Source organism: Cyanistes caeruleus, chromosome 10, assembly GCF_971803275.1.
Source record: "Cyanistes caeruleus chromosome 10, bCyaCae1.hap1.1, whole genome shotgun sequence".
NCBI classification, from domain to species: Eukaryota; Metazoa; Chordata; class Aves; order Passeriformes; family Paridae; genus Cyanistes; species Cyanistes caeruleus.
Window position 1 is genome coordinate 19013296 of NC_141710.1, and position 125059 is coordinate 19138354.

General features: G+C 40.6%; 1 protein-coding gene and 1 long non-coding RNA gene across 12 annotated transcripts; one reads left to right on the forward strand and one right to left on the reverse strand.

Annotated features, from left to right (window-relative positions):
- Nucleotides 1-6204: 6204 nt before the first annotated feature.
- On the forward strand, nt 6205-111680 carry TBL1XR1 (TBL1X/Y related 1). Of its 11 annotated transcripts, none has more exons than XM_086844319.1 (17): nt 6205-7165; nt 55062-55130; nt 77980-78047; nt 94571-94673; nt 96836-96981; nt 98473-98692; nt 100664-100796; nt 101639-101780; nt 102026-102089; nt 102191-102288; nt 104032-104092; nt 105249-105370; nt 105854-105928; nt 108372-108499; nt 108678-108843; nt 109719-109820; nt 111526-111680. In XM_086844319.1, the coding sequence occupies exons 4-17, from the start codon at nt 94616-94618 to the stop codon at nt 111550-111552; spliced, it is 1542 nt and encodes a 513-aa protein (XP_086700445.1). In that variant the 5' UTR covers nt 6205-7165; nt 55062-55130; nt 77980-78047; nt 94571-94615; the 3' UTR covers nt 111553-111680. The 11 variants fall into 11 exon arrangements, with proteins under 11 accessions (XP_086700445.1, XP_086700446.1, XP_086700449.1 ...); XM_086844323.1 differs by having other exon boundaries at nt 6296-7165; nt 98522-98692; XM_023932853.2 differs by lacking the exon at nt 6205-7165 and adding an exon at nt 8098-8203.
- LOC111933345 (uncharacterized) lies at nt 16553-21211 on the reverse strand. Its single transcript, XR_002866652.2, has 2 exons — nt 18224-21211; nt 16553-16817 (listed from the first exon to the last, which is right to left on the reverse strand). It is a non-coding gene; the product is annotated as an uncharacterized LOC111933345 (long non-coding RNA).
- Nucleotides 111681-125059: the final 13379 nt, after the last annotated feature.

Genomic DNA, 125059 nt, shown 5'->3' on the forward strand with positions numbered 1-125059 from the left:
GACTAAAAAAAGGGGAAATAAGGCAGGCCCTGTGAAATCATCCTTTTGGCTGGACTTACGTTGCTGTCAGTTCCCTCTGAGTACCTGCAGTCACCCTCGCTAAGGGATTGAGTGGAATAAATCCTGGGTGTGCTTTAATTGAGTGTTAAGCACATCAGTGATGTGCAGTGAAAGACAAGGCTGGAGATCCAGGATGGAATCCTTGCCCAGCGGGGTGGGGAAACAAAACCAACCCAACAAATACAAAAACTCTATTGCTTTAATCACTGGAGCAAGTTGTCTAATAACATACTGCAGGGTGTGCTTTGGCACCGCCACCTTCGTCATTCATTTTCTGCTTAATATGCTAGAAAACAATGTTTAACATCTGGTTTAAGTGGATATAGCATATCTGTCTACAAGAAAGCAGCTGATGCAAATAATTCAGGAAATAAAACCAGGGGCCTTCAAGTGTACCTGTTGATATTTTTTTTTCTACACTTTTTTGACATCATCATTAGCAAAACCTAATTAGAAGGTGGTTTTCCACAAGTGCTGTCCTCAAGACATAAAGCATAGCCCTCACATAAATAATATTATCATCTTAAAAATGCTTCATAAACACTAATTTACCCTCCAAGTTTTCTTGGGAGATAAATAATTATGTGTTAACAATAATATAGTCACCATTAGTAGCTGTGTTAGTCCTCTCTTTTCATAGATAGAAGTTCATGCCCTGATAATAAACAGTTTGCTGAAGGCCACATGAACAGTCTTTCAGGACTCTGATTAGGGAGAGAATCAGTCCTGGCTCTGTCCTCCCTTCACATAAAAACCAGAACAATGTTGGTATAATGAAAGAAAAGCAGGGTTTAAGTATGGGCAAGAAAGAGAAATCTTCAGGTTGGCTGGATTCTTGGACTGACAGGAAATATTTTAAAAGAACATGACAGAGATCAAGGTAAATAACAAATATTATATCTTTTGTACTTGTGCCTTTATTTACTCTGCAGTAATTACACCAAGTACTGTAGATTACATTATGATTCACTATGACGCTTACGAGACTGAATTTTTTGCAACCACATCCTGAGCCTGTGAGATAATTTGTTTGATCTCCTATGAGGACCAGATATGTCTTGCTTGAAACTTCAGAGGTGTGTGAGAGCAGCTGGGACACACCCTTTTTCGTAACTGTGTTAAAATAAAACAAGTTTGGATTTGCTCAGCCACTGTAGGATGTAACATCTGAGTTACAAGCCCGCTGTGAAGGGAGCTTTGCCATAACCTCAGAGTTAACAGGGGCCTCTTCAGAGTTTCTGTCTAAGAAGTAACATTTTCTTTCCATTTTAAAAAAAGTGCATATTTACATATGCAAAAAAATAAATAAATCCAAAACCCAAACCCAAAAAAATCCACCAAAACAAAAACAAAATCAAAAAAACCAAAAAAACAATCCTTAGCAAATTATTAAAGCCAAAACACAAATTTGTTCCCGTGGCTGTAACAACCCTGGTTCACACTGAAGCTACAGTGGTGCACCTGCAATAACTAAACCCACTGAGGTCAGTCTGTGTCACTTCCAGAGTGAGGTCTGTATCAGCATCTTTCCATGCTGTTCACTCATTTTTCTCCTTTTCTTGTGTGAAACCTCCACCAAATCTCCTGGGGCTGGATTGTGGATAGCAAGGGATGATACTCAGCTTTTATGTTGTCCTCCCTCTTGTGCCAGGAACCACAGTGGGAGCTCAGGTGGGCAGGGACATTCTCTGCCCCAAAAAACAGCCCTTGATAGGCAGGAACACCCTGGGATTGCAGCACTGGTTTCTCTCTGAAAAAAAAAGGGACCATGTGGCCCAGTAGAAGCCAAGGTGCAGGGATCTGGTGCAGGGTGCTTGAAGGAGCCCAAGCAGTGGGCATCTCTTATTTTCCTTTAACAATCCATTCCTCTGGCACTGATTGGGAAGCACTCCTTGGTGTGACATGTTCACACACACATCTGTGTTTCTATTCCAGCCTTCAGGGAATGATGGGCCTCTGGGTGGGGAGGCTGGCAGCAATAAAACATTGAGGCCAGACTCTGTTTGGTAGGAATCCCCATCCTGCAGCAGTCTTGACCTTGGTCATCTGTACTATTTTTTCGGGGTCCTGTGGTAGATTTTGAAAATAGCAATGTGAAATTGCCCCTGTGCAGAAGGGCTAGGGCCAGCAGCCGTGTCCAGCAGAAGCTCTGTGCACCAGGGAGGTGCTGAAGAGCTCACATGCCTGATCACCAAGTTAGATGCTCTGAGCAGCGTAACTTGTGTCCTGAAACTTCTGAAAGCATCACTTCTTGGCTTTGGATCACACAGTTCATCAACTGCCTGTGAATGAGGGACTGTTCACCTGGTCATGCTGTTCCTCTGCTCTTGCTGTTTATTCTGGGAAGCAGAAGCCTCCCAAATCGATCTGGTAAGTGTATCAATGAGATGATTGTTTTCGGATTGACTCCTCCCTGGCTTATGGAGACCTACAAGGTTATCCGTGAGTGCGTGCTTTAAAGCAACTGATGAAACTAGTGGTACTGGTATGTTGATCACCAGTGTGGGACATTTTTTACCATGTATGATCAATAAATAATGAATCACCAATAAGTTTATGCTAAGGTGGGGCAGAGGATGCACCCTAATCAAAAAGAAGCCCTTTTCCAGCATGTTCTCTCCTGCAAAGTGCCATTGTCAGCAGCCTCAAAAGGAATAAAACCGGTGCCTTCAAACCAGTGAACCTCCACTTCCTTTCCCAGTGTACAATACAAAGTCAAATAATTTAGAAGGGGTTATATTTATTTATTTTAATGTTGATATCTCCCTCAAATTAAGGAAAAATGAAAAAAAAAGGTCTTAAGGAGTATGAGGGCCTCCAGGCCTAACTGTTCAGTGCTTCGGATCCAGAGCTCACCGTCACAGGGGAGTCATGGGGAAGTCTCGGTGGAATTGTTAGGGTGTGGGTGTACCTGCTCATTAGGATTAAAGTGCCCTTGTGGTTCACGTTAATCCACTTTGGGATGCAAACTGACAAAAGCATCTTTGTGGGGGATCCGTCCGTGTGGGGAGCCCGGTCGCTCCCCTGCCCTGCCAGGCCCGGAGCTCCCCCGTGGGAGCCTGATGGTTCTTCTGTTTACATCAACAGGCTTTAAGTTCCGCTGCTTTAAATATCAGGTTTAACTGGGGCTTGCCTGCATATCAAAGGCACTGTGGTAATTTTTACGAGGGAAAGTGTGGAGGGAAAGTGTTCTCCTGGTGCTGTGCAGGCTCCTCCCTGCCCTCGGCGGTGCTGAGTCACTGCCCTTTCTCCCCCAGGAGGGCCAGCACTTTCCTGGTGCTGTGTTTGTGCAGGATGGGGTCAGGCTGGGGGAGCCCCTGCATAAACAAGAGCTAAAAATGAACAAAGAGCCTTCCTGCTTCGCTGGTATTTATTCACGCACTGCCGTGCGTGGCCAGCTCCATTCTGGCACCTGGATTGTGTGTGGACTGGGCTTGAGCTTTTCTGGAGCCAGCCATCCGCTTCCCACTGGTGCCTCGCTGTGCCTTCGGCCTCGCTCCGATCTGCACAAGATTTATGGATGGATATTATATAGATTTAACACAATAGCATGGGTTTTATTATTTGCTGGAAAATGTTAATAAACCCCAAGTATTACAGATGCATTTTAATCCCTGAAGTGATTTTTGAGTAGAATGCATGAATTATTAATTGTTGTTATTGTTATTATTGCAGTGCATACGTACCTCACAGGGCATTGTGAGGATTAATTAATTCTTGTAAAGATGTAAAAGGCTGTATAGGTGTCAAGGGTTATGACTAAAGTGCTTTGAAAATGGAAACCACTCTGCAAGTGCCAAGTATTATTATTTATGGAGTCCAGGCAGTGTGCTTGGTGCTGTGCAAACACTGGGCCAGTTGTGGCAAATATTTGCTTATATGTGCTTGGTAGGCTGAGCACTCCCTGTTATAAGTCATTTCAACTATTTTAAGGATGCATCTTAAAAGTATGGGTGTGAGAAGGCTTTCCTGTCATTGGGATGACGGAGCCACTGGCCGTGAGCAGCTGTGTCACTGAAGAACTTCAGAAGAGTGCTTTTATTCAAACACGGGGATGAACCAAGACCTCAGATCTGCTCCAGTTATATATCTTAAAGTTATGGTATTGTCCAATCTTTCTTGCTACTCTGGGAAGGGAAATGTAACAAGAGTTATTGTTTAGAAGTGGCTCTCCCAGGAGGCAAAGCCAACTCCCTGAGCCCAGCTCGCTCACCAAACAATCTGCTGTAAACCACAGCCTGCTCAACTGCCCCGTGTTACCCAACATCCGTTCTTGGAAACCTCTGAAAGCGAGAACCTCCTTCCCATACGCTCTGGAAGTGTCCCCTGTAGCTCAGAGTCCAGCTGCACGTTTGGGCAAGAGAACTGCAAAGGCTAAAGTTCAGCACAGAGAGTGAGAGGCCTTTGTGCAGTCCTGCAGGGTGTTCACCTTCATGAAAAAAGGGAAACCAGAATAAAACAGAGTGGGGACAACCATTAAAGCATAGATCTGCCAGAATGCACTCTGTAGATCCTGCAGAGCAGAACTTCTCCTCAGGAAATAGCCCAGTTGAGCACGTCATCATGCTAAAAAAGAGAGCCTGGCACCCCAGAGCTGCGACTGAACATTTGGAGAACACCAGACCACAGAAACCTTCAGCCAGATGACTTCAGCTCCGTGCCTTGTCGCTGCTCGGCAGATGGATGGGAAGACAGTGTTTGTAGTTCCTGAGGGCCAAACAACGCTCTCTTCAGGGATTCTCCCTCCCCCGTTTCTCACACAAGCTTTCTGAACGTCACACCTCTCACTCCCATTTCATGGACTTCTCACATATCCTTCTTTGGGCCCCTGCTGTCCCCCAGTCCCCCAGAAGAGTTCCCTTCACTCTTGCCTTAGGCTATGTGCATATTCCCATTCCCCTGCCTCCACACACTGTTACTGCTTATCTTCTTTCACCTGGGAAATAAATCAAGAGTATCAAGAGGTCAAACTCCATTAGAAACATCTAAAGATCTAAGATTATAATGCGTGAACGTGGTAATGAGTGCCTTGCCACTTTTTCTTCCCCTCTTAAATATTTACCTTTACTTTCAGCAAATTTTGGAGCTGGACTGGATATAGTCTTCAAAATTTTACATGCCTCTTTACATTCTAAAGCAGACGGCCTACACACCATTTGTGAGAAGAGAGAGTTGTCCACTTGGGCCACCAAAATTATTACACAAATAAATGCTGGACACCAAGTGATTTGCAATTACAAATATGTTTCCTGGCTTTCTAAAGAGATTTAGGTTTCCTTATATAATTCTGGCCTCTTCAAGCAAATGGTCTGAAGGGATAGGGTTTTCTCAGAATTAAGTAATTTTGCAATGCAATGCAATAAAAATAAAAAAAAAAAAATCTGCTCTCTGCAAGTATTTCTTTCTATTCATAACGGAAGGAAAAATGCATGGGTTTAACCCTGAAGAAAATGAGTACTATGAGGGAATCCTACCCCCAGAGACCCACCCAAGGTTTTGTGGAGCTGACGGGCCCCATCTGCTTGTGCGACGATGCTCAGGTAGGTAAAATCTGCCTATGGTATATCCCAGGTGTTAGACTGAAGGTAAAATCCAGAACTGCTGCCTTAGGACTAACATAATTCTCTGGCAATGCCAAACTCTAGCCACAAAAAAAAAAAAAAGAAAAGAAAAAAATGCACTACATTCATGGACATCTCTTTATCCACTGCCAGCTGCAGTGAGATCAAGTTCTGAAATTGAGTGTGGTGATGTAGACACCCTGCTCGGGCAGCACCAGAGCTGGGCTGGGGTGCATGGAGAGCCTTGGAACGAGCTGGGATACCATCGGATGTTGCCATCGGATCCGCGCAGGGTTTGTGGTCATTGGGACTGCGCACGGGTGCCAATGTCCGGACATGAGAGTGCTGGACCATCGCCCAAGAGTGGGAAATGCTGTTGCAAAACCATTTTAAGATGGAAAGGGCTGCCTGGTGACGAATGTGGTTTTGATTAACAAAGCTCGCTTTCAAAAACAAACAATGCGGCCATATAGATGACAGGCAGCATTTCAGATGTACAAATGAGCAGCACCCAGGTGGGACATTGCATTAGCGCAGTTTAGGATTATTTTCATTAAATGAGAGGCGGGAGCGGGGCGCCTGCACGGGGCTGGATCCCGGTGCCAGGTGCCATCGCCAACCGCGACGGGCCGCGAGGAGAGAGGCAAAACCACCATGTTACATCCTGCATTTACATAAGCTCTGTTGGCAGCGCAGTTTAATGTCTTTCCTAGAAAAGCTCCGCGGCCTGGGCCCTGCCGTGCCCGGGCGGCCTCCCCTTCCCTTCCCTCCCTTTCCCCGCGGCCGCCTCCCCTCCCGCACTGCCGGGCGCGGTGGGGAAGGGGTCAGGGAGCGGGTCCCCCTCCCCGACCCCCGCTCTGGGCTCGTGTGGCCGGGCCGGGCCGCTCCTCCTCGCCTGGCCTCGCCTCCCGGCACCGCTGCTTCCCTTCCTCCTTCCTTCCCTCCCTTCCTTCCCTTCCCTTCCCTCCGCCGGCGCCCATTTCGGCGCGGCCGGGCACCCGGAGTGTCTGCGGGCCGCCGGCTGCTCCGCGCCGCTTGGCTCCTTCCCCCAGTAACAGCTCCCACATTCCGCCCCGATCCCTCCTCAATCTCAATCACACACACACATATTACTTTTTTTTTTCCCCTCCTTCCTCGGGACTTAATCTCCAGTCCCCCCCCCCCCACCCGCCCTCCCCACCCTCCCCTCCCCCGGCCCCTGGCTCGGATATAATTGAATATCACAGCGCTACGCGCTGGGTATTTTTTTTCCTTCCTCCTCCTGTGTGTGTGTGGTGGTTTTGTTGGTTTTTTTTTTTTTTTTTTCCCCTGGTGTTTTTTTTTTTTTTCCTCCTCCTCCTCTCGGTGTGGACACCTTAAAAATACATATATATATATATCTATTATCGATAACTCTACGCGTGTACACACACACACTCACACGGGCAGGGATGTGCGCGTATATACACGCGGCGGTATAAAACACACGGGAGGAGGAGAGACAATCCAGGGTGAATTCCTCGTGCCTCCATTCCCTGGGAAAGGGGGGAGCAGCCGCTCGCAAGGTAAGAACCGGGGGGCTCCGAGCCCCGGGGGCGGGCAGGGGCCGGGGATGGGGGTGGGGGGCGGCCGCCCTGTTTGTGTCGGTGGAGGCGGGAGGGGGATGGGACCAGAACGCCTCTGTCACCCCCCCCCTTTTTATTAATATGCCTATATATACCTATATGTATATAGAGACACACATATATATATATACATATTTACCCCTTCCCCTCCCCCACCCCGCGCCGCTGGCTTCCCCTCCCCCACCCGCCTTCATTTTTTTAGAATTAAATTTAAAAAAAAAAAAAAAAAAAAAAAGGTTTAATGGAGCGGGGGATGGGGGGGACACCGGCCTCGGCAGCGAATGGCACACGGGAGCCATGGCGAGAGGCCTATTTTTAGCCCGATTTGTGTGGAAGAGCGGCTTCCCCTCCCCCCTTCCCGCATATTTACTTATGGGGGGGAGGGGAAGGGGGGCAGGGCCGGGTCGGGATGGGGGAGGGGAGGCCCTTCCCCTCCCCCCCTCCCCCGAGTCCTCCCCCATCCCGAGCCGCCCGTTCCTGGGATGGGGATACACCCCCAGCCCCGGGCCATTCCCCGGGGTTCTCCCCCCAGAGCCAAGTTATTGATCAGTTTCCCGGCTAAGTTCGGGCTGGAACATGCAATACCCCGCTGTGGCAGGGAGCGGGCCCCGTTTGGGGCATAAAATAAGCTTTTATTTTCCCATTTCACAGCGTCTCTCCTTCCCAGGGCTTATCCCTGTCCGAAACCCTGGTGTAAATTGTGTGTTGCATCAATTAGAGGGGCTCGCACGGTTGCTGCAATGTGTACTGTTTTCTTGGTGGAGGATTTAAGTCCTGAAATAGGTGGCTTGTTGTTGTTGTACCCTCGAAGGGGTTAAAATTTATCGTGTTGTTCCAGGTGAATTTAATCTTTCATCACCGAATTTCCTTTTAAGGCAGCTTGACAGAATAAAAGTCTCTTCCTCGCTTGTCTTTATCCCCAGAACAGCAAAACTTTGTCTGTGCTTTATGGCAGGGGCTGGTTGCTGCAGATGACACGTGAGTCTGGAGGAAAGTTTGGTTTGTAGGTCGCTGTGTAGGAAAGTGAAGTTTGCTGGTGAAGTTTTTACTACTCTCCAGTGTGCTCGACTTCCTCGTTTTCCTGTCTGTGTAAATCAAATTCCTAACTGATTTATGGGGGAGGGGATCACAAAACATATTCCTTCCTTGTTGTTAAGGCATGGGAGGCATGATCAGGAGAGCCAGGTCTTTGTTGCGTACAAAAAAAAGAGTGTTGTGGGCTGGTCTGACTCGCTTTGCTGTCCTTTCCTGCTGAAATAAATGTCTGAGCACGTTGTGTGCATTAACAAGGTTCTTTGCTGTTGGTGGTCTCTACCCCTTTGGGTGTTGTGACCTGTGCTCCTTTAGCAGCGAGGGCACCACATGCAAAGTTGGTGTTTGGGGTTTGGTTGTACCTGGGCTTTGGGGCAGTTCAGTGCCCTCACCTTGCTCTGACTGACCCAAAGGCTTGTCCATGTGAGGCTCACGTGTGGTCTGGGGCCTTCCTTTGGACACGTGTGTTAACGGGCTTTTTGGGATACATTCCAGATGAGGACTGGTCTGCAAGCTCCTGTCTGTGTCCTTAAATTTAAGTGAGTTGGTATGCGTTTATGGGTGAGCTGTGGAGGGTTTTTTGCCCTTGTTCATTGAAAAAAGGTGCTGGTGATGGTGCTTAAGGCACAGGTGGTGTAATTGATCGAAACAAACTTTCTGTGGCTTTCGCTAGTGTGTTTTTTTCCTTTGCTTTTCTTTAAGGTCTAATGGAATGGTAACATTTTGTATTATTTACTAAGGCCACCTGAGCTGGTACACTGTCTCTGTCTTAAGTTTTCTTGGGGGAAGTTGGATTTTTCTCCATGAGAACTCTTTTTTTCTGGTAGTGTGTCTTGGGAGCGTGGTGGCCTGCCTCCCAAACTGTTACTGGGAACACCTGGAGAACACTTAGCCCTCATTCCTCGAGGAAAGGAGAAGGAAACGTAATTTAAATGTATGAAAGGGGTTGGGGTTTGGCTTTTGAGCTTTATAATTTATTTTTAAGACTGTGCAAGAATGTATAGTTTTTGTTTGTTTGAACGTGCACAGCCGTAACGCAATAAAATATAAAGAACTCAATAATTACAGAAGATTCTGTTGCTTAAGCTTTTTTCCCCCCTTCAAACAGGTAGTTAAGATTTTTTTTTCCTGTGAGTCTCTTTTTAATATGAATACTTCTTTCAGTTTTACTCTATATATGGTAATTATTGATGTTTATGTAATGCTTTGAAGTTGTAAGGCAGGGTATAAGCGCTAAGTACCCAACAGCAATACTTCATAGTCATTTTCCCATCATGAAAGAGTTTGATGCTAAAAAGTGCTACAGCCCTAAGCATAAAGAGGCTCTGGATGGATTAGGGGAAATGGCCAAAATTGCTGATAATGTTGTTTTCAGATAATAGTTTTAAGTTAGGAAAAACAGATCTGAGTAATGTAAAGCAAACTGAGTTATTTTACCTAACTTCATTTTGGTCTGGAATTTAATAGAATGTGGACTTCACATTTGAGTCAGAATGTGTTTGCTGTTACAAGTTTTGTAGTGGCAGTAAAGACCCACATCCTACAAGGATGTAATCGTGCAGAAGTCAGGAAGTCCTGTAAAACACATGGCTTTGTGAACATCAGCGGTCTCGTTCAGCTGAGTGAGCTCTGCAGCTGTCTGTGAAGCTGCTTCCAGAAGTTGGGAGTATTTTGCGTTAGTGGGCAGTAGGATATGAATCTTTCATTACCCTGATGCTGTTTCAGTACAACAGCACTGTAAAGTGTTTTGGGAAGGCTGAGGTAGTGGCAGGTGGGACATCTTTTCATCACTAATTCCTCTGCTCATTAGGAGTCCCAAGTGATAGTCACTCCTCCAGTTTTAGCTTGCTTTGCCTGTCTCTCCTGTCCCCCGGTCCCACAGTCGCTGAGGATCGTGGTGCCCGTGTGAATTCTGACACCTTGCTGGTGAGGAAGACAGACACCAACCTCCCGCCACTCCTCCCCTCCCAACTGGGATAGCATGGTAGTAAAGTGGTCTGGTCTGTGCTTTGGAGAGGGCAAAGACAGGGTGTGCTGCAGCTCGGTGTTGTGTCGGTACTGAAATATTGTGATTCTGAGATGTATCGTACCCAGGTGTGATTCATTCATAATCTAATTCACATTGTTCATGTTGAGCAGTGTGTACTGGTCTGCGTGCTGACCATCCTCACTGCGTGTGTGTTTGCACATGTGTGCACCCAGAGTTCAGGCTGTAATAATGACTGTATTTAATGCCCTAAACATCAGCTCATGCAAGTAGCTGCAGGTTGGGAGAGAAGTGAAAGTGTGTGTGTGTGTGTGCACACTCTGTAATTATGCGTGTTTGGCTCCTGAAAAAAGTAACTGCTCTGAGAATGTACTCATTGCATGTTCATTTTTAAATACAAATTTAAGTGTTTGTGTTAGGTGAAGAAGTGTCAGTAGCTTTCCATTAGAAACTATGATTGACAGCTCTTCTCTCTTTTTTGAGTTGTATTGCTGCATTAATGTAGTAGCTTCAAATTAACAGGTGATGAAGAAACCATTTCAATATTCCTGCTATTGATTTAGCTACCCCTGTCCCAAATGTGCTCAGTTTTTAAGTGATGAAGTTAGATGGTCTTAATTTCTGTGAAGTCACTTAATGACGAGTGACTATTAGAAGGTTCAACCAGTGATCCTGAGCAGAGTAGATGGAAACAGCTTTATTCATTTTGTAATTGGTTTCTTCCAAGATAAAGTGTGACAATGGAATGAGGAATAAGGAGTATCTTTTGATATGAAATTGTAGGGGAATATATTGACTTTCCTTTAATTTTGCAAAATTAAATTAGCTAACTGGAGGTAAGAATCAGTGAAAATGAGGCAGCATAGCTGTCACTTTGGGAGAGTTGATTGCTAGAGTGAAAAGGTTTGGAAGTCTGGTCTGGAAATTGTCAATTTGTATGAAAACTGACAAACTACTTAGGGTTCCGTCTTGTGGTATCTAATCCAAGATGAGAAGGCCCTTTTGTTCCTTCCCATAATGAAAATAAGGCTGAACTTGTTTAGACAAAATGCCCTAGAGTCTTAGCGGCCTTGTTTGGGCTCAGGTTAAGTGTTCCTTTGGTTCTGAAGGATCTACAGAACCGTAACTCAGCTTACACTCTGAAACCTTTAACACCTTACCACTTGCCTTTCTGTGACATCCTTTTGACTTAACTTTTTATGTTGATAAGGAACATTAAAAATAATTCTGCCTTGATAAGAAGTAAGTGGTCATTCCAAGCTGGAGGTTGTGTAAATGTAGGGGAAAATGCACACACTGGTTGGGTGTGTAGGATTTTGCTGGCTTGGCTAGTCAAGGAGTGAAATTGTTGGTGTTGCAGCTCACCCCTGCTCGCTTGTTTCTCAGATGGGCTGATTGCAGGGAAAACTTTTGAGTGTATTTCCTTACCTGCAGAAATAGTAACCAGAAAGTCTGGTGAATTGGTGTAGCTTTCTGAAGAACTGACTGAAAGAAGCTCCAAAGTGATGAGGGGGGAGCGTTACTGTATTGTCTTGGCCAATATATGCAACATCTTTCAAAGAGTCTCCTTTTACTTGGAATGTAATTGTGTGTGGCCAAACTCAGTGCTAAGTGGAGATGGTGAGGTCCTTTGGAATATGTTAGCTGGAATGCCAGGTATGCTATCAGCCTAACACGCCATTTTTTGAGGATGAATAATGCAGGCGGATTGGATGTCAACCGGGCTGTGTGGTTCAGTCCCTGCCCATGGCCCTTCCTGGTGTTCCATGTATCCTGCTTGTCTCCAGGAGCTGGAGGTGTGGTGGCAGTAGGGATCTGGTCCTTGAATTTGTGCTGTAGTTGTGCTTGGTGCAAGCATGACTCTTCTTAAGAAGAGTTTAAGCTGGCATCTGTAAGTAAGACATTAATAGTCTTATTTTCAAAGATGCTGAGTCTCTGCAGTTGAATGTGAAGTTGGCAGTCTCTGTGTATGCTTAGCATTTCTAAAAATCAACTCTTGTGTGTGATTTGCCGGCTCTTGCAAACTCCCGTGAGGGTGTAGTTCCTGTTCCTGGGAGCAGTATTAGTAAAGGCTATGTTGTGTGCTCTGACTTGTGTTTATTGTTGTAATTCTGAAGTCTCCATGTTGCAGAGGAGCAATCTTGCTTACTAGTAATGTCTAGCAGTAAAAAATCAGAATCATCCAGAGAAAACAGTTTGTGGGTTTTTTTGTTTTATGATCTGAGGCTGTGTTCAATCTCTGTTCAATGTCAGTGTGTTACAGAACACTCTCTACAGCCGTGTGCCATATGCAGACACGCTGGGTGTCATTTCGGATCGCTGGAGGTGCGTTGCTGGAAGTTTTAGCTGGTTGGGGTGTGAGTAGCAGACCTTCCCTTCCCCTTCAGTGGGGCAGTAGTTTTGGCAGCCTGGCAAGGCAGGCGAGCGGCTGTCCCTGCAGTAATGCTGGTGATCTTTTTAACCCATTGTGGGTTTGGAGAATGATTCAGTCGCTTCTCTGGCTGCACGCAGAGCTCCCTCTCACCCGCTGACGTCAGGCCGATGGTAGATTTATGAATTGGGACTGTGGAAGTGGAAGCTTTGCTCTGTGCACAGGTATGTGCTTGTTGGTAGTGACCAGACAGCTGCAGAAAAGATCTCTGTGTTACCTATTCCTGGATCATATTTCCAAGGTTATGAGTTAAGGGTCAAATATTTACTGTTTGTGAAAATGAAATGCTAAATACTGTGCCCAGTGCCAAAACCACAGAAATTGTCAACGTGTAGAATCCTAAATGGAACCAGTCCTAAAAGTTGCATCCAGTTGACATTAAGAGTGTTAAAAGTTCAGGCTCTACACATGAGTGACTTATCACCAACAAACTGAGTGCGGAATTACAGATGGCGAGCACACATGAGGCGGCTTCCAGTCCCCTGATGGTTCCCTAAAAGTACCAGGCAAAGAGGAGACAGTTTGATTTCCTGGAATAGGTTGCCCAGGCTGGCTAAGGAGTGGAATAACAAGTTTCATAGCTCTTTAGTGGTTTTTGGACAGACTGATTCATGCTCAAGTGTCAGCATGACTTCTGAAAATACAAATTTGCTTTGTAAAAATAGTCTTAAAAATACGTCATTATTTTTCATTTATTATTGATATTGGTCTAACTTACAGTCCTCTTGGACAAATGAGCATTTTTGCCATTAATTTCAGCAATTAAGAGAGGAGCTTACCTTAAAATACTGATTGATCTTAAGAGAGATGAGTCTGACCCTCCCCCCTGCTTCCTGGTTTCTCTAGCTCACAGTAAGCATGAGAACTTTTCCTCTTTTAGGTTATGTCTAAATTTGTGGGGAAAAAATAGTTTTGATATTGCATAGACCTATGGGGGAAATAACAAGAGATCTGGGTCAAAAAAGTAGGACGTGCAGGATTTAGAAGCTGTTGAAGTGTATTTATTTGTCCTATATTAGGTTAAAGGAAGTATTGGTGCTCTCAGTTTGGCAACGTGTCCTTCAGTCTGCGGTGTGCTGTAAAGGGAAGACAACTGTTAAACAATGAATCACCACTAATTTTTGTATGGATGTCCACATTCTTCTCTCGTGCAGAAATTCCTGCTTGTGTATCAACACAAACACACTTTCCTAAACACAGACTCTTGGAGATAAATTTTAATTGGGAAGTGCTTTGTAAAAATACAGTTTTTTGCCATGATGATGTTTGTGATTCTGTAATGTGTTGACTTTGGGGTTGCATTTCTTCAGATTTTATACTTTTTAGTGCACTTATAAAGCAAAGTTAGCATGAATGTGTATGGAGGAAAATGAGGGATGGTGTTGTCAAACTGTCTATTAATGCTGACATCAAATTGTGCTAGAAACCTATCTTGTGTAGCAATGGATTAGCTGTTTCCCATTGCTAGTGCAACAAATCTGGGGTTTATAGAAGTGGGGTCTATATTTTCAGAACAACATGAATGTTTTCCTGATGCCGACATGGTACCTGATTTTTCCACTTCATTTTGAATGCACAACTAAATTTCACAATCTGGTGTCTTGTTTAGACTGTAAGTATCTAGCATTGTGGGCATAAAAAAAATCAGCAATATGAAACTTCAATATGTTGAGTTGTGACAAAACTTGAACACAAACACAATGAAACAACCTGCTAAGCAGTTTTGGTGAGCTTGATCTGATAGCAGGAAAGGATATCTAAATGTAGCTAATTAATAGAAACTGACTTATTTTTCTTGTTGTTTTTTTTTTTTTTCTAACAGCTTTTGGCTTTATAGTAAATACTTGTCACAGTTGTTTGAGTTGTAAGAAAAATGCTTTGTATTTCTGTGAATGTCTTCCAGGGCAGATTGTGAATGGCCTTTGATTACGTTAGAAATATCAATGTTATCTTGCTGTTGGCAAAATCCACGTTAGTTGGTTCTTGTGCTGTCTACACGTGCAAGGTTATTTTGATATGGATTAGTTATTCCTAGTTCATCAAGGTCCTTTGTAAGATTTTTTCTTACAGTACATAAAATAAAACTTAATTTTTAATGTATTTAGTGTGTAAGAGTCTCTTCTATTAAAATAAAACAAAAAGCCCTCTTGACCTCTGGGTCATCCCGTTGAGGTGCACCACAGCCCTCCCCAGGTGTATTATTTTCTGGTAAGATGGGAATTGTTTTTGTCTTAAGAAATGAACCCTCTCTCTGTGTGGTTCTGTGGGCCAGTTGTGAAAGCACCAAATTCAATTTTCCCATCAGTCTGCTGTTGTCCCAGTGCCTGGAGACAGCTGGGGTCCTATGTTAGAGAGGTACTCACTGCTTGCATGTACTGGGGACTTCTAGAGATCCTGTGTGTCGACAGAAATGGTGGGAAGAATTAAAAAAAAAAATACACAAAAGATAAAGGGATGGAAACTTTCAGAGGTAGCCAGGGAAAACACTCTCGATGTGTTTTGACTCGCTCTTTGACGCTACGGGTGACTTCATATGCGAGGCTCGGAGGGTATGTGAAATGCAGTGTCAGACTCCGGCTAGGAGAGCGTCCCTTACGTAGGCTGAGATTTGTCTGTTGTGCCGGCAGCAAGGCTTGTGTGTGTTGGACACTGCTGCAGAGCTCCAGAAAGCTCCACTGATGGTGTTAGAATATGTGAAATTTCATTTGCGTGCTTAATGTGCCTCCCACTTTCCCAGCTGTGGCCTGTAACTACCTGCTTGCGGAACGGAGTTTTTCAAGGTGAAATGAAAGAAATGCACAGGTTTTAAAAACACATTCAGAGATCAGGTTAGTCAGATTTCATTTGTGTTAATGTTGCTGTAAATGGTGAAAGTTTGGAACTGCAATGTACTTCCGTGTGCCTGTTGCTGCCTACTTGTATTTGTTAATCTGGTGCTGCTGGACCTACTGCTGTTCTGTGTAATTAAAATAACCCCCCAAGCCTCCCCCCGTGTGATAAAAAGACAAGTGGTGCAAGATTATGCTGCTTTTTTCTTTCTGAATTAACCCCTTCCAAGTGTCAGGGTGGCTCTGCCTTCTCCTCTTGGCTCTGCTTCCTTGTCCGCGCTGTAGAGGAAAAGTGGCAAATAAGTGTAGTGAACTGGAGTGTTTTGTGTCCACCCTGACAGTTTGCACCGTTTTATTCTTCCTGTGGCTTTATTTGATTTTTCTAATCATTCCCCACCTATTTTTTTTTTTTTTTTGTCCTGGGCTTTCTCTCCTTTTTGTTATTTTGGACTTTTGCTTTCTTCCCGTCCGTTCTCTTGTCAGTCCTTTAAATCCAATTGATGCCTTTTTGTTTCTGTTCTCTGGATTTTCTCTGCTTTCTTCCTCTTTTTCAAAATGTTAGTTAAGTTGATGTGCAGGACTCGGTCCTAGGTAGCCCTCTTGGGCTGGAGGGGTTGAATGGGTTTGGATGATGCAGCCTGAGTCAGTGGTGGAGCAGAACCTGCTGGGCTGCTGGGGAAGTCTCATTTTCCTGTGCGTGCCCCTGGCAGCGAGCAGGAGGTGAGCGAGGGGCCTGCCTGCGGGCACATGGGTGCTTGGGATGGGCACACAGGGCAGGAAATGCGGAGGACAAATTTTGGCAGTGCTTTTACACGATAAAAATAATCTTGGCTCTAGGCATATAGCATTGATCCAACTCTTGTTGAAGTCGGAGGCTTTGGAGGGAGTTGGTGTGAGCATTTAGTAAAGACACAAAAAGCTGAGGAGGTTGGAGTGAAAACCTCGGCGCAAGGTGGGGTTGGCTTTGGGCTTTTCAAAATAAGGGGTTTTATGCAAGAAGTTTTTATTGACAGTGTGACTTAAAATTAGTGAAAACAAAGTCGGTCATCGTGAAATCAGTGGCAGCCTTATCTTATTGTTTTTATTGTGGGTAGTGTTGACAAGTCACATGCCCCATTGTTCTGGGTGAACAAACAGGGCTTTGAGGCTGCAAGCTGGGACTTGCGCACAGGCGCCTTTGTCCTGTGTGGAACTGCGACTTCAGAGTTGAGATATTTGTCTTTAAAGAGTTCACATCCAGAAACTGCATGATAAAATAACTCTCTTGCTTGATATCTAAGCACCGTTTTTGTTTCATGTCCTGTGGTCCAGGACCTGAGAAAATAAACACAGGTGACTTCATGGATCATAAACTCTCTCCTACCTCATTGCCCAGTGAAACCTATGGGTAGCAGGCTTGTGTTCAGGCTCCAAAGTGGATGTGCTTGGGACAGAGAGAATGCAGAATGTGCTTTTGAGAAAGTCAGTAAAAGATTTTTGCTTGAAAGTCTTCCAGGTGTAAGTGCTTTACCACAAAGCTGGTGACACTTGAGACAATAATAGTGAACCTTATCTCTACTGAAGTTATAGTTTTGTGGATCACCTCTAAATTACTCATGCAGTTTATAAATCCCTATAATCAGGGTATGTGTAGTGTAACTAAGATGGATGCAGTAGAAACTGGCTGCAGGAGCAGACTTGGCACGTGTAGGCTGTGGATGTAGTCATCCAGCCGGATCTGGGGGAGAATTCCATTGAAATTGCCGTGAGTTTTGCTTAAGGAAGAGCAGAAAGATAAGTCTTCCCTGCCTACAGTGATTTTTATTATGTTGTTGTTTTTAGTACATCTTAACAATGCCTGTGTAGCTCATTGTCTCGTTCAGTATTTTTGATTTGTAGAATAAATGTGGTTGTGGTTTGGTTGTTTTTTTGTTTGTTTGTTCATTTTGTTGTCTTTATTTTTTTTTTAATCAGCTTATAGTCTTGTTTTTTCTTCTTTGGAAACTGGTCCTAGCAGTGTGTTTTATACCTATTTATATCTATACAGGACTATTCACCAAAATGATCTTGAATTGTCAGGGCTCCACAGTAGGTATTACCAAGTAACTTTGGTATATAATGGCACGGAAGGTGGTAGAAACTTTCAAGCTGGTAGAAATTCTTGTAGCAATCTCGACTGCGTGTAGACAGTGTCAGCTGTGTGTCCATCTGCTCTCTGGTATTAGAAAACTTCCCCAGTTTGGGTGGCTTGCAGGCAGCCTGTAAAATACTGCTTTAATTTTGGTGCAGAATGAATGGCAAACTTTTGGCATCCTAATGTGGGTGTAATACAGCAGTGGAATATATTGTGGGTTACTGCTCAAGGTTTTCAGACTTTTTTTTGAGCATGACTGCAGTTTGTTTACACAGCCCCTTCATAGGAACTGCTTGATAGAGGGAATTATGGAATTACTTTCTGGTTATAAATTCTCTGAATACATTTCCACAGGCCTCTCTATCTCTGTGGTGGATCCCCAGACTCCCCACACCCACAGTTTTGCTTTTCTGAGTTGACCTAATACACGAGTATGTAATAGATAACAGGGTTTACTTTATTTTTCGTTTACATCACTGAAGATTTTCTGTCCACATAACGATTGGGACAGAAAGCTGGTGTCAGGATTATCTGTTATTTCTGCCACCGTGTGACCTTAGCAAATGGATTAACAAATTTGCCCATGCACCAGTGATTTAATACTTACCAGGAGCTTTTTCAGACTAGCTCAGTTCCCTGAGATCTTCTGATGAAAGGCCATGTAGCAGTGTAAAAGTGGCTTTTGTTTAATTTCCCAGTTTCTGGTTACTTGGAGTTTTCAGTTTAAGCAAGAGCTCCGCTTTTATTTATGGCTTTTGTGTGTGTCTTTCAGTTTTCCATTGGACAGAATGTGGTCCTTCACATTGGAAATACTTTCTACTAGTGCCAGGACATGTTGGAATTGGGCTGCTTGGTTCATAAAGTTAGTCATGTTATGTCCTTAGTAATGTGGAAATGCAACCTTACATGAAGTTTTGAGATACCTGCACTTTATCTGGACCTTGGCAGTGTTTTGGGAGTGAGGAAAGGCGGGACTTTCTTGGTGGTGCCACTTCAGGAATGGGTTTTGGAGAACAGCTACACAAGCAGCCCCTTGTCCCAGCACTGGGAGTGGTGGGACATTTGAGCTGTTCTTGATGGAGCGCAGGCACAAAAACGTTTGTCCTCTAGTGTGGTATATTGAGTCATCTGCCATGCTGAGGCAGATTTATGGGTCCTAAAAACATCATCTCTGGAAGGATGTGTTAGACCCAACAGCTCTTTTGGTGGGGGTAGGGGATTAAAGTCCAGGCAGTTTTGCTGCCTGGCTCCACAAACACCGGCATTGCTGCTATGAAGGCTGTGACTGACCCATTGGAGTGAGCCCAGGTTAGGTAAGGGTGGGCTGTGAACTTGTTATCTCAGCTCTGCTATCAGGCAGAAACTTCAGAGAGTGCAGTGGGCCAGCTGATAGCTCAGCCAGTCTGTACACACAGGCTTGTGCTGACTGCTTGGGCTCACCCATACATAAAATAGACATAAATCTTTCTCATGTGCGTAGAATATCATTTGGGTGAGTCTTCCTTTATAACTTCCTAAATGATTCTTGTTTATAAGTTTAACTATAAACTAATTTACAAGCTTTTGTGAAATCTTTTTTTATGCCCTTTTCTGAGAGCCAGTGGAGTTTTCCTGGTCTGAAGACATTGATTTCTGGTGAATGTTTTCCTTGTTGGTATAGGTGTCTCCTAAAGCACATCTTGGTCCTGGCTGTCACAGCTGTGTTTGTGATGCTGATGAGCAGACATTTGCTGTTAAATTATCTTATTTTCATAGGTTGTTTGGACATTTTTCCTCTGCTGAAAAAATTAAATTTTAGGAAGTGTTTTAATTCTGGGGTGTCTCTTCACTTTGGAAGTAGTACTTAAAGTTGTATATGTTTGGGTTTTGCTATTATAAATTGTCCTTCTGTATGGTGACTTTTCTCGTTTTCACCATACTCTGCCCTGAGAAGTATCTCTGGTTAATTTGAAAAGAAAGTCCTGCTAGTACTTTAATAAATACCTTAAACTTTGCAAAAATGTATTTACACTTACTGGCAGCATGGGTTGAAGTTAAAAGTGGAATTTACAGTATGCTCACATTTTTTTTGGAATGACTCCAGGAAGAAAGTGTCTCATTCCTGTTTAGTGTAATATATATCTATATATCAGCTGATATAGCTGTTGGTGTAGTCAAGCCCTAATTGTTTAAAAAAATATCACTTAAGTGTGATTCTTTGGTATATTTAGAAGAGCTGAGTAAAGCCCTTTCTTGGTTGAACCATTTTCTTGTGATCTGAGGCAGTTTACATGTTCTTCCTAAGAAATACATTATCGCTCCACTGAAGTCAGTTCAGGTTCTCTGGAAGTAATCCAACCTTCAGGAAAGAAAAATATTAGTGTGCATGTTGAGGGAAAGGGTTTCCCTTTATTTCAGAATTTGCTTGTCATGTGTAGCAAATAAGCCATTTTCAGACGCATTAAGGCTCTGTGAAACTAATTTTCAGCGCTGACAGTTTTCTAGTCCTGGGTTAAGCAGAAAGATTCAAATTTAATGTTTCAAATTTTATTGTTTGTTTGTTTTAAATAGGAAGGGACATGTATATTTACTCAGTTATAATTTGGGTGCTCTGCATGTTTCAGGATAACAGAAAAATGAAACGTTTGAAATACTGAGGATGATGGTGATTTTTTAGCCAGTCATTTATTTCGGTGTCTGAAACGTTTTGTAGCCAATTTAGATGTTGGAATTTACGGAAGTAACCTTTGCTTGGAAGCCTGAAATGTTTGCAATGTGTTGTTTATTTGGTTTATGAAGTTTTGTGCCATTTGAATGCTGGTTTTTGTTTTAGCAATGAGTTTTGGCAGAGCACATTCTAGCATATGTAGTCAGTCATAAACAAACTAGAGACCACTAATGCTTTTGTCCTGTGGCTGTATCAAAGCACGTGAGGTTAAATTAAAACTGACTTGGCTTCTTTGGGCCTGTGCTCCACTGAGACCTTCAGGATGCTCATGTTAAAATTCCGTGCCTTCTGTCATTAAAGCAGTCACTCTCTTTAAGTTTTTGCGACTTTGATCTTTCAGTCGAGGAGGGGTTTTCAGGTTTCCAGGCTCGGTTTGTGGCTGAAGACCAGCGCCGCGCACGCAGGCCTGCCTGGGTTGGGCGCCTGCTCTCCAAAGCGAGCGCTCCAGTGATTTCTGCCGGCTTTAATTCGCTTCCCCCGGGAGGGCAGGGATTTGGCAGAAGCCTGCCCTTCGGTAGCTCTGAGCTCTTGCAAGTTACGCAAGCCGGGCCATTTAAGCGGGCTGTGAAGGCCGCGGCCGGGCCGCACAAGGCGGGTGAGGTGCTGTGGAGAGGAGCCCCCAGACCAAGGGCTGTGCTCTGGAGGCTGCCGAGGAGCCGGGGCGGCGTGCCCGGCTGAGGCTGGCACCCCACGGCAGGACGGTCGGGATGGCCTCTGGACGGGCTCAACAGGACAGGATGGAGCCTTCTCCTCTCACAGGGGTTAAATAGGGTTCCTTCTCCAGCAACCTGCCACCCCGCCCTGTGACCTGCCCTTCATTCTGTCCGCAGATTTAGCCACCAAACCCATGGCATGCTTCCTACACCTGGGCAAAGCACTTCTTTCGGTGTTGCTTCAGAACCAAATGCTGTCTTCACCTCCCTGTCATTGCAATTGTAGAGCTACAGTTTAGAAATTATAATTTTTTTTTAATATTTGTACATATTTCAGTCTATTTTCCTAAATAATTTATGTAGACTTTTAATACCTTAATGACTCAAAACCTCAGCTCGTTTTGTTTGGAGGTGTTTCTTCCTCAGGCAGAAGTCAGACCTGAAATGCTTTATTTCTAAAGTTTGTGAAGAAAAAGCTCTCTGGTAGCATTTCTGAATTGTTGAGATTAGCTCTGAATTTCCAGATAATGTAATTTTCTTTTTTAAAAGAGGTCCCCTCCCCCCTCCCCGGCAAGCCCTGAAGTATTCTTTGTGTGAATGTACTATATGATCTCTAATTATATGATCACATACCATTCCACAAATAGTGCAATACAATAGCATAGAATTATTTCTAGGATCTGGTAGAGGTCTATTCACTAGACTACCTTAAACCCTGAGCCTGCAAGTTGTTTTGTGTAAATTGACTCCTTTGCCTCCCAGAAGCCCTGTTTACTGTAGCTCTGCCATAAGCCCAGGTTCAAAGCTTGTTATGGAATCAGGGTTTGGGATGTCAGCCCTGAAAGTTGCCATTTAACTGCTCTTATACAGCACATGCATGTTAAGTAGGCTAGCAGAATAACAGTGAAATTGCTCACCTAGGTCTGCAGATGAATTACCATAATTAACTGCTTCTTCCCATGAATTGCACCTAACAAGGGCTGTGCTGTTGGCTGAAAATAAATTGCATAATGCATTGCTGTTGACTAAATTATTTACGTACCTCAGAGAGGAGATGGTATAAAAAGGCTGCAGAACGAGTGCTGGACCATTATGAAAAAGAAATGGGGGAAGGGAATCACAGCTAGAACGTGGTGTAGCCTTCTCCTGGGTCACCAAGGAGCTCTGTGTCCTGTTTGCAACACACTGTGTGCCTCCATGGTTACATATTTATCACATTGCATTGCATAATGTATGTGTGGAGAAAGCAGAGTTAGATCTGTGCACACAGCCTTGGGCCTGCTCTTAAAAAGAGTGTGGCTGTGTAGTTATAAATTGCTAAAAATGGCTTTTTTTTTTTTTCTCTCTCCCCCTGTGTAACTGGTCCCAAAATATCTGAAGTCAAAAGCAGAATATGGCTTAAAAAAAATCAGTTATAAACCAAACTGGACAATTTTTGAAATGCTTGCTGTTCTGTGTTTATCCATGAAGTGTCCTTTGTGTGCCTGTTGTGAGGTGCTGAGGATTAAGCTATATCCATTATGTGTTTTTCTTAACTTCTTATTTAGCCAAGAACTGTTTTAAAAGAGCTATATTTGGATCTGCTATCCTTTTGTTGTCTTGTGGAATGCTGTGCAGCCCTATTTATTGCAATTTACTAAAAAAGATGGCTCTACTACAATAGAGATTACTTACACTAATTAACCAGAAGAGTCAGACAGTAAATACATGTGTGAGCTGCTCCATGAACACACAGTGGTAACACCAAAACAATTGCAACAACTGGACATGGGCTCTGTCAGAGGTGGTGCTTTGTGTTAGAATTTTCCAAAATAAGATGTGTCACAGCTTGTGTTTTCCATTGGTAAAAACCAATCTGGAACTGTAGCTCTCGATTCCTAATTTTCTGTAGGGTTTGCTTTGGTCTGGGACTTTGTTTTGGGCCTAGTCTTGACAGAGTCCTTGGCAAAACTTGAAAATACTTTTTGTTCCTTGTGCACAAGGTTGTCCATCTATTTGCCTCCATGACAGAGGTGGTGGCTCAGGATGGACAAAGGAAGATGCAAGTGGGGTCATGGCCCTCACAGAAACTCAGTTGTTTATGTGATCACTTCTGGTTATGATCCCAGTGGAAATGTGGTTGCAGTGGGGAAAAGCTTTGTAAAAACAGCCCGGCTTAGGAAATTGGATCACAAATAATTTTTTATAAGTAGGCCAAAACATTGCGTGATAAGGTTTGTATTGAGAAGGCTCCCTCTTCTTGCCAAGTTAGCTGGAATAGGTCAGCTTTTGTGATAACAGCAACAAGGAAAACCAGTCAGTTGTTTTTAGGTTGTTTTTGGTTTTTTTTTTCTTTCTTTTACCTATTAATTTTTCTTGAAAAGCTTTATTTCCTGTTTGAGAACATGTGCTTTAAGTTTGGCAAAGAAGTGATCTTTGTGTCAGCAGGGGTTATTTTTGGTTTGGTTTTGTTTTGGATTTGTTTTGTTGGTTTGGGGTTGTTTTAATGTTGGTAGGGCTATTCTGTAAAACATAAATCTGACATAGGCAACCTTAGTTTTTGCATTTCTAATAGACTGTTCAGGCTGGTGAACCACTTACAGTGGAGAGGTTGTGTTGTAGTATTAAAAAGTGATAAATGACAGGAGCCCATTAATTGGTATGCAGGCAGAATTGTAAAGATAGCAGAAAAGGCTTGGAAATAAAATACATCAATGCTACCTGACATTTGTTAGGTACCTAACAAATTATGACACAGCATTTTTAACAAACACTTTTCTGCAAAATTTCAGAATGCTTTCAAAGACTTCACATGTGGTTCCTGCACTGTACACTTCATAGTGATGAGTGATAAACACTGCTGCAAATGCATCCTGTCCAAAAAAATGCCACAGAGAAAAATTTGTTTTGTCTCTGTAGGTTTTGGGGTTGTTTTTTTTTATGTTGTGCTTTGTATTTATATTTTTAGAGAATGATCCAAATTTATTTTATGGAAACCAAAGTGAGACTCCCCTAGGAAGGTTTTGAGATCTGCAGTGAGCAGAAAGGGAATCTGCTCATGGTTATTAAAGTCCTTCAGACACATGGTGACTCTTGAAATCACTGCTGAAGGATGGAGCCTTTTCTGCTGTTCTTCTGTTGTTGTTTGTCACTGAACTTTATTGTTGTTAAAACTGTTATTTAGGAGGGAGGGATGATCAGAAAGGACAGCAAAGATCTTGGAAACACCCTGCCAGAATTTGAAATCTGAACTGGGGTGTTGTAAAGGCATGTTTCCTTTTAGAGGACTGAAGAGGAGACCAGGGCCATAAGAGTGTAGAGGAAGGGGAGACCAGCATTAATTCTGTTTCTTGCTCTTCCCTTTGGAGCACTGAATGCCTGAGTTCAGTGCCCTGCTCAGCAGCTTCCTTGTTCTGTCTGTTAACAATCAACTGATTTAGGGTCACAAGTGCGTTACAGGACAGGCCACCTGACGTGGCACTGCCTATTGCCTGTGGGACAGGGACCCATCAGTGTTCTGGGGTTTAATTGTGCCTTATGGTGTGCAGGCAGAACTTCAGTGAGAAAATTGTGCAGTAGGGAAGGGATATAGAGAGAGGAAAGCATGCATGGAATTACTGATGCTATGTTGTCTGGGAGGAGAAATGGTAATTTCAGAATGTGGCATAACTGTCCTGTCTGTTTGGTTTTTTGGTGTGTTGGATGAAGATTTTTGTGTGTTACAGAAAAATTTTAAGAGAAAGGTCACAAAGGGAATAAATGAACAAATGTGCAAAGCCTTGGGGCAGTAAGAACCTGCTGTGAAGCACGAGTAGGGGGGTAAGGCTTCACATTTAATGTATAATTATAGGTATGGAACAATTGTAAATTTGCAGGTGAGAAAATACTGTACTTTGCATCAGGCTTTCCAAGTCCCAGTTGAGCACGGATGGTATTTGTCTTGGCTAACATCTGTTCCTTTCTGGAGTAAGTGGCTTTAAAGGAAGGCATGAAACTTTAATATGATTTCTGGTTAGCTCAATCTATCTCTTTCTTTGTATTTTCAAAACATGCTTTATTTTATTAAATTCAAGAATACAGGTTACCTGTACAAGCTGCTGGCTCCTTACATAAATAATCATATGATAAATGCAATTAGATTGAAGTTCAGCAATATTGAAATCACTTCCATAGGAAGCTGGCTGGATGCCCAGACAGCTGACATCATCTAGGAACCACACTCTTGGTCTTGGACAAATGTCTTTGGCACAGCCCTGTGAAAGTCACTGTGGTTGGGATCTGGGTGGAAATAAACTCAGAATGGCTGAATGTTTATGCCTGATGCCTTCCCAGGCATCTCCCTCCCCTCAGATACCTTCCTGCACACCTCTGAGGATCCCTGCTCTCAGCAGGCACAGGGAGGAGAATGCCAATCCTTAACCATTAGGAATTCTTTCATGTATAGCAACAAGTTTCCACTCAGCCTTCCAAACCCTTGTTATGCTGTAATAATGTGGGAGAAGGACTTCATTGTGGCCAACGTAATTCTTGGTAAACAGAGACGAGGAATGATGTCTCATTAAAAAATGCAGTGTGGCAATAGGAAAATCATGTTTATTACCAGTTCTAGAGTTGTATAAATAGAGATGTGAGACATCTGCTGAGCATTGCTATAGTAAAAACACTGAAATCACTTTTTTTTGAGTTAATAAATCGCAGATTTAGGAAGGAGAGTAATGGAGTGAGGGCTAAGAGCAAAGCAAATGAAATGAGCAAGGGTGGTGGAATGGAGACTTTTTCAAATGTATTTTCCCAAGGAGGTAGTTATATATCAGTGTTCAGTGTTTTAGGATTTGTATCTCCTTGTGCTTGTTGAAAAGCAGGACAGACTAGACATAACAAGGAAAAGCCTTGTATCAGGCCATTAATTACACTTTTATTTAGGTGATGAGTGTGTATTGGGCATCTGCACAGCAAGTGTCATCCCAACAGTGGGGAGCTCCCTGTCTCTTTGGGATTGTTGTAGGGGGATTCCCATATTTTGGAAGGTTTTTGTCGCCTCCTCACATACCTGCAGGACTTGGCCTTGAAAGATCACTAATGCTTATGATAAAGTGGGACTTGGCATTTTCTTGATTTTTTTTTTTTTTGTTATTTGATTGGTTATGTATTTATTTATTTTAGAACAATGAATGTTTTTAAATAATTAAAGTTCTGAAAAATAATAAAAAAACCAACACCCTCTTTTTGTGCAGTGTAGTTCTTAGCTGCTATGGAGCAGAATCATAGTTTAGATTTAAATCCAAAAGTAAACGAGTAATTTATTGCCTGTTAAACATGAGCAAATAAAATCCCAGTATATTAAAGAATGTTTTGAATCTATTTCCCCAGGAAACGTAGACAAGAATCTCTCAAAAGTGGTCACTAGTGGCCTAAACGAGGTAATTGTGTTTGCTGTGTGACAAGTGTGTGTTCTTGCAGGATCACTGGTTTTACCTAGTGGAGCAAGAATAAATAATAGAAGGTGCAAGTGCCACAAAATGTAGTTCCACAAATATACGCCAATATTTCTCTTTATTACAACAAACTTGGTTGAAATAAGGAGAAACTTCAAAATTGCATCAGGTGTATTTCAGACTGGTTTAATAGAATTCTTATGTTTCATTTTGTTGTTTGGCTTTGGGGGTTTTTAATACTCCAAGGTAGACTGCTGGATGTTTTCCTTCTGTATTTATGTACTGAAATTTGTGAGTTAGTCAGCTGACCACCGCCACCTCTCATCTCATGAATATGTATTCCGATTTTCTTTTGTTTAACAAAAAAAACTGTAAAATAATGCTGTGCTGTTTTCCACTCAAACCCCTCCTTATTCCCTGGTTTTGATGGTAGTAATGTTACCTCAAGACCTGTCCCCTCCCTTTCCAGGGTTGGCTTTCCTCAATAAAAACCCATTCTTCATCCATTCCCAATTTAGCAACCAGTTCCCCAAACCCATTCAACTTTATCCAAGTCTGATGCCAAACTGAATTGTCTGTGGTGTGGAGCATCCACCAATTTCTGTGTTCTGACCATAGTGTTAGTATGAGGATTTTCTTTAAGGTTATTGTTAAAAATTTTATAACAAAAATCAACTGTGAACAGCTCTAAAAGAGCACAGCAAGACTTTTTTTTTTAAACTCTAAATCATTCTAGCTTGAACTTTGTTTGTTTTTTTTTTTTTTAAATAGATTTGTACAGTGTGTGTTTTGAGGTGGAAAAATGCTAAGATTCTGAATATTGTTCAAACAGACCTGAAAACTTGGTGTTTTTCTGACTGCAGGCTGGCCGTCTGCTCTCATGTTCTGTGGACATTTGTGTGTGTAAATGAAATGGTTGATTCTGTTTAATTTGAATGGTGGAAATTGCTGTAGTATTTAGTGATCCAGTATGATTGCTGGATTGGGGTGGCATGGGAAGTTTGAGGGACTTCATTGTTTATGGGGAAATTTTTATTTTGTGGTTCATTATATTGACTTGAAATTAATTCACTGTGAGGTTCCTGTAAAATTGCTTTGTGCAAAATAGTATTTATTTTACTTTTTAATAAAACAACCTGACTTCTATGAAAGGCATGAAAATAATTGAAATAAATTATATGCAAATAATTATTTAAATAGTGCAGAAATATAATGTGTGGTGTGATTAAAATTCCTGGACTCCCATCAGTCTTCCTAAGTGAAGTCCTCATAATGGTGTTTTTCAGCTCAGTTTGTCCTGCTCTTGGGTTTTTCCACATGAAATTCAGCAGCAGCTTGGGTCAAGCAGAGCATCCCTTTGCATTAGAAACATGATGAGGATTATCTTTCTAGTGATGGCATGGTGAGGATTTTGGGAACAGCTGGAGAGAGCTGTTCTCATTGCTGCCTGGATTTCAGGCCCAGAGGGTTTAAATCTCTAACCCTGCTGGGGTCAGAAGCTGGTGGGCTCCTCCTTGGTGCCACGCAGGGCAGCAGCTCCAGTTGCAGTGTTCAGTGGGGAGGATGCCCAAATCAGGGTGTTGAGGTGGGTCTCAGCTACACAGCAAACTCTTACTGGGATTTTGATACACACAGGAGTAAGGAAAGCTCCTCAGGACTGTGGCTGTAGGCAAGAAATTAGGCTATAACCAGATCTATCCCTTTCTTGGGTGTCTCCAGGTCTAGTTTCCTTACATTGCTGTGTTTTCTGAAGCTCAAAATAATGCCTTGCTCTCAACCGATACTAATCATCTTGCATGTACTGAAGTGTGGATCTGACTGTGACTCAGAACAATTTAAAATCAGGCTTCATGTCTTATGAAAATAAATGGCTCCCAGAGGAGAAAGGACTTCTGTTTTCATTTATTGCTCGTGATGGTGAGCTGTGTCTCAGTTTGAGACGTCCCATCTTGCGCTGACTTCCTCCGTGTCCCAGTTCATGCTGACAATGCCATTGGCTTTGATCCCAGCCTTTACTGGGAGAAAATCTTGTCATGGTTTGGGTGGCTTGTGCACAGATCTGATAAGAGAGGGTTTCTGATGTTTCGTCAGCAGGTCAGGCAGGGATTGACAGCAATATGACTGGCCTATGTTTTCAGCCTGGGGAGGGAAAGGTATCATTGGAGGGAAGACAGCTCACGGGAGAACTGAATTGGCTTTGGGAACAGCCCTGGGGCAAGGAACTACTGAAATAAAGGCTGTGAAGATTGATCTGTGGGGGTTATTGCTGGAGGGTATGTGAAACATTTTGCTATCATTAAAATAAATTGTATTTGAGTGTTTTCTAACTGGTACCTTATCTTTACCCCACAATTGAAGGAAGTTACTTTTTGTCCTTTTGGATTACACTGGGTGTGTCTGTTTCAGGGGTTTTTAGCCAGTTTCAGGGGGATTTTTTTTTTTTTTTTTACTTGGATGAATGGTCTAGGTTGGTTACTTAAGTAACAGGTTTCAAATGGGAAGGGAAAGTTAAATTTTCAGCCCTGTGTTTGCCTGCAGTGAGCTCAGCTGAGAAGAACGTTTAATGGTTTCATTGAAAACTGTCGAGAGCTACGGGAATATTTGCCTAAATTAATTCACCACATTAATTTCTAGCTGACACTGGGTAGTGTGGGTAGTACAGGATACACTGTAGTTCCACCTTTGGGCATGGGCTAGTGGATTTATTTTAAAGCATGATCTTCCCCATCAGAGGCAGCATGTAAGATTGGTTGCCCATTTGTCAGAATTTTAGATAATCTAAGACAGAGTTGCTTTTGTAGACAAGTCTATTTTTGGAATATCTTCTGGGAACAGTAAGTTGGGGTGGCAATTTTTATTTATGTTTTTGGATGCTCTCTCATTGTCCTCATCCTTGTCAAGCTGGACAAAATGGTTACATTTTAAGACAAAAAATGTAATCTGATTTGGGAGCTAATGCATTGCATTATTCAACAGCAGCCTCCACCCAGTTAAATGTAGTATTGGCAGTTGCAGTACCACGCTTCAACGTATTGAAGATTAAAATATGTGTATTTGTGGGAGAGCATTTCTGGTGCTTTTTATTCGATACATGTAATCATCACAGCCCATTTGTTGTTTATCTGTCTAGTTTCAGGTGTATCACACCTGTGATCCTTCAGAGAACCTGTGATCAGTTATACCTTACTGCAAAGACAAGAGATTTTTTGGTAGCCTTCCCTTAAAAAGTGGGAAACATGCATGGACATTGGTGCAGGTTTAGAGCCTGCAGTGTGATTTTGTGTTATCCTGTATAGCTGCCATGGAAGTTTGCCTGCTTGTTCATTAGATTATTTTTTTATTTTATTATTTCACTTAGGAAACTTGTTTATTTTTTATAACACTAGTGAAAGCAGAAATCTCAGGAGGCTGTGCTGAATGGCTGCAGTTATTTGAGAAAAATTCAGAATGAAATTTACCTTCTTTTCTCAGCAAGCAAGAATGCAAGAATTAGTACTGATTAAGACCTCCTATATTATCATCTTGTTAATTATAATTTTCAATTATGGCTTAGGGGAAGGGGGTGTGTCACTTTACCCGATGAATTAAGGGAAGAGTAGCAGGTGGAGAGGCTGAATCTTTGAGCTGTTCAGTCCAGCAAACAAAGTCATGTGTCTGTGTGGAGGGGGCTGAGTTAGTTCTCCTTGCTTGTGACATCTGGTTCACCTCGTGCAGCAGCGTGTGGTTGGATTTGGGGCAGCTGTTGGAACTGTGGTTGGATGTGTTCTTGATCTTGTTCTTTCTGTTGCATTTCATTGGGCTGTGTGTTCCTGGAAATGATAAGCTCTGTGTGGCAGTGGGAGATTCCGGTAGTTTTTCATTGTTCTGAGCAACATCTGTAGTCAACTGTAGAGTTTCAGAGGGCAGGTATCTGAGAACCCCAAATCTCTTTGTATGCTGCCAAATGGAAAATGAGAATCCTATTTGCATTCTCGGTCCTGTTTTCAGTCTGATGGGGAGATTTAGATACTTAGTTACCTAAATGACATAAAAACCCAAGCAGGACTGGCCATAGGCCAGAGCTCCATCTTTGTGCTAATGGGTGAGTGTGCTTTTTGTACCTGTGCTTGTTACCAGGAAATCAGCAAGAGCAGGGCTGAAACTCTGCCTTTGGAGGAGCAGTAGTGTTTGATCAAACCGGGTGTGTGTCGGATCACAGCTGCTACTTTAGGGCTTTTTTTTATGCAAATCCAATCTGGCAACATAATTTTGTACCAGTTCATCCTCTTACCTTGCTTGGTGGTTTGATGTGGTGTTTCATGTTCAGCCCTTGACCTGCTTTAGCCAAAGTCCTTGGTGTGGTTGCACAGAGAATGGGTAAAGGTTTGCATCTGTAAAAAAAATCCTAAACCCTTGCAGTACAAGCTACAGTATTTGCCATTGTAAGAATTTCAAATTATTGCAGTGCAGAGTGTGAGGGGAAATTGTCTCTGGAACAAGATGTATTTCCCCAGTATCCCTCTCTAGCTGTTCAGCCTTCAGACACATCAGGAAAAAGCATGTGGAAGTTTATCCTGGCAGTTCCTCTATGGTGGACCAATCTGCTGCTGTGGATTTGATGTGTTGTTCACAGGTGTGCTGGGAGAGGTGTATTTTACAGTCACAACCATGGACCATGTGCACTGGGTACAGTTCCTTTGTGTTCTAAGCATGCTGGTAGTCCATGGTTCCAAGCTCCATGGATTTAAAGTAGATTTATCCGCTCTCCTCTAGAGCCACAACAGCTGAAACAACTTGCATTAAACTTGAGGATAAACATGAGGGTATTTGCTTAATAAAGAAAAAAACTCCACAATGATTTCTGGATGTGAACTTCTAACATAGGAGTGTGCAGTTAAGGTAGTTTTAAAGAAATGAAAGTTGTTTTATGTGAGTGGCAGACTCTCACATCTCCATACGATTTCCTCATTGGTTCCCCTGTTGTCAATTCACAGTCTGTCCTTCAGGCTTGCACTTAATGGGTGAGTGTTCCCTGCATTTTCTGCTCCTGACTACCACAGGCGCTTACTTGCTCCTCTCTGGCCTGTGGCACTTACAGGTATGCCTCTGGAGTGAGGAAATGAGGAGTCATTAAACTAGAGGAAACTTGAAAATAGCTTGCTTCAGGCATCTTATTGCAAGGTTGTTTAGTGTTTATTTTTTTCTAAATAGGAGAACAAAGCCACAACAGCACAAACGTTTTAAAGGCCTTTTCCTCACTGCTGTGATTTGTTTGTTTCTTTTCTTCCTAATTCTTTTTTTTTCCTCCCCCTCATGTCATATTATGAAATTTTTGGGCTGTTACCTTACCATAGCTACAGCTTTAGGGAAGATGAAAATAGTAACCTGAGTAATACCATATGCCAGGGATGGCAGCGACACTTCGGCTGGATCGGTGCATGAAGTCCTCGCTCTCGGGGTTAGCCGTGGCACAGGGGCTACGCTGACCTCTCCTCCACGTTTTGGCACTGAATCCAAGCTGGCCTTTCCCCCATGGCCAGCTCAGCTGCTCTCTGGTGGCATTGTCCAGGCTGTGCTTGGTGGCCGATGGCACGGCTGGGAAGCAAACCGTGTCCAGGTAAAGAGCGGGCAGAGCCAGCCCCTGTGCTTGGTGAGCAGCTCTTGGTGGCACGGGAGCTGCATTCCCATGTGGAGGTGTTTGCGATGCTGGGGCTGAGGAGCAGTCGCTTGGAAGGGAGAACCCGACTGCTTGGGGCTGCCAGGGAGGAGGAGGTGTCGCCCCAATGGATAAAAACCAGGGAGTTATCAGGCATCTGGGGTGGCAGGATTTGAGAACAAAGGAGGTGGCAGCAAAGGCCGGGGAGGAAAAATGGCTGGAAAGTGTCAAGGCAGTAGACAGAGGTGGCAGAGGGTGAGTAGCTGGCAGAGGAGAAGCTTCTTTCAAAATGACTGGGACCATTTGGTTTATGTTAACACATTCTACTTCACAGTTTGGGAGGAGTGCAAATAAACTAGGTCAGCTCATGCAAGCCTTGTTAAGAGAAACATGAAAAAATGGCTAAGTGTAGTGAGAGAAACTATGGGAAACGTCAAAGATAAAATTGTTGGAATGATTTTATAATTTTTAAAATTATTATTTTTATTGGATGTGCAGTGTTAACTTAGTGAGGCTGCATGGATTTTATTTTCCCTGCTGCTATAGTTAATGATTATCCTGCTTCTTTTGGAGAGTGAAAAATAACAGTGGTCTAGTGTGGCTGGGGCTCTGAAAATATCTGTGACTCAGGAGGCAGCAGTTCTGTAAACAGATGTGAGACATCTCTGAAAAGGACATAAAATTATTAAACCATAAAGCAGTGAAACCATAGAACCTTTCAGTGTGTTTACCGAAGTTCTTATAGGTTCATGCTCAAAGAAAATAAAACCACTGCTAGAGAGTTTCATTAATTTATGTCTCAGTCAGCTTCAAATCTGTACCAAAAATGTGTTTCCTGACTTAAAAAATATGAATTTATTAGGACACTACTGCTGTGCTGTGGGTATCATGGGGAAGTTGCTCATCTAGTAAATTAATGGAGGCATGTGTGTTGAACTTCCTTACACAGCCATTCCCTTTTGCTACCCAAAGCAGGAACTGATGAGTTTTTTCCTGCTGTTGCAGAATAAGGAATTGGACCAGAGGCACATTAGGCTCTAACAACAGTTGAGTTAGAGCTGCTACCAAATGCACAGGAACCAGGTCTGCGGCTTCCCTGCAGGTTTCTGGTTCGTCACAGCTGCCTCATCATCCTCAGTAAAGTCCAGCCCTTGAGAGAAAATCCAATTCATTTTCCATGGTAGTGAAATGAGGTGTGGAGGTGGAATGACCGCAGCAGTGAGGGAGGATTTGACAGTCCTCAGTGTCCCTCGCTGTCTTTCCCCTTCTGCTGCCATCATCTAGGTGACATGGAGCATCTCCTTTCCCGGCAGCAGAAATTAGTAGTGCTGACACCTTCCTTTGTACACTGGACTTAGCATCTAATGTCCTTGAGGCAGAGCAATTCTGTCCTGAAGCCAGTCCTGCTAATGAGAAAAAAACCAAAGTGGTTCCCTTTAAAGTCCTTTCTAGAAACTTAGCGAAGTGTCTGCTTGGGTTTACAAGTTGGGTCATCCCCACAGTCAGAATCGGCAGTGGAAGAGTTTCATTAGGCAGTGGAGTCTAATCTCCAGTTTGAGTGGCAGGAACCCATTAACAGCTGAGGGAGGGGATGGGAGAGATTTGTAAATTGGGGAGCACTGTGGTGAAGGTAATTAGGGAGTGATTGCTGTTGCTCTAATGTAAAGACTAAACGCATCAAATGAAACTAAAAAGTGATATCCAAAATAAACACAGGTATTTTTTTTCCTAGACTATTCCTGCAGAATTTTTTGCCTCAGGACATGGTAATGCTAAAAGTTTATGTGCATTCAGAAAGCCATTATATATTCATGGAAGAAAAATTGACCTGGAGCTATTGAACATTCAGTTTTTGAGCTGACATGGGAAGGGAGACTTTTGAAAAGGGATTGAAAGGAGACTTGTGAATTTAGGAACAGCTCTCATAATGAGCACTGTGTGAGAAAGCATGCAGATGCTCCTCAGAAAATACATCGAGTGCATCATTAGCCATTTGGAGGGAGCTGGATTTGCTCTCTGGTACCAAATCAGTGATAAGCAAAGTGCAAAGGCCCTTCTTGGCTAATATAAAAGAAGCCTGGTAAGTGTGTTTTGTTTGAGGCATTAGATGGTGAAGCTGGTGCAGGACTATAAAGAGACGTGGCAAGACAAAAGCCAGTCACCTTTTCAGGAGGATTTTATGTGGTTTTAGCTGGGGAGAGACTGCCTTTGCCAGGAACAGAATAAGCTCAAGTGTGAGATAACAAAAAACTTAAGATGGATGGATAGAGTAGGCCATGTTTTACTGGTGCTAAGCAGAAAGAATTGCAAAACTTAGATATAATCTAGTTAAATCTATAGTCTATATAAAGACAGAGGCATGTACACCAGTAAAAAAATGTCATTTTTAATGACTGGCATTATGCATCTTGTGTACGTACTTGAGCATTTTGAAGATGTAGAGTCACAGTCTCTGAGGCCTTGGAAATGTTTTCAAAATAAGAATACCTTTGGTTTTTATTGCCATTTGCTTAAAGTGTGTACACTGAGGCTTCAAGAAGTAAAACAATCTTGCTTTTCTTTGTGGTTATTTAAAGAGTAAATGCTCTGATTGTGCAGGCTTAGTTAAGAGGATTCTTTGAAGAGCAGTGGAAATGGAATGGTGGTATATATCAGCCTTTCAGCTAATGTGCCAACTATATGCTTTAATTAATTTTTTTTTCCTTCCAAAGTGATCATTACATGGGATTGTGGTTACTCTAATACAAAGACTAAAGGCATTGCATGAAAATAGAAGGTGATGTCCAAAATAAGCACAAGTATTTTTTTTCACAGAATATTCCTGGAATCTGCCAAGTATTGCTCAGATACATGTCATAAACACTTTCCTTTTTAACCTTGATTTGTGAATGTTTATGATATTTTTTCATATTTTTATGCTAGGAGTTTGAGTTTCATTGTAGGAAGAACTATATTAAGCAGATCCTTAGCTAAAGGGAGAAATTTTGCAGGTATTTCAAAATTCTAAGAGCGCTATAAGCATCACCCTGCCAAATTAAATTTTAACCTCAGGATGTGGTTTAAACCTTAATTTTTAAGAGAACTCCTTTTAACAACTCTGATTTTTATCTACATAAAGGTTTGATTAGAAGCCTTTTGCTCCCACAATTAGAATATGTCCCATCTATGGTGAATGTTACATATTTGAATATTGGCAAGGTGAGATGGGATGAAGGTAGGGCTGCTGTTCAAGCATGGGAAGACAGTCATGCTAAAGTTTCTTGCCTCTTTTTTTTCCCCCCCCCCTAGATGTTAACAGTTTAATCTCCAACTTTCTGTGCAGCTGCTGTTCTTTTTCTTGGCAGAAGATAACTTCTTCTTCAAGGGGGTAGCCTTGGTTATGGTGTGGGTGCACGTGTTTAGCTCCCCTGGTATTTAGGGGAAATGAGGCTGGGCTCTTTATGTCCCCACCATGCTTTGCTTTTCATGTTTCAAAAATGTGCTTCTATATAAAATATTTAAGAGTGTTTGTGCCTATATACATATATATAAAATACAGTGTTTATATGAACATGCTTCTTGGATAGATTTGCCTTGGTTTAGGTTAGAAATAGCAATTATGTGCTAACAAATTGCCTATTACATATGCCCAGTATACAATTTTTCCAGTAAATTTGTAACAGTTTGCTCAGTTCCAAGCCTGTGTGAGTGTGTGCTGCCTCTCCAACCCATTCTGGTTTTTGCATGCGGAAATAAATTAATTTGGTTTTGCATGTTAAGTACTGTATTAATGAAAACTCAAATAGTCACATATATTTATGGGACTTTGCAATTGCTTGACTTTTAAGATGCTTGATAACGAATTAGAATTAAATACAAACTCAAGGAGCTCCTTTGGCAAATAAGCATAGATGCTCATTGCACTCATCATGTGGCAGTTTTTCATGCACACAGTATTTACTTTAGCAGCATGAACTGTAGAGTGTGCCCCTTAAAGTGCCAATTGTGGCTTAATTATAGACGCAGAAATCACAGTTTTAAGTTGTTTTGCTGAAGGCTATGTGCTGGCATTCTCAGAAGACAGAGTGCACATTTTGGGAACAAAAAATCCACAACCAGCAGTACCTGTTGGAAATGGATGTGCTGGAATCGTGCTTTCTACCAGGGCTTATTTTATAAAAGAGCTGCTGAAACCATGTCATTAAGGTTTCAAAGTCAAATATCCCAATGGCAGTGAAAAGACAGAAAAAGCCATTGTATGACCCAAGATGTCCAAGAGGACAGAACCACCACTGGCTGGTGCTTGGCCAAGACCCACGGGTTCTTCTCAGCTGTGGGTGCCTGGGTTGGTGGAAGGGCTTTTCCCTCCCTGGATCAACACCCTGCATTTATCTGTGCAGAATTCCAGTAGGTTCCTGGTCTCTCTGGATGCCAGCCTGCTTTCAGGTGTAGCTGCTTGTTGCCCCCAGACTGGTGTTACCTACAGGCTTGATGAGATTGCATTCCTGGGCTTCCTCCAAGTCACTGGTGGAGACATTGGACAGGTCAGGTCCCAGGAGGGATGGCTGCAGTATCCCAGATGTTACTGGCCTCCCGGTCAGCAAAGAATGGTTTGTGCTGGAAGGAACATTTCAGACTATTATGTTCTGACTCCAGCTCGGCCTGAACAATTCCAAGGATGGAGCATCCATATCTGCTCTGGGAAACCTGTTCCAGTGTCCCCTCACAGTAAACAATTTCTTCCTCAAATCCAATCTAACCTTGACCTCTGTCAGTTTAAAGCTGTTTCCCCTTTTCCTGTCACTATGTGCCCTTCTACAAAGTCCCTCTGTTTTTTTGGTTTTTTTTTTTTTTGTAGTTCCCCTTTAGGTACTAAAAGGTGCTCTAAGGTCTCTCTGAAACTTTTTGTTCTCCAGCTTTTTCAACATGACTTCATAGCGGAGGTGCTCCAGTCCTCTAAACAACTTTGTGGCCTCCTCTCAGTTGGTGAAGGACCCATTAACTGCTGTGTTTGGAACCCAGCTGTGTTTCCACACACTTGGTGGTCATTCATCCAGCTGGCCACATCCCAGACTGGATAGGTCCATATTGTGGAGTATAAATTAGGTTATACCCTCTGCTGCTCTCCCTTGTTATTTGAGGGTGGCAGGAAAGCTGTCTTTCTGTGGCCATTGAGGACCCCTCAGTCTCCACGAGCTTTCTGACATGGCAGTGGCGGCCTTGCTGTGACCTTGGTTCTCGGCACCCTTGGACCATCTGGTCCCATGGGTCAAGATTAAATCATCCCTCATACGAGCCTCAGCCTTATCTCCCATCTGCTGCCACTAAATCATTCACCTTCTGCAGCAGGCCCACTTTTTCAGTTTAGCCTTTTACTATTACTTGCAGCATTAAACGTCAAATTATTTTCCAAGCATTTCCATGAAACGTTGATTTGAAAAGTTATGGTTTATCAGTGAAATGTAATGCAGTGTGCGTTACACCCCAATTAGATGTGCATTAAGCGTTCCCATAAGAAGTCTAAACTGAATTTTGCAAATTTTTATTTAATTATAGACTTACATTTCAGGATGTATTAGGCCACCCACTAAGTGTGAGGGCGTTGTAGATTGCTCCCAAAGAGCTACCGGTTGCTTCGGGAGAACTTAGTTCTTGTCAACCTGATGAAGTTTACAGGAAATCTTCCTGCAAAAATGACAGCAGCTCTCCTCTGACTTCTCTATTGTAACCAATAATTTAATTCTGAAAACATAAAATCTAGTATTTGAAATAGCTTCTTGTTAGTGACAAGTATAAATATTTTTCACTTTTTATTCAATATTTGAAACAAGTGCCGTGACTGTTTGTGTATGAATGTGTGCATTTGTACACTGCATAGAAAAATACTCGGCATTTATGTGTGCTTCATTCATTTTACTGTTATGAAAAAACCTCTTGTGTGTCTAGCCAGAACAGAATTTTACTGTAAACCTAATGCAGTGTGCTCATTTATATGGGTTGCTGCAACTGGAATTTTTCAAATGCATAATGTGGTGGTCATGATAATGTGTTTACAGAGTGTAAAATTTGAGCTTGAATTATGATTACTAAAATAATTGATCGTCAGCATTTGTGCTTTGCATAAGAAGAGTTCAGGAAAGCTGAATATTAAATAAACAGCATGTTGAATGAACAGCATTTCTCTTTCAACTCATCAAAGGAACAAAAACTTAAAGAAGAACATGTATTCTTATTGCCAATTACTGTCCAAGGAGGATAATGATACAATCTTTATGACCTACTAGAACTGTATTCTTAAAATAAATTTCCCATTACATTTCTCTCAGTGTTAAAATATAGTCTTTCTACCAGCAGATAAGTTGTGCCAAAAATAAAACCAGAAAGGTCTCTCATACATAGTTTCTGGTTATTAAATAATGTGCACTCTGCCTATCCCTTCCCAGCAGGATCTTCTGGTTTCTCCAAAGGCTTAAGGAACTCCTGCAGGAACTCAAGGAGCTGGTGGATTCAAGTGGTGAATGAACAAAATTAAATTTCTCTCCTTAGAACTTCTCGTTTTGATCATCCTGTAAATGAGTAGAGATGTATAGAATTTGTTTGTCATAAAACAATATTTGCACTGTGTCTCTGATACCTGCAGAAGAGCGCTCAGACATCAGAGAGGATCTTCCTTTTGCGGGAATTTTAAGTTCTGTAAGAAAATTATTAGAGAAATCATTAGGACTTAGAGGCACATAATTAATATGTGGGAGTTAAATGCGTTGTGCATTCAGTGTGTTTGATCAGCCCAGATTCTGGGAGTGCAATCTCTTAGAGAGGCCCCAAAGTTCTCTATAGCGTGTGTGGGCCAGGGAAAAGGATGGAGCAGACATCAGAAAAGCACAGTGAGCCTCCCGCTTTGTTTGGATGTGGAGCATTTTCTGCTCTGAGGGAAGAAATAACAGGAATAACGCTGTGCTGGGGCCGAGGCCACGGCCAGAGCAGGCGGGGGAGATCTTTGAGGAGATGATGCTTTAGTCTCACCGAGATGTTTACGCCGCCGTGCCGCTGTTTTCCTGGAACTGTGTGGTCTGGCAGTGTGGGAGTGATGCAGCTGCTGCAGAGCCAACAGGTTGCAGGGGTTTGGATGCAGTGGAAAAAAGGGGAATGTGTCTGGCATGGCACAGACAAGAGGAGTACAGGAATATACACCCCCTTGCCTTTCTGGGTTTTGTTCCCTTTGGCAGTCTCTACCGTCCCCAGTACATCTCTGTTTGTATGCTAAAATGATCAAATCAGTAATGATCACTTTCTTGGGATTTTTATGCTTTTTTCTTGTTTCTTTTCTGCGAGGAGTCCTTCAGGGCTTCTGAAGATCTCATTTTTATTCTTGTGGTAGCAGGTGCCTTTGATAATCTGTTTTTCTCCAGTCTTGATTATTCTTTTTCTGTGTTGTTTGTTTCTTCCTTTTGGCAATTACATCCTCAATTTTGGATTATTTTAGATTTCTATTGCTAAAATCAAAACATAGTCACTAACCGTCTTCCTGCATTTGCTGTTTTATTTTTTTGGGCAGCGAGGCCCCTGCTCCTTTGGCATCATAGTTGTCTGCATATGGTAATTTATATTGTCTCTTAGCTGCAAGATATTTTTTGTTCAGCAAATTATTCATGTTTGTTTGCAGTTGATCATTTTTGTTTAAATAGCATTTTCTATTCCATGGCACAGCAGTATCCTGGGAGAAAAGGATTTTCTTCTGATGCTCTAATGAGTTATTTTCTTAGCTCTCCCAAATGGTGTCCCATTCTTAGGATGTCCAGCAAGTGTCCTTGTGGTGTGGACATGCAGAAGGGCTTGGTGGATTCATTCTGCCTTGTCTGGAAATTTCTCAGGCACTGGACTGAATCGAAGGGGATGCGGCAGGACATTGGTGGGGCCATGTCTTGGTTTGAAAAGACAGGTGTCTGCTGAGGAAGGCAGAAACCTCCCTTGAAATAAATAAAAATGTAAACCACCCCATTACAATCTTGAAATCAAGGTGCTCTCTTGCAAACATATGGGAATAGGAATAACAGTTCTTTACTAAGGAAATTAAAATGAAAATGCAGTAGTACAAAATAGATACAATTGGTCAGGGTGTTGGTAGCAGTCCCATTAAATGGTGGCTGCAGTCCTCCTGGAGTGACAGATGTGCTTCTGTCGAATTAGTGACCCTGTAGAAGGGTGTAGTTTTCCTCTGAAAGTGCAGATGGGTCTGGTCTCTCCTCTGGGAATCCAGTGGAGAAAGGCTGTCTGTGGTGTTCTGATTCTCAGATTATATCCAGGTAGGAATGCTTGGTTCCTCCCCCTGGGTGCAACATCCCACAATGGGATGATGGAATTTTATCAGTCATGCAATGAGATACAGTGGCCCATTAACAGAAAATATCCCCCTGGAGGGAGGATTGATCTGGAAGAGATAAAGAGCACTGCCCCACCTGGTTTTAACAGCTGGTAACAGAATACAGATGTTTGGTTACATCCTGCCCTGCAGGTGACAGTGGGATGCCAGGCTCCCAGATCCTCCTGTGCTCTGCTCAGCTGCTCCAAGGGAGGAATGACTCAGCAGAGCATAACCCCCATGTCTCCAAACCAGGAGTGATCTGAAACGAGAGTTTTGGTGCTATGATCAAAAGGATTTTTTTTTTTTTTTTTTGCAGTTTCTGTAAGTAAAATCCCCTCCAAAACTAGCAAAAGGGTTGTATCTGCTGATCAAAGGGTCCTTTGGCATCCCCAGCCACTGAGATTCAATGCAAAGGGAATTTTCAGAAAGTTCATTAAAAATTAACAATACTGGGGGGAAGAAAGCCCAGAGATAAATCCTTAGAGATCATGTTCCTTTAATAGAAGTTTTTACTTGAAAGGAGAAATACCTGAGTGCCCACTAGAAAACAAGTTCTGTAATAAATTCTTTGTACCATATTCTCTATTTGAGGATCTAGGAGGTTTATAAATTCTGGATTTATAACCTGTTTTGTTTCTTGTGTGGAGATGTCTTTGATTTATCTCAGTGTTTGCTACTGTACAATTTACCATATTAAAAAAAAATCAAATTATGGATTTCTGCACCTTAGATTCTTATGGGTTATATTGATCTTTCAGGGTCTTTCATGCCTTTGAAGTGTGTGAGACAGTGAAACCTAAATTCAGAAGGTGTTTCTGAGGTTTGTTTTTTTTATAATGTATGTGTTTTATATTATTGATTCCTTATTTCCTACTGTACAAATGGGAACAACTTTATTATTCTTCTGACATCACTTGTAGTTAAAATCAGCCCTCTTGGTCCAGTATTTGGTGTTTCTTACTGATGTTCCAGAAGAGATACGGAGGAAGCACTGTGAAGAAACTTCTGGATGAGATGTACAAATTAATTAGCAATGAGCTGAGATTTTTTGATATCCACAGTGAACTTGTGGAGAGTGCTTCCTTGCAGAAGCAAGAGCATCTGTGGCACTGCTGGAGTGAATTACAGAAGTGAAGTGTGAAAATGCTTAGTTTTGAGTGCATACTGAATACCAAAATAATTGCAGGCACAATTAAGATAGGTGACTTCCTGTGGGAACTGCCCTCTTACTCTTTTTTTCTCAGTGTAGTTATCTGAAGCTTACTGTAGTCTGGATGCCACTTTGTGGTTAATTTCAATATATTTGCTGGTTTTGAATTCAATGGTAAAGCTAAGCTTAAAAAACAAACAAACAAAAAAAACCCACCCAGGATGGAATGATTAAATTTCCTTTATTTATTTGTTTGGTGCTCATTGTTCTGTCTCCAAAGGAGCACCAAGCACCTCAGGATGTGGGTTATGACCTGCTAGGGTTTTCCTTGGATCTGTTTCCACCGACTTTCATCCAGAGACAGAGGGACTACCTAGTGCTGCATGCTTCTGCTGCCCTATTTGAAATCCTTTTCTTTTGACAGTAGTGAATATCAAGGCTGCTTATAGATGTTGTTTTAAGGAGATCTTTCAGGCTTTAATTTACACATTTGACTATTTAATGCCAGAAATGTCTACTAGGCCCAGGGTGGATCGAAGGGAAAACAATTTAATCAACAGGTAGAAGCCCTTGTTTGAAGCAATTGATTGTAATTTTGCTTTGGATTTAGAGAAATCAAACTTTGTCGAGAAAATAGCTGTGCTGCAATCTATTAAAATGTTTGATTTGCTACTAAGATTGAATTGTTGAAGTAGAAGTGGTATTTATTTTGCTAATCAGGCTGATTTACTGCTTTGCTCTGCTTTTGTTAAAGCACATAACCTTTATTTATACAAATTATTTAAGTTTTTATGACTTTTTAGGAAGTTGCATGTTGATGAATAGCATGTTTCTAATTTATTGTGTCAAACTGCATTTAGAGGAAGGCGTGTATCTAATGCACAAAATCTTCACTTGGCTTACTGTTGCAGTGTACTGGATAAAAGAGAGAAACTGCATTTCAAACTAGGGAAAAGTGCTCTTTTGACAGTAGTGAAATGAATTGATTATCTTACTCAGTATTTTGGAATTAGTGGGGGTTTGTAGTCTCATAACTGGCAGATAAATTTCTTTTACTTGAGTATCTGGAGTACATACAAAGCACTGAAGCTACTTGAATGCAAAATAGTTGTGGTATTAAAAATAATTTCTATGCCACTGTAAAAACTGGCCACTTAACATTTTTACTTTGTGAACACTCTGCCTGTGATTTCTATCAGTTCCACTGATTGCTTAGTTTTCTTCAAACTGTAAAATATTGCTTGATTATTTCATTTATCTGACTTTTTTTTTCTCTAGTGGCTTCAATCAGATTGTGCTACAGGTTGCCAAAATTTGAAATTGAATTTGAAATTAAAATCTAGACTCAGTTTGGATGTGATATTTCTATAGTATCTATAGCTGCAGTGGGTTCTGTTGTCTAAACACTGAAGAATTTCAGTTAAAGAATTGCAAAAGGATTTTTTACTGGCTTTTTTTTTTTTTTTTTTTAATAGAAATTCTTTACAAATATATATTAAAAAAAAAAATAAAAATCCCTGATTTTGAAAGAAATAACCAGAATCTGTAGTATTTTCTTCTGTTTCCCTTAACGTTGTGAGGCAGCAGCACTGGGCAGAAGACTGCCCCATTCTGGGGAGGCAGTGGAGATATTGTTCTCTTTAGGCACCATTAGGTGTGTTTTGTTCTAGTTGGTTAAAACAGTTAGCAGCAGGGTTTAAAATTGTCTGGTATCTGTTGGGGTTTGTATTTAAATCTTTCTTAATTTTAAGCATACTTAATAATAATGTCATGGAAGTGTCCTATCTTCTTTCCCAGAATTTTTAAGTTCACATTACCTCTCTTCTGGCTTTTTGGGTCTCTCTGGCCATGAGTAACTCAGCTACTCATCTTGGGCAGTGCCCACAGTTTTTCTTTGCAAGAGATATGGTTGATTTAAAAGGGAAAAGTAAAAGCCTCAGGAGGGTTTGGGTGGAGTGCCCGAGACAGGACTGCTGAAATGACCTCACCAGGTCAAATCTGCTGCTGACTGAGGATGAGCAGGAGTGTCTTTCTGGTTTGTTAATCAAAAGAAATGTAGATGTTGGCTTTAATGCTCTTGCAAGTACACCTCTCTTCCGAAAATGTGTTGCATGAGAGACATGACACGTGTTTGTACACCGAGAGTTACACATGAAATGAGATTGCCCCCTCGGCAATTGTAAATGCTCCCAAAAACGAGAAGCTGCTGCAGTGTTCCATTGCACCACGCCGCTGGAATCCAGGCTTGTTTCCTTATCTTTCCTCTTCGTGCCTCTGCAGCTTGTGCAGTGATGGGAGGTTCTCATACATGTGTTACTGACACTTTACACTCTTGTTGCTTCTCTGGCATGAATTATTTGCATTTCCCTGTGGCTGCCTCCCTTCATCCACACTCATCTTTGCCCTGATGGTCTCTGGCTGGTCCATGCAGCCGCTGTCTTCAAAATTTGGTAAGAGTGTTTGGAAAGTGTTGTTTTGAGGATTGGCAATTGTTCAAGTCAGTTAAGAATTTTCTGGTGATGTCGTTACGCAATAAAGTTATAAAAATTAATTCTTCATATGCAGGCTAAAATAAATGAGTGTAGTTAGATTTTTACTGCTTTACTGGAAGGTACCAGGAACAAAAAGCTAAAACTAGCAAAGTTTTCTGAATCACTGAATTAACGGATTAGCTAAAAATGCCCCAAGGAAATTATCTTGACCAAAGAACAAATAATACTAATTGCTCTTAAACTGAGCTTGTTTAGTCTGCAGATGTTGCTAGCAAAACTGCATCTTTTTTTTTTTCCTGTGGGAGAGGGAGTGTCAGTGTGTAGGTGGCGAGCACACCCAGCCTTCATGAGTCCAGGAGGGTCAACCAGACTTCTCCGAAAAGATGTCAAAACCAGTCCAGTAGTAGTATTCCTGGGAGAATATGGCAAGTGGATTTATTTCTGGGTGAAGCTGGTGTAAAAAAAGAAGGGGATATGTTAAATGGGTCAGAAGTGGTAGTGTTTGAGATGTTTTTATAATTCCGAGATTTTGCTCGTTCCTTGGGCGGTGATAAGAAAGATAAGACACAAGAAAAAGTCTGATAAATGATTGCAGCTGTACCGTGTCATACAACAAAGAATATATATATATTGAAGCTTTTTTTATCTGATCTGGTAAACAGTCTCTTCTGAAGTGCAGTAGCTTGTAAAAACCCAGTAAACGTGGGTTTTTATTACTTGTTGGTGATGGAAGATGCATCATTATTGGGCTACAAAGTCTTGTGCATGTATTACTCTGTGTATGGGGTCTGTGTATTTATTAGTGTTAAATACTCCATATTGTTCCATTTCAGCATTATGCCACTGACTTGGAGAAAAGCATGGCATAAAAGTATTCTCCAAAAATCAGAGAAGAAAAGCCCTTGACTAGGTGTGACTGAAATAATATCTACAGTGTTCTGTTTGGAGATGAACCAGACCCCAATATTTGCTATTTGACACTGAGGGGAAATTCTTTTGCTAGGTGGAGTATTTTTGACAAGTGTGTTTGAAACTCCTCCCCTGAGCGTTTGTCACTTGCTTCCTTGGTTAACCAGTGCATGTTAGCATGATCACAAAAGAAAACAGCAAAATTTACAGGCCTTCTGTTTGTTCTCCATCAATAAAAAGAACTAGATATCTGTAAGTTCCAATGGAAAACAGAGGCATACGTGTGGTGTTTTTGTTTTGTTTTTGTTTTTTTTTTAAAAAAAAGTTCATAAACATTGATCACTTTTTTTTTCCTATTACAAAGGAAAACTGAGCTGGGTGCTTTAGTGAATCTGTATCAGAGCTGCAAAAACCACATCAGGAGCAAATCGCTTCAGTGATGGTACCTACCTGGCAAATTTTAATATTAAGATGTGGGTAAATTTTCTATCTTCAACAAGTTAAAAGATCATGAAAGTTTTTCTTCCCAAAGACCAAGAATAGAGGTCTTGAGTTTGTTACATTCTATGACCAGTCTAATAATGTGAGTTGACTTAAAAAATAGAAAAAAATGTCCCAAACCCACCAGTTTCATGAAGCCTTGACAGCAGTTAGAGATAATGAGAATTCTGTAGGTGACTGCAGAGGCAGAATTTTGTAAATGAAATTCCCAAATGGTGAAATCCTATCCCCAGCCTATTCCAGTTTGAACTAGATTTGCAGGATGCACAGCTCAGCCAGTTTCAGATTCCTGGTGTGAAACAATCAAGATAAGAATCAAAAAGTAAAGAAAGTGAAAAGCCCTGTTAGATCAAACACTATACACTAATCTTTCTCCTTAGGCAGAATTATTCCTTTCAGAGTCCTTACTACTCTTGTTTAAAATAACAGAAGCCCCATGGCACCAGAGTTTCTCTTAACGAAGTCATGCGGCTGAAGACAAGTTATGTGGAAGTTTTTCTTGGTTATTTAAAATGTATTTGCAGCTACCCAATCTTCACCAGACAAATCTAAGTCTTCTCTTGCCCTTGACAGTTGCTCCTGTGAAATTTCTGGTTTTTCTCCTGTCGGTGATGTTACATAGCTGTACTTGAGGCTGATCCCTTAACTAACATAAGCATTTTTTTTCCTGCTTTTTAAACTGTTTGTGAAGTGTTGTAATAAGTTATCTAATCCCACTTTAACTTGTTTGTAGGATAAACACCTGCTGTGTGTTGCTCTGTATGTGTAACACATAAGTTCAAAGGGATGTGAATTGAGCTGTACAGCTGCAATGACCATAGGAAATCCAACAGAAAATATTTCCAGTGAAACAAAAATATTGACTTCACTCATTTTGGCAAGCAATTAAGTTTGCTTTGGGGTTTTTTACAGTCATTTTCAATGGGGAAAAACCATTTTTCCTACAAGCAGGAAAACCAACATAATTGAAATGTTAATTAACATATCAAACAGTATTTTTAGGGGGAATTTTTTGTTTTTCTTTTTTAAATTTCAGGATATACCACCTAGGTCTGTCTTGGAGGTACATAGTTCAATAGTTCAAGTGTATATTATACTATATAACTGAGCACTCTTTACTACTTAGGACAGGCTTGAATAAGGGCACTGTTAGGTTGTTACCAATTAATCCTGGCCTAATTGATGATCTTTGTAAGACCTCTGTGCTGTGCTTTTGTTTCCTGATGCTCATCAGTTCTTTTGAATATGTTGTCTTTGATGAATCAAATATGTGTCTTCCTTGGTCATGCTTAAGTCTTGTTGCTAAAAAAAAAAAAAAAGCATAGACAAGTGGCATGATTATATTATTTAATATAATGCTGTTGATTAATGACTTTAGCCCATTTATTTAATAGATGCTGTTCTCCTTGACCATAGAGCTAAAGTAAATATTTTGCTATGTTTCTCTGTACTGTAAGCTCCTTATTCTTTGGAACAGGTTTTGGTGTCTCTTACTCCATGTACAAGTCCAATATTGATGCAGCTATGTTGCTCTTCAGTCAGTGTGACAGACAAACAGCTCTGGTATCTGAATGGTTTGAAAAGACAACAGAATAACAGATACATGTTTTATACCGTTAGTCTGTGCTGTTTCTGGTACAGCTCATACCTAGTACATATTCCATGTTTGCTGAGAGCTTTTTGTGCTGGGCTCCCTTTCGCTGTCCAAGGCAGCAGGCATCCTTTGGAAGTTTGTATTTTGATGATGGAGCTGTAGGGCAGTGCTGCTCCCGCGTCTCTTCCCTTTCAGGGAAGTGTTCCCTCTTCCTTTCTTGAGCCGCTTCTGTCCTGCTCTGACCCTGCAGTGGGATGCTTCAGGAGCTGAGCAGAAGAAAACTGTTAATTTATTTTTTTTTAAGAGGAAAGGAAGTGTTGAGAACACCCAGCTGGGAGAGGGTAGATGAGGGTAGACTGAGGTCTCCCCACGCAATAGCAGTTAGATCTTGGCTAGGAGGTGACTTGAGCATGAAACTCTGAACCAAAGCCTTCAGATCAGCCACACCTCTGAGCTCTTAGGGACGAGAGACAGCTGGCTTGGGAAAGAGTGTGTCCCTCTGCCTTCTGTGATTTTAGCCCCTGCTGCAGGGCAGGCTTCCCTTCTCAGGAGGCAGGAAAGCTTGCCATGGCAATGAGGAGCACAGGCTTTTTTCCTATACCCTGTCTGCAATTTGTCACAGCTCAGTAGCTGCTGTGTAAGAATAAGTTGTCCTTTTAGCAGGGATGGCTGGATAACCAGTGCATGAACAAGGGCAGCCCTCTCCAGGTTGGTTTTAACTCTTTGTGCATTAGAGACCTCATGTTAGAGGAATGATGGAGACATGGAAAGAGCAGAGGCCAAATGTTGTGGGAAAGATGGTACTGTCTGCTGGTGGCATGGTGTGAAGATTTGGGAAAAGGAAAAAAAAAATCCTTGTGTTGCTTGGTTTTGGGCACTTGTCTGCTATTTAGTCACAGGGTTTGCCTGTACAGGAGGAACCTCAGCTGTAGGTTATTTGTGTGAAAATGTGACCAAGATGCGGTAGTTGTTTGGAAAGCTGATACAACTGCCTGAGTACCTTGTGCCTCAGGTGACACTCAGTTTTGAATGTTCCTGGGCAAATGAGAGGGAACTTGAAGCAGAAGTTCAGCAGCTTTTGTTGACCAGTATTTTTTGGGGAGAAAAAAAAAAAAAATTCCTTGATGCATTTAATTGATGATTTCAGGGCATTCAATGTTACCTTTTTTTTTGGCAGTGTGAGAGGCTTATGTTTTTCTCTGGCTTTGCACAAAATAGTAATGGTAATAATAATTTTAGGAAGAGTCTGGAACACTTCATAAACATCTTATTTTAGAGGAGCTGTAACCCTGCAACACCTGGAGTTGTGAGCCTAAGCTTCAATGCAAACTTTGCTTTTGGCCTCTGCTATGACTTAAAATGTTTTCACAAGAAATGATAAAAATGTTTCAGTGAGAAAAAATGTTTTCATACCTGTGGATTTTTAAGTGCTTTTGAGTTTTAAAAGTAACCCATAATTTTGAGAGGCTGTTTTAAAAGCATTCTTGGATACTATCTCTTCACCCTCAATGCCACTACTATTACATACCCAGTATCACAAGCAAGGTAGATTTTAAAAAACGTTTTGGAATACCTTTGTTTTTAAACCTGACCCTTTTCTGCAAAGGTAGGCACCCTGGAAATTATTCCTGCAGTGAGCAGACAGAAGGCAACCAGCTTTCCTTGTGTGTCCTCAGACAGGGAGAGCACCAGTGGGTGTACACAGCGTTCGGGGTCAGTGGCCACAGCAGGACAGCTTGAGCCTGTTTGACGTCAAGCTGTCTGCAAACACCTCTTGCAGCAGCAACCAGGCTCCACTGCATTGGCTCAATGTCCTCAGCAGCTCCTTAGCTTGGCTTGGCAAAAATGTACATCTGAGCTGTTACTCTGAGAGAATGCCCTGTTTGACTTCTGGGTACCCAAAGAACTAAAGGTGGTAGTGGTACCAAAAGTGTGGGAAACCCAGCCAGGGTTCCCATGGTGGTTGCATTCACTGAGGTTGAAAATAACACCATGTTATCAAGTCTTTTTGTCATTTTGGGAGATTTCCTTATTTAAACATTTTGAGGCTAGTTCCAAATGTGATGTCTGTGTAAATCGTGTGTCCCATCTCCCCAAATCATGGCAAATTTGAGACAGAATTTTAATTAATTCAATAAATTAAGCTTGCCATAATCTACATAAGCTGTTCTGCAAGGCTACCACGAATCCCAAAGCAGAAGAATATATTGTTCTGAAAACACAGGTTCTGTCTAAAAACACAGATGAGGCCCAGGCACCGTTAGCAGAAGAAGGTGATTTTCCCAGGAAAGTTGTTTGAGCTTTGTTCCATATCCCTGCATTGGAGACCAATTTACAAGTCCTTCTAACCTTGCAACTATCAGTTCCCTGCAGACCCATTTCCATGTTGACAAAAGCAGCTGCTGCCTTCCTTCAGCTGTGAAGGCTCATCTGAGTTGGCTGGGTCTGAGTGGAGAAGGGAAGGGTTCTCACCCACCAGTGCAGCTGAGTTGATTTAGTGAGCTGGAGAAGGCTGAATTAGTATCATGGGAAATATGTCTGTTCTTATTTTAAGGAAAGGGAATGGGGAAAAAAAATTATTAATTTTTTTTTGTGTGTGTTTTGGTTCAGATTTTTAGGTATATATTTGAAATCTGTAATAACAGAGTGGCCCCTAAATGTTACACTTCAGATAATTTTTTTTCTTTTTCTTTTTTTTTTTAGACCAGGAAAAATCTTTTTCTCTGTCCTATTTGATGTGTCTGCTGAGAGCACCCAGTTTGACAAGCTGTTTTAGCTGATTAATATTACAGTGATGAATTTAAACTTAAAACTCAGTTCTAGAGTAAAAGCACAGAAAAATTATTTGCCGATGTGTTACTGATTCGATCAATATGTCAGTAGTCATCATGTCCACTGTTTTTGTTAGAAAAACTCCTCAAATTGGAAAATACCTTGAACTTTCACAGATGGGCCCCCATCCTGCAGGTAGCAGTCTGTGAAAGAGGGGTTTTGTGAGTGCTTTAAGGTCCTTTGGCATAAGAGTGCTTTGGATAATAACTCTTTATACTCCTTCCCAGTCTAGACTGGGTTTAACTTCATTCTCTAGGTCCTTCTAACTTCCAGTTTATGTGAATTGGATTACTTGCTAATGAATTTCATTTAAATGCCTTGCAAGTGAAATGGTGCTGCAGCACTGCTCTCCCTCCTTCCCATTGGTACCAGCTGATTGGTATTGACGAGATTACTGGGGTACATTATGGGTTTTTAATGGAGCTGCTTGACTTGGTTTCCTCTCCAGCAGTTCAGCTTCCTTCCCTTTCAGTGGGCTATGAGCTATTTTCTGTGATTGCCTCAATTTTTTGACTGTTACAGAAATTGGTGTTTAAACTTCTGCAGTATTCTTTTGCTCTGCCTGGCTTGTCCTTTTCCATTGCACAGTGAATCTTGTTTCTGTGGGTTTACAGTGAGTGGTTTATGTATCTGGATGAACTTTTCTCCAGAATAGTGATGTCTGCTTGCCCAGTCCTTATTCTTTATCCCCTCAGATGCCCTTTGTTTTAGCAGTTGGTTCACATATGTCCATAGACATACAGGTGCTTCTTCTGTGTAAGAGTATTCCTGAAGTGTGGAAAGTAGTGCAGCTTTAATGTGATGTGAATGAACAAGTTAAGCATTTCATCTTTAAAACATCTGAAAAGTCAACTTACATCAGGTTTTTCTGTCTTTCTGATGGAATAAAGATAAAAGAACAGAGATCAGGAAATAAAAATTTCTGAATTGACAGAGAACTGTTTCAGAGTTCAGGAATTTGTGTGTCTATGTCCCTGGGCAGGTCTTAGATACTTTCATTGCTTCCTTACGAAGCTTCTTGTAAAACATCCTCGTCCATGCCGTGCTCCCAGAGTGAAGTACTGGAGCAGTCTGTGCATGTTGTTTTGTCACTAGGAACCCTATTGTTACCTACCAGTTTCAAGTAATGACAGTTTTTAATGACGTCTTGTGTGTGGTGCTGATTTCCCCTACACACACTTGTACGTGTTTGTTTCTCCTGAATTTTCCGAGCTGGTATTTGTCTCAGTTTAGCTTCTCTGTCAGATCTGAAAAGCAGATGTTGTTGTAGACGTGCTGAATTATTTAAAAAAAATTGCCATACATCACTGTGGAACTGTGATTAAAAGAAATAACTTTGGTTTTCTCTGTTTATGTTCCAGGCGCAGCAGTGGTAGAATCACCATTAGCTTTGTATGTGCCTATTAACCAAATAAAAGGAAGGATTCAATGGAGTGATTAGTTTTCAATTTAGGCTTTTAAAATTATTGTCTCATGCTTTTTGCAGCCTAGTTACTGAGGGGAATATCCAGGATTTAGTTATTTTTAATTCTGTTTTGATTGGGACACTTTTTCCAGATACTGAATCGAGATAAAAGCAGGATACTCAAGGATAATTTAGAAGACAAGATACTGTGTCCCTAGAAGGCTTTTGTGATTCGGAAAGCACGACATCTAATGACTAAATTTATTTGTTAGAGCTCAAATAGCACCAAAATCTCAGAAAGTAGTATAAACAGTGTGATCCTAAGAGGATTAGAAAAAAAAGCACAAGTGCACAAGTTCACATGGGGAACAGGAGCAATTCAAAGCTCACACAAAAAACATTGGTTTAGCTGTAACACAAACGCAGTGTGATGTTTGGGAAGGAGAAAGCAGCACCAATAGCAGCATTTCTGGAAGGAAATGGTTAAACATTTCTGCAAGTAGCATTTAAGCTGTGCCAAGGAAAATACAGGTTGGATATTAGGAAAAAAGATTTTACAGGAAGGATGATAAAATGTTGGAATGGTTTTCCCGGGGAGGTGGTGGAGTCACCATCTCTGGATGTGTTTAAAAGAAGACTGGATGTGGCACTCAGTGCCATGGTCTAGTTGAGTTGTCAGGGCTGGGCTGGACTTGGTCTTGAAGGTCTCTTCCAACCTAGAGGTTCTGTGATTTAGAGAAATCCTTGCTTTGAACTGATCACGTTTGGAAACAGGTAAGGACTAACACCAGTGTACACGTGGTGTTTACAACCAGATCTGTCCCTGGGTCGGTGCCAGTGTTGATTTTATCCTTTGTACCACACGATTGTTGCTTGGTTGCTAGCAGCAGATCTGTGCAAGCAGCCTGGGCAGGTATTTGCTGCTTTGGTGAAGGTGGTTAGGTGTGTTAGTTTTGGCCCTGCGGGCGGGAGCTGCCTGGCCCATGCAGGCTGGGTTTAAGGCCTGGAGCGTGGCTGGTCTCTGTACCCCACAGCAGGATAGGATGCTCCTCACAGGGAGAGGATGCTGTACCGAGTGCTTGGCCCCGAATCTCAGAGGGACACGGGCATCAGGTCAGGTGTGTCATTTTGTGCAGAAAAAAGTGATGTGGGCAGGGCTGGTAAGCACTGGCTCTGAACACACGTGTGCCAGTGCACACATGGCAAAATCATCTTTTCTTTCAAGTTGAGGGGAGCAATTTTCAATTGATTTTGAGCACGTTAGTTATCAGGCAGTGGTGAGCCATTCCCAACCCCTCCAAGCTGAAGGATCCAAACTCACAAGCTGCTGTTGCATTCCCCAGGCGTGCCTTAGCAACTTAAAGGGCATCTGGTGGATTATTTTTAAGTGTCACGTAGTATAGCTGTTACTACATCTGGGCACCTGTTTAAATCACTGTAATGTGTTGGAATATAAAGGTGAGAGATAGTCTGAAATCAATAAATTATAACTGTCACCTGCATTGTTTCAAGGTACCTGCCAAAATCCAATAAGATAAATTTAGAAAGAAAAAAAGCTGCTGATGATGCGTTTGTACTCAGCAATTGATTCTGAAGAAGGACATTGCAGTTTTCTTAATGTTTACACGTCTCTTCAAGCGCCCTTATTTAAAACCGGAGCCTACAACCAATTAACATTGAGTGAGGAATGAAGCAAAGTCAGTGAACCCTTTCTTTTCTCGTTCTCTGCTCTCTTGAGTCTTTGCTTCCAGCTTCTTTCCGTGTCACTGCCCTGTTTAGACGTGAAGCAAAGGACAAGAAGCCTCTTCCACGGATCAGGCAGAAAGGTTTCCCTCTCTGGCTTCGTTGATAAGTACTGCACTTGAGATTGCACAAGGGCAAAGAGGCGTTGGAAGGAGACAGTTTAGGCAGTGTGTACTGAAGAAACCCTTTTTTCCTTGAAGAAAATGGTTTATGTTTGTGCAATCATCCCTTTATTTATGTTTGCAGTGTTCCTTCCCAAATGGAATAACCCAAACCAAGCGTCACACTCAGAACTGGGTAACAGGGCCATCCTCTGCCTTTCTCTGCACACAGCTTTTATCATGATTTAGACTGTTCTCAAAAGAATATTGGTCAGCTGCTGTTTTATTCTGTTTTTCAGGAAAACACTTGTTGTAAGAAAATAATGTTTTATGGGGTCTGCAGACAGGGTGTTACGGCTTTCTGTTCTCACCTGGTCAGCAGCTCTGGCCCTGGAAAAAAACCTTTCTGAGTAGCATTGCATAGGATACTGTACCTCTCAAGGAGTGGAGTTTCACTCAGCCTATTTACATATTTTCTGCAGCACTGGTACAACTAAGCAAAGAAATAAGAGCATGTTTGCAAATTCTTTCAATTCCCAGCATTCCTTCATTCCTCAGCATCCTCTGCAGTGCCTCTTGCTTGCACAGTGAAGGTGATGTTTCTGCCTGCCTTGTGGGATCTTCTAAGAATAAAAGAAGTCCAAATACTGCAGCTTTTTGCTTTTTGCTTTTTTTTTTTTTTTTTTTTTTGGGCTGGGTCCAAAAATGGGTCTGTAATGAATGTTTTTCCTGCTGGTTGAGCTTGAAAAATTGCACGTGAGAACCTTGTGTTGATCATGACTCCCACAAACTATAGTTACTCTTTACTCATAGTAAAAGTTTATTGACCACAGGTTGCAGATGCTTGGTAAAGAATTTAATCTAAAAATAGTCTGGTAATACTTCATTAGTCACCCATGTCCATCTGTCACCCTTCCTGCTCTTTGAGTGGGTGATTAGATTATGTCCTAAAGAAAAGTTGTCTGGCAAGTATTTGTATGGAGGACAACCACTCAGGAATATTAGTGTGGATAAAAATCCTTTGTCACTGCTGAATAAAAATGAATGTTGCAGTGGATGGAGTTACCTCATATTTGGATGTCAAAAGCTGTGTGCTTATACTTAGTAGTTATTTTATTGTTGGGTGCATAAAATTATTATATATAGTGTAAAGAAAACTACTAAAATATAGAAGAGTGTGGATTTGTTTGGATTATGTTTTTGTTTGGGTTTTAAAGGTAGCCAAGATTTCTCTTGAATTTTGCACTAGGAAGATTTCTGTTGTTTACATGTTGTCAAGTGTTGCTAGCAATTACTATGAGCTTGTGGGGTTTTTTTAAATTACTGAGGTCACTACTGGAGTTGGTAACTCTTTGGGCTCATGGGTACACCTGTGTATATAAATTGAGTTATTTAGTGCAAGATGTGTTAGGAAAACAGATTTATTTTTCTTCTACTGCTTCACAGTGGTGTAACCATTTTGAAAGCCATACCACTGGAATGTTGACTTTTGTTTGGGGCTTTTCAAAGTGTTTAGATGTCGGTAGCTGTGGTTTATTTCCAGAAGAAACTTGGCATGGGCAGGTGATACTGTAAGTTGCCTAGTTGCCTTCCTGAAGCTTTTTGCAGAGAGGTGAAACAAAATGCAGACATCAGGATGCTTCCACACAGGTTGCTGTGCATGTGTGTGTGCTCCTGCTGAGCGGGTCCAGGAGGTGCAAGTGTTCCTCCAGCTGCAGGTTTTGTTCAGAGGTCTGTGTGCTCCCTGCAGAGCCAGCTCTGGGATGTGGGGATGACAGAATATGTGCTCTGTGCTGTGCTCTCTGCTCTGGGCTCCGAGCAAAGGCAGTGGGAACGCTCAGCTCCGGGAACTGAGCAGGCTGGGAGAGCCAGGAAGGTTAAATGATAACATCTAACTGTGTGTTAACAACACTTTTCAAAATAATAAATACTAACATTTCCTATTTTGTCTCCTTATTTCCCTGTCAGCATCACCCTTCTGTGGCAAGAGGCACCCGAAAGGAAAACAAACTTCTGCATATCAATGCACTGCCAATGGTAAGTACCTTTTCAACTGACTAAAGGTGGTGTGGTTTCTCTCTGCACACATGCCATTAGCAGGCTTACACTGAAAATAGTATTTTTAGAATAACTACTTTTTAGTATTTAAGTGGATTATTTTAATTTTTTAAGGAACATCTAGACCATTATGCTGTTTGACAATATATTAAAATTGCACCTGCTTTTATCCTGTGGAAAGCAGGCAGCATGTCAGTTTTCATGTGAGAAGTGTGACTGGACAGTAACATAGCTCATCCTGTTGGTAACTGGTGTTGCTTCCTCTTTTGGCCAAGAGCCTGTTTGGGGTGAACTGTAGCCAGGCCAGGTGTTCTGTTGTCCCCACTTGGGTGCTCTCTGCAGTTTGTTTCAACCAAAATCAGCTCTGTGTTGTCAGGTGTATTTTACTTCAACTCATTTGTTAGTGTAAGACCAGTGAAGTTAAAATCTTAGCTTCTGTAGCTTCTGCAGAAAGGGGCAATCTTCTCATTCCACCTCTGGAATGTTGCAAATTCATATTTTCATGCTGTCCTTAAGGTTTGCTGGTGCTTCCTGATCGCTGTGCATGTGGAAAGCAGAGCCGAGGTCTGAAGGGAAGGGCTGGAACTTACTGCTTCAGCTTTGATCAAACAACCTCTTTTTAGCAGTTTTGGTATCTTATGTTGTCACAGTTGATGTGTACAAGAGTGGTACCCATAGCATTAGCCTTGAGAATTGAATGCATAAAGTGAGTTCTGTATTTGAAGCATCTCCAGATCATTGTGCTCAGTACAGAAATTAAAGGGGTAATATTTTGAACCGCTTGCTTTGAAAACTCAGTTTTGGATCTGAGAGCTGAGCTGGTTTCCTTTGGCTTGAATGTGGAAATGGATCTAAAGAATATGTAAATAAGTTACAGCCTTGCTTACACCTTTGCAACTCCACTGTCTTTGCCCTGTGAGGAAAATGATGCTCAGAGAGAGGTTGCTTGGATGTAACTACTTTGATGCAGTAAGCAATTCTGTTAACTCCCAAAGACAACATGAATGGAAATGTAATATATCTGTCACAAAGTAAAGCAAATATACCTCTGAAATCAGAAGGTCTGTACCAAGCATATATGTTGTTTAATAGTCTGGTGTTTTAGGCACAGAGTTGATATGAGTAGAGTTTTTATTAACTCGGGATGAACCTCAGCTGATGAATTTGTTGAGTGAGAAAGAATGGAGTTTACCTGGTCAGCCAGACTGGTATTTTAACTGATCATTCCTGAAATGACCAGTGCTCTCAGCCTTTTCTAGTATTGTTAAACCTTCATTGTTGTTGTTGACCCTTTTCCAGCAAAAAGCTACTCTGTTTTCTTTTTATTTTGTAGTGGTTGAGTGTTATTTTAGTTATGATTTAAGATACTGATCTGCTTCTCTTAAAAACATGACTCATTTCATATTAACCTAGTCCTTATACTTCATAAAATTTTAAAATACTGTGAGACTGTACTTGAAATTTTACCGCATTTTGTCCTAATTTTCCCCCTACAAATTATATTAGAAATTCAGAATTGCACAGACTCAAGGGCATGTTAGTTGTTACAGTGATCATAAAACATACTCAACTGTTACTTGTGGTGAAGTACTCCCCACTCTTTTCTTTGAGGGCTGTTTTTGTGCTGTAAGTTGTTATACTTTATTATTCAAGAGATTTCTAAACCATTACTCACCTCTGATTAACTTTGAAATGGTCTGAATGTAGATTTAAGAGACAAGCTAGACACATTTTTTACCATCCCCAAAGTAATCGTAACTTAACCTGTACAGTAAAAAAAGACTTTTATAGGTTTTTGTTATATTTTTCTCCTTGCTGTGTGTAAACAAAGTGTAGGCCAGAGGATGCTGAAGAAAGCAGGTTGTGTACATCTCCCAAACAGGACTTGCTTTAAACGTGGTTGCCCATGTTCCCACATATATTTGAGTAAAAAATTAATTTCTGATTCCCTTGAGAAATGGTTGTAGCATTTTTGGTCATGTTTTAATCCTGATTGTCAGTTCCACTTCTTATTGTAAAAAAAAAACCAAACCCAGACAAAATAACAATTTACACATATTCCATCCTCTTCTACTGTTTTCTTAGATTTTCAATTTTCAAGGTAATTAGAAGCAGCTTATTTTTTGCATCATATTATGTTATGATATACATGCATATGTTATGTATATATGTTAACTGATTAACCAAATAGGGTAAAATACTAGTTGCTCCTTGAAAATTATTGAAGTTGTTGGCAATTCTTCAGAAAATTAGATATTTATATTGTGATACAGCATGGGTGTGTTCAGTGGTTGTGAGTTCTCCTTCCCATTCTTCCAGCCAAATCTCATGCTCCTCACAATGTCAGAGCAAAGATGCAAAGGCTTAATGAAAAAGGCCTGGTAATTGCAGGAAACTAAGTGTCTGGTGCTACTTTTCTAGGATTTTGAAGGTTCATTTAGAGGCTGATATCTGGGTACTTAATCTGTGGTCACAAGACTTAATGAATGTTTCGGAAATAAAAATTTAAAGTCTTGGATCCTTGGTCTAAGCAAAAGATGACATCAGGATTTCAACAAGGGCTTTAGCAAATAAGTTTTCTTTTGTATGATGAAATAGGTAGTTTACCCAAGAGAGATTTTTCCATTGTATCTTGCAAGGCTTTTTTGTAAGTTTTGGAAGCAAACCAATTTGCCTTTCTGCCTTTGCAAGTCACTGAAGCAGGTTTGTGTGTGTGCACATGAATATGTGTGGGAATATAGGAGTCTATTATCTGTGCATGTATTAATACACACATACAGTGGTATATCTAAATTTAGAAATACAGAATGCACTGTGCAAAGCCCAGGAACTTACAGAAAGGTGGGAGCTACCAGTTTGTGACTGTGTATGACAGCTTGCTGGGATGGGTTTGATTTTGCAGAGGTAACCAGAAGGGGCTGTGAAGGACTCCTCTGGGCAGTGTGGTGACCTTCTTACAGGTATCCTGGAAAACACTGGTGTTGGGATTCTGAGCCATTCCACAGGCAGTTTGACAAAGATTGGCACCCTGATCAGTTAAAAAAGTCTCATGCAGAAGAGAATAGAGGATGTTATTGTTTATTACAATCTGGCACAGGTGAAGTCTGAGGCTAGGCAGTGAACACCAAGCAAGCAGTGTCATCAACAGCTAAGGCATGTCCTCACAGTCTTGGGGGAATACCAAGTAGGTGATTTAAATCCATTCTTTTCAGTGTTGCCTCCTTTTAGGTGAACACATTATACTGTGTTTTGAGGGTGTAACACACCTATTGTGTGTTATGTCAACTGTTCCTACACATCAGAGATGTTACAGAGCAGCTCTGCAGGCACTGAGTCTCTTGGGCCAGGAAATTCCATGGGTGCAACATTTCAGCTAATTACCTATGCAGGGCATTCAGCTCAGATACAGCAGGAGGGCTTGGAGGAGCTGGAGAGAATGAATAAGTCACTCCAAAGTGAAGGGACTGGAAGGTGTCTGCAAAAATTTCCTCAAGACTGCAGCAAGTTGTTTTTAATTTGAATGCCTTTGTGGTACCTTCAGATAGTCCTGCGACCTTACCACTCCTTGGAAAACAGGTGAATGAATTAATGGATAGAACTATTAGCTCGTGCTTCCCCAGCAGCTAAACCCATCCAAACACTGATCTGCCAGGCTGTTATGTTAAAATGCTTCCATGCAAAGGAAGACGACCAAGGGAGGGGATATGAGCTGGAGTTTGGTGTGGAAGCCTTGTCTCTCCTGGCACCTGCCAAGGACAGCTGGAGATCTGTGCTGCTAGCTCCAAGGTTTTTGCACTGGAATTGCAAAACTGGCTTTGTTTCAAGAGGAGCTGAATGGCATCTCTCAACTATAGGTATATAAAATGGGTATCTGCAGATGAGCAGCTCTTTGTAAGGTGGTGGAGCTGAAGGTCAGTTGCCATTATACTGCAAACAGGCACCCCTGCTTTCCAGAGTTGATGAAACTTGACACTACTAAAGATGTTGCCCTCAAGAGCCTAGAATAATTGAGTCAAAATAAATAACTCTGCAAGACTAAGGCCATCATTCTATGAAATACAAATGCATGTGTGCACATGTAACTTTTAGTGTAGGAGTAGTTCTTCTGAGATATAAATAAGGAGCACTTGCATGCATAAAGCTAACCAAGCTTGTAAGCACTTTGAACAGTAGGGCCTAAAAGTGCTCATGAAATTTATTGTTGAGGCTGTTGGTTGTTCAGTTTATGGAGTGCAGCCTTAAAAGGAAAAAAAAAAAATAAAAAAAATATTTCAAGCAAGTTCTGAAATTGTCTAAAATATCCGACAGCGTGAAATTTTGGACTGTTTTGCTCCCTCTGAAATCAGTGAATGCTATTATCAATGAAGGAAGGTGAAGTGCAGTGTATTTTGTGATAATTTGTTGTGGCTAAACAATTACATTTCAAAATGTTCATACATCAGTTCTATTTATTGGGTCAGCATGAATTAGCTAATCTAGTGGTTTATGTGCGGAAGAGGAAATACTACTAATAACATGATATAATAAAAAATGTTGCTTTGTGTGGTAGGGTGCAAACTCTGATAAACATTAAAAATTGTATGTACACTATTCTGAATAATTTTTTGAAGAGTTTTTGAATTTTCTGTTTCTTTACAGAGAGCAAATTAAGCAAGATCCCTTTCTGACTGAGAGGGAAAACACCCCTTTTCTCCTTTTTCTGCCATTAAAGTTCACCACTGAATGAATAAACTGAAACGGAAATGAGCGTCCTTTAAAAAAATTTAAGTGTTGGCTCTGTTTTGAAGTAGCATTTGTCAGAGAAATTTCTCTGCTGTTTCTCTAAGCATCTTACAGTTCAAAAATAAGCTTTGACTAAGAATTCTCGGCAAAATCATAAATATGTAATTATCTAAGCAGCCAGGATATTTAGCCCCTGGCAGTGCAAGAGCAAAGGGAACTGGGCCAGTATCTCAAGCTAGAAGAACATCTTCCAAAACAGGGTGAGGGCCATTGCTATTCCTTATCTACTGCCATTCCTAGGTTTTAAATCTTAAATGTACCTGAAAAGAGGCTGTTTCTGCTGTAATGGGTTGTCTTCTCTTACTGCTGGTTTACTCTGATTTTTTTTTGATTGTTGTCTTCCTCTGCTTCACCTCCCCTGCCTTAGGTTTTTAAAGCTTTTCTTGCTTTATACTGGTGTTGGTTCAATAGATAATGGTACTGCAGTTAGCATTAGATTCTATCTTACTTGATCAGCATGCCATCTGCTTTAGAGGAGAGGGAGATTGTGTTTCTGCTCTGGGTTCACTGCCATCTGCCCATGGTGAAGTTGTATAACCTGAACTGACCCTTTTCCTGCTCTGTTATGTGAAAGAATGAGAAATACAGCGTAAAGTCTTCTCAGCATTGACAGAGTTTGTTGCGTAGTTAAAAAAAGAAACTGGCTTTTGGGTGTACATGAAGTAGGATGTTGGACAGAAAACCCAAGGACAGGCTCTTCTGTGTCCCAGCACGTGAGTGTTGGCATCTGCAGAAGAGCAAGGCTGGTTTCACAGGAGACTGTGCCAATGTGTCACTTGTGTCATCAGGCCTTCATCTTGGTTTCCTTCTTGCCGACAGAAAGTTGATGTTAGCTCAAGTTAAGAAAAGTAAAAGCTGCCCTTAGTTTCAGCAGTGCAGGACAATAGGAAGTCTGTAGGCTGTATGGAATGACACTGCTGGTGCTGACTTCTGTTTACCCAGGAGAAACAAAGACCTGCTGGCCTTCAAAAACCAGGACCCTGTGTGGCCATCAGCGTGGAGGGCATGGCTAGAAGCCTGTATTTGCTTTCCAAGTCTCCAGTTCACCCAGTGATTAGAAGCAAAAATTGGAGTCAATGGGTTAATGCACTCATATTCGTAAATAAAGGTCATGTGTTGCATTCTTATTGTAATTTAGTGAACTAAGATAAGAAACTATTGAAGACAAGGGACTTGAATCCCATACTGAGCATATAAACGTAGGATTGGCATCCATGAATTTAATATTCATACAAATGGAGGGTATTGATGTCAAATGTGAGCCATAATTAGAATCTTTGACCTCATTAATGCTATTAATGATATCTTCCCCTTTCACTTAATTTCTCTGGGCTGCAGATGGATCATATTTTATTACAGTCTACATGTGTTTTAAAAATGTTTTATCTTGTGGTCAGGTGTTTAACAACTTTTTTTGAAACAAGCGAAGTCCAGTAGCGTGAGTTAAATTCGGGTCCAATGTGACAAGGGAAGGACTTGAATAAAGTAATAAACTGGGCACATGGTGTGACTTGGGAATAGTTCTGTGCAGGGCAAGGAGTTGGACTTGATGACCCCTGTGGGTCTCTTCCAACTCAGCTGATTATGTGATTCTGTGAAACCGGCAGATGAGGTTTTTTCACTCTTATAACTTGTTTTCTCTTTTAGCTTAGCTGACACTTTTTATGAGAACAGCCATGCACTTCTGGTAAGGAGCTAAATACAATAAGCCAAATAAGATATACTATGAAGAAGCGGTTTTAAGTGTGTGCTTACTGATGAGAATCCAGAATAAAGTCACTGGTGGTTAAAATGAACAGAAGGCAGATCAACCATCAAAGCACAGTCTTTTTTCATGAATAAAAGAAACAAATTTAAAACTATCAGGTACATAACATACAAATTAAGGGGAAAATAGATGGTCAAAGGTTAAAGAGGGGATGAAAACACAAGTTTTATGGTCACAAGATCAAATGAGGCATTAGTTAATTTTCCTTTTTTTTGGTGCAGTTCAGCAGGAGTTCAAGTAATTCAACTGAGTGATTGAACTGGAACAGGAAAGAGTGCCAGAAAAACTGGTTGCTAATAACATAAACAGAAAAAATAATCAAATGAAGTTAAGACTTGATGTCAGCATTTCACATTAAAATGCATTTGAAAAGTCTGGAATTCCATCCTAGTTCATGGAACCTGATTTACATAAAAAACAAATTTGTAACAAATAGTATTTTAACAGCTGATACATTATTCTACTAATAAGTTGTCAGAATGGATTTAACCAAGAAGTGGCTGAGGCTCAGATGGTGTTTTCTGGAGACTGACCATCTGGGAAATTGGAAGTAACTTGAGTAGTAAGTATGTTTGAACTGTGAGGAGGTGACTTAGTTACATAAATAGCAAATGGGAACCACATTAGGGATGCTGGGGTTTTGCTCTTAAGAGAAGATGAAATACAACTTAATATTTCCTACCATTGATACCCTAAGTGATGTGCTGCTCTTCAGGCAAGATCATCTTCAAAACCAAAATTTCATACATCTTATGATAAGCAAGTAACTGGTACATGTTTGAGTTTGTGACTGTGAATGCAGCTTAGAATAGATTGTTGGCATAACTTTCCACTGGCCTAACTTCTGGCTTCTTTTATATTTAACTTTTTCTAAAAAAAAATATTTTTTTTCTGAACTGTCCAATTTTGGTTATTGTTTAGATTTCTCCTATGCTGCTGCAGTTTATAGTTTCCTGTTTTAAAGTCCTCCCCAGGTGATCTGAGAGCAGACTCTTGCATGTCCCAGTTCTTGGCTCAGACTGGGAGCTGTGATCAATAGGCTGTTGTGGAGCAAAGTTGCTTCCACTGACCCATCCAGTTTTGTTTTAACATCCTTTTTGCTGAAGCTGATAGAAATTTCTCAGCAGATTGGCCTCCTCATTGCCCACAGGATCAACTCTTGCCATTTTGTTTTGTTTGTTTTTTGTTTGTTTTGTTTGTTTGTTTTTTGTTTGGTGGATTGTGGGTTTTGTTTATTCACACGTGTCTCCATGGTGGTCCATGTATTTCAGTTGAATTTCCTTTTCATCATAATGCAAATTAAATAAACTCCTGATTTTTTTTTTGTCTTTCAAAATGCCCATGTCAAGGCAGTTGTGGGGATAACCCTGTTGAGGTTGACTTGCATTTGGACTGTCTCTGTTAAATTTTATCAGACTGCTTTTCAGTCTGTTGGATGTGGATTGTGGCATATTTGGCAGAGGAATGAGTGTTATATGTAATCCTCTGAAATATCTTAGTCCTAATGTCCAAGTGTCTGGAGCTCATGAGAGTCGGGCCTAAGGGAACCGGGAATGTGGGGCAAAAACTGCAGCCTGGGAGAAAACAGTGTAATGACCAGGAACATTATTATAGTTCAGCAAATTCAGCAGCATATAAGCAAGTCCTGAACTCATTTTTTGTCTGATTTGGAAGACAATTTAATCCGTTATGTAAATCTTTAAATTTATGCTTTGAAAAAGGAGTGTTATGTGCGCAAATTCTAAATCATTCCGAAAAGAACTCGTGGCATCTATACATAGCAAACCTATGGGGAAAAAATAGTCATTTTTAGGGTTCCTGAGGTTCTGTTGTTACCCTAAGAGAGATGTGGGACGTTTTGCAAGTGCATGAGTGGAGAAACATCAGGGAAAGCAAGTCTTGAGCAGAGTGTTACTAGAAGTGCCAAGTTACAGCTGTGGCGGGTGACATCAACTTAAAAAGATGTTAACTATGCAGGACTCATAAGTTAGGAACCTCTGTGCTTGCTTTTGAAGAAAAAAGCGTTGCAGCTTAAGTGAAGTCAATTGTTCCACATATTTTTGTGACTTGTAACTAATCTGGTGAAAATTCTGCAGTGGTTTGCAGGCACGGTGCTCTGAGTAGGGAAAGGAGCTTGTGGAGGAGGTTTGGGTCACAGAGTAACACTTCCTTCCTTATTCCTTTGCCCTGGCAGCATGGCATTTGTGTATTTGCAGTGTTACATCCACAGGAATCTTCCACTGGAAAATTAATTCATGTCAGAGGAATTATTTGTTTAAAATAAATTCAGCCTTGCCTCATGCATCTCTCTGGCTACACCCATTAAAATTGCTAAGAGGTCAACTGAAAAATTGCCTGGAGGTCAGCTGAAAGGGCTTGTTTGGGAAGTGGGTGAATTCACAGCCCTCCCTTGGATGCTTTATGGGAGCTGAGTAGCACTTAGGACAATTGGGAAGATGATGCTGTGGCTCGTTTCCACAAGCAGCTCACTGCACACTGTGTCAGGGTTGAGAAATGACAGTGCAGTCTTAGTGTGTGTGCTTTTGGGGGGGTGAAGAGCAGTTTTGTGGCTACCTCCACTTTAAATTCAGTGTGGTACACAGCGCCTCTGCCAGCTTATGTTGAAATCCTGTAAGAGTGCTATAATTAGGAAGCTTAGTTGAAGAATTGGGTGAAGGAAACACTTGCATTCCTTAAGTATAGAGGATTTGTCAAAAAAGCAAAGTGTTCCCTAACTTGCTATGAATTCCTAGGAGGCTTTCATGACAGAAATCTTGGGTTAAATAAAAAGGATTATACTGGAAAGGGGGAGGGGGACAATTGTTTCTGTTGTAATGTGTGAATGCCATAAAATCCTCCAAAATGCAGCAATTTGAAGTAGGGGGTTTGCTTCTTTTTCCTTCTCTCATTTTATCTTAATACAGGAGGATTGTAGGATCTGTAAAGCATGGACTTCACTGTAGGAAATGCATCTATTTATCACTTCTAACCAAATCTCAGCTAGCTGTATGGATTGTTTCAGTAACACATAGGAAAAAAATAATTTGTTTTGGGAACCTTAAATCTACTAAATATTTGCTGAGTGAAGAAAGAATCATAGCCAGGCAGAAGTGCCTGTGTAACATTTTGCCTCACACCAGGATAATGGCTGCAAATTTCTAGAGCTTCAGCTGTTTAATAAGGCATTCCCTAGCCCAGCCCAGCAGCCAGAGCCAAGAACAGAAAGAAGTGCCTTTTCTGAGATGCTTTTACCTTCCCTCTCTCAGCCTGTTCCTGCAAAACAGCTCCCTGCTTGCTCAGCTCTGCTGTAGCTCAGTGCCTGTGTTTCTGCTGGGCTCACTGGGGCTGAGCAGGGAGCTGCCTGTAGGAGGCTGGTTGCTGCTATATGGTTAGAAAAGAATCCCATTCTCTCACTGCTGGCTCTATATTGTTTGTTTTTTCCCAGATACAATTAGACCTGTTACATAGCTCTTTATCTAGCACTTTTTCTAAAATAAACCAAGGGCTAGCATTTAATCCTCCTTGGGTACTACAAATATTTCATTCCACTGGCTAGAGAAGGTACTGAATTTAGATAAAGGTGACAGCAGTCAACATTGTATTTATCTCAACTCATTAACAACTGGCACTTCCAGGAATTTCTAGAAAAGCTGTGTTACATCTCAGCACTTCCATTATCATTGGAAACTCTTCAGTGTATTTTGTCTCCCACAGAAGAGGAATATTTTTTATTTATTTTTTTAATGGGTGTGCTAGGAGGACAGACCTGGCAGCAGCAGTGACACTGACTCTCTGGAGGACCTTGGTCAGTAAGAGATAGTCTGAGGGAATATATGTGAAAACAAAACAACAAAAGCCCTGGACAAGAGACTTTGTTGTTGACCTTTGGTGGTGTTTATTGACCTTGTCTGGTGAGATTACGATCTCTTCAGCAAAGTCCAATGTGTTTATGCAACCTTAGCACAATGGGGGCCCCATCTTAAAAAGAGATCTTTTGGATGATGCGGTTGTTCAGATAAATGGTGGTAATAATAATGTTCATTAAGTCTGGTTTTAGTTGTTGTGAAGGTTCCTTGAGCAAAGAGGGATGTGCCTGAAGTAGAACAGCAACATTTTAAGTGAAATTAGTAAAGTCCCCGAGATCCCCTGCATGTGTTGCTTTTTAATTGTCTGTGTGTTGCTTTTTAATTGTCTGTGTGTTTATGTGCCACTCCGTTTTATCCAAGTGTGTATAAAACTACATCAGAGATTTTACAAGGGTTTGTATCAGTGCATTTTGTGATTTATACTCAGTAGTAAAGATGATGACTGCCAGAAGTTTTTTGGTTTTATATAATCCTGGATTTGCAGTCTTGTAATTCGCTTGCTGTCTGTTTTAGAGTGCAGAACAGTGATAAAAACTTGGCACATAGACTTGTTTGACTTTTCCTTCTCTACAAGTCATGGAATCACAGCTGAGGGGGTGGCCACCCCTCCTCTGCACGGTACCTGCTCGTTTTCCTCCCAGGCACTGAATTCTGGTAGCCTTCTTTTGTTTTGGTTTGGTTTTTTTTCTCAGATTTCAGAATTACAAATGGAATTGAGGGACAGGGTAAATAGAGATGAATTTGGTTACATATGGCTGTGCTGTGGAAAATGCAGGTCTTTTGTGTCCAGAAAATGGGTCAGGTTTTAATTGCATTGTCAAGGGTAGTTAATGCTTAAACAGTTTCCTTCTCAATATAAAAGGGAACAAAAATGGATCTGCTATTAACTTTTCAAAGCATTTCTAAAATTAGTTTGTATGTATAAACCTGAAGCACAACAGGCCTAAGAAGCCCTACAAACCTTTAACTGCCTGCAAGTGCTCTCAGTTTTCTTCATGACAAAATGAGCTATTTTTGTTTCTCAATACTGTATCTTGTGGCATATCTACAGTGAGCCTCTTCTCATCCGAGTGTTGCTATGCTGAACAGACAGACCAGTTCGCATGACCTGAGGCAGAAAATAACATTTTCGGTACATTTTGAGTAGCTTTTCTAGCAGATTAAGGAGCTGAAGTTCAAGTCCAAGATAGTTGACAGTGCTGCCTCATCCTTGTGCCTCTGTCTGCCTTCCATGCCCCGTACCCGTGTTTGCCCCCGGCGTTATGCAGAGGTTGTGTTCATGAATAACCCTGCCTGCTGTTCTTGCTGTGGCGCACAGGGTCACTGGATTTTGCTCTTTTCTCAGCTGCAGTTCAGGTGAAGAGCACGATGGCAAAGGATTTATTGTTCCTGTGGTTATATAACGGGATAGTCAGTGACAATAATTTCAATTAATTAGGTTAAATTCAGCGGAAAGGCAGCTTCTGGGGCATCTTGGAGGGAGACTCTCCTTACCAGGGGATCCACCTTAGGCTGACTGTGGAGTCTGTGGTTTGGTGGAAATTCATTCCCTCAGCAGTGTCACAGAACCCATGGGATATGTAATAGCAGTCAGAAAATACACTGTTTACAAAAGGATGTTCATCTGTCAGCAAAAGCTGGTAAAGTGTCCATTGTTTGCTTGATTATTTAATTTTTTTTCCCCTGTGATTTGAAGAAACTTTTGGTGTGGATTTTTTGGGTGATCTGTATGAGGCAGAACTTACTAGAAAACCACTTGTCTTCATCTCCATGACATACCCAAACCTCTAAATTCTACCCCTATTTCTATTAATGACTAAATGAAACCATAAAAAATAATGTTAAATGTCCTTCCCTCTGTAAACCCAGTTTTGCCTAGGGTAAATGTAACTAACAAAAAAACCCCAATAATTAAATAAATAAAAGAAAATAATGTTTTCCTACTGCTGATAGTGTTTGCAAGATTTTATATGGGTGTTGCAAGCAAAATGATTTGGAATAGGAGAAAAATCAGAAGATATGAACTAGGTCTTGACTTGGTGCTGGTTTTATATAAAAGCAGGTGGTGTGAGGATGGTTGTGCTGTTACAGCTACAGAGGCCAAACTGCTTATTGATTGCTGGGCTCCAGGTTTTATTCATAACTGTAAGACACGTGGATTCCTACAGCTGTTGATTGAGTGAAATTTCCTGATAATAGAGACTTTTACTTAGCTGGTCAAGCCCACTCTAATCCTGAACATTTTAAAATGATCTCCTTAAGGTTTAAATATTTTTAGTATATATAAAGAAAAAAACCTGTCAGGGGAAACCACATTCATGTCTTCTTTCTTACCTTCCTTTCTTACCTTGCAGCTTTTTTGCTTACAGGTCTGGCAGTTATTAGAAAAAATAAAGTGTACAATGGATATAAAAATGGCCCATGTGATGAAAGTGGCTTTGGATCCCAGCTAGCTTTCTATTTGTTTCTTGCAGATTTTGTTTCCTTTTGTTGATTGTTTTCTTCTAGTTTTTTAATAGTCAATTTAATAGTGTTAGAGTGGATTTTAGGATAAAAAGAAAATTTAGGAAATGGAAAACCATAAGCAATCCTGCTCCCAGACAGCAAATGATGATCTTAAAAACTCAGGATTCTCTTCACTCCCCTTGGATTTAAAGGTGAATTGGCAACGTGCAATATTAGTTACAGCTACAATTGATTTCTTTGTGCAAGTACTTTGGTATGCATAAATACATAAGAAATTAAACAGCTGGCACAGGCCTCCTGGTTTTGTGTAAATCTTAAGGCTAGGAGGATGAATTTTTTTATTTTTTTCAAGATTCAAAGAGCTAGCTGTAGAAGGAAGTTCTGTAAATGGCATTATTAGGAGTGTGCTCCTGCAAGCTGATGGGAAGTGATGTGATTTTATACCAAGAGAAAAGCTGAGCAGCAATGATTTCTGTGTTTCTCTTCAAGTCTCTTTCCAACATTCCTGAGTATTGCAAATTATTCTGCTGTACAGCTGTAGAAATGGATTATTATCCACTGAAACATGAATACAGGTCGCCTCTTGTTGATGGGATGGTGTTCCCTATTCTTATATTTGTTTCAAGAGCTGTTTCTATATAATTCTGTCTCCATTTCTGTTTTCTCTCCATGGCAGACATATCTGAAACAATGAGTCCTGCTTTTCTCTCAGCAGAAGGCTTGAGGCAATTTAGTGTGTGTTGGCAGGGTTTCTCCTGCCAGCTTTCCCTCTTCACTGAGCATCCTCTGCAGGATGCTCTTTTTTCCTCTCTTCTGCAGATAGTGTCAGGCATCTGGAGAGATAAAGGGAGGAGAACAGTTTTCAGGGCAATTCACAAAACCTAAACCAGAAGAAAACTCAGTGAAATAGGTGATATTCTTTAAAAATGGAACTCTCCTCTTCTGAAGTCCCCAAAGCAGTCAAATTTTGCTGGAGGAGTTTGGGGTTTTTCCACTCTTTTGGTTACTCTTCCATTTAAATCAAGACTAAAGATGGAGTAGTACCTTGTATTGCATCTCAAGGTGCCCTGCTTGTGGTACCAGCAATCAAAGCTAGTCTTTCTCTGGGAAATCATAAAATCAGATCCAGGAATTTCTTATTACCATCTCCTGGACACTCACTCCTCCTAGCATCACTGTGTCCAGTTTCCCACCCAGCTTCATTCCAGGATATTATTTAACTCTACTTTTTATTTTATTTTATTTTGCCAAGACTTCTAGATGGAAGAATGTTTGCCCCAGCTTATGTGATGTGATAAGGACTATTAAAATCCAACATGGCTTTTGTATGTGTAGTTGCCTTTAATGAAAGTTAGGTATTAATTTGGGAAGGCACACAATAGGAGTATTGTAATTGAGCAGTGGCTGACATGTCACTCAAAACTCAAAGTAGGTTGTACTATAAATATAGTCTCTTGTTTTGCAATTGACATTTTGCTAGTGGGTGGCTAATTTGAAAGGAAATAGACCAGTGATCTAATATTAATAACTAATTAATAGTTATGTGGCTATTTTAAGTCTATTTTTCTGCTTATTTATAGGCATATATTATTCATCTTTGCTGTGTATCCTTCTTTGCGTATGTGTTTAATTCTGCAACTTTTGCTTCAGTAACATTCAGGCTTTGTAATCAAAAGCTTGATAGCAAAGCTGTTATGTTCTTCAAACCCACCTTTTGAGGATAACAGTTTCAAAGTAATAGCACTTCAACCGAGGGAAGTCTCCCTCTTGAAGCAAGGCCTAAGAGGAAAGCCAGTGATGAATTGTCTACATCTCACCTGCATTTGTGAGTCCTAAATCAGCATCACTCCTGTATGTTTTCCTGTGTTTAAAGTAAAATACACAGCAGTTTTTAGGCTTCCATTAAAAATGTGTAGCTTACAGACAAAACTGCAGAGGAATAAAACAAGAAGGAGCATCTCACAGGCAGCTTGGCCCTTTGGGATCAGAATAAAACATGCACTCAAGTGCTCATTGCTTCTCACAGCATGTGTGTTACTGTACCAAAGAGATGTGATGTTTTTGTTTGCTCTGATGGGACAAACTTCAGCACAGGGTTTTGTCTCTTCTACCTATTCCCCATCTCCTGCCTTCTCTCTCACACTCATGTTCATCTGTAAATCAATAAGCAGGTGTGACACTTGTCCTTTTAATGAATTCTTAACTGAATTGATAATAAGGCAGGAAGACTATGTGAGAGATCCATTGTACTTTGTATATGCCTGATATTTTTAGATCTATTTTGTCAAATATCCAAACATTTTTAAATGTATTCCACCAAACTCCATAGAGGCAGTGCTGTGATATCTGGGCCCTGACTGTTAGCTGTGGAATTTGTGTGCATCATCTTTACATCTCATCTCTCCTGTGTGAATAACTTTGCTATGAGTGCTCAACTGACAGGGAACACAAATTGTTTCCCCCCTATCTCTAGAGTTTGCATTACTCATTTATCTACTGTCCTAGGAGGTTTACACTGTGTCCTAGAAAGTGTTTCCTGTCACTGGATTAAAACCCTGCTGCAGTTACCTGTGGAACTCACCTGCTAGTGGAAGCATCCACGCTCCCTTCAGCCACACACTGCATCTTCTTCATTAAGGTCTTCTTTAAGGTACTTAAAGTCTTCTCAGCATTTGTTGCAGGTGTGAGGAAAAGCCCATATTAGCAGCAAATGTATAACAACAAATAGATACAGCGCTCTGACTTTAAATACCCTGCCCTGCAGAGGGTGGGTAGGGGTTGCTGCTGTTTTTGCATGGCATGGCATTGATGATAGAGGAAACATTGCGTGGGGTTTTCAGCTTCCATGCCTTTCCAAAGGTGCTGAGCTCTTCTGTGTTCAGTCTCCCCAAAGCTGTGTCTCTGTGTTCCAGCATCGTTCGCAGCATCATCTCTGTGAAACAAACAGCTGTGCACAGACAGATCCCTTGGAGCAAGCTTCATCCTTCCATTTTCTTGCAGATATCCAGAGATTGCAATTTCAAAGTGCTTTAGTTTGTTTGTTTGGGGTTTTTTTGGGGGGGCTGGTATTGGTGTTTATTTTTCCTGGTTCTTATGTACTTTGCTGTACAGAAGGCAGAAGCAGTCCCAGAAATCCTCAGTCACAGGTGCAGGGATCTTACCTGGGGAGGATGGCATTTCAGGCATGGCTTGGGATCCAGGCCATTTCAAGAACTGCCTAAGGTTGTTGTCCACTGGTGAAATGCAGCTGGCAGTGTTTGTGCAGCTCGAAGGACAGAGCTGACACCAGTAATGCACTGGTGTGCACTGGTGCTGAGGGCCGTGCGTGGGGGTAAACGAGGCACACGTCTAAATTCTGCGGGACACGCGAAGTTTGATTTCTGATTTCTCTAATTTCAGAGTCAGTTTGAGGCATGTTAGAAGTGACTGCCAGGGGGTTGTTTTGAAGGTTTTTGTCCCTGTATATTTTTCTGACTCTTTTTGTGTGACCGTGCATGTTTTTATTTTCAGTTGCCTGTGACTCAGGAAATCTTTTCTCTATGTATATGCTTACTGCAGGCAGTATTTAATGTAGTCCTGTTGATTCTAATGTAATCATGAGAACCCATCACAAGGTGCAGTCTTAGTCTGCCAAGATTTATAGACATTTCATTATTTTCTAGCAATTAAAAAAATCTCTTAATACTTAAAAGAAAAATTGAAAAAATTCTCTTGTATCTCAAGTGTTGACATGGTGTTAGGTTGTAGGTTGGACTTGATGATTTCAGAGGTCTTTTTCAATATAAATGATTCTGTGGCAACTTTGGTGTTTTCTCCTCTGTAAAAAGCATATCTGCACGTGGGCAATCCTGCTTGCCCTTGTAATATTTACTTGCTAACCTTTTGTATTAAAAATTGTAAACCATGTTTGTCAAATAATACAGCAAGTCACAACACGTAAAAACGACCTGTCGGTCCTGGTAGTGCACCAGAAGTATCTGTCAGACACTGGGAATATGAAGTAATGGTTCCTGTGCAAAGTTCTTGTGTCTTGAGCTGCTTTTGATCTACCAATAAATTCAAGGAACTTCACATCTTCCCTGTGAAGGGCTGTGAGCAGGAGCAATAGGCAGTTCATGTGTTGGAAGTAAAGGTGATGAGTGATTCTCACACATACATGAGTTCTGAAGTATGGACTTCTTTAATGGCTGGAATCCTTGTTTGGTTTGGATGTATAGACTTGGAAGCCATCTGAATGGATTTTGGACTGGTTTTGTTTTAGTTTGTCTTGTGTTCTGTAAGCATCTCAGTCATGCCGCTTTGGTGTTTGTAGGTTTTGAGGTTGTGTTTTCCTACATGAGCACACAATTTTCTGAGTTCCACCACAAATAAATGTCCTTTTGCAAACTCCCCCCCCCATATTATTAAAGGCCCATTGAGTCTGAAAATTAAGTAATGTAGCTTCCCACAAACATGCATATTTTTCAGTGTAATTGGAAGATGTTTTGGATTACTGTCTTTAGGCCTGTGGAGCCAAGAACCCAATTATAGGCATGGTTAGAACGCGATCGTGTGCGTTAGTTGGATTATAACAAGATTCCAATAATGTAAAGTTGCTGCATGACAAATGAGTTTGTATAGTTTTGACAGTTGTTGCCTTTAATAAACTAAATTATTAAGCAATATACAGCTGCAGCACTTGCAAAATTGAAGAAAAATAGACTCTTCTTTCCCTGTCAAGATCATCTCCACCGAGAGAGCAGGACTGAGGGCGTGTGTAGGTCTGGTTTGAGTTGTTCAGTTGACTTTGTGAATCCATCTGTCCCAAGATGATTTTCTCTGTGAGTAGATGAGAGACAGGTTACAAGAGCTACATTTGCCTTTGTCAGGCACCTTCTTTTTATTTTTAGTGCTGACAGACGTGGTCACAATCTTTTGGGCTGACGCTTTTTAAGCTAAGATTTGGGGGGGTTAATTGTAATTTATGGAGAAATGGTGACTAAATGAATGCTGCCAGCTTATTTTCACTACAAACCTGAGCCAAGAAGTTATCTCAAGTCTCCTGGCAGAGTGCAAGAGTCATGGATGTGGTAACCCCATGTACCAATTGAATTGGATCTCTGAAATCCAAGAACCTGTTGTTCCCTGGAGTAAGGTGTTACTACAACACTGTAAAACAAAGTAAAATCTACTACATTCTAGCAATCAGGCTTTTCAATTGGTAGCTTTTTTACACTTTTCTGTCCCGAGCTGTGTTCCAGCTACAGGTTTGAGAACCACTGTGGCTGCCAAGTGACATTTGTATCTATGCTGGCAAGTCTCTATTTTAGTGATACGGACTTTAATTAGATATGACATAATTATGATACAACCTGCTTTTGGTCCTGTTCAGGACCAAGTCCCACTATTTTTATGTGCATTTCCAAGCAAATTAAAGCCCAGTTTGAGACAGGTACTCCATCCAAGCTACCTGATATCTGTTCAAAAGGAGCTGGGACTCCAGCAGTACGCGGTCACTTCCCTGCAGTTTGGAGCTTTCCTTTTCACAGTCCGAGACCAGCAAGGGCAGACCTTATTTCTGAGTGTCCTTGGCTGCTGTCGCTTGTGGTGTTTCAGCTCTTGCACTTTTCTCCCGGGAGAACATGATGGCACTGACTTAATGGGGGTAAATGGAAAGATGAAGGCTGCTCGTTTTCTGTGCGTGGTGAGGGTGAATCTCTGGTCATGAATTCAGAGGCAGGCACGAAGCCTTCTGCTCTGAGTGCTGACAGTGATATGGGTTGATGGGGTAAAATAAAGCTGCTAGAGATTGTGTGGAGTGGCAAGGGAGAAAAGGAAAAAAAAAAGGAAAAATATATTTATTTACCAAATGGTAAAATGGAGGATTTTCAGGAATGAGAATGATGACTGGCTTTATAGTGCTTTTGAGTGGCTTACATTCTGAAGGGTGTTTTTTTTTGGAAAAAGAGCTGCAAGCTCCAGACATCATTTTTAATGAGTATGCAAAATAGTGGCTGTAGTATTTGCAACACCAGTCATGAAGCAGTACTATTGGAGGCAGTCTTTAGAAATTAAATACTTCTGCCTTCCGGTTTTGTAAATATGATTCCTGTGTTTGGTTTTTTCAATAAGCATATCCTTATAGAATGAAAATGCTTTAAACCAAGTTGTGTGCATTACAGTCAGGCCAAAGAATTGGAATATCTGTCAAATAGAAAAAAATGAGAATTTTTCAGCATCTTGTTTCCAAAACAGTTGTACATACTTCTTGCTTCCTTCACATGCCCTTGGCAGTCAGTCAGCTATAAGACTTTTTGAGCACCATCGATGTGCTCTGAAAATATCCTCTGCACTTGGTAAATCGTTAAGAAGATGAATTATGGAAATGACAGTGGATAGGGAAGAGAAGCAAAGATGCACATTCACTTGGGACATTGCCTTGAGGCTGGTGTCATTTGTTGGTTGGATGGTCTTTGAAATAGAGGCATTAGAGGGAATAAGTTGTAGAGAGCAGATCAAATATCTCATTTATAGTCATACTCATCGCACAGAAAGAAAACAACATCAAATATTATTAACAGGTGGTCTAGTGGGAAGAAAGAAGTAAACAATACTTCCTAAAAGTAGATAATTCCTCTCTCCCTGATGGGTCACATTAAATTTATAAAATGCCTATCAGTATTTTTATGACCACATAATTTACTTTTTTTGTCTTGTTTTCCCTAAACTACATATGATTTAAAATCAAAACAAGCAAAAACCTAGTCAGTCATTAAAAAAAGAAAGGTACTTGTTTGTTGAAAAAATATTTTGATGAATTTTTACTATTTTTTAATTTAAAAGTTGACACTTAAGTCCCGATCTAACAGCAGTAAGGATTTCATTTAAAAGAAATGAAAGAGAAGAAAAATAAAAAAATGTTGTTGAAAAAAGCCCCACCAATGAAATGGATAAATGGGCCCCGTGTTGATCAAGGAGCAGGATTTAGTGGCAGATTAATCCCACATTAATCCCACCCACATTCTTGGGTGCCCATCCTCCACCTTCACTGATACTAATCAGCTTCTTCAAGAAAGTGACATTTTCACAGAATCTTTTTAAATTTACCATTTCTGTTGCTCTCCAGTGCCAAAACAAGTGCAATGTGTTTACATGTGGCATCATCACATGTGTTGGTGGTAGTGAGATGAAATTCCTGCTCTCTAATTAATTTTGCAGTGGGGAAGTATATGTCTATTTTTGCAGATGGTTTTTAAATGCATAGATATTTTAAGCTGCAGAGGGAAAGATTTCATGCTCACGATGCACAAATTCTTATGGAGTGTGAGCATTTTAGTAACAGACACAGTTGTTAAGCTTGCCTGTTAGCATCACGTAAAATGTTGGGTTCTCAAAACCCTGCACATTTTTGCAGTGTTTTCTGTTCCAGTCTTCTCCCTAAGGCTGGAAAAATTCTTTACTCCTTCCTCTCTCGTTCAACTTTTTTTTTCTGTAATGATGCTGTAGGTTTACTTTGATTCTCTTCAGATTTCTGAAATACACATAGATAAGCATCTTGTAAGAAAGAAAAATAAATGACTAAATTAGTAACTATGAAACAATCCACAGCTGAAGAGTAGATATAGTAAGGGAAATTATGCCCTGAGATTAGAGGTGAGCACCTTGAGATACGCTTCATTTCATCATATCACTTGGTAGAAATATAATTAAATGTGAAGTTTTTATCCTACATCCTTCACTGTATGTGAAGGTTTCATTCCACAAATTCTATTCACATCACTAACATATATTTTAAAAACCACAAAAATACAGTCTTTAAGTAATGTGTCTGCAGCACATGCAATGGTTTTTGTTCTTATTTATTAATTTGGAACAGGCTAAAAATATAATTTAGAGGATTCTCTGATGGTTGTGTTATGAGCTGCAAGTGCCTGCAGAAGTAGCTGACTATCAGGATCCATGTGAAAAAATGACTTTTGTTGCTTAGTCATTCCTAAAAGCCCTGTTAAGTTAGGCCATGCATTTAATTCTTGCTGTTCCCTCTGCCCTCTCCAGCTGGGGTTGAGGGAACTGAACAGGTTTCTGCTGTTCTAGGGAGGTAAATGCAGTGGGGAATTTCTGATGTTCAGGGTGTGTTGTGTTTTCTGTGTGCACTTTGTGGGGAACTGTGGAGAGGAAAGGAATTCCTCTTACAGCAGCTTCTGTGGAGGGTGTGGTGGTTCTCTACTCTCCCGTAGGGCCTCCAGGTTCTTTCTCTTGTTTGGCATCCTTTTGGGGGTAATTTCAGTTATTTACTTGAGCAGAGTTTGTTTCAAATGAATGAAAAATCCTTCATGTAAACATAAAGTGTACAAGGTTCAAAGCATAAAATTGAAACTTACTGCTCTTGCTCTGTCTTGTTTGTTCAACCAGCAGGATCAACATCCCCTCTTAATGACCTTTTGCACTTGGAGTTAAAATTTTATAAGCTTTTTAAACTTTGCTTCTGATTATTTTTTTTCCAAATTAAATTTTAGCAATGCAGTTGGCATATACAGTTAGGTTTGTAGAAATGATCAAAGCAGTACATAATAGCCTAGGAGAGAATTAAAATTACATGAATGGAGGGTCAGAACCTTTTCACTTAGTTCTTGTGAACTACTGTCAGTGTTACAGGGAGGACCAGGACACTTTTCCAGTCCAGTGTGGTGGTATCTTGGTTTTGGAGATTAATTGTCCATTTGGCTGTTGGAGGTTTTTCAGGAGGGAAAGGGGAGAAGTTTACTTGATTCTCTTGGGAATTTAAATATGGAAAATTATTTCTGACCAAAATACCTTGTGGCTCCCCAATCAAAACAGAAAAGAACATTTTCAAGTCTTATTGAGCTTAGCAACAGACTAAATTGCAGAGGGTTTCTTAGAGGTCAGTGGCTGCTTTTAAGACGATGGAAAATTGAAATGCTAAGTCCTGTTTAAGGCATGTGTTGCCTTCCTCGGTTTTAATCCTAGTATTAAGGAGGTGCTTGGGAACTTTTAGTGTTGTTTGTATGTATTTTTTGAGCCTTTGTAGCTGGAGTTTAGTACTTAAGAAACCTGTTTGTTCTTTTCCAGATCCTCTTCCAGAGGGCAGAGTTAGCTGTTTTACTATTGAGTGCATCCTGCTTCAAACAGCATTTATTTGACATGTGGATTCTTTTCTTGTGGTGCCTAGACAGTGTTCCTGTGCTTCTGCCTTCAAATCTTCTCCTTAATCCCTTAGTTTACATAAGATCACTTTCTAATGATTTAATCTGCAATGAATATTGGTGGTAGGAATCACCACGTTACACAAATACAGGATCAGTAATTATTCTGATTGCAGGCATGTAATGTGTTCCTAGGGACTGTTTAAATTTTAACAGTCACCTGTAGAAATAAACTTCTTGAGGATATTTTAAGGATTGTTCATATATTTCGCTCTTTATGATTTGTTGGTGTGAAATTCAGCTCCTGAATGGTCACTTTTGAAAACACTCAATGGTTTGATCATGGCCTTGTGTTTCCTACTTTTTATCTTCCTATTGAATCATTTTAGTATGTATTGGTTACCACTGCAATATCTATTGCTTCAATACTTATCCCTTTGTAAACTTTTTCTGGAGTCTCATAAAGTTCCCCTTTGTCAATGTGGACAGAAAAAAAGAACAGAAATTACTTTAAAGCCAGTAAGCTTGTGGTGGGGATTTATTTTCAACTAAAAGAGTGAGAAGACGATAGAATTGAAACTGGAACTGTAATTTGTTTTTTAAATAAATTCCATGTAAATAATCAAGGTCTCTAATTTTTGTTTGTTTAACTTCTTAACTAACCATATATTGTTATCAGTAGGAAACTGAATGTTGTTTTAATTCTTTCAGTAAAAAGACTGGTAGAAAAATAGCTTTTATCCTTTTTTCATCCTTTAAAATAAATATTGATAGAAACTATCATAATATGGTTTGTGTTACAGGTGGTGTAATACCAAGGGCTGTACTGCTGCCACATCACAATTTTGTGGGGTTTCAGAGAGTAGTTCTGGTAAGGACACTCAATGATTTATCTATTTATTTGTCATAAAAGTGGACTGTAGTTTGGTACAATTTAGTATTACGTGCATTTACAGTATTTGTTAGGTATCAGTTTCTGCAGTTCACTGAATCCTTACATTAAGTGTTCTTTTATTCAATGGTCTTTAACAGCTCCTTTTGGAGCTGTTAGTGTCTCATGTGTAAATCAGTATTCATTTTGTTGAGAGTTATGATATAACACATCAATTCACAGTATGGAAATATTAATAAATAGACCTTTTGTCAAAAGAGATTGTAAAAACTGTATTGTCTCCTTGAAGTGTGGAGTCACAATTGCCTCGGTGCTTATCAGCTCTTTAAAAAGGGTTTAAAATTACAGTATTTTGATTATAGTATGTTTTTTTCAAGTGCTAAAATCTTGTCTTCCTAAAGGAAAATACAAGTGTGTGGTTCAGAGGGCAAATATCCAGACTGTGTGCTGCTATTAGTGTCTTCTTAAATGTGATGTACAGTCATGATTTTGCAGTTGTTTTCTTCAAATGTACAGAACTACAATCCCTGTATCATTTCTTTTGATTTTGGAAACTTTCCTTAAATATGCTTTCTTATTTTTCTCCATGGCTGGAGTTACAAGGGAGATGAGATTGCCTATTCTTATTCTTAGAGAGGGGAAATTCGCTGTGCACCAGGCTCCCAGCAGCCACGCTCAAGTATTGTGCAAGAACACAACTGAGCATTTGTTCTTTCAGCAGGAGATAAGTGAGACCACATTTGTATCTGTAGACTTTTTAATATATACCATAATTTAACAAATGTCTTGTGGGTGTAGCAGATGTCTTTTCTTTCCCCAGCACCTCCCTACTTTTTTCTGTTGTTGTTTTTTTTTAATTCACAATTCCTTTACATTTTTGGCAGGCTCTCTTTGTGTGCTGTCTTAGGTCATTAAAGGGCACTCAAAGACAGAGGGAATTTGTTTTAACAAACCTTACCTTGCGAGTAGACCCCCACAAGGTAGAGAAGGATATTGCTGATGTTCTTTGTGGCCTTGCAGAGTAGTGTAGTACTGGCTGTGCTCCAACACATCACTTAAGCAGTTGAAGGCAGTGGGGCTAGAATATATTTAAATATTCTTCTGGATTGATCTGTATCCATGTGTACTTTCTAAAAACAAGGACTTCTCAATGGGATTTTCTGGTCAAGCAAAGAAACAAATAAGGTCTTTATGTGTTGGAGATAGTGAGTGGAGAGAGGGGTGTCCTTGCTTGAGAAGTCTCTGGACTGATAAATGAAGGAAGCTAAAGATGTTGGAAATTGTGAGTGATTAAAGACTGTTTCCCCTTCTGCCATTGCATTAGGTTGGTCTATCTAAAATAATTGGGCATGGTACTACTCAGTGTGTGATTTGCAGTCCTTTAAGTACATAAAGCCTCCAGCATGCACCACTCATGCATGTAGACTTACTTTAGAGTTTCTAAGTCTTGGAGTGGCAGAAAATGGGCTTTCAGATTTACAGGAGAGAAACAGCTTTGGGAATGTTTGAGCAGCATCACTCAAGAATGTTAAATGGCAATTCCATAAAGTAAAAACATCATAGCTTTATAAATATTGTAAGGAAAGAAAGATGATGGGAGCTCTTTGGAGTCTGAGAAATACTGAAAATTTTTCAAAATGTTGTGAGCAATTTGTGCGGTACTTATTAAAGTATAATGTAATCTGGAGAAGTCATGGACTTCTTTCTCTCCATCATCTCTTTATTTTCAAATAATGCTTCCATTACTGGAAATGGGTGAGCAGAGTTTTATGTGCATAGAATCTGTTTGAGGCGAGATAAAGATAACTAAAGATGGTTTCTTTCTGTGAAAAGCCATCCTGTCTAATTTGTTTGACTCTGATCTAGCAGAAGTAGTTACTGTGGTTAATTCTGCAAAAAGCAGAGTAGAGGTCACTTGTGGGACAAGCTGCAGACCATTCAGTGCAGCTGCCTGTGTAATAGTGGCCTGCAGTTACAAGACAGGGTGCATTTCCATCTCTGCTAATGTTTTTAGCTTGACTCAGCAAAACTGGTTTTTCTACACAAAGCTGTGGTTGTGCTTCCAACTGCATCAGTGGAGGAGCATTTTAATTCAAAATAGCACCTTTGCAGGAGGGGGGTCCTTATCGGACAGATGAGGTATTGTCAGGTTTTGAATAGTTTGCTTCAAAGGGGATTAATTAAAAAATTAGTGAGAACAGATGTCTGATGTTGGCCTGAGCAGTCAGAAAGAAGAGGAAATGTCCTGGGTTTGAACTTGTTATCTTAATTGGATCCCTTGTGACTTTCAGCCCATTTGATAAGAGTTTCTTCAGTAGACTCCCCTGCTTCTACTGCACAAAGCCAACAGCTTTCAATTTTAAGGGTTTTATGTGTGGGTATAGGCACTCAGGCAAAGCTTTTGCATACAGCTTGGGAGGATGATTCCTTCACAAAACAAAAACTTTATATACCACAGGCTGCTTTAGTATAGCTTTTTTACATCCCATGTGCTATACAGAAAAGCAAAATAGTGTTCATTTAAACTACATCAAAATGTATTTTTTGAATGTCATTATATATCTTCCTACAGGTGTGTTCAGTCTTCTTTTACCAGTTAGACCTTCTGTAGAGTGCCAAATTAGCAAAGGGAACATTTGGTATGCTGCTTTAATCTTCTAAGATCAACAATGCAATTACTTCTAGAGATGCAGGTGACTTTGCAATGTGTAGGAGCCGTCTGGGGCTGTGTTATGGCAGGCACAATCATCCAATCTCTGGGAATTTTTCCTTTACAGTAGTATAAATATGCCTTTAGACTTAAGCACTGCTGAAGTATCAGAACTTGGCATTTATTCAAAGTTGTCCTTAGTGTGGGATAATTTGAGTTAGGCAAAATATTCCAATTTCTACAGGCAAGGAAAGAGGCTTGTTTTTATTTTTCAGGGCTTTCTGTAAAAGAAAAATCTTCTCTTGATGATTCAGTTATTGGAACAGTTCCCAGTAAAAAAAAAAATAAATTCCAGGGTATGGAAAATCTGGTCAAGGAAGCTGATGACACTGACAGTGTCACGTGCCTTTTCCATGTATTAGGGGAATATCACCTCAGCATACATGCTATTCTTAATATTCTGTCAAAAGACCCTTGGTACAGCTTCATTTTGAGAATAATAAAAAAAGCAGATACTGAAGGCAGAAGGGGGATTAGCTTAATGTCTAGACAACTTTTGGAGACATGAGTGAGTTTTTCATCAAATATATATATGCTTGAAGGGAGAAATCAATATGACTTCTTATTGAACTTTGGGTATAGCTAATATAGATGGAGATGTCTCTGCCAAAATACATAAGACTAATACCTGGACAGTACAGGTTTTGCTTATGAAAACCTCCACAGTCAGATTGGAGGTATGGTACAGAGTAGAACGTAGAGATGCAGAGATGGAACGTCTGCACTGAGGGTGGTTCCTGTAGCAGGAACTGAAAATGGTATAAATTAAGGGAAGAGATACTTTCAGGTTTGGAAAAACAATCTGTCCCTTGTTGCAGAGTTCCTGGGGGTGAGGTGTTTTTGTCAGAGCTGCTGTGTGCCCAGCAGCGTCTCGTGTTGTGCAGTCCAGTCTCACAGTGGGACTGGACAGAGGGTCACTGCGCCGCCCCTCTTGGCCCTTGCTTGTCACCACGCTGCCCCAAGCCCTGTGCAGGAGGCAGTGACAGCCCTGAAGGGCCCATGATGGCAGAATGGTGGCCCAGGAATGCTCAATCTTTCATTTTGTAAAAGTAAAGCAGCGCTCTGTCCTAATGACCGACCTCTGGGCCACCTTTTCCAGAGCTGTCTCAGGAGCACCCTCCTCCCTCCCGCCTGCCTTGGCAGCTCTGACGTGCTGCGCTTGCTGTTGCTTTATTCCTCCATTACTTCGTGATAGATCACACCAGTCCTGCAGACTGGCATACAGAGCAGTGAAAGAAGAAATGGGAATTTTTACATTGGTCTGACATTCCTGATATTTTCGGTTGCAAATGGAAAATAGGATGAGTACAGTGATGATGATGCTGTGTCACTGCCTAGGACAGTGAATCAGTGCTGTCTGCAGCTGCAGTCGCTCGTGTTCCTGAGTGGCCGTGCCCAGTGTCTGGAGCAATGCTGAGATCATGGCTATTAAACCCCTTCTGTAACATTCAGTTGAAGTCTGACAAATAAAAAGAGCATTGGCTCTTTGAATACCATAAATAATGTTTGTCAGACAGTGTTTGTTTCTCAGTTTCTTTCATGGCTTTTGATTGATGGGTCTTGGTAGGAAGGTGCCACAAAAGGCAAGAACTTCACATCCTGTTCTTCATTAGAAATAATTCTGGTATGGCATCTAAGTGATCTAGGTGCTTCTGGAAAATTTAGCTGCCTAACTTCAAAGTTCTCCTGAAATCAAATCTTGAGGTGCCAAAGTGAATACAGTTGACTTCTGATCCACTTCATTGGCCCTTTTTCTAAAATAAATTTTAAGTGTTAAATTCATTTTAATTGGTACATCTTTTTTAAAATGAGGAATATATGACTTTTTCTCCCCCCCCCATTAATTAGTCATTAATTATTAAAAACCTAGGTGAAGATGGTTTTGTATTGCCCTTTTACACCTGATGTTGTTTACACTGGTAACTGATTTCTGTCACTTGTCCTCAGACACTGCAGTTTGATTATTCCTGTACAAAAATGTGCTGTAGTTCTGAGATGGCTTCTTAAACACTCACAGCTGTGGTTTGCACTTTTTAGTACTGGTGGTGCTTTTGGCTTTAATTAAGAATAAGATGATGTTGTAGGTGGCATTGGTGGAGCAGTATGAGGAAAGGAGGCTTTTTTGGCAGATTAGCAACCAGTAGGGCAGGGATAGTGCAGGAGTGTGGGAGTACACATAGCTCTTGGAGATTCACACATATTCTGGTTTTGCATGCATGTGACCAGTTGCAGAAACACATTATCTATGACTTCTGGTTTTGCAAAAAGTGTTTGTGGTGGTGGGGGGTGTGTTTTGCTTTTTTAAAGATCCTGCACTCATAATTGGTTATTTACCTGCAGATTCCCACAGGCTGGCTTCAGGCTGCTTTAGTGAACAGAGGTGGATGTGAAAATGCTTGGGCAAAGCAAAGAGCTGAGTTTTTAATCTGAGGGTAAACTTTGTTAAGCTTTCTTTAGAACTCCATTCATGCATAATGCTGCAGTCAGTTGTGAGTTACACGTCTTTAAATCTCTTGAGGTGAACACATTGGGGCTAGAAGAACTTGTCAGTTTACATTTAATTTATTCCAGGCTTTAGGATATGTTTCATGGCTGTGGAAAAGTTTGAATACTAAATATGATGAATGTTAGCCTATATTTTCAATACCAAATTTGCTGGCCAACTGCATTAGATTTTTAGCATGTCTAATATCTGGGTAAATGGAGAAAAGCTTGTTTAAAGTGCAATGTATTTCTGCTATTAATGTCCACAAGTGCCAGTTTACCTGTTTGCCATTAATCCACAAGTCATGAGTAATACTGGCCTTGTCCTAAGAAGTCAGAGGTATTCAAGGTTTTTTTGTTAAATAATCCACAACAAACCCCTGCATTGCTAGTATGACTGATTAATTGTTTTCCCTGTCCAAAGGGCACACTCTTCTTCTTCATCCCAAATTTAAAAATAGATAAGAAATCTTGCCTTCTCTTCAATAAGTAGCAGGTTCCAATGTAGTGCTCTTGAGCCGATTCTGTGATTAATGGCCGCTAAAGCTGGAAATTAGCTTTCCTTGTTAACAGCTCATATTTTCTTGACTTGAAATTTCAATAAATTGTAACTAAATGATCTTCTCTATGTCCTGTGGGGCTGTTAGGTTGAATTTTTTTTTTTTTCCTTTTTTCACTCCATTATGGTATTCCCTCACAGGGGTTTTATGTTTCATCCTTAATTTTTCAGAAACCTGGGACTCAGAGCTGCTACTGTTCAACAAGACATCTGCCTCAGGAAAAGAATTGGCAGCTTTTATGCACTCACAAAGGAATTTCAGAAAAATTATTTGTTATTCCCAAACTAGATGCTGCCAGAGTACATAATTCCAAAACTTATTTTCTCATGGGAAAGGCTTAAAAGACTAGGTTTAACAGTGGGGAAATAAGCTGGGTTTATTTGTGTTTAGCATGGATCAAAGCCTCTTCAAGACCTGTTGTGTGCACTGAGCACCTCATTACTGCCTCTTTTTCATATGTTTATATCCTCAACTCTGCTGAAGCTGTAATGTGCCTGATAATACCTGTTCTTTTCTAAAACAATGTAGGGGGTCAGGAAAGATGCTCACACACACACACAGAGCATCCTTCCACCCCAGGAAATGCTTCTCTTGCTCCATTTACGAGGTCAGTATTATTTATGGAGTACTTCTGTCAGCTTCTTATGCTGAAAATAATGCCTGCACTTGAAAATAACTTTGTAGGTGCTTAAAAAGCTGAGGTGAGAGTGTTCAGGCTCAGACCTGAGGGGCAGGGTAAATGAGGGAATGGATCTTTGTTAGAAAAGGTCATGTTCATGGAGCTGTCCATGCCCAGACTGATGCATGTCTAGTTTTTAGTTTTTAATTTGGTTGTTCACTAGCAAAGAGAAACCAGTCTCCAAAGACCTGCAGAAATTTAGTGTAGTTACCCAAGTGATGATATCAACCTTAATAAAACCCCAAAATGCGGTGTTTTGTAAAAAAAGCCTTTTCCAACACCATCAGGCAGGAGTGGCCACCAATGAGTGTTTCTCAACTTGGACTCTAGCAGAATTCACTGCTCTTAGAACTGCCAGGCAAGGGCTGCTTGGATCCCTGCAGGCTCAGCCTTTCAGTTCCCCAGTCACACCACAGAGTGCAATTTGGAGCCTTTTTATTTTGCTGTTGGTTGTGCAAAAATGCTAGATGTGCAGTATGAAATGGACTTGAGGAAGGAGGTGCCCAGCTGCCACGCTGTGCTGAGCCGTGGGCACCAGCCTGGGGCAGAGGAGCTGCTGGCTGGCTCTGGCAGACCCACTCTGGTCCCCTTTTGTGCACCTGCTCAGGTGCTGGGAACTCAGAGCAGGGCTGGGCTTGGTTACCCTGAGCAGCTGTCACTCCAAATCACCTCAAATTCTTGTTGTTATGGCAACATTAAAAAAGCTTCCTTATCAAGAGTGAGGAAACCCATTCTGGTAAATACACTGAAGTGAGTCAGACAAAGGCCTTTCCCCTGCAGGCTGTTCAGGACATGACTCAGGGCACCAGGCTAAACAAACAAGGACAAATAAAATGAGCAGGGGTTTACATGGACTAGAAAACACTCTTGTTGATGATGAATTGATTTTTTTTTTTATTTTTATTTTTTTCAACCAGCAGAATTTATTTGTGCAAAATGTTAGCAACTTTTGTAATGGAAAAGTAATGAAAGAAGGACATAGAAAAAGGAGTGACAAGGAGGTACAGATGAATGCTCTGGAGAGCAGATGGAGAGATGGGCTTAGGAGTGCAGAGTATGTGTAGGCAGTGCTTGGTGAGGAGGTGAAAACCAGGCCAAATGTGTGACCACAGGCTTGAGATCGGATGTCAGATCAAGAGATGAAAGCTGGAAGATGAATCACCAGCTTGGGAAAGACAGCAAGAGCACTGGACAGAGACTGCAAAAGGGTGACACTGCATGAAAAGGGAAGAGGAGCCCATACAGCCATATGAAAAAATCCGCAATTAAGATAGGGCTGCTGTTGTAGGAGTGCAGAAATACCTTCCCACAGCTGCTTCTGGGAACTACATCTGCTGTTTTATTACTAGCAGGTAGCAATGTAAATATTTTAATCATAACAAATAGAATCCATGCCAGGCTATACAGTCACTAATCACCATTCCACAATAAGATTTACAGAACACACAAAACCCCCCCCCAAAAAAACCACAGACAGCTGAGAACTGACTAATTGCAAAAGTCTGCCCAAACTCCAGCGGTTTTCCATGGAGAAATAAGTAGCATTAGTTGGAGAATGACTCTTGTTTTGTAAGCTATCAGCATCCAGCAGCAGCCTAGTGGAAAACTGTGTCACTGTTAGTGCACCAGTATCCATCAGCTCAAGCAATTGATGTAGATGTAATCACTGTCTCTAATAGAAATAAAGTCAGGGTAATGGAACATTGTCACAGGATCAATGTCTCCTGTTTTGAAAATAAACCCCCTCAGCTTTGCTTTTGCATTTATGTACCAGCAGGCGACCACATCATTCAATTCAATTGACACAGTCCCTTAGAGCCCTGAATGATCTATTGTGGGAACATCAGGAAGAACATATTGGAAAAAATGGAATGTTCCTGATCAGACTTACAGGCCACATTATTTAGTGGGTTCTCTAGCAGTGAAAATGAGAATAAATCAAGTGAGAGCAGAAACTTGGCACTGTATGGAGATTTTTAGCCCCGTTTAACTGTTAATTTCTACAGTTTCTTGACCAAAAAGATTGAACTGCAGAAGCTGTGTGTATTTTCAGTGGTGGTGTTTACAAATAAAAAAGCATTTTTGGACCTCGCCCCTCTCTACCTTAGTCTCAGCAGAAACCCTTGATAGGCCTCATTTTGACTGACTCAAGGGCTCTTCTCAATCTGTTATTTTCTCAGAATTTTTTACACAGTTTGATCCAAGTGAGGTTTAATGAGTGTGCTCCCACATTCATCCATAATTAATTTCTTGCAAAGGCTTTAATGCAGCACAGGAGATCAGCAGCCATATAGTTGCATACTTAAACCAGGTGCATGCCAAAAAGGCATGTAGAGGATTTTGAATAATGTTGCAGAAAAGGCTTTTTCCAGTTTTCACCTTTCTTGGCCTTGATTCCAGCAGCTGTTCTGTGTCTAGATCCAGGCAGCATTAGCAGGAAGCTACTTTAGCACTTAGTAAAGCCATTGAACAATTTCACAAAGCCTTCTTGAGACAGGGTCTAAAAATTTGATTACAGAAGTCTTTATTTATTGGAATTAGGTATTCCTGAAGGACTGCAGCTCTGTCTGAAGGGACATCCTTCTAATGGCCTAAGAATGGAAGCTGCAGAGCTTGTTTGATGTTAGCACTGATCCTGGGATGCCCCCTAATAAGATGATTTTCCCTTTTGAGGGACAGATGGACAGATGTCTCTCCCTGGAGGAATGCCAAGTATTTGTCTGGTGCTTGCTTCTCCATTACAGAGATAGATTTAGCACACAGAGCCTGGAATTTGGACCTTGCAGGTCATCTTGATGTAATCCATACTGGCCAAACCTACACTGGTGTTCCCTCAGGTGATTCTGCTAATTCTGGTCATCAGGACCAATCACTTCCTAATCAGTTTTGCAAATGCCACATTTCCAGTTTTGCTGCTGTAATCATCTGTCCAGCTTGTGTGTGGGTAGGACAGTCTAACCCTGAAGGTCATCCCATCAAGCCACAGGTTCTTCCTTTCTGAAAATGCCTTTGGTCTGGGTTAGACAGTTGATCAAGGAGCATTTCATAATGTTTAGCTATATTTCCTGGTGTGTTCTGATAATTATTTAAGTATTGAAAGAGAGAGGCGGTTTAACCTTTGTACTGCTATGTCTGGACAGTTTTAGTTTAATCACAGTTTGTCTCCATCAGGGAGCCTGAGCTCTGTGATTAAAAACCCTTCACTACACAAGATGTTTGGGCTTGGGATCTTGTGGAGAGTCAGAGAGGGGTGGCTTTAATGAAGTAATCAAAAATGAGGCAGGACTTACTGCTGGAGGTTTTACTACATGCTCTGAGCAGCTGAGTTTGGCTTTTAAGTTATAAAGGAACATATTTGCATCTGCAGAAGGATGTATCAGGACTAGCTGCATTTCAACAAGGTTGTAATTGTCATGCAGGAGAGTTGTGCCTTTAAAGAGATGTCACAGAATCACAGAATGATTGGCATTGGAAGGGACCTCTGGAGATCCTTTAGTCCATCTGTGTGTCTACTTTCATGCTTACCAAGAGAGCTGAAAAGTCTTTAAAATACTAATAAACAATATGGCTTTACTATTCTGATACAGGAAATAAGGAGAAAAATCTTCCCCAAACATAATTTCTTCTGGTGTTGCATTGTAATAATGAAAAAAAAAAAAGGTTTAAGAACCTGAAGTGTTGAATAAAATGTCAATACCAGAAACATCCCTTTATCTTTGGTCAGCTTAGGGATTTACAAGATGTGGCTGCCAAGAATCACTGCAAGATGTCCTTTAGCTGTCCAGGAAGATGCATTTTCAACTCTAGAAAGCACAGAAGTTTGCAGCTTTGTAGCCATGGCCGTGGAAATCCAATCCTGGGTATGCTGTCGCTTGTGTGTGTGCTGTAACATCCGGAATTCCTGCCTCCTGGGTCACACAGCATATGACTTTGGGGAGGAGAGTCGTAGTTCAGTAATTAAATACTACTTTGCTCTAGGCAAAATCAACAAATGGGCTTTATCTGCAGCATATTTTGTAACTGTACTCAGGACTGGGCTGCATTTTTCAGATAAGTAGACAGACAGTAACTTACTTTTAGCCAAGGTTTTGGGTGGTTTTGTGTTTTGTTGTGGGTTTTATTTTTTTCCTTCTCTTCGCTTTCAGGGTTGTAATTCTTTTTCTTCCGAAGATTTCAGACTGGCTTTGTCGTGTTGTATTCTTCATACTCCCAGATTGGCATGGAGAGGCAGAGACTGTTGCCATAAATTAGGTCACTAAAGCTGAAGTACAGAATACAAATATTTATCGCCTGAGCTAAGGAAGGCAATTCACATGAGGAAAGGAAAAGTTATTTTTTTTTTTAGTGTTCAGAAATTAAGCTGTATTCCTGAGGTTAAAAGCAAAGCAATAGAGTTAAATAATGAACATGAGAAGCATCTCTTGATTTAAATTACTAGAAGGAAAACTAGCAAAGCCTGATGATATGAGAAGTCAGTAAGAAGGTTCATAGCATAGAATTACAGATAATTTTTATGCAAGTGCACATCTGACATATTATTAAATCTTAAACAAAAGGGCGTTTAGCTAATAGCAATTTGGAGGCGCAGGTAAAAATGCAGAAAATGAGAACACTTGGGCATTTAATTTGAAAAAATATTTTTCTTTTAATTCAGAATGTAAAATTCCTAACTGCAGATCATCAGATAGTAGGAAAGCTTTACTAAGGGTTCAGTTGCACTGTGCCTGATAAAATGTTGGCCCCCATCATTCAAGAGAAGATGTGGAAGAGCAGATAGGAGTATTTAGAGCAAGTAGCCAGTACACTTGGAGGAAAGTAAACCCTTTTTTTTTTTTCTTTTTAGAGTGTGACAGAATGTTCATTTTGATTGAAATTGGTGTTTAATATATTCTTACACAGAAGGATGTACAAAACAAGTCGTAGACTGCATGCTTGATATAAAGGAACCATTAAATAATTTTATGAGTTTTCCTTTATATAGCATTTCTAAAGGTGTATGCAGAACTCTTCTTTGGGTATAAACTTAGGAATTTCATCAGCTGTTGGGGATGGACCCACCATGTCTTGGAGAAGAGCATTTGGAGAAAGCTTCAGTAGAACAGCAGCCACAAGGAATGATGTTTTGTGGTTAAATCTCCAGTTCTGTAACCTATGGTAGCTTTGGTATCTGAATGAAATCCTGCTGAAACCTCACACATCCAGGAGTTTGCCAGGTCCAAGTGGCTGGATTGAAACAGCGCCCTTTGCTCTTTTAATTATTGTGGCCTTAAGAGAAAGACTCTTAAGCAACAATTGATAAAATGTCTATGTGCACATATGCTAGCAAAATATTTGTCTGGATTTCTTGCAAAAGAGGAAAAAATACAAGCTCTAATGGCAATATTTTTGTTGTAGGGGATTTATTGTTTCTGTAGCCAGACTTCTGTTTTCCATGGATAAATGTAGCAGGCTGTTTATGTCTGAGCATTAAGCATTCTTCAGAGCTACCCAGAGCGTTAGCTGCTCCTTTTAACATGTCGTATTTGGTATCACACTAATGATTGGTATGTTTTTGGGGAATTATTATTCACTGCAGCCTGTCAGGTTTTCCTGTTATCCTACCTATTGGGAATGTGTTAGAGCCCGCCTACAACTGCAGAAATATCACTTTCTTAGGCTGTTATTTGATGATACAATAACTCTAATTGTAGTGTAACTCCAGTATACATTATCAAATGGTGATTGAGAGATACGCAGTAATAATCTGATCTATAAACTTTCTCTGCCAGTTCAGGTTTGTCTAAAAAAAACCCCTAAATACCCAAAAAACCTATTAGGCCAGGAGCCATATCGGGTGGCATCTGTTCTCCAGCATTTGGCATGAACCTGGACAAGGAGTACAAAGCTAGCACAAACATGTGGAGTGGAATAATGATTTGTCAGAAACACAGTTGGGTTTGCACTGTTGGGCACTGATTAGCCTGCAGATCTGGTGTTGGTGAGAGTGGAATTCGATCTCCTTCTTAATGGATTTTAGTTGTAAATTTTACCCCAGGTATGAAGTGTGTGACTGGTCCTCAAGGGACAGAGGTGCTGGGGTGCGACCTGGCCTGTGTGCCTTGGGGCAGGCACAGAAACACACACTTCTGCCAGGCTGGAAGCAAAGCCACAGCTGGTGCTGTCTCTGAGGTAAGAAACCAGGTTTCCCTTGAAAAAGGTGGCTTCCAAATGAATCTTTGTGTGATTCCTGGCATGGAATGAGTGGGTCAGTCTGTCTAAAGCACAGGCATGTGTCTTCTCTGCTCCTGACCTGTTAGTGACTAAATCTCGAGGCCAGCATCTCTATGGATAGTTGACTTTTATGGCTGATGTGTGTTATGCCTGATAAATTTTGGGACATTAGGGACTTTCTGTAGCAGCATTAAAAATTACCTGGGATTACCTGGCTGTTGTGCTGATTGTAACTGAGCAGTGGTGTTACAAACCACAGGCCCATCCTCTGGGAAGGGAAATAAAACCTGGGAAGAGGCCTGCTGAAATGGACTTTCTTTTGAGCAGGGAATATTGATCCTGGTGTGGTCCCATGAGCAATTTGGGCATCGTTCATAAGCTCTCATGCCCATCCTTTTTTTACCTGTCATGGGGTATTTTATTTATTTAATCCTCATTTTACCAATGAGGAATTCCCTTCACATGCACTGTACCTGCTCCAGGGCGCAAAACAAAAGCAGAGGCAAATGGGAGAGATTTCCTTTAAAAGCATAATTGGATCTAAAACAGCAATGTGGATGCTTCATACTTTGCCAAGTAATTCCACAGAATGTTTTGAAGAAGACCTTTGAATGTTTCTAAGGGCAAGGGAAAAAAAGGGCTCTGAGAATCTCATCACATTTTTAGAATGGGTTTGGGACATAAAGCTGCAAATATTTCAAGATATTTTTAATGGTCCCTATGTAAATTAGTCTACATATCTATGCCTAATTCTGCTAGGAATTGCATGTTAACTTCTACTTATCTTTGTCTCATTTTTATGTGTCTTTTTGGTGATTTAATTTCTGCATATAAAATGAAGAGCAATACTAATATCTATTAAGGTGCCCAAAATAAGTAGTTGATTGCTTGTGGGAACAGTGAATTTGGGGGGAATTAGCCAGCCTTGATGAAGTAATTTTTTTAGGATGTGGGGTACATGTGTACATGCTTGGGTTTGTTGTCACAAACACTTTGAGGGTTGGCAGCGTAAGCCTGGTGTTAATTCAGAGTGTGTCAAAGGGAAATAATTATTGTATCCTCTTCTACTGTCTTTTCTCTTTAATGTGACATTTTGCTTTGGGTTGGAAGGAAGGTGATTTGGTGTGGCTTGTTATTCTCATATTTTTTGTGTCACTTGGCTGTGGGCCGCTTGTCCCCAGGCTCTGCCCGAGCCACAGGGCCTGGGATGGGGGAAACACAGAAAACACCTTCCAGAAATCGTAAATGAGCACTGAAAACATGCAGAAAGCAGTATTTTGGTAAAATGCAGGAATCTTTTGCACCTTTTCCAGTTCCAAGCCCTTCATCAGGCAAACTGTGTGTTTCTGGAGCTGTTTCTGTGTTTTCCTGGTGGCCAGGGTGCCACAGCCAGTGCTGCAGTGCCACCTCCTGATAGCCGGGCAGGACCAAAGCTTTTGTGCAAAACACTCAAACCAGCCTGGAAGAAATGAGGCTCCTTTGATTGGGCCAGGGTGAAGAACACTTTTGACAGACAAGCAAAACATTAGTTTTTTTTAAATTTCCTTCAGCTACCCGGCTACATAACAGGTGAATTGATGTGGCATCTCCATGGTTCTGCTTTGAGGGGGGAACCCTCTCTATATAAATAATTCAGCACCTCTCTGTGTGACAAACAGCACTTTCATCAGATTTCTGTGGTTTGATCTATCGTTTTTGGTGATGCAGCAAGATTTAGAAAATCTGTGACATCCCCATGAAACAAATACTGCCATTTGTGTGTGTGTATGTACATAATGTTAAAAAAACCCCCTTCTTTATGAGTCTCTTTAAACTTAATTACCTTCTCCTCTGAAGGAAAATATTGTTCCTCTTCCTACAGCATTTTTCTGTAAAAAACAGTCTTAAAGAAAGATAATTTGCTCCACGTATGGCAACAAAACATAGCTGAATAAAATTAATGTTTGGTCCTGCACATGGTGGAATTGGTTGCTTATGCATGAAATGCCTAAAAATGCCATTCATTTTATATTCTGTTCAGTAAACAAGTCCTCAAAGTATGTGTTGGAGTTTGGCAGGGATGTCTTGTACCCCAGGTGTGGCTGGGGCTGTGGAGGGGTGGGGATAGGGTTGGTATCAATGTGCTTTCCTTTCCCAGCCGTGTTGCACTTACTGGAAGTCATTGTCTTGGGGCAGCTTTTTCCTTTAGAAATGAGAAGGGTTTAAGTAGAACTGCAATTTTATTTTTTTCCTTAAGAAACTAAAGCCACCTCCCCAACATCATGGCTGTGAGTTGGGTGACCACATACCTGGGGCAGGATTAGGGGTGTCCAGATGTGGTTTCAGGTAAATAAACTCTTCATACCCAAGTTCATCCTTTAGCCTCTGTTCTTGAGGGGTTTAATTGGATCATGTTTGTACAGCATGATGGGACTTGTGGGAAAGTCACATCCTGGAGGGCTTTTCCCACTGTCCAATTTAGCTGCAGTTGAATGGTAAAACTCAAAGTTAGGTTATCAGAAAAACAGTGTGGTCATTTTCTCCTGTTACCTTGGGAGTTCTTGCTAGGAAAAGATGCCCAGGGAGAATACACATGGCAGCCTTATAATGCCAATCATGACTTCGTAGTTGTTACTTTTGATTGTGTTCACCACTTTCCCACTTGGAGCAGCAGTGGCAAGTGGCCTCCCCATGCAGCCACACAGCAAGAAGTTTTTATTTTGAATAGTGTAGGAAAACCCATTTTCCAGTACCTTTTTACATGAGAACCCAAGTCAATCTTTGTCAAATACCAATAGGAAAGTCACTTGCTTTCTCAGACTCCAGTTCCATAGGAGAAACAATGGTGGTGGTCAGCTGGGTAAAAACCTGGGAAGGTTTGCTGATGAAAAGTGCTGGATAGATAATAGGAACAGAAGGTGTACATTATCTCATAACATGTTCTTGAAGCTGATGTTTTCACTTGTTTACTTGGAAAGGTCGAGGTTTTCAAACATTCAGACAGCATGAGGATGTTCTCAAAAATGAGACTTAGAAAAAGCACTGTATTCTGTCTCTTCATGTTTTAAAGACTGTTGTTGCCTCATATTTTCCAAGTTTATAATCAAAAGCATATACAGTCTGATACATTATTTTTCTTGCTAAATATTTGCTATTATTAAAATGAAGGAAAAATTGTACATGTATAAATACATATATATCTCCCATCAACATTTTCAAAGCACTGACTGAAAGCCTATAGAAATATTATGAAAAATGGGCTGTTTAAAGTTTGTTTCTAATGTCAAGAATTCCTTTTGAAAAGCCAAAAGATATGGCTGAGATGTTTTCTGGTCTTTAGTGGGATTGGCTGGGCTTGCATTGAACAGACACTATGTTCTGTATCTCATACTGTTCTGTACCTTTTCACTAGGGCAGGAGTACCTGAAAATTGCAGTAGATTAGAATGTAAAAGTGAGAACCTGCCTGGATGCCAATGTGAAACTAAGTTTTTGGTCTTTGTTAACCAGGCAGAAAGAAACCTATGTTATAAAAAAATGCGTTCCATAGCAGTAATGTAGATTAGAAACTCATTTGATTATTTTGTAAAACCTGTGAAATAAGGCCTTCTTTAATACTGGTATTAAACAGCAGAGTTTCCCAGTCCATACCAACTTGCCTCATATGAGAATCCGGCCCTTTAATATTTAATTTACTGATCTTTATTTTGTGGTGAGACAAATGACTTTTTAATGATTCCAGTAGACTTATTTGCATTATAAAATAAAGCTATTGTCTATGCTGCCAGGGAACTACTTACTTATAAATATAACATTTGTTGGGAAATACCTATTGGCTATTAAAAATATTTAATTGACCTACTTTTTTCTTTTATTTGCAGGGTTGTGTCCTTTGTTGTGACCTCATGGTTTAACTGGGAATAAAGATGAGTATAAGCAGTGATGAGGTTAACTTCCTGGTATATAGATACTTGCAAGAGTCAGGTGAGTTTTTACAATTCTGGTTATTAAACAATGCATAATTTATTTGATCTTCATCTGCAACTGGCTTTAGCAAACACAGGCTCATTTAATTATTTTGCCAGTAGGCATGTGCTTCTGTCTGAACTGTTTCTTGGTGTTTCTTCTCAACAAGAGAATGAATTCCTGCCAAGTTACCTTCTGTAACTTAATCAGATTTAGTCATTTGGAGTCTTCAGATGGCAGTCAACCAGCCAAGGACTCACTCGATTGCTAAAATGCATTTTCCTGGAGATCACTTCTCTGCAGGGTGATGATGGCACTTTGCACCATTTTCTTCAGGGCTGCTTGAAGAAGAAAATAGAATGATCAGCAAAATGCTGTTTTCTTCTGTTGTCTTGGAGTGATGGTGCTCCTGCCAGCCGGTCTTGTGCAGCCGAATTCCTTGCCTGAGCGTGACTGTGGGAGGGCAGATGTGGCTGTGTTTCAAAGGAAGATGTGACAACTCTGACTATGACTTGTATCACTTGATTCTAAATAGAGATGAACAGATTTTTTACAGGAATAACTCTTTGGGTTCTCAAAAGCCTCCGTCCCTGCAGGACCTTTTTTTGGAGGATCTTGTCCTTCTGCATAGCCAGAATTTCCTGCTTCTTAGGACAAAGAGCAAAAGACACTTGAATATTGCCAGACTTGAAAAGAAACCTTTTTCCTGTCATATCCCTCCACACTGACTGTGTCTGCACAGCATAAGAATGCAGCAGTGCTTCCTTATTTCTAAAGCTTCCCCACCCCAGTTGGATCAGCAGTTTGTGTTGCATGTTTGGGTTTCTAGATGCAGCCATATGGCTGCAGGGAGTTTTGTGGTGGTGGTTATTCGTGAAGCTCTCTAAGAGACAACATCATCTTTTACTCACAACTGTGATATTGATTGCTTAACACAGCCTACATTTAGAATGGGAAGACTTGACTGGAAGTCAGGCCATGCCCCAGTAAATGAACAAGTGATGATTGTCAGCTGGCAGGAGGGGATATGATCTCAGCAATACATAAAAGAAGTCTGCATATTAAAGCAAAAATAAACTTCAGTCTTAAGACAACAGTGTAAGAGATCAGCTTTAATATATATATGTGTAGATATATAAGAAAATATACACATATATTTCATATTTTACCTTGCTGTTTGAATGTTTATTGATTCGTAGTTTTTGTTTAGCGATTGCTGATGGGCAGCTTCAGGCTTACTGAAAATGCATTTGAGTGGTGCAACACATGTCCACTGCTCATGGACTTCCCAATTGAAGAACCATAGGCAATGGTGGATGGCAGACTGTCACAGTTTCTGCTTGTCAAAAAAAAGCAAAACCTCATTTTTCTGCCTGAATTTACTGAAAACACCTACACATTCTTATTCCAGTTGCAGATTGCTTTTGTCATAGAAGCCAAACTTTAAAAATTGCTTCATCTTCATTTTAAAGTTTGCAGGCAGCTTCTTGCTTACCTGACAGGGGAAAAGAAAAAAAAAAAAATAGTGGTTTAAGAAAAAATGCTATGACAATAAAGTTAATTTCCTGAAACAACTATTTTTCTCTAGCTTAAATTCAATTTTTCAGGGTGATCAAATAAATAGCAAGCAGCTGCCGTTGCTGCACCATAACATGTTTGCCACTTCTTAATCAGTGCACAGTGCTGATGTAGTTTTAAATGCCAGAGCATACAAAATTATGGCAGCACTGTTCCATGAGCTGAGTTCTGTTCACATACAGATCCATTTCACTTTCATGGGTATCAAATCAGGGAGTGAAAATAGCAGTCTTGTGTCTTGGATATATATTTTTTAATTAAAAGCTTCATAAGGTACAATACTTACATGTAGTTTGTGAAAATATAAACACATTTAAATGCTGTGGTGAATTATTTATTTTATATTGACTTGTGCACAAATGTTTTGCCATTGATGCTGTAATAATTGCCGTGTTTATATATGAATTTAGCTTTTCTCTTTTTGTACACTTAGACTATGAGGGAATTGAGTTGTTTTGACAAGTTTTTAGTAGCTCAGAAGCATGCTGTAGCATTACACTTTGTATAATTTGCTCAGGTCTTAAACAGAAGGTCCTACCGTGGTACAGCAAGTAGCGTTGTCTATCTGTAAATCAATTCTGATGTCTTTGCCTTGTCTTTAGGGTTTTCCCATTCAGCATTTACCTTTGGTATAGAGAGCCATATCAGCCAGTCTAATATAAATGGTGCTCTGGTGCCACCAGCTGCTTTGATTTCCATCATCCAGAAAGGTCTGCAGTATGTAGAGGCAGAAGTCAGTATTAATGAGGTAAGGAGGCTTTGCCTGCAGGAGCATTGTGTCCTTGCTTGCAGTAAGTTTGAATGTTAGTATTTTTCCTTAACTTTCTTGTATCCTATTTATTTACTTTTACTTCAGATTCCTTACTGCTGGTGTTCACCATGACTCCAGTGGTGGAACCAGAGTGGAGTGACATAACTGGGTGGGGGTTCTGCCCAGTGCAGCCACACAACACCAGGCATGGTGTTCTGGCTCATTGCTTCAAGGTCCGTTATCTGTAGAGTTTTTACCCTACTCTAATGTTGTAGTGCATCCAGACAAGTGTGATAGGATAATAATTGAGACCAGTAATCTCTTCATTTTTTGTTTTTGTAGACTGGGACTAGGGAGATGGGAGAGCACTGTGCAGCTCTTGTTTGGGCTCTGGTGTCATGACAGTGAAATGATGTCAGCCCAAAGGCAAGGTTTCCAAGGAGAGAGAGGGTTTGAATTTGTGGCAGGAAGGCTGAAGGTATATGCCAGTTTGCCTTTTGCCTCTGCTGGCTAATTCATCTTGAGCAAGATCTGTTAAATTTGATGTTTAAATGGTTATTCCAGCAGTACAGAAAGCTATGTATCTTCCTCCCTGATGGTGCAGACACTCTCCCTCAATTTCCATTCTCATTTGTGCCTGGAAGGTGAGAAGCCGTTCTGTGTGTCAGTTAGATTACAGAAGGAAACTTTTTTTTCCATTAATTCTGCTCACTTCCCAGTCTCCCGTATGTCTGCTGTTTGTGTGGTTTTCACAGTCCTAGTGAAGCAAATCCTTTCCCTTAGGAAGCCTCAGAAAAATAAAGCAAATGATAGGAATAGAAGACCCTATATTTACTGCAAGGAATCCTTCTAGTCCCTAAAAATAGATCCTTACAAAGCCCTAGCATATGTATAAGGGTATTTTTAACTGGGTCTTGTCCATTTCAGGATAAAATTCTTCCTTCTTGTTTGAAAGCATGCCAGCACTGTTTGAAAAAAGGAAGAAAACTAGTCAACTCCCCAGATAATATGTTTATGGAAAGTATTAGTCTAATAAGACTATAACTTCACAAGTCAGTGACCCGAGTTGCAATGTTTGCAGCTCTCTCTTCAAACAAACCATTAGATTTTGCTGCAGCCACTCATGTTTGAAATCATATTCATAGATAGCTTACAGAATTTTTTGCTTTAGCAGACAATTCAGCAAACTCAAAACAAGTTGCTTTTGATTCCACAGGCTCTCCCAGAGGCCTGCAGTGGCTTTTTTTTGCATATTTATGGTGGCCACTTAACTTCAGACTAAAATTCTAACCACTAAAATTCCTAACCACAACAGTGATGAGAGATATCACTTCCAGCACCATATGTAAACTGCTTTATTATATTAAATGAAAACATTTTCTTTAGTTTTGCTTGGAATCTTTGCCCATAATGTTAATTTGTACTTGGTGTTATCTTTTTTTTTTTTTTTTTTCTTTTTTTCCCTTTTCTCCCTGTGCTGTAATTTAGGATGGTACCTTGTTTGATGGTAGGCCGATAGAGTCTCTCTCACTGATAGATGCAGTGATGCCTGATGTGGTACAGACAAGACAACAGGCCTACAGAGACAAACTTGCACAACAGCAGGCAGCAGCTGCTGCAGCTGCAGCCGCCACCAACCAACAGGGATCAGCAAAAAATGGAGAAAATACTGCAAATGGAGAGGAGAACGGAGCACACACTATAGCAAGTAAGTCGAGATATAAATGGCTTTAAGCTGGGTTAGCAGTTTCTAGTTGTTTAACATAGGATGAGCTTGTAGACAATGAGGTAAAAATGTAGAGTTTGGAGTGACCCTTCAGCTTGCAGAGAATTCCTTCATCATGGTTGATACTTGAACAGATCGTGTCTCACCTTTGGCTGTCCCCAGTTTTCATATCTGGGGTTGCAGAAGTCAAAGTTGTGAATTCATTAATTCACAGTATTCCCTTGAGTGGTCTCACTTCCATTACTGCTTCTTTTCCACCACCTGAAGGTTTTTCACAGGGCCCTTGCATAAAAAGGAAAAAGCAATTGACACATTCCCGTACAAGGAATGAGGAGAGGAGTCTGTGTGCCAGTCCGTGGCTGGTTAAAACTGATTGCTGCTTGTGAAGCTCTGCAAACTCCTTCCAAGAGGTTCTGTAAATCCCACGGATCCAAGAGCTGTGCCTGGCTTTTCTAGTGATGTTGAGGTCAGGGTTACTGGGACAAGCTCTGTGTCTCTTGTCTCTTTTACCAGTATCAGTTTTCACTATTTGCTATTCAAATTTGCTCAATGCAACTGCTCTCAGGTTTCCTTTATTCATGAATTCCATTTTAGTTGTGATTGGTGAAATAAATGAGTTCTGTTTATCATCACTGGTCAAAGAAACATGCTGTACAATGAGGCTTAGTATGGAAGAGTTTGGGTCAGGCATTAAACTGTGATTCTGAAAATACTCTTCTGAAAGTCTGAATTGCATGTTTAAGTGTGGGACTTACAGTTCTTCCTGTAAGAAATGACATTTTTAAGAGAATATTGAGCCATGTACAAGTTTTACAGCCTGATTTCACTAGGTTTTTTGATTAGTATATGTGATAAAAAGCTAGAAATAAATTCTTTGGCTGAAAGAAATGATCTCTACTTTGATGCTTTCATTTGAAAATCTCAAAGGGGTATTTACTTGATAACTGTGAACTGGATAGAGGGAGGGTAGAGCTCGGATCTCAGCCCTGTTAAATGTGATCTACCAGCAACCCCTGCTGGCTGTACAGTGCTTCAGACTGGCATCGATCCTCTGAAGCAATGCTTTATATGGTGCTCCTTCTGAAAAAATACTCACGTTTTAATAGTCTTTCCTATTTTCTCACAAACAGTGGCAGAAACCCTTGATGCTAAATTAAGCAATAGCTGTGAAATTATTTCTTTAACCGCAGTGAATAAATATGGAACAGGTGAACTGTGCAGCACTTCTTACATTCTGCATTTGCAGTCATTGTGAATTTATTTTTAATAATAGAAAATGGTTGATGGTAGATGCCAAGAAAACTGTTTTGTCACTTGAATTACCCCCAGACTGTTCTACAGAACAATATGGTTTCAACCTCACTTCCACGCAGAAAGTTATACTGCCATAATTCCATGGTAATTGCTGATGAAGTTTGAGAAGCTTGGTTATGTTTGCTCTGTCACCAAATGTGATTATATTTATTAAAGTCATTTTGTATATGGAGTGTTGGAGATGTAGGTTTAAAACCTGCTTGACTGCAGTTGGTGAAAAGAGGGATTTTTGAAAATGAATGTGTTATAAATGCATTCTTACAGCACAAGCTAGACTAGTAACATATTGTGCTATGCAGTGTTGGGCCTGAAAAACAGAGTACTTGTAACAGCATTTATTTTTTAGCATAGCAAAAAATTAACTTTTGGCCCTATTTCTGAAGCTCCTAAATTAAATCCATTTGGATATGAAGGTTTACAGGGGCGAAGAGCTTTCTCACATTTTCGAAACTCCCCATCTGTTTATAGCTTCATTAATTGGAACTGAAAAAATAAGAGTGTGACAGCTCTATCAAATTTTTGAATCGCATAAATTGTGAATTCTTGCACTCATCACAGAAGAATCTGAACCATACAGGAGTCACAATATCCCAAAATACTAAAATCCACCTCTCTGTACTGTTGTTTCCCATAATACAGATAATCACACGGATATGATGGAAGTAGATGGAGATGTGGAAATCCCTCCCAACAAGGCAGTGGTGCTGCGTGGCCACGAATCCGAAGTGTTCATCTGTGCCTGGAATCCCGTTAGTGACCTTTTGGCCTCAGGGTACGTGCAGTACCCACGTGTGTGTTACTAATATTATTATTATTATTATTATTATTATTATTATTATTATTATTATTATTATTATCATTATTATCATTATTATCATTATTTTTATTTTTATTATTAATCTATTATTTATTATTATTATTTATTATCGTCATCATCATTAACATTATTAAAATTATTAACATTATTATTAACTTTATTATTATTAACAATATTATTAACATTATTATAAATATTATCATTATAAATATTATTATTAACATTATTTTTATCAATATTTTTATCATTATTACCATCTATCTTATTATACTCCTATTATACTATTCTTAAATTAATATAATTTAATATTTAAATAAAATTAATATTAATAAAATAATACTAAACAGACAAATTATGTATAATTATTACATAATTATTAGATATATGATTAATCTATTATAATAAACATGTAATTACAGTATATAAGTATAAATTATGTATAATTATGATACAGAATCAATATATGTTAGATCACATATATATTGTATAGTGCATATACATTGCTACATTATATAGTATATATTCTATATTACATGCTATGTATGTAATATATATAAAAACTATATGTTTTACATAACTATATATAAGTATAATATATATTATCTATTACTTTGCATACCATATATTATAATAGCACCTGTTATTAATATATTGTATATTATCAGTATATGGTGCATTGCACATTATATACTCCTACAGAGCGCCATTCTAAGGATGTATGTTAATATATAGATGAAATAAATGGAGTTGCCCATGTGTAAACAGCAGCATTTCCATCCCCACGGGGTGTTTTGCAGCTCTGGCGATTCGACGGCGCGGATATGGAACCTCAGCGAGAACAGCACGAGCGGCTCCACGCAGCTGGTGCTCCGGCACTGCATCCGGGAAGGGGGGCAGGACGTGCCCAGCAACAAGGACGTGACATCGCTGGATTGGAACGTAAGTGCTCCAGATGCTCCCAGGAAAACCCTGCTCACCTCGTGCTGTCAGAGCTCAATATTTCCGTTTTGAGCGGTGTTGTAACTTCTGTTGTACTTTTGGAACTTCTTTCTAACGAGCTGCCATCAGTGAAACTGAATGTCGTAAATCCTATGCCGATCAATTCTACCTCAAATTTGTTTTGTGCTCTTTAGCTTTGAGTTAAGCAGTAAAAATGAATAAATAAATAACCTCTTTGCTGGCAGAGTGAAGGTACACTTCTAGCAACTGGGTCTTATGATGGCTTTGCAAGGATATGGACTAAAGATGGTAAGCAAAATACTTCTTAATTTACGATATATTTTCCTATATTGTGGCTCACGGCATAGTTTTTTATTTTTTAATGTATTCATATCAATATAAATTTTCAGGTAATCTTGCCAGCACCTTAGGGCAACATAAAGGTCCTATATTTGCGTTAAAATGGAACAAGAAAGGAAACTTCATTTTAAGTGCAGGAGTGGACAAGGTGAGATAATCTTTGGTAAAATTAAAATTCTTTCCTTCACCGTTATAATCTAACTGTAAGCAAAATAGAAAAACTATGCAAAGTAAGTAAATGAAACCAAAGGCATGGGATGTAAATATGTGCTTACAAAGATCTTGTTATGCTTAGTTATGTTTCCTTGGGTTTTATAGTAGTTTATTGAGATATTTTAATTTCCTAGTTTTCAATGTCTGTGGATTTCTTCCCATTTAGGTTAGTCTGAGTTGGAAAATAAGTGTATTGAAACCAGAAACATGAAACCTTTGTAAAACCTAATCCTAATTCAGTAAACCACTACATGCAAAGCCTCAGGAAAAAAAGAATTGTACTAAAGGGATAGATTCAGGCTGAGTTGGATATCAGTCAAACCTAAGAATGATTATAAAGATTAGAGCTGGAACATAAGGAAAGTTGATATATGTGACTGGGGAGGTGCCAGTTGTGTAATGCCATGGAGCTCATTGTTTAACTGTGTTTTATTTCACATCTCTAAACAAATTCAGGTTTACAAGGTCTTTCAGTTCAGAGCTGCTGTTAGTGTGAGAGGTTTTATTTATGAATGATAGGAAGGGCACAGACTGATGGGAAATGTACTTAAAGTGAATTCAGAGAATCAAATAGACTATTGCAAGAGTAAGGAGAGTTGATTTTTTCCTCTGTAACTGATTCAAGGTGCAGAAGTCAGCACAGGTTTTCTCCTAGTGAGAGTGGCAAACTGCAACCTCAGTACAACCACTTAAAACTGGCAGTGTCACTGTAAAGTAGTAAATTTTCTCCTTTTTTTTTTTTATTTTTTTTTTCCCTGCATGCATTTACTTGGTATGCTTTATTAGCCAGCTTTATAAATGCTTGTGCTGGCACAAAGGAAGGAAAATTTAATCTCTCAAAGCATGGAAAGGATGTGTTTACTCTTTTGGCATCTGTGATGGTTATGCCATTTTTTAAATATTTGTGGAGGTACAGCTTTCATTTGCAGGAAAATAATGAAGGAAGAAATAGAAACCTCATTTCAGTCAATAAAACTTCTTAAACAAACTGAGATTATGCTTTGGAAAATATTCTGCTTTAGCAGAGCGAATGACCCAACCTTAGGTCCCTTTTCCATAATTATTTTGTGTGATCAGTTCATGCTTCCATGGAATTCGGTGTCAAAATTTTCACTGATCATTGAGGTAGGGCAGGGATGTTGGCATATAATACACTGATGATATGATACTAATTCTGTCACATAAGATTTCTTTAACCTTTCAGAAGGTTATGAAAGTATTGGCAGAGAGCAACATAGAATAAAATTACACCCTTAAATTTTTCAGCATGTGACTAATTGCTAATAACATCTCCTTAGGAACAAGTGAGTAGCTGATACTACAATTTGAATATACAAGTATTTGAAATTAAAGTAGGTGTGTGGAATGGATTACAAGAATATAAATAGGACTAAGGGGATAAAACTGTTTAAAAGCCCACAAATTCCATCTTCCCTCTAGACCCCAAAATGTTGTGGCTAAACACCTTTCTAATGCAGTCTTAAATTATCTACTGTTTTCTGTACATCTGCTACTATTTCTTTTAGTACTGGATCAAACTCTAGAAATGTATAATCAAGAGCAGGTTTGGGTGATGGTGAGCAGGGTAGGTATTCTTGTACTTGGGTGTGATGGTAATTGTGGGGAAATTAGCAATTTGTACAAGTTTGTTTATTGTTTATTTATCTGTTTAACACAGACCACAATTATTTGGGATGCCCACACTGGCGAAGCCAAGCAGCAGTTTCCATTTCATTCTGGTAAGTCTTGATTTCACCATTCAGATTTGTCATCTGAAAAGACAAAAAGCTGTTATTTTTTAAAATAAATTTAAAAGTCTGATGTTTATGGTGCTTATTTGCATAATTTTAAAATCTTAAATCAGGTAGACTTTGGTTACTGAGTTCCATACTGGAATTTTGGGAATGTCAACAAAGATGGATTTGTTCTGATTTTATAACTCACAGTTTTATTGCAGTTCCACAAAAGTCACAAGAGATAAATAATCCAAGTATTCCTGACTTTCTGTAGTATGGTGGCAGACAAATCATGTGAGTGGGCCACAAGGGGTTAGTGGTTATCACCTAAGGACTGCATTTGTCATCCTCCTGCTGCAGTGATCCCACCCCATATCTCATTGTTCCACTGTCCCCAGATTGTTTGGCCACAAACAATCACTGGCCAGCTGGGGTGGGAGTGCAGGAGGTCAGACAAATTGCTTTGTGGGCTGCCTGCTGAGCAATCCTGTCAGAATCAGCTGGAAAACAGAATGGAGAGGATGACAGACATGTCATTGAAGGGCTTTTAAGAAACGTGTCCTGGTCCATTCTTTATTCAGCTTGTGCCACATTTCCAGTGGCATGACAGCAGTCAAAAACATCAGCTCAGCACTTACTGCAGCAGTTCATTCTGTGCCATCTGCCATAAATAGCTGGCTTGAGCAAATGGAACATGTTGCCCATGATTAAGCTTCAAGTTACTACACCTTACAATGCTGGAACTGAGAAAGGAAATAAATCCTTACCCTTCCCTGGCTGCCATCCCTGAGCACGAGCAGGAGATGTTGGTGGAGATGAGCTGATGCACAATGATGTGTGAAGTTGTGGGAACCCGTTCCTTGTGCTGCCTCTTGAGATTTGTTTATAGTTGCCCTAACTACAACTTGATGTCCTGCTGCACTGTCTTCTCTATAACTTTGATTACAAATATTATGATGTCTTGTATTAAATTTGTTCCACTTCGTGTAAAACTTGTTGTAGCTGTGTTTCTTACTGTTCATAGTGTTTATCTTCAGAACTGCTCTAAAATTGATTGCTCTTTGTTGGCTTTTGTTCCAAGGTGGTGCATGCTAAATTTGCACATCAAATTCCTGCAGAGTGCGTACTGTAGCTTTAAATATCTTTCTTTTCCTTTTAGCACCAGCATTAGATGTTGATTGGCAGAGTAACAACACATTTGCCTCTTGCAGTACAGACATGTGTATTCACGTTTGTAAACTAGGACAAGATAGGCCCATCAAAACCTTCCAGGGTCACACAGTAAGTACTTCAAAAAAGGGGGTTGCTCTGTGATATTTTTATTAGTGAGAGATTGGGGGCCCAATAAACTTAACCAGTACCCAGCACCTGTGTAATGGGCATTGGCTACAGGCAGTAGATGCACACAAAGGTAGTTGTGGTTAAGGTCTTATGGTAATCACAATCCCTATGATTATCAGAACAATTCTCACCCCCGTGTGCAGCTTGTTTTACCAGTGCCAGGATGCAAGAGTGAGCTATAGAAGAAGCAGCAGCATGATAACTTCAAGATTTTACCACATGGTGTACAAGAATGCATGGGAAGTGTGATAAATGGATAGCAAAAAGCTGTTGTTATTGAAGGCAAAGCTATGAACAAAAATTAAGTGTTAAAAGCCTGACAGCTATGCAAATGCTCATAACTGCTGTCCAGCTTTATCTTTTGTAAGTTGTCATTTATGATGGAAGGAAAGACTCCAACTTACTCTCACTGTTAACTTTTAGAATGAAGTAAATGCAATCAAATGGGATCCAACTGGTAATCTGCTGGCATCCTGCTCTGATGACATGACTCTAAAGGTAATGGGAGCTCTGGGGCTGGCCCTTGACTTTGTAGGACTCTGGAATGCACTCCATTAGCCTGGATATTCCAGCAGTATCACTGTGCTTGCTGTGTTGACCAATATTTGTTCTTTTTTTAATATAAAAGGGTTAGGCAATCCTAGAAATCCTTGTTAATCAGGTCCAAGCTTTGGTCCAGAGAACTTGTTACAGGCTGCCAGCCTGAGACTGGGAGCATGATTTATTAGGTGCTTTTAGCTGTTTACAGAATCAGGTCATTAATCGTTAAGCTGTCATGCTTGATGGTTGCTTTTGTTCAAAAGAAAAAGTTGGAATGCATGTCGAGTAGCACATACAAGAATGGGTAACTTGCTCCTTTCCTGGTTTTTTTCTGCTTTCCCCTTCTTTCTAGTTAAAATCTTTGGCATGTTGTTTCTTCCTGTGCACTCCTGGATTTTTCCAGTTCATCAGGAGTCATTTTGCAGTTTTCAATCACACCTACACTTGTCCTCCAAATCACTCACAGCTACTTGTTTTCTTGTAGAACAGGATCAAACTTGTGAGTGCAGAGGACACTGCAACTTACACACATGACCTCAGGGCGCTCTAGAGATCCTTACAAACCAGCAGAAATGAGGCTGTTCATGCCTGGCAGGCCTGTGCTGCTTCCATGGTACAGATGCTTTCCATTACTCCTGTACTGCTTTCCATTCACTGGGACCTTCAGCACTGTGCTTGGTAGAGTTTCAGGATACATTTTTTACATTGACAGCACTGTCCTGCTAGTAACCCTTGGGACAGTTAATTCCATCCAGCTCACTGTTGTTTAATCAGGGAATGGTTGAATGAGTGAGTAGCCACATATCTCTCCTGTTGGCACACAGTCAGGCTCTGGCAGGGGAAATCACCTTATCTAAATACCAACACTTAAGCATTAAGCCTTCAGTCTAAAGCTGGATGTCTAGACATCTCCAGCCAGCACTGTCTAGCACTGCTGAAGAGCAAGTTATCCTTTCCTAAGTTAAATGTCTTAAGTCAAGTGTCATCAAAAAGGAATCCCTCTCAGGATCTCAGGAAACCCCTGAGAGCATCAGTTGTTCTCCACTGGCAGTGGACGGAGTCAAAATAGCCAGCTTAAGCCAGGTATTTAATACTTAAACAGCTCCAGGGTGATGAATTCCAGGCTAGAGCTGGAGCTGTTGCTGCTGCCTCTCTGTGAGTAGAGGTGACAGCTGGGAATGTGTCAGCATTTGTGGGATTCCAGCAATTAACTTCTTGGTGGCTGTTTCGAATGGAGCCCAGGCTGCAAAGAATGTTATTGTTTTGTTCAATATTAGCTCAAATGTCAAGTGCTGGAGGATAAGTCTACACATCACTAATCACTTGTGGATCACTTACTTTTCAATGGCAGAGGGAATAAATACCAGGTTTGGAAGCACGTGGAAGGTGCCTAGTGATTTATTTACTTGGTTAGTTTCTATCTACAACTTAATATTCTCTAGGGCAGCTGATAGGGACTCTTTCATCTATGTTAGTTTTGGGAAGAGAAGTTAGATTTTGATCTCATCAATTAAAGTGGAAATAAAATTTCAATTCTGTCTGCACATTGAAAATCAATTTCCTCTTCAGCAAAGCAGCAGTTCTGAAAAGCACCATTTATTTACACATGCACCTCAATTGCATCTTAAATACAGCTGGGCTTAAACATGCTCCTGGTAGCATTTTCTAAAAGAAAAAGTGAACTAAAAGCATTACTGAGACACATATTATTAAAAATAGCATTCAGGTGGTTATCTACCTTATCAAATTTAACATGTAGGAAAAGGTATAAAAGCCTTTCCAAATCCCTTCTGCAGAAGCAATGTAAACTCTTAATAGAATAAAGGAGTTGGGTTTTTTTTGTTGAGCATGATCTTAGAGGAGTTGGAGTCCTCTAATGACCTCTGTGAAGTACTGAACACTGAAATCTGGCAGTGCAAATGCTAATAAGTCAGGAAAATGCCATAGTGGTATTTGTGTCTCTGGATTTTTAGGAAAACAGAAAATTTCTCTGCTGTCCCTTTATTTTGCTCAGTCTGTGTAGCAAGAAGTTAATTTAAAAATAGGACCGTGATATTTTATCAACTCAGGCATGAACATTTACATATTGCTCTTCTCATTTCAGCATCTGCTTTCATCCCTGCACTTTCCAAGGGGTTTGCAGTTCCCTCAGGCAGTTTTGTTTCTACAGGCAGCACCTTTATTACTCATTGACTTTGTTGGGGGCTTAAAACACCAAGAATGAAAGGTCCTGGAATAAAATTTGGCATAACTACTCTAGAAACCTAGCAATCATAGCAAATATTTTGAGTGGCCTAAAGTGTAACAGTCAGCATGCAAATGATGAAGAAGAAACATGTAAAATGTATTTTAGTACAATAATGTGCTAAATTATTTGTGTTTTCCTCTCTTTTTATCATAGATCTGGAGTATGAAACAAGACAGTTGTGTCCATGACTTACAAGCACACAACAAAGAAATTTATACTATCAAATGGAGTCCTACAGGACCAGGAACAAATAATCCAAATGCCAATCTTATGTTAGCAAGGTACTATCTAATCCTGGTTTTAAATGCTAATTAAACATTTATTTTTACCTCACTTTCTATAAATGTAAGTTCACAGAATGTTTTGAAGCATTTAAGATACTTTATCATATTCTGTTTGTATTAGCAACAAAAGTATGTTTAATTGAGATGTAATTAATCTGTTTTTTTTTCTTGACAGTGCATCCTTTGATTCTACTGTTAGGTTATGGGATGTAGACAGAGGAATTTGTATTCATACTCTGACAAAACATCAAGAACCTGTGTACAGTGTAGCTTTCAGTCCTGATGGCAGGTACCTGGCCAGTGGCTCCTTTGATAAATGTGTACACATCTGGAATACACAGGTATTGCTCTTCTCTGTGTTGAGAAGTTTGTGTTTTGGTCTTTTCCATCCTTTCAACCTTTGTTTATCCATCATACTTCAGCCACAATAAGATTTGTCATTCTTAACACACTGGTTTTCTCTTTGTTCTGAGATTATTTCTTTTAATGGTTGTACATTTAATTTCTCACTTTGAATGCTTGCCTGTGGTGAAGTAATACTTGTCTTTACATTGTCTTATCAAAAAAAACAACCCAAAAAGACAAAAACCAAACAAACCAAAAACTCACTGACAAAACTCCAAATTGAACAAAGTTCCTCCAAGAACATATTTCATCCAAAAATAGTCTCTGATAACTCTGAACTTCAAATTCTTGCTAAAACAGGGGCTTTTGTGAAAAATGATGACTGGGTTTAGACATACTAATCTGATTGGCTGTTTCATTGAATTTCACTGACAAACAAGAGAATGCAAAGTGAGGGAAGATAATGATGAGAAAGTATTTCTGTGAAAATATCTCATAAAAGACACTATTACTTGTTTTGTATTTCTGCCAAAAAATAAAAGAGATTGTTATGTTTGAAACTCTAAAGACCTTGTCAGGCATGATTCAGTCTCTGGCTTCTGGGCATTGGGTATTAATTTCTGAAAGGCTCATTTCAGTAATTGGAAGTAGTTGTGACCATCCCAGCTTTGCCTGTCAAGCACAGGAACTCAAGGTGAAATGGTTGTGCCACATTGTTTAACAAGGTGCTGAGACTGTCCACAATCTCTGCTGGAGCACTTTCCTCTGAGAATTTCAGCTTTTAAAAGCAGTGGGGAAGTTTTACATGTACAAACTGTGCTTGTTCACTTTGATTTTGTTGTATTAATTACTTGCCTTGTCCCTTTTTTAGACAGGTGCCCTAGTTCACAGTTATCGGGGAACAGGAGGGATTTTTGAGGTTTGCTGGAATGCAGCAGGAGACAAAGTTGGAGCAAGTGCTTCAGATGGTTCAGTAAGTGTTGCTTGACTTGGTGGGTGTTCTAATAATAAACATTTTCTGGAAATCTTTTAACCAACAGTGGAGATAAATTTTCCTTCTCTAGCTGAAGGTTGAATACAGCCAGCTCACCTGTAGGTTTTCAACTGTGGTGAAGCTGCTGTGGTATTGTAAGGAGAATATTTTTATTCCAGTCCAAAAAGCTCAGAAGGTGGAGATATCTCCAATTTATATTTTCTGTTCCTTCTTGGGCCTGCTGTGTCAGTGTGTTCAGTGTGGCTGGTTTGGAAACAAATTTGTTTTTCTTTTTCTGCTCTTTTTGAGGGAAAATGCTCAGTGTAGGTGATATTATAATGCATGACAGGAGTGAAATACCTTTTGCATTGCATTCAACAGCCAAACAAAGTGCAGATTTCTAAATGCTTGTAATTAAAAAGTTCCTAAAAATGTCAGCAGCTATATATAAATATCAGTCTGCTTACTTTGCTTAGGAAGAGCAGGGAATAAAATCATGTTTAACTAATCATGAATGCTCCCACTGTCATTTCACTGCAGGGTGTTGGAGCATCACCTCCTGGCTGCTCTGACACTGTCCTGCAGAGCTGCAGTGGGATGGGAATGTGCAGTCATCATAAGGAGCACAGTCCTGGGGCATTTGCTTGCCTCTGTCTCTCCATAGTTTGCAAAGAAAGCAGAGGAGAGCCTAAGGAAAAGCAAAATTAACATAAGGCTGATAAGGGAATTGTGTTTTGAAGTGCTGTAACTTCCTTGAACAAACGTCAGCAAAAAGCAATCCTGGCAGCTCAGTAGTGCAGTCTCAGGTGGTATCTTAACACAGGTGCCAAAGCATTCCCTCCTGAGTGCTCCTTGCTGGTAAGTAAGAGTTAGAGTTGTTAGAGTTCAAATCACAAAATAGGAAGTTCTAGATTTGAAGAAGCCTAAATGCTAGAGAATTAATTTTGATTCGTCTTTATATAATTTTAGTGTTGTAAGTATAGGCAGTATCATAAAAGGACAAAAGCTCATGGCATATCCTGAATAGAAATTAATTATCACTCCCCCAGATGACCCTTTTTTATACATACTGTGTAACCTTTCCAGTCCTCCAATTAATTTGGCCCAAGAGGCTGATTGTACTTGGAATAGATTTGTTTTCATTTAGTTTCTGATATTTAAAAAAATGTTTGGCTTAATTTGTTCTATATTGTTCTCTAGCAAAAGCCCTTCTCCTCCACTCTGTTTAAAATGTGCTTGCAGCTGGTATTGTCTTGTGTGTGGTTATATTTTACTAATAGATTTCTATATCTGACAGACCCAGAAGCACTACTTGGTGGAGATTTTGGGAAGAGTAAAACTAGAATTTGTACACCGTTAACTGTTTTTTCTGATCTATTTAGTTCTTGTTCATGTACTTTAATTTCATTTTATTTTTTTACAAACTAGATTAGAATAAGTTCTCAGCCCCACAGTATTAAATATGTAAGCAAACAGCTTACATAAGATGTTGCTGTTCTGATAATAATTCTGGAGGCAGCAGTGCCCTTAGCACTGGGGCTGGCTGGGGGTTCATAAAGGGCTCACCTGGTCATTTTGATATTATTTAATCATTGTTAATAGATAGAAGGTTAAGCTTATACACAGGTTTTGCCCTGAAACTCCCCACAGAATGTAAAGGCCCTGGTGCTGTGCAGCTGCTGTATCTGTGTCTCTCTCTTTGCAGGTTTGTGTATTAGACCTCCGGAAATAGCGCTCTTAGTTGGAAGCCATGGACCGACTATGAATGTGTACATAGCCAAAATGACTGTCCCTGACCCATGTACTGCTATAGTCCCAATCGAACCATGGCCAGTCCACTACAGCCAAATGTAAAAGAAATATATACATATACTGTATATAAAAAAAAGAAAAAAAGGAGAAAAGAAAAAAAAAAAAAAAAAAAGAGGAGAAAAAAAAAAAAAATTTACACCCTGAAGAGGATGACAGAGTTTTGTCACAGCTTGTGAATCCTGTTCACCAAGTGCTGGAATCTGCTGTGCCCCAAAATAACATTTAAAGGTTTTGGATATGAAAAACAGAAGAGCACGAGAGAGAGAGAGAGAAATATACCATATACAAGAGCAGACCCATATACATACCAAAATCAGAAGATACTAATGGCAGCCTTCATTACCCCTTCCCCCATGCAATCCATTCTCACGTGGATTATTTTTGTTTTCCTTCTCAGTAGTTGAACAGTTTGTGTGTACAGAGAAAATGGACTTAACAGAAATCTGCAGCAGTAGGTTTTTTTTCTTTGCTTTTAAACATTGGGTTTTCTGTTTTGTTTTGGTTAAATTTACGGATGCATGAAGTAAGGGAGTGATTTAGTTTCTTGTTTATATTTTTTCACCTTGGGAAAAAAAAAAAAAAAAAGAGTTTCTTTGAAACATGTTTCGATTAATTCTTTGAAGAGGTAGTTTGAACCTGATAATACTTGGTACATTTTGTGGCTCCCAGAGCACAATTTTGTGAACAGAGGGAGGGTGGAAAAGGGATTAGGGAGAGAGAAGAAAAAAAAAATCCTTCTTTGCAGCGTGATACTTCACATCCTCATCTACAAAGTAGGATGGAAATGGGTATTGTGCTATGTTTGACTTTTTGGTGACATGGCTGAAATGCAGTAATTTCTTATTTGGGACATAATTCTGCCAAACTTAAGAACAGAAGGGCACAAAAACAAAGGAAAAAAAAACTAAAACAAACAGGGATGCAAAAAAAAAAAAAGAAGAGAGAAAAATAAAGAGGAAAAAACGCATCTTCTGTTGCTTTAAGACCATAGCTAAAATATGGTTCAATTGTGCACTATTGTGAAAAGGAGCAAAGTATAGCTGGGGGATTTTGTTTAAGAGGTTAAGATCTTTCTGGACAAGGGTTCATGCCACAGCTTCGTTGAGAGTTGGCCATCATTATTTGTAGGAGCTTAGATGTATAATTGTAACCAAACTCCAGTATTAAAAGTATTTCATGTAATTTTTCTTTATTAAAATAAAACCTTTGGCATATATTTGATAACACTGCCATTAAGAGGCAAAATGTTTACTACCTTAGATTTAAAAAAAAAAAAATCTTAAACAGAGGACTTGCTTCAAGTTTATTTTAATAGCAGTGATTCAGCTTATTTAAAAGATGAATACTTGCACTAATTCCCCTGCTGCTCCGGTCCTGCAGTTTATTGTATCTTGTGACTACATTTTTCTCCAAATATAGGGTAGATGTAAGCTGCTATTTTTTTAATAATCACTACTATATAGTGTCTTTTACTCTGTTTACAATATCAAGTATTTTTCTTACAATGACAGATGTATATGGCAAACCTTTTTCTGCTCATGTGATTAAAAGTATACTAATAGTGATTTTATTTGTAAATGATAGCATGAGGTTGTGTTTATGCGTATGTGTAGTCGAAAAGGTTGCATCATGTCTTGCATAAGATTCCAAGAGTGTAAATTTATAAAAAGAGAGGTTGTCAAATTTATGTCACAGACATTTTACTTAAGGAATGGTTTATATTACAGAGCTTTGCAAAGTTATCGGTTTTATAACACTATTTCAATCACAATTAATTTTGTGGCTTATGATTGTTAGTCTCTAACCTATTTTTTTATTCGTTTGGGGTTTTTTTTCCCCCCCTCCAAGTGAAGTATGAATTCATTTAATTGAGATAATGCAGCTTTGACATTTTAACCGTTGTTCATTAGGCATTGATTTCTGCTATTTCCATGAAATAAACACGACTTGAAGCAAGTCTGAGTTTGGCTAAGGTAGGGTAGCAATTTGCCAGTGGTAAAGACAAGTCAACAATACATTGTTTATCTACCCCCCAGGATTATACTGCTATCACACACAGCGTTTAAAACCAACACCAAGTCATATCCATAAAGACAGTTATCCGTGGTGGTTCTGTGCCAGCTATTTTTAGGGTTTTGGAACATATTGCAAATGTTTAGAGCAATTACCCTGTGAGTTACAATATGTAGGAAACCTAATATATTGAGTGTCTGGCACTTGAAATATTGCTTTTATTGCTGGAGGTCCATGACTGTGGCTGACCTCTGTCATTTAATGAAAAAAAAAATAAAAATAAAAAAAAAATTCTGTGCAATAATTTTAAACTGTGCTCCCAGGAATAGACACAAATGTTTTGAGTATGTTTAAGCTGCATTTTTCGTTTAGCAATGCATTTGTCAATTGCACTGAATTTAAATCCTGAAAGTCAGAAGTGATTCTTGATAGTACTTTTGTATTTTAATATGGACAGTTTATTCATTTTCATAAAGTTATTGGATTATTCTTTCAGCCAATCTAAACAATTGTGGTGGAATTCCGTGACATAGCTGCAAAATCACACAGCCATGTTTTAGGGTATTGCCATTTTCCTCTTTCTCAATCATCAGCTGTTTTGGTTGTAATTCTAATTGCTTCAGCATAGCATCACACACACTCAGAAATAGAGAACACCAGAGCTTCAGCACGTCCAGGCCGGGGCTGTCAGCTGTGGGTCCGGCAGGAACGCCGGCTCCCTTGGCTCGAGCGCTCCGGGCACGCGGGCAGAGCCCTGCCCCAGCGGGGGCCAGCGGTGCCCGCTGCCCTGGGGCCAGGCCACGTCCCCAAGCCAGCATCCCCCAGCCGAGGTCCGGCCGTAGCTGTCCAGCTGTCCTGCCTCGCATGCCACAGTGCTGCTCCTGCTCCCGCGCTCCGCACGCCCGGAGCCGCCGCGTGCCGGCCGCGCCGCGCGCTGCCAACCACAAACCGGACAAAACCACACTGAACCGTGACGTTCATTCCTGTCTTGCATAGCACAGAGGCCTCGTGTTCCAGGCTGGGGTGCACTGTCCAAACTGCTCCTTTCAAAGGGGAAGCCAAAGGGCAGCAAGGCCCTGACTTTGTGTAGCGTGTACGTACATGCTCAGTCTTACAATTGGAGTCATTCCTATTTTTATCAGTTCAACGCGGTAACAGGCAAATATCCCAAAGGATAAAAGGAAGGGGAAAAGCTAGGCTCAGAATTAATGATGGGATAAGAAATGAACTGCTCTTGAGTTCGCTGTCTCTCTGTGCGTCCATCTCAGAATCCCGTTTCTCATTTTTGCATGACCGGATCCAGGTTTCTGTAGAGTTCGTCTTTTTCTATTTTTACTTTACCTTTTTCTGCATTTTTAAATTGATGTAAAGATTCCCAACCAGTGGACTTTTTAGTGTAGTTAAGAGAATATCTAGGTCTTCATAAAAGCTTTTTTAGACTCTTTGTAATGTTGGTAAACTGAGTTTATTCTGGGACTACCATTGTGCAGGGTTATTTAGCATGTCTACTAGATGATTGGAAATCTTATATGAAACACTAAAAGTGCCTCTTTTTCTGGGTTGGGTGGAGGGGAGGTAGTAGTTACCAGAGTCAGAACGACATGGCATTTCAAAGCATGTTTCTTGATTTCGTGACACTTTAATGCATCTTGAGAGAAAGGCCAAAGATTTCTACCGATTTTAATTGATTTTCATTTGAAAAAAGCACTCCTTTTTCCTTACACTGCTTACCTCATGCTAGGGCGTCTGATGGGGCGTTGTACCTTGGGCATGTCCTTTGTGTTTAGGGAGAGCAGTGGGTGCCGCTTTGCCAGCAGAGCCGGCTCAGCAGCTGGCGCGTTCAGTTCTGCTGCGGGAAGGAGCTCTCTTACCACTGCAGACTGGGGGCTGCAGCCTGTCAATGCAAGGTTGTCTGGTTTTGTCTGTTTAGCGAAAGAGGGGAGCCCTGGGACCTGATTTTTCCAGATTTACTTCACCAGAAATCCCACTGTCTGTCACTTCACGAGGAGCCCGTGCCGGGGCGAGCGCTGGAGGCGCCGGGGCTGTGCCGAACCCCGGTGTGGATAAAACGAGCCACATCCCCCTCGAGCCGAGGGTCCCCGCTGTCCCTGGGGCTTTGCCAGAGCAAGGCATGCCAGATTTAGCCCAGTTCCTTTTCATCTGAAGAGCAGGATAGCTCCTCCCTTCCCAAAGCCCTGTAGAGCCATTCCCCAGTGGGATCACTTCCACCCTCTCCAGACGCCTGAAGAAAGCAGAAGCAACATTGTGGCATGTTAGAAGCAAACACGGCTTCGGGAGACAGCAGTAAATCTCCATCAAGATCCCTGACATTTTCCGTAGGGAGAGAGACATGGAGCAGTCCTCACTTCTCCCTCTAGAGAAAGCTCTGAAATACCACGAGCTGTGAAAGTGTGACTGTCTTCACTGTCAGTCTGGTGGGAGGCAGACGAAGCAGGAAAATCTGCCCTTTCGAGTGGATTGCAGATTTAGTGTTAATAGTGCTTCAGATCAGTAGTTTTGAGTACATAATTCGCTTTCTCTGCCTTTAAGTTTGAAGCTTGACAATAACTTGAGGCATGTTTTTGTTTTGTTTTGTTTTTTTATTTTTAAATAATCATTCATTTTTACTTCATAATGTTTTTTGACATTTGTGGGTAAATACAAGAAAACAGTCTGCATGTTGTTGCTAGTCCAGTGTACTTTGCAATCTTGTCCTCAACAGACTGCAGTGTGCAGAACAGTAATTCTAGAATACAGAAGTAATTTTCTCTCTCTCCTGACATTGACATTGTAGTTGTAATGGTTTCATTTGGAGTTACAAATCCTTTGGGTCTAATTCTGTGAGCCTACCTATAGCACTGGATTAAAATGTCTGCATCATTTCTTCAGTTATCCAGTTAAACTACAACTGTTGTAAAAGTGTAAACCAGCCCATGACAGTTTTTTGTACTTGTTTAAAGGACTTTTATTGTTCAGTTTTCATGATTATTGTCTAAAGAAGACTGATATAGATGTTCTATACTGTCCTGGACCATGTTAATTACACTTTATGATGTATTTTGGTTCTACATCACAATGATTTGTCCCCAAGGCCCTTATATCCCTTCTAGGCACATTTTCTGTTGCAGTTTCCCTTTGCATTGTATTGCTTTGACAACTGTAATTTGAATCAGATCTGAAAGAGGTCCAGAATAAAATATATTTTGATATTACCTTGGCTGAATGTTTTATACCAATAATTTTAAACACTTGGGATGGAAGGTTTGCAGATCATTAAGCTGGGGAAGTGACAGACTGAAACACTATTTTTAATGTTTAGTTTGGCACATTTTCATGTAAGACAAGGTGCAAACAGCAGCAGGAGGTAAAGCAGTGTGTGGTGTGGCTGCAGCATCCTTGGGCTCACATAGATCCTGTGATGGTGACACCATCCCGTCACCATGTCCTGCTGCTCCATTCAGGGGAACTGATTTATTTTGTGTTTTACATGCTCCATCTTCCCCTCACCCCTGCACCTGTGGAACAGAAGAGTCCAGTGGTGCTTGCAGCTGCAGCCCAGAAGATTCTGGAGGCGTGGGAGCAGCTCCTTCCTGGTGATGGAATCTCATGTCAGGGGGATGTGGTGTTACAGAGCGACTCAGTTTGGCTGTGCAGAGCAACATTGTTTGTGTAACTTATTTCAGATGTGTGAAACCATTCAGATTCACGTGTGAAATACCATGCATGCATCATGTGTATAATGATCTCATTCTTTAGAATTGTAGGTCATGTCATAGTCCAAGTGAGGGAACCCAGACAGTTCCTTTTCAATGTGTCTAGAACTTTATGGTGAAATAGCTGCTTTCTCTTGTAGATTGCTGGTTTGTTCTATAGTAGCCTTCTGCTATCAAAATTCATTCCAATATTTTGAAACTTGCTGTTGAAAAGAGCCTGTAATGAATTGAAAACAGAGGAGGGACCGTTTTACAAGTGTAAAACCAGTCTTGCCTTCCCTTCACCTGGAGTCTGAGTGCATTGCAGGATTTCTGCATCACCTGGATTTTGAGGCAGCAGTGTTGGAGCAGTTTCATGGTTCTGAGACAGACTGTGAGTTGATATTTCATTAGTTACAAGTGCAAGAACCACAGAGCAGTGTTGTGTTATGTACATATTGCTTTCACATGGTAGTGATGGCCAGACCCATCCTGTGAAGAGGAGACAGCATTCCAGGTAGGTGCCTTATTCCACTGCTTCCCAAATCTTCCCTTTGGACTTCAGTTAGAGCCTGATTCTTATAACTCTGTAGGAGCTTGTGGTCTCAGGTATTTATAAAGTCTGTGTTCTCTACCTCCCAGGGAAATGATTTAATGGAAGTTGAAGCAATATCTCTGGTTTGCTGATGTCAGCACAGGGCAGCTGTAATGGAATAATAATTTTGGAGGAATTTATTGATGATTCTGTAGAGAATGATGATGCCCTGGTTAGTGTTTTGTCCTTAAGGAAAGCTGACCCAGGAGTTCTGTAGTGCAGGGGCTTTTGTGGTTATCTGATGAAAATTTGTGCCATAAAGGCTTGGTTGAAGGATTAATAAAGACAGGTTTTCTTAACAGATGCCATGTGAAAATGTTCTGCTTCCAGATTAATTCTTCAGTTACCAAGTCAAGATTTTGGACTCAAAATAATGTCAACACATCTCGGTAGAGGTTGAGTACTTTCAGCAGACTATTATCTTTTCCCCCACATTTTTCTGGCATGTTCTAGATGCTGAGTGCCCTGATATTAGCCTTGAGAACTTCCTGAGTTAGATGTTCTTGAGCATTTTCACTGGACTGGTGACAGCTCAGGCTGAGTGTTCTGCCTTCCCAATGAGAGAATCAAAGGGCCCAGCTCACAGTGATGCTGATGGGAAATTCCCAATTACCTTAGTGCAAGCAGTCCTAGGGCAGCACTTCTGAAAAGAGGTGTTGGTATGAAGGATTTTTTTTATCCTGACATATCAAAAATCCATCCATTAAAGATCAGGGTGCCACTGTGCTGAAGTGCTCATACCACAAACCTTCTGCTCCTTGCATGTTGTCTCAGCCTTGGTGGAAACCATGAAATCTGCAGGCTCCATTTAGTTTAATTTGTATTTTGTCCTTGCTTCAGATGTTTTCTGCTGACAAGAATATCTGAAGGTGTGTGGCCTGCCTTTAATAATGCCAGACAGAGGGGCACAGGTGGGGGTTAAGCCATGTGGACATGGCTGGGGGCTCTTCCAAAGCCGTGCTGGCTCTTCACAGCCTCTTTCTTGCTCGGAGAGATGTGCTGCTGCATCATTTGCAGTTCCAGAAGCCACTTGGAGCACAGTGTCTGCTGGCTGTTACACTTCATAAATATGGAAAAGACCTTTTTTATGACACAATAACCGTGCATTCATATTACTTGGGAGCCACAGTAATTTTGACAGATATCCCTTAATTTCTCATAAGTGATTAGTTTTTAAAGTAGCAAATTCCCACTACAGGACAATAGTGAAGAATAGCACTTAGTTTACTTCTCAAATAGTTATTTGAAGGTCTTGCAGTTCTTTCACTTTCTATTGCTACAGCCCATCTGTCTTCAGTTTGCTTAAACACTGCAGAGAAGTCAGGTGCTGATTAGGTGGATGGGAACAAACTGCTTTCTAGCAGTGAGTAATTTGAAGCCAGGAGCCAATTCCCAAGACACAGTTTGTGTATTTTGTTGCAATTGTGTTGTTTACCATCTCATGCTCAGATTGGTAAAACTTGCTGTGTGTGCTGAATTAAATATTCTATTATTTTATTCTATTTATTTATATCCAGTTCCTGCAGCTAATTCTATGGGAAAATCATTCAGTAGAGTTTTCATAGGGAACAAATTATAACTTTACCTTGTGTGTTGTTCAAGCAGGGAATTCTCCAATAGTTCTTGGAAATGTCTGCTGTATAGAGGTGTAGTTTGGTGCTGTTGTCTGGACAATGAGTGATCTCCAATTTTGGGCTTTAGGTGTATAATTTATCTTGAGCATTCAAGAGCGAAATACTTGTTGACCCATTTATTTATTTTATCTCCTGGCTTATTACTGTTTGCTTGGCTGGGTGGATAAATCGACTCAGTGTTTCTACCAAATGCTCTTCTAGTTGCAGGTAAATTGTGCCTTTGAATTGGGCAATAAGAAACAATAAGGATGAGAAATCTGTGCCCATAGTGCTCTGTTAGTTTGAAATCAGCACATTGGGACTTCTTTGCATTTGCAGCTGGATCACTTTTTGCATGGATATAAGAATTCCAAGAGTTCTGTGCAGCTCTTCAACCATTTTATTCCACTTTCTCTAGGAGTACTTGTAATTGAGCAGAATAAAGGGAATCCTTTTGCTTCTGGAGTTTCTTTTTGAAAATAATGTGAATCACCGAGTGATGAGGAAGGTGAGGGGGAAGGTCTGAGGCTGTAGGTGTGGAAGGACCCTTGGCAGTCAGGGAGCTGCACATGGTCCTGCTCTCCAAGGCTTTCCTGTTGAAATACTGCAATAGCCTTAATGGTAAAGCACTTTCCTCTCTAATCTGAATCTTCTGTGCAATTAAAAACATAGCATTTTGTCCACCCTGAATGTGGGGGGGGGGGAAAAAAGCTGTTTATTGTTCACAGCAGCCTTTTACTTCTTTGAAATCTGTTGTGCCTTTTCTTCTTTAAGCTGAACCATCCTCAGAGTGCCTTAATCAATTCATCAACACCAGCTGCTCTCCTTGACAGACAATCTAATGAATACTGAAATAAGAATCTTGTTTATAAGAAATACAGTCTCAGAAACAATGCAGGGAGAAACTGAAAACAAAATAAGATTTCTGGTTTCACAGTTCTGCTATAATAACTCTGAGAAGTAGCTCAATAATTTATAGGTTTTTGCTTTGCTGATGTCCCAGCAAGGACCCTCCTGGTTTTGGGGGGATTTTACAAAAACGTCCTTTTTCCCTTCTGCAGCCTTTGCATTGCTCCCCATTCCTGGTTTCCAATCAGTGACAGATTTTTGTCCAAGGCTGCCCAGCAGGTCTGTGGCAAAGCTAGGAATTAAACTCAAAATTTCCCCCAAAATAGGACAGAGAACCAGGCTGAGGGTTGTATCTGCCCATGCCTTCCACCTGGGACCCTGCTCCCAAATCAGCATTGTGACAGAAATGTTCCAGAAACAGGGAGAGTGGAGAGAGAAGAGCTCCTGGGAAGCAGGGCCTGCACTGAAACAGAACAGAAAAGTGAATTCAGGAAATGCTCCAGTGATACATTAAGACGTTGGTAATAGTGACAAGGAAGAGAGAAAAAATATTAACTGCTCTATATTAGATATGCTTTCAGGCAGTAAATGCTTTTTAATGTGATATAAAAGTATTTCAGACAAGGCTGCTTCTGTCTCATGCAGACCCACATATTTGGTTTCTGACCACTGTCTTATGAAGGACTTCTTTCAAACAGACCAAAGTCATGAGGATTCAACAATATCCAGATTTATTGTGAATAAAAAGCTTTAAACACATACCATGTTTTAGAACTGGAAAACCCCAAGCACCTGCAGACTAAGTAGGGGCCATTGCTCAAGTGAGACTGCTGCTGCCTTGGGGAGTAAGGAGAAAATGCATCTCCTTTTACAGCCCTGTTTGAGAGAGGACTTTTAAGGATCCAGCAGTCCCAGAGGTGATAGAGAGGGTAGGTGTGTGCTGTATTTTCAGCTGCTTCCATATCCCCAAGGAGAAGTGGATTCCAGAAGAGGAGATTTAATTAGCATGGGACCATATATCATGGTACATGTTCATTAATATTAAGAAATTACCACTACTGCTGCTGAGCTGGAAGGTTGTGCTCTTTTTCCATTGGATTTCTGCATCTGCTCTCTTTTCCAAAGCTTGCAATTCCAGCTGGGATGGCTGCAGCAGTGCTTGGTTCACGGCAAGCTGTGAGATTTCAGGATTTCCTTCTCGCAGTGCTAGGGTGGGAGCTGTGCTCTGTGCAGCTCTGTGGTGAGCAGGAGCATCCAGCAGAGCAGTGCAAGCTCAGCAGCTGCTGCTGTCCCAGCAGGACTCGCCATGTGTTGAGGGCTGTTTCCAGAAACACAAAAAACAGCTTGATCTGGACTAATTGGGCTGGATTTTAAGTTTCAGGGTGTGAGTGAGTGAGTGACACAAAGTATCCTGGCAGCTCTTCTGACCTCGAGTGATGCTGCTGGTACTGAAGTATCCCGTGTGGATACAGGCTGAAAGGACAATGTGGTGCTGGAATTGCTCGTGTCACCTGAACTGAGCTACAAACAGGTAACAGAAGAGTGTCTTGGAACAGGAGCAAGTGTAGTCAGTCAGATTCAGAGCGTAAGTGGTGTTATTATTTCCCATTTCCTGCAAGCCAATTTACTGCACTTCCAGCCTGCCTCCCCCTCGATAGAAAGCAGCAGCCAGAGGAGTCATTAAAACAAAGCTCAGATCCCAAGATTGCCTGTAATTCAGATACTTCAGTGATAGAAAAATGTGTAGTTCCAAAAGAAAGCATGTGCGAGTACCAAACCTCCCCCAACTGCAGAGATGTGTGTCTGTTCAAACCAACCCCTCTGTGCTTTAGAGGAAACAATTTACTACTTAAGTAAATAAACACAGCTGTTAAGAAGTTAAGATTAGACTGTCAGATTCATCGTCCGCTGAGTAAATGATGGTGTGCAGGCCTTCCCTGTCTGCAGAAGGGAAGATGGAGCATGCCTCAAGTGTGGAAAAAAGGAGATTAAAAGGCAGATAAAAGAGCTGATGCATTGGGACCATGATCCTTCCAGATGAAGGGTGGAGGGAGTGCCCTTCCAAAGGGAATTATAGCAGGTGCAGGTCTGTGTGGGTGTACTGGGGATGCAGGGAAAGGTTAGGATTTCAGGAAGAGCACCAGGCTGTCAGCTTTGCAGAGCAACAGGGCAACTTCCCCAGGCACAGTTGGATGTTAGAGCTGGCTGCTGTGCAATTCCAGACCTTCCTTTTGTTTCCTTGCATGGGTTTGTCCTGCAGGAGTGCTGGCTCTTCCCACTGTCCTGGCTCCCAGTGGCATGTGCCACAGGCACTGGTGCAGGATCTGAGGTGAGATTGGTACCAGAGAATCTCCTAACCAGCAACAGGGAGGGGGATGTGAGCAATGCTATGTTTTGCCTTTCTCACCCATAAATGTCATACCCCAGGACGATGGAAGGCTTTTTCCCTCTTGGAATTACAGATATTTCTAGGGTGGCAGAAATTCAGCAGCCAAATCTCTGGGAACTTCAGTACAATTTTAGTACAAAAAAACCCAACCCCTGTCTCTGTGACTTTGGCTTCAAACATATCAATACAGACATTCAGTGTAACCTCAGACAGTGGTTGCAGTTTTGTATGAAAATCCACTGCTTTTCTCTCATTTTTGGTGCTGTCCTGTTAAACTGTGCTACACCTTTTCCCAGTGCCAATGCCATGGCTGAAGTGCACGCTGTAGGTATTGTTTCATTTATTTTTCATCAGCCCAAGAGACTTTGCAGGTTGCAGGAGCTGCTTGGGAGCCTGGTTCTCTCCTCCTTCCTTGCTTTCCCTTCCAGAGCCTGGCAAAAGCTCTGTTGATTTTCCTGTGAGCTGCCTGTGCCTGCACCCTTCAGCAGTACCATTCTTCCCTGGCCTGTTTCTATTCCTGCATCTTCTGCTGCTTTCTGTCAGCTGCTGAGTCAGTGATTCACCTTCCCAGCTGCCTTAGGAGGTGACATTTCAGTGCAGGTCATCAGTAACACCCACCCCAGGCGCTTTGGCACCTGAGGGATTCTGGTTTTGGAAGCGGCAGTGGTTCAGCCCAGCCAACAGGTCGTGCTTCACAATCATTCCTTGCCTTTTTCCCTTGAAGGAAGATGCAGTGTTGAGGTTTTGGTGCTGTTAAATCATGCCTAATTGCTCATTTTTTAATACTATATATCCATATAGAAGTGCACAGGATGAGCATCCATGGTTAACAGCAATTTAAAATCCACAGTCGTCAGGTGATTTGTCTAAGTGATGCACATTGGATGTTTTTGAGATACAAGTTGACTGAGAAAATAAAGTCGTTCTGTTTCAGTAGAAAATGCAGTAGTTACTTATTTGCCTTAATTATTCCATATGTTAATGTCTTGCTGCTCTTGCAGCTGCTGGCAGAGAGAAAGGCTCCTTTCAGGCAGTGCTGTGCATGCTAATGAACCCCAAGGTTTGTTTTCCTTGCTTTTACACTTGTGATACTGCTCCATCCAGCTGTGTATGGCCCTGGATAATAACTACAGCAGAGAACCCTGTACTGAGTGGAAACAAAATCTGATGACAAACAACTTCCCTGTTATGATAAGGACTGATGTGAATTCAGTGTTGCTGGGAAGACAACCATGGGACTTGTTAGAGAAATCAGATGTGCCTTTGAAAAGCATGGGAGAAATGCTTAAGGGAGTTGACTTAATTTTTAAGTCATTGTCATTCAAAATGTCTCCAGGAGGTTCAGCTCTTTTTTTTCTTCTTCTACCCAGGAAGAAGCTCCAGGAGTCTTGGACATGGGTTATCCCTGTAGGGCACTGATGAGTCCCAAGCTCTTTTAATCCAAGTCTCTGTTACAGACACAAGCTTTGATGGCAACACACACAAAACTCAGTTCTGTTTCTGTTACATTTATAGCCCCATCCTTGTGCCTAGTATCTGCTTAAAAGGCTATTTCTGCTCTATGTCCATTTGTGGTGTTATTTAAAGTGCAGCTGCCAGTGCTGCACTTCATTGCCCAGAATACCAGCAGAGTTTAACAGGTGTGGCTTTTCCAGCCGGTGCAGAATCCTTGGAATCTGGCTCAGCACATCCACCAGGAGCCTGGGGCTGTGTCTGTCCTGGCACACACACACCAGCTCCTCTCTTCTGGCTGCACTGTTTGGGCCCCACTGCCTCATTTTGGGCTTGTTGGCCTTTAAAAGCAAAGTACAAAATAAATAAATTTGAAAAAACGAAGGAGGGGGAGGGAAGAGAGAGAGGAAACAAGCCAGGCTCTGCTCCTGCTTCTTCCCAAGCTGCATTCAGCCCTCACGAATCCAGCACAGCTCTTCAGGGGTGTGTAATTATCTGGCAATGCCATGTACTTTGCTCTCCCTTCTCTGTGCTGAGAGAAAGCTGCTGAGCCCGTGTTCTTTTCGAAAATAACAGTAATAAAGGAGACTTTAAAGCAAAAGATGCTGTTCCCCTGCAGAGTGTGCTTGTTTGGGCAGTTCAGTGTCCTATTTTTATTATAAATATAATTGAATTTCCAATAGTTACACACAAACAACCATCGTTTGGGAATAAAAAGAAGAGACGTATGCTAATCGAAAGCTCCCATAATTACACAATCTTCAAATTAATTAACGAGCCAAAGGCAGCCAAACATTAGCATTTAGAAAGCGCTTTGCTGCATT

Coding starts and splice junctions, on each gene's coding strand:
- TBL1XR1 (XM_086844319.1), top strand. CDS start 94,616: ATGAGTATAAGCAGTGATGAGGTTAACTTCCTGGTATATAGATACTTG. Junction 101,781..102,025: donor TGACATCGCTGGATTGGAAC/GTAAGTGCTCCA, acceptor CTTTGCTGGCAG/AGTGAAGGTACACTTCTAGC. Junction 102,090..102,190: donor AAGGATATGGACTAAAGATG/GTAAGCAAAATA, acceptor ATAAATTTTCAG/GTAATCTTGCCAGCACCTTA.